Here is a 144179-nt window from a genome sequence, read left to right as displayed (position 1 = left end):
CCGAGCCTCCACTGGTTGAGTTTCAGGGAGAAGACATAGACATTGTGACTGACCAGACTCTTCCCCCCGCTGACAGTCATGCCCCCGAGCAGGTAGATGCTACGGTGCAAGGTGACAGCCGAGGCCTTGTATAGCCGGGTGGGGAGCTTGGTAAGGCTCTGCCATTGGCCGGTCTGTGAGCTGTAGAGCAGGACCTCCCTGGTGGTCTGCTGGTTGTCCTTCCTTCCACCCAGGAGGATGAGGAAGTCTTGGTAAGAGCTCCTTGGAGGGACATGCCACAGGGGTTTGCAGTCTGGGGCACTGGAGCCATACAGAGAAAACATCTGCCTCCTGGCCCTCTCCAGGATGGTCTGGCAGGCCGGCGAAGACTGGAGGAGGGCATCGTTGGCGATGAAGTGGTGGAAGAAGGCCGGGTGGACGTACTGCAGCCTCACCTGCTGGAACAGTTCCTGCATGTATCGCTTCCGGGCCTGGAGGTCATGCTTGACCCAAGCCATGAGGGCCTCGAACACCTTCTCCTCCTCCCCGCAGAGCCCATCATCTCCCAGGTAGTCTCTCAACTCCAAGGCGCACAGCTCCTTCAGGTCAGCGGAGGTGGCCACCTCCGGGAAACACGCCAGGGCCACCTCCCTGGCTTTCTCCTTGAGGGTCTGGCAACTCAAGATTTCCGAGAGTCTGATCATGCCCAGGCAGTTGCTGGGGGCCAGCTGGCTCTGCAGGTACGAGGAGCAGGCCTCGAACAGCCTGGGGTACTGCAGCAGAGAGGCCGCCTCCATCAGGGCCAGGACGTTGTCGGCCGCGATGCGCACCTCCCCGGTGTACACGTAGGCCACGATCCAGTCCAGCACCGGGGAGTCGATGCCCTTCAGCTGGACTTTGGCCTCACTGCTCTCCCGGAAGTTGCTGCAGAACATGGCCCTAAAGTAGGGGCTGCTGGAGGCCAGCACGTTGCGGTGGCAGGGGACCTCCCAGGCACCGGCACAGATGCTCACATCCGTCAGGATCCTGTGTTGTCTTAAGCCGTTGAGCTGCCTCAGTAAGTCCGAGGAGAAGTTGTGGTCTTTGAAGAGCAGCTCGTCGGGCGACTCGTCGTCCATCCTACAGAGAGGGCGACAAGGGTCAAGTCGGCCTCAGCAGCCTGTACCGCAGGCTCTCGCTGGTGTGCACCTGTGTCCCCCACCAAGGGGTTTGTGGGTGTGGCCAAGATTGCCACCCGGTGAAGACCAGAAAGGGAGGCCACCCTCACCCCAGACCCCAAAGCTGACACATCTCTTTTGGGTCAAGATTATTCTCAAGGGTAATAGGCAAACAGCATCTTTAGCTAACCTGAGGGGCAAAGATAAAATGTTATTGCAAGTCACTAGATTGCCGGGGCTGAAACACGAGCCTGGAGCACAGTTAACAATCCATGTATTTGACCAGCAGAAGTGTGAGCCTTTCCCCAGATTCTCAGTGTATTTGTCATTTAGTAAACTCATCTAAACATCTCTGTCTGGGTGTTAGTCTTTTTCCAGGGATGACATTCTGGGGGTGTGGAATTACGGTAACTAGACAGAGATGGGGATGAAAATGGGCCCTTGTGAGATTTAAATCTTTAGCTCTCTATCTATCTATCCATAGTTAGAACACACGACTGTACAGAGTCTTGGGGTTTTACTTTAAGGATGGAATCAGTAGAAAGTAGAGAAAAAGCAACTCCCTGGTCTATTGGGTGACCCATCAGTCCACCTGCAGAGAAGTAAGCAGTAGGGATATTTACCTTGTCTTGCTGCAGTGACACCCACCGATGCCTGGTCGGTCTTGCCCCCCAGAAAGTTTCCACCTCTTGCTCCGAGTGAAACCGTAAACCCCAGGCCTTTCCTTCAGTTGGCAAGTGATTTGTCCTGGGAGAGTTCTGGATTGTTTATGCTGAAGGCACTTTCACAGTTTTCTAGAGCTTTGTGCAAGGGCCGCTGGGCAGGGAGACCGTGTATACATTCCAGGGCTAAGAATAGCTGCATATGTACTTTCCACTGTTATGACATGTGACTTTCCAGTTGCCTTTTGCAGCCACCCGAGGTCCTGCAGGGCCAGCGCATGCCCACATGCCTTGTTTCCTTGGCAAGTGTTTATATGGGCATAAATAGACCCGGAGGAACAGTTTCTCTTAGTAAGCCTTCACTGCCCATTTGGAACTGCCCCCAAGTCCCTTGTCCTAAGAGTGCCTGTGAATCCTATATGTTTGTAAACAGGTTGTTGTAACCTGCCCAGACTCACTGAAGTAGTTCTGGGACACGGTAAAGGTGATGGTTGGTCACAAGGGAAGCCGGAGCACAGCACGGACTCCTGGATGCTCTTGGTTGGGTCTTGATTTCCCCACCACCCACTTGGCAGGATGGTGGAGAGGCTGAGTTCCTCCTCCAAGGTCTAAGGTGGCAGAATTCATGATAGCATGACAGAGTGAGGTGTGTGTGTGTGTGTGTGTGTGTGTGTGTGTGTGTGTGTGTTTAATATTTGTTGAGTACCCTGGACTTTTCAGACTTGCGAAAGCCCCGAGCTTGGTTGGGCCTCCTTTCTTGGGGAGCCTCTGTGTGGGGTGGCCACATCCTCTCCATCAGGCTTCCTTTCCTGACTTCCTTCCCCTCCCCATTTTTTTCTAATTGGGCAGGTTTGAACTAGAGGCAGTAAGTCTATTGCTTCAGAGAGGGAGAGAGAAGGAAATGAAGAAGAGGAAGAGAAGAAGGAAAATGAGGATGAGGATGGGTAGGAGGCAGCCTCCAATTATGTGAATCAGGACCACGATGGAGGACTTTAGAGCCACAGGGGAAGAGTAAAGGGGGACGAAGGTCCTTGCTCCCCAGGGTGGTCCACAGTTGTTCAAGCCATGAGTGGCCGGGGAGTCACCTTCTCTTCTTCTCAATTCTTGCTCAGGCTATTGCAATTCTTGCTCTAGTCTCTCCCTCTCTCTCTCTCTCTCTGCCTTGTCAACATCAGAGTAACCCCTGAGAAGGCAGCTCAGAAATTTGCTAGACCCCTACATCATTCCTCTTGATGGCTCCTCAGGTCACCTACCTGCTTCCAGATGGTGTCTCCTCCTATATCTTTATTCTAACTCCATCAAATAGCTTGCAGATACATCTGGTCTGTGTTGGGGAGGTTGGGCTGGCCTGGCCTTTAGGGTATCCCAGGACAGTGTTGAAGGGGGAAGAGGAATGTCTCAGGTTGTTGCAGGTCATAGAGTTGATTATGTCCAAAAGAGTCCAAAAGGTCAAGGTCATGGAGGTATATCCTAAACATGTGGTTGGGATCAGGATCCTGGAGGTCAGAATTAGAAGGAGAGGGCCTGAGCAAAGGGGGTCAGAGACCCAGAGAGATGCAGGCCGGAGAGGAAGAGAGGAGCTGGGCAGATGGCCGAGCTGTTGACTCTTCCTGGGCTCCTGATCATGCTAGTTACTCAGGTAAATAGCCACCTACCTGTGTGACTGGAGGGCCTGGTGTCCCTCTATCTTGCACTCCTCTACACAGGTGATCCCCTTTGTCCTCTCTTGCATTTTTACTGCTCCTATTCATCCTTCAAGACTTTGTTTGTACATCAGCTTCTCTTCCTGGAGCCTGTCCCGTGATTACTTTCTCTCTCTTCCGTGCCCTTCCCATTTCCTCTACACACTTTTAACATAACAGGCCTCATACCTCACTGCAGCTATGTTTACCCATCTGTGTCTCTCTTTTTAGAGTGGAAGTCCCTGGGCAGCAGGGACCTTGCCTTAGCTGTCGGTCCATCCCTCCCACGTGCAGCACAGCGCCTGGCTCCAGCAGGTGGATTGGCTCAAGTTCTCTAATGGAGTGTGGCACAACAGAGAATGGGGCAACGGAGGGAGCTTTGTCAGGTGCCTCCATACCCAGCAGTGTAGCAGGGCTGCTGTGGACAGCTTCGTGTGTAGACTGCATTGCAAATGTGCCCTGAAACTGCCCTGTGTCCCTCATTTTATTCAAATACAATCACATGATGATGTGAAAAGCAGAACAATTGCTCTGTGTTATAGAGAAAAAGTGAAGTTTGGCCTGGGAGCTGCACAGAGGATCCCGGGAAATAGAACTTCCCCTCTGCTCTCAATTGCCTGGGTTCTTTCTTTTCCCTGCTGGCCAGCAAGCCCAGGCCTTATTCGGTTGGGGAGAGTTAGGATTTGGGGAGTGAATGAACAAGCCCTGCTCACTGGTGGACATCTCAGATTTCTTCTTGATCCCCCAACTCCTTGATCCCTCTGGAATCCAGCCCCGACCAGCATTCAGATGAGCCTCGGCCAGCCAGCAATGTCAATGCCTGACCAACTTGAATAAACCTTTTGGTTGTAACATTTAGTAAAAACTGACCCCATCCCATTGGCCTGGGCTACTAGGAGAGTTCTGGATGTATGTAAAATGTCAGGAAAAGACACAAAGGGAGTGTTCTAGTTAGCTTTTTGTTGTTGTTGTTGTTGTTACTGTGATCAAAATACCTGACAAGAGGAGGAAAGTTGAGTTGGGTCTCATCATTTCAGAGGTCTCAGTCCATAGATGACCCAAGATGAGGCAGGGTATCATAGGGGAAGGGCCTAGTGGAGGAAAGCTGATTAGCTCATGGTGGGGTCAGGAAGCAGGGAGACAGACACACAGAGAGACGGAGAGACAGAGAGACAGGGGTAGGGGCTGTGGGAAAAACATCCCTTCTAGGGCATGCCCCCAGTGACCCACCTCCTCCAGCCATGACTCCCCTGCCCATGGGAACCACCCACCCAGCCATTCAAACTAGGAGGGACTGATTAGCTCTCCCAGTCCACTCATTTCATCTCGGAATATTCCTGCATTAGCAGGAGCCTTTGGGCGACACCTCATAGCCACACCCTAACAGAGCATATTGGTGTTTAGCTCACAGTAAAAGCACACATATAACCCCCAAACTAATCCAACATCTTCACGGTAATCCCAGCCAACCTACGCATGAGTCCATTTCTCTCAGAGCGTTTCATGACTTTTCATCTTGAGCTTTGTCTAGAAGGTGTCTTACAGTCTGAGCAGATGGTGACCTAAAATAAATGAGGGATACTCAGGACCTTGTCCCTGCTTTTGAGGAAAGTCAGCCTTATAACTGGTCAAGGCCCCGACTGTGGGGGCAGAAGGGCTGGGGAGAGTTGGCACTTCCCTCAGTATCTGGTGGTCTCTGACCAGTTACTTATATTCCTCCAGTTTCAATTTCTCCATCTGCCAAATGGGGATAACTGGCTTTGTCACAGAGAATTATATGACATGTCCGGTAAGGTGCCTGGCATGGTTGGTACTTTATTAGTGCCCCAAAGATAACCTCAGTAGAGTTCTGCAGGTCTTAGAATCTGGTTTTCAGTGTCTACTTTGGCCTCCTGTGCATTCCAGCATTTTCTCTGCCTTGAACAATTGCGGTGTTCCTCACTCTCTGCTCAGCCTTCAGGAGTCCTGGATTCTAGTCTGAGCTCTGTCAGGAACTGGCTGTGTGTCTTGGGACAAGTCGCATAACCTCTCTGTACTTCCTCACTTGAGAGTGTCTGCTTGCCCCTTCCTGTGGTTGTGCCTTGAGGTTTCCGCTGCAGGCTGCAATCGAGAGGGAACCCCGAGAGGCTGAGCCTCCATGATGAGGCCTCCTCAGAATACCTCTGGCCTGAAGCCAGGTGCAGAGAAAACCACCAGTCTAGGGATCAGCCGGTGCCTTTTATTATCTTCCCTTTGTGCAAGGTCAGGAAGCCTTCATTTTCCTCCTGGAGGCTCCAGTCGATATTACAGGGCACTCAGGGGCAGCCTCGGTTTCTTTCGGGTCTGGATGTGCTGGTCCTGGATTCCTGTGGAAAGGGTGGGGGTACTGGCTCAGGTCAGCAGCGGGTTTGACTACAGCCAGGAAGCCACAAAATGCGCCCCACCCCCTACCCCTGGACCCTCCGCACCCTCAGTGCATTCCTGCCTTCCCTTCTGCAGGGAGTTACCTCGTGCTAATTACTACAGCCCAGGAGCTGTGTTTGAAGAATGGTCAAACTGCACAGAGGACCCCAGGCTGGCTGCCTGGTCCCTGGCAGGCTGCTTCCTGCTGGCAACCAGGCATCTCCTGGTCCTGCCTTGGGCAGGTGGAAGAGAAACAGACAAACAGGGCTGACTGGACCATTTCAAAGTGATGGGAAGGAACTGGCCTTCATGGGATTTTATTTTATTTATTTTTTAATGGTCAGCCCCCCATATGCACAGGTTCCACACTGTGGATTCAACCAACCACAGATCAAAAATGCTGGGAAAAATTGTGTCTGTGCTGAATGTGTACAGACTTTTGTTCTTGTCACATTTAAACAAAACAGTGTAACAACAATGTACAGAGCATTTGCATTGTATTAGGCATAAGTAATCTAGAGTTGATTTAAATTATGGACAAGCTATATGCAAATACCACATCATTTTATATGAGGGACTTGGCCATCCATAGACTTTGGTATCTATGGGGGAACCCAGAACCAACCCCCCTAGATCCCAAGGGACAACTGTGTATGTGAGCCTGTCTCTCTGTCTCTGGATCTCTCCTGCAGGGTGTGTTTTTTTAACAGCATTTTGAAAGCTGAACAAGGACTTTGTACCCGAGACAATGGCCCCAAAAGGGGCCTGCTTCTAGATCCAGGGGTTGCCATGACAACCATCCTCCAGGGGCTGACGGCCTGTCACTTCTGTTACTAGCCTGGTAGCACAAATGACCGCATCTACATCTCTTCCTCCACCCTGCTTTACCACCAGAAAATATCTTCATATTTTTTCCCCCTGGGGAGGGAAGGGGTAAAGCAGGCCAAAAGAGATGACGTCAGGACTGTTAGCAGATTGTTGGTATAACCCCGCTGTCTGGGGCCCTTCTTCCCGCAAATGAAAGTCTGACCTCATGCATCATTTACGCCACAGACCAGCTTACTGGGCCCTCAATCAAACAGTGAAGGAAGAAGGATCAGAACCAAGGGTGCTTTCTCACTCTCCTGTTTAGCACTGAGGAAGAACAGGGCTGCTTGGCATCCCCGCTGCCCAGGCTCAGGGGCTCTGACGGTGAGATGGCATTCAGGCAGGGGTCCCATCTCCTCCTGGCATGCAGGGACACTGTGCGACAGATGGCGAGAGGCCTACAGAGGGAGGTCTGATGAAGAAGGCCAACTCTGCTATCTCACAAATAGGATTAGACTCCCCAGGGGAAGTGGAATTGAGCCAGGATCTGATGAATGAGGTGCAGTCACCTATCTCTCCATCTCTCTGTCTGTCCATCCTTCCATCCATCCATCCATCAAGACACTAGGGAGACAGCAAGGTCTCTGTCCTCATGGAGCTGACAGCCTGGTAGGGAAGTGTCCTGAGGATCTTCCCCGACACTCCCCCTCCCCCCCTCGCCATCCTCCCTCACCCCACCAGGAACTCAGGGTCCCTGGGAAGTAGAACTTCATATTTACATATTTGAAAAGCTGTCACATCAGGCTGACTTTTAATCATGCATTTCTGGTGCTCTCTCTTATGTTAGTCTGTGGCTCCTCAAGGTCAGGGATAGATGGTTCTCCTCACCCTATATTGGTGGAGGCAGAGAAATGTAATGGAATCAGCTACGGTGGCTGCTGCTGGGGAGTGCTCTGGGCCCCTTGGGGCTGTTTATATCTTTACTAGTCATGGCCCTGACTGTGGGGGCACAAGGGCTGGGGAGAGATGGCACTTCCCTCAGTATCTGATGGTCTCTGACCAGTTTCTTATATTCCTCCAGTTTCCATTTCTCCATCTGCTAAATGGGGGTAACTGGCCTTGTCACAGAGAATTTATGACATGTTCGGCAAGGTGCCTGGCATGGTTAGTACCTTATTAGTGCCCGAAAGATCATCTCAAAAGTGTCCTGCAGGTCTTGGCATCTGGTTTTCAGTGTCTACATTGGCCTCTTAAAATTTTCCAAAGGTGTTTTTAATCTATGCTTTTCTAATGATTAAAACAAGAGTTAATGGGACTGGGTTGTAACTCAGTGGGTAGAGCGCTTGCTTTGCATGTGTGAGGCCCTGGGTTTGATCCTCAACACCACATATAAATAAACAAATAAAATAAAGTTATTGTGTCCATCTACAACTAAAAAAATTTAAAAAATAAGAGTTAAGGAATATATATGTGTGTGTGTGTGCGTGTGTGTGTGTGTGTGTGTATAGACAGATAGATGCAGACATATATGTATTTTTAAATCCCTGATAGGAAAGAAAAGAATCTGGAAAACTTCTAATTTTTTAAAAAAATATATATTTATTTAGTTGAAGAGGGACACAAAATCTTTATTTATTTATTTATTTATTGCTATGTGATGTTGAGGATCAAACTCAGTGCCACACACATGCGAGGCAAGCAATCTACCTCTGAATCACAACCCTATTTTCTAACTTTTTCTTCTTCTTTTTTTTTTAGTTGTAGTTGAACTCAATACCTTTATTTTTATTTATTTATTTTTATGTGGTGCAGAGGATCGAACCCAGCACCTCACACGTGCTAGGCGAGTGCTCTCCTGCTGAGCCACAACCCCAGCCCCTCCATTTTCTAATTTTTATAAAGATCATATGAAGTTTAAATCTTAGATTATTGTCATCAAATCATTTTATGTAAGTATCTTTTAAGAATTACTTTGCTATTTAAGTTTGAATCATATTCATAATAATTATTTATGCTTAGCTGTATATGTAGCTGATTTATGTCCACACTGCCAATTCTATGCTATACCTTTCCCATTCTTAAATGCTTAATCTGGCCAAGTGTGGTAGTACATGCCTATAATCCCAGCAACTAGGGAGGCTGAGGCAGGAGGATTGCAAGTTCAAGGCCAGCCTCAGCAATTTAGTGAGGTCCTGAGCAACTTAGTGAGTGAGACCCTGTGTCAAAATGAAAAATTAAAAGGGCTTGGGGATGTGGTTCAGTGGGTAAAGCATTCCTAGGTTCAATCCCTAGTATCAAAAAATTTAAAAAAATTAAATGCTTAATCTGATACATCTTTTGATCATCATTGATTTGCAATATTTCTAAAGGTATGGGAGGGATGCATTTTCTGAATCCTTTCTTGTCTAAGGTTCTCCTTCTATTTCCTGCCACCTAGGAGCCACAACTTGAGCAGGCCTAATAGTTTAGCATAAATTTTTTTTCCCAAAATTTTTACCCATTTTATTTTGGGGAAGTGGAAGTGTGATCCCTGAGAACTGAGTGGTTTATATACCTTTTTTGTTTGTTAAAGTTCTTTGTCGTTATACTTTTAATTAGAAAATATTGCCAGGGCACATCCAAGTCCATGTTCTTGTGATAAACTTGGCTTTGACAACATAGGGAACTTTTCTTCAATCATTTCTTTGACTGTTATTTCACTCACACTTTTGATTTTCCATGAACAATATCTATGTTTTTAAACTTGTCTTCCTCATCTAAGTCATTCTCTCTCTTGAAACATTTTAATGGCTTATCCTTTCCCCTCCGTTCTGAAACACTATGCCAAATCCATCCTTTACACCATTGGTTTATTTTCCCACCAGGCTAGTTTTTCCCTTTGCTGTTTTGAATGCAGATTTGAAAAATGTCATTGCATTTTCAATCCCTCTGAAGTAATCCCCTGGTTCATCCACCTCTCGTACTCAGCTTGATTTCTATGCATTTCTACATATTTCAAAGGAGGAATGTCTTTTTTTTCCTTTCTCTTGATGCTGAAGGTATTTTTTTTTTTTTGTCTTTTGGACTTTCCCTTATCTTTACAATGACATTCTCTTTCCTTGTCCTGCAGTAGTTTCCCGTATGCCACTTTTTTTCTTTATTTATTCACCTTTAATGAGAACTTTGATCCAGCCCTGGTGACAGTGTTATCCATCCATAGTCTGTATCTTTGGAACCCTCACCTTCTCCCTTGGGTGCTATTTGGCTGTCCTTATATGTCCACTTGGAGGAGGCTCCAGGTCCAGGGGCATAGCAGGCTTCCTGTACTTTGGAGCTGCTGGATTGAGATATGTTTTTCTTCTATCTTCAATGCATTAAAACTAAAATCCTCAAGTATGCTACAAATACCCCTCCAACCCTCCCTGTTTTCTCCACATATTTCAAAACTTTATTTATGCAAACTCTATTCCACCTTCCAGGATGCCAAGGCTCCCTGGCCTGAATGCTTCCCGCCATCTTCCACACCTTGCCCTGCTGCTTGCTTTGAGAGATGCAGTCTCTGGAAGGATACAGAAAGATTTTGTGCAGAGAGAGAGAGAGAGAGTGTGTGTGTGTGTGTGTGTGTGTGTGTGTGTGTGTGTTTAATGTTTTACTCCAGTTGCCTCCAAAAAACCACCCATGTATTAGAGAATAGTATCAAGATTGGTCTATTCTTTGTGTCTCCTAATAGAAGAACAGGAATGTAGCAGAAATGAACTCTTTCCTTACTGACTTTTGCAGAATTGAATCTTCTATGAGGAAAAGAATGGATATGTCACACAATATTTCTCTCAGGCCAACCACACTGTCTTTGTCATGATTCAAATGACTCCCTAATTTTGATACTGGATTATTTATTATCAGTCCTACTTTTCTGGGATGCGGTCAATGTTCAATATTCCTTGTAAGTGATTTTTATGGGAAATAGATATTCCAACAATATATCATTTTGAATTAAAGTGCTAGCTGTGCGTATTGTTCATGAGATTCAGTCCCCAGGTATTCAGGGTGCCTTTCAGGTAGATAAAGGTTTCCCTTGTCCTCTCTTTACTTTCTCCTACAGCTGAATAATCAAGAGTGGGCAAAGGTAAACATGGTTGATTTGGTAACCTCCATTCCTAGGAAAACTTGCCAAAGTCCCCAGGGCTTTGGATAAGGAAGTAGGGAGGATCTTCTTGCGCTTTCCATTCCAGTGGGCAGGCCAGGACAGGCCGCGGAGTTTCAGACATGAGCTAGAGGTCGGAGAGTCTGCTATTTAAACCCTTCCCAACACCTAGGGCTTTGTCAGTTGCCCAGAGGGATTGCACAACATGGGTAGTAATCATAGCAACCAGGAATCTGCTCTTCCACCTGGGAGAGGTGCACATTATTCCTATTGCCATCTCCAGAATTTTCTTCAACACAAATACCCAAAGGAGGAACTTCCTCTGATTGTGGTTCTCAAAGTAGAACATTATACAAAGGGAGTGGGCAGACATGGCCGAGCTTCCCAGCCATCAGTGTTTCTCCAGAAATAATTGTCTAAGAAGAGTAACAAGGATAAAGGGTGATCTTTGCTGAAATTTGGAGCAACAGTGACTCATACTCACTGATTCCCAGTATGAAATTATTGAAATGTGCTACCTATCAGCTCTAGTCACAACTCATGTAGTATGTTTGGGGAAATAAACAAAGAACCCAGATCTGCCAGGCCATGGGGTATCCCTCTTCTACCTGAAACTCACCCCCTCCCCAGGTTAGAGCAGATGATGAGTTGACAATAGTGAGGAGAAAGACACAGGGGAGGAGGGAAAGAGGTGGTTCAGAAGGTGTTATTGAAATGTGACTTATCCCTAGAAAGGATGTTCTGGTCCTGCCATGGGTTAGTTGGGCTGGTTGGGGTCTGAGAAAGGGGCTCCTTGGACAGGTAAACAGAGCGGCACCAGAACTGGAATGATGGTGGTAGAAGTTTCTTGAAGATAAACTCATCGCTTTACACATATGTGGAGGTTGTCTGAGGACTTTTGAAAAACATTTCCCTCTCCCAGTGCCTCATGCAAGATGCCCAGATGGTCTGATTTAGAAAGAGCAGACCCTGCCTCGCCTCCCTTCTCTCCTCACTATCTTCCCATCTCTGTTCTCCTCTTGCTCAGCCAAATTATTTTTTTGCTTGCAAAAACCTCTATCCTCTTATCTCTTCCATTATCATTCCTCATGGGGAGTTTCTGTGGACTTGACAGACAAATTCCATTCCTTCCCTCTTCTTTCCTTGGGTGCACCCAGCTTCTCCTAAGTGGGGTGACTGGATGGAAAGAGCCATTTCTCTAGTTACTGCTCCTGAGTGCCTCTGCCCAAGGGAAGGCAGCTCAAGGGAGAATTAATGGATGGCTCATGGGGAGAGAAGCTCCTTGGGTGAAAGGAGAGAACAGAAAGCCCCACAGACAGAGGCAGCCAGGTTTGCTTCGGTAAATTTGCTTTTTAAACTGTGAGTCAATATCCCATAAGGACTCTTGAAAAATTCTGTATGAGGGTCCAGGATTATCCACTCCAGCTGTTATGGAAGGAAGACAAGCAGTCTTTGAAAAGGCCAGATGCAGTCAAGTGCTGCCATTTGCTGGTCGGGTACCTTTCACCATCTGTGTATTGAGTGTCTTGAGGGTGCTGTGGGGAAGGGCTTGTTAGAGGGTTTTTAATATACCTTCCAAATATTGTATAGGACATACTTATGCCCCCAATTTTCTCATTCTCTGAACTTCAACTTTAATATGTGTTCTGTATTTTTATTTTCTGAATATGGCAGCTTTCCATTCAACATGTGCTAGAGCCAAGGTTTTGCTCAGGGAGCTTGATAAAAGGCAATTCTTGCTCCTCTCCTCCCCTATTTTCACCAAATGGTCAACAGAGAGAAAGGGGAAAGAAGGAAGAAGGAAGGAATCATTTAAAATGAGTGAACATGTTCTGGCTTTCTGCCATCTGTTAGATCTTTTTGACTATTATCAGACGTTCCCTGACGTCACTTCAGTAAAGGACACGGTGATGATCTGATCTTTGGGCTGAATCTTGACCAGAATTCTGACCTTTCTGAAAGGCACAAGGCAAAGCAGAGGGCCCTGAATCCTTGGCTCCCACAACCATGAGTACCAGCCCTGGCCTTGGTACTGACTTGGTCCATGGGCCGGGCCACCTCTATTCATTCTTTCATGAGTTTTAGTTTTTTTCATTGAAAATCAAGGATGGCAATACTGACCTTCAGTCTCCATGAGGCCATGTCATACAGCATGGTGCAGCATCTGATGTCAGACAGACTGGGATTCAAACCGCAGCTCTACCAGCTGCATGACCTGGAGCAAGATGCCTAATCCATCTCCACTTTGGTTTCCTCATCTATAAAATGGAGATAATGACAGAGCAAAATAGAACGAGGGCTGCGTGGTTTCGAGGCAGGGCTTGCTAATTAATTCTTTCATTCACACAAGCACTTATTGACAACCTGGATAACCCCTCCTGCAGACGGCTCTGTTCAGGGGCTATGATGAATACCTGGCTCTGTTCAAGGAGATACTGGGGATACCAAGGGAGCAGAAAAGCTGATTTATGCCCTGAAGGACTGATGATCCCACAGGAGGACACTCGTTGTACCCAGGTGAAACAACAAGACAATAAAATCAAGGGCTTGATGATTCACCATGAATCCAGGGACGTTGCTAGGGAGGCGGGAAAAGCAGCAATCATGACTTATGCTTTTATACCCATTCCAATTTACCACCGGCATCCACACACGTTTGAGGTGAAGGAGAGAGGGCAGGTTGAGATGGGCTGGCCAGGGAAACTCCTTATGCAGGGTGGTTCTTGAAGAAGTAATGAATTTGGATTGGAAAATGGCATCTGTGGTGGGACAAATGCAAAGTGCAAAAGCCAAGAGCCAGTGACACCCAGCATGGCCGGGGAGAGTTGGAGTAGGGCTGCCAGTCACGGGGATGGGGCCTTTGCACCTGTGGTTCCTCTGCTGGCCCCTGACTGCGCAGGCTCAGCTCAGTCAGAGCCCTTCCCTGAGCCCTGGAGGCAGTGCATGGCCCCACATGCCCCTCTGTGCCCGTTACTCCGTTTTATTTGTTTCATTGCACATTCAGGTTTCGAGATGATTCTATCGATGACATTTCATTGTTTGTTCTGTCTCCTTTAAGAAAAATTAAAGTTCTATGTGAATAAGAACATTGTGCCCATGGAAGGGCCTCGGTGACTCTTTATTGGATGAACATATGAGCAGGTAACCAGAGGTCTCAGAAGGTAGCCTTAGGAATTGGGATTTTACAGAAAATTGTGAGGGTTTCAATAAAACCTATGCAGGAGCATGTTGTAGGTTTCAGAACTCTTTCTAGTGACATGAGTTCATGAGTCATCTATTCTCCCCTCTTTGATTTAAATTGGCCTGAGGGTAATAGGGATGGCAGCGGGGGTGGTCCCTGGGTGCAGCTGGAGCCTGGTTTTCAGACCCCCCTCAACCTGAAGCTGTGTTAGGGAAGGGGTTCTTACTCTGGCTTCACATGAAAGTTCCTAGGGGTTTAAAAATTCCTAATTCCCAGGCTGCACCCCAGTCCAAGTTCAATAAAACCTGAACCTCTGGGGGTTCTGGCATCAGTGTTCTGAAAGTCCTGGGGGTTTCATGTGCAGCCAAGGTTAGGAACCGTGGTGCTCAGCCCACACACGTCTCCTGGGCACTGTAGGTATGAATCAGCGCCTTCTCTTACAGTAAGAGAGGAAGTGAAAACCAATAACTTGTCTTATCTTTTTTGTGGAGACTCTGTCTAAAGGTGAAGGTGGTCAGGGCAGTTCTCCGGTACAATTCTAGCATTGGTAACCTTTCTAGGGTCAGCCATACCCAGGGTGTGGCTGTTCCAGCCAGGCCTCGTGTGCCATCCTGATGAAACATTTCTTTGGGGTTTGTGGCTGGCAGCCCCAAGCTGGCCATGTCGATTGACCCAGGCTCCACTTTCTCTGCTCTGTGGCTCCCACATTGCCCGACTTCTATTTTCATACCTTCTTCAATGCTGTGGGCCCAGTGTGGCTTAATGTGCAATATTATTTACATGCCCCACAGAAGATGCCAACCTGACATTGCCACTCACATGCCCTCTGTCCTGCTGGCACAGAATGTGGGTCCCTCTAAAGAGGCTATTAAACCTCTGCTCTTCTTGAATCTGCATTTGAAATCTGTTTGGCTGAGTGTCTCCAGACGCTCATCTTCTGCATGCAGATGGGCATGTTAATCTTCTTGGGCTGCTTATGCAATGTGACCTCTGATACAATCAAACACTTGGGCAATTATCTATAGACATGTTTCTAATTGGTTTAATTGAAATAGAATTAGAGCTGCAGAGAGACTTCCTGCCCCTGTTTGGGCTCTCCACACCAAACAAAAGGAGGAACCAGTCTGTTGGTAATTCAGATGGGGGGTGCCCTGGAGCAATTTTGAGACCCATTTTTCTCATTAGCCAAATCTCTCCTTACCCTTTCCCCTAACGTTTGTTTTGGGATGTGATTTTTATGAATCATGTCCTTATGTTGTTTTGGAAAACATGAGTAAGTACTATAAAAACATTGAATCTCCCTGCTCTTTGGGTACGCTGAGATTTATTTTGCCTGTGGTGGCTAATCGATCAATTATTCATTCATTTAACAAGCATGTGGGATGAGTCATTTGTAAACAAATCTATAGTGAGCCCCTACCATTCCTAGAACATTCCATTCCCCTACCTTGCCTAGAACAGTGGCCACTGTTCTAGGCGCCGGGGACACATTGGGGGAGGCAGACAATACAAGAGCAGAACAAATGAACCAATCAATGGAGATAAGTGTTTGAAGATAGGTCGATGGGAGGGGAAGTGGATTCCTATCTGGTGGTCAGGGAAGGCGAAGAGATCAGATGTGTACAGAATAGCTGTGGGCATTGGGGTTGGGAGGCTGAGTGAGATGCAATTCTTGTCCTTACATAGCTCCCCGTGTACTTGTGGATATGAATGAGGATAATGATGGAGAATGAGGTAGTAGGTTCTGTGATGCAATTGTATAAAATGAAGCACACAGAGGGACCGACCCACTGCGTAGCGGTGGGAAGGGAAGGCTTGCTTTCTGGGGTCATTCTGCTGAGTTACCACTGGAAGGAAATGGGGAAGCCAAGAGGTAAAAATGACTGGCTGGAGGAAGGAGGAAGGGCATTAAGTGTTCATTTGGCCAGTCACTGAGCATTGTTTCATTGAGCATCTGTTAGGGGGAGCATTGTTCTAGGTGCTGACATTACAGTGGAGACCAATAGAGAAACAAGTCTCTGACCTCCTGGAACTTACACTCTAGTGCTGGGTGGGGCAGGCAATGAATAAGTGAGATAATTTTGAATGCTGACAACCACTGTGAAGATAATACAGGATAAGGATAAAGGGAGAATCCAGATGTGTGTGGTTTTTTTTAGACATTGATGGACCTTTATTTCATTCGTATATATGGTGCTGAGGATCCAACCCAGGGCTTCACACCTACGAGGCAAATGCTCTACCACTGAGCTCCAGCTCCAGCCCTGCCAGGTGTGTTTTGAGGGCAGTGATGGCACTGTTTGACAGGGTGCCCAGTGTGAGCCGCGGAGGAGGAGAGCCGTGTGTGGAGGTGGACGGTGGAGTTGCCGGGCAGGAGGGAGTCCTAGGCAGAAGGAAGTCTTGAGGCAGGAGTGACTGTTACAACTTGGAGCAACAAGAAAAAAGGGAAAAGCAGGCATTCCAGCAGGGGTCAGAGACAAAGCCCTGGGGGGAGCAGGGAGCCTAGTTAAGAATTCATTGTGGGGGTCCATGTTAGAAAGGACGGGCAAGGACTGCCTGGTTTCTGTGGAGGTGATGGAAAAGGGAAACGGTAAGGTGTTTGGAGGAATAGAACCACTAGCATGGGGGTCCTTGAGGGCTGAGGGATGGGAGGAGCCAAAGATGACTCCTAGACATTTGGTTTCAGCGACAGATGGGAGTGAATGGTGAGATGGGGAAGACCAGAAAAGAAACTGGTTCTGCAGGGAAAATCAAGACTTTTGTATTAGTTGTGTTTAATATGGGATGCTAATTAGGCCAGGGACCAAGCTGGCCTGTCTTGTGGGTAATCCTTCCAGAATCTCCACCTTAGGTTTGCCTTCTCCTGCAATGGACTGGTCCATGATCTAATTTCAGGGTTGACCACCCAGCACTGAGGATGGGGTGACTTGGTAAGACAATAATAAGATAATAATAAAGCGGATCACATGAGTTCTGCTTGACATGACTGCAGCCATCTTGAGTCATAACCACTATGATTGCTCCTAAGTAACCCTGAATGGTTTTCTGTATAGTTTTCCAACATGATAAATAGATAAAACCATGAGAGTATTATGTGGTGCTTTGCACCTGAACCTGGATCCAGGGATGTGCCCAACTTTTCAATATTATCTTATGATAAACCAGGTACATCCCAATTAGGAAGAAGTCAATATTGTCCCAACCCATAAATATGCCTCACTTTCTGACCCAAATTGCAGTGATCCAACTGGTTCTGCTGCCACCCAGGACCAGGCTTCTAACTGTTAAGAGTCCTCCAATAAATTGCACTCAGTACAGTCCTGGATCTGTCTGCCTCCCTGCCTCTGGGGCAGGTCCTTGCACACTAGGACTGGTTTGGTCCAGGACACTGATGTGTGGCAAGTTCTCAGCATGGGTCCATCTCTGGTTGAGAGCTTCCAATACTTGATCTCATTTCACCCATGCAAGATCCCACAAGGTGGGCACAGCTCCTGCAATTATTAATGAATTTAATTGTTCTTGCTGTTATTTTTGGTAAGCTCAAAATGGCACTAAATAAGTAGCCTCTAAAGACATCTGTTGGTAGCCTGTTTGCCCTGGAGGTGGTTTTGTTCTTGTTTATAAAAGCGCTTTTGCTTTGGATTTCTTAAGTAGGAGAGCTTCTGGGGTGTCATTCAATATTATCTTATGATAAACCAGGTACATTCCAGCTAGGAAGAAGTCACAGGTTTCACAGATGAATAACTGAGTCCCAGAAGGGCATTTGGCTTCCCAAGGAGACACCTGTTATTGGAGCAGTCAGGAGACTCCCCCTGGTCCTTCTCATTCCATGGCCCCTGTTCCTACTTAACCCAAGGAGGGCTGGTATAGGGGAAGTGGGGGGCCATGTAGCTCTGCGTAGAGTTTTGACCAGAAGAGAGGCCTGTGGGAGACTCATGGACAGTCAGTGTTCCAGAAGGAAGAAAGGGTGTGTGTCCAGTGGAAACCCAACGATTACCAGACACATGTGAGGAACAATTTATATTCAAGCCTAAAGCTGAGAATCATTAAAATAAAACATCCATAACTTAGTTTTATTTTTCATATAAAACATTCAAACATACATTGATTTACTGAGAATTTGATTTTCCAAGAAATTTACCATTTTCTTGGAAAATGAACCTTGGGTGAGCATTCAGTGTTACTGTTTATTCATTTTTTTAAAAATGTAACCTAGTTTTACCTAATCTTTCCAAAACATTCACTTTGGCTTCCACAGAAATGTCTTTTTAAATATTTAAATTAAATCATTTGGCTACAAATAGATAAGTAGATACAAACAGTTTGGGGCATAAATACAATCTGTTGCAAAGTGCATGATCCACCAGAAGAGAGGAGGCCTCCTACCCAGTCCCCACCAGCTTCCTGCCTTTGGGGCATCTGGGGATTGACTAATAGGGCAGGGGAATAGTTCATGCTGATTAGCTTGGCCCATAGGTTCCATTAAGAAGCTCCTACTGATTGAAATGCATACAAACAGTATATATTTGTATGTGCCAAGTACTTAAACTGAATGGAATATTTGTGTGGAAATGATTTTGCTTTTCTGATTAAAAATTCTGGCTCAACCTTTTCCAAAGACTGGTTCTAATTTGAACTGGTTCAGTAGGATTTTAAAAACAACAACTTTGATTTTGTTTTTAGGACAGTTAAAAAAAATTAATACTTGGGTTGGGTTCAGAGTTTAGGCAATTAATGTCATCCACTTCAGCCTGAGTCATCTTATCCTGGTCCATATTATTCTCGGGGAGGATTAATTCCAAACCAGTGCTTTTCCCATCCCCTTCTAATGCAGAGTTTAAAAATGCCTCAGGTCCCTTTTGTCCTGAGCTGTCCTTGTCCTAAGCAATCCTAAAGTGCCATTCATTGGGGACCAAAAATCATTAACAGGAAGAGACTGATACCAAACATCACTGTCTCCTGGTCCAGAGGCTGATGATGGTCAGTACACTATTGCAGAGGAACCTATAGAAATCAATAACCTTTCTCACTCAAATGCTCTTCAAATAAATAATCCTTCCCAGCTGCGATCTGTCTGCTGGGAGAGGCCCAATCTATCTCAAAAACCGTATGTACTCTCCTGGGACTGACCAATTTTGGTGGAAGATATTTTGAACTCATTCTCATTGGGAAGAGAAGACATCAGTAGTCACAAAGAACTGCTAATGTCCTGAACTACTGGAGGATTCTCTTCAAAGCCAATTCCTTGGGTACCTGTGAGCACAGGTCAAAGGATCATTCAGCCTTGGCCTGCCCTTTCTGACCAGTCTCTGGGCACAAATTTGGCCACTCACAAATAAAGTAGTGCATATCATAACTAAATATGGGAAATAAATGAAATTCTATGTGTATGTGTATGTGCATATTTAGGTCTGTATATGAGTTGCTAGGGTTTGGATGTAGTTTATCCTCCAGAGACTGGTGTGTTAGAAGCTTGGGTTCCCACTGTGGCTGGGTTGAGTTGTGCAACTTTCAAGAGATGGGGCTTAGAGGAAGGTGGTTAGGTCATAGGGACAGTGCCCTAGGGAGAGATTAAAGCTCTTCTTAAGGGAGTTCTTGTTCCCATGGGAAGTCCCAAGAGACCAGGTTGTTGTGGGCAAGCCGCATCTCCCCTGAACCCCTCTTGCTTCCTGGTTCATTCACACGCCCCTTCTGCACCTTATTGGCTCCCTTTCCACTTTTCCACCACGTTGTTATGCAGCCATGTGGCCATTGGCAGGGGTCAACAGACGGCACTGCCTGATCTTGAACTTCAGCCTCCAAAACATTGAGCCAAATAAACCTTGAAAAAAATTCTGCCATCCAGAACCTTATCTGAAATGTTTGGGGCCAGAAGTATTTTGGCCTTTAGATTTGTTTGAATTTTGGAATATTTGCACATACATAATGAGATCATGTTGATGCTTCAAAAGTTTTGGATTTTGGAGCATTTCAGATTTTGGTTTTTCAGATTAGGAATGCTCATGCTTTATAGAAATGATTTTAGATGTGTATATATACCTGGTCAGTAATTACACTTACCGTTCCTATTTCTGTCTACTGAGTGGGCCTTGAGCAAGGTCATCCCCAGCAGCAACAAGTATACATGGGGCCCAAAGGGTGGTGTACAATTAAAAAAAAATTCCACCATCCACAATGGGAGTACAATCAGATGATTTTATTTTTATTTTCCAATAAAAGGACCAAGGGCTCCTTGGGAAAAAAAATGGCTGGTTTTAGGGCTGAGGAAGGATATGCAAGATGAGTCGAGAGCATCCTTGACAGAAATTAAAGGAAATCTTAAAAGTTAAATGAGAGGATAGTCAAAGGAGCACAGGAGTCAACTGCAAAAGCTCCTAAAAGAAAAAAACTGGAGCGAGGCATAGGGCCACATGCCTGTAATATCAGCAGCTCGGGAGGCTGAGGCAGGAGGATCGAGAATTCAAAGCCAGCCTCAGCAAAAGCAAGGTTCTAAGCAACTCAGTGAGATTCTAGGTGTGTGTGTCTGTGTATATTTAGGTCTGTATATGTGCTGCTGTGGTTTGGATGTAGTTTATCGTCCAGAGACTGGTGTGTTAGAAGCTTGAGTTCCCACTGTGGCTGGGTTGAGTTGTGCAACTTTCAAGAGATGGGGCTTAGAGGAAAGTGGTTAGGTCATAGGTCTCTAAATAAATTCAAAATAGGGCTGGGGATGTGGCTCAGTGGGCGAGTACCCCTAAGTGAAAATTTTGAGCAACAAAATAAATAATGTAGTATTGGATTATAATTCAAAATACAAAATAAATGTAAGTCTCTACTGAAATCAATGAATTATTAAATATGTAAATGATATGAGTGAACCAACAAATCTCTTGTGGAGGAGAGTCCTGTTTTGCTCACGTTTTTTGCTGCAGATTTTGGGTTTTCCAGATTAGGGATGCTCATTCTATATAGAAATGATTTTAGATGTGTATATATCTAAAAGATCCGACCAGCACAATTATAGAGGAGGAAGAGTTTATTTGAGGGCTCATGGTTTTTGAGGTCTTACTCCATAGAATATTGAATATCATGGTGGGAGAGGTGGCAGAAGGAAGCAGCTCCCATCCCAGTGATCAGAAAGCAGAGAGTCTCCACTTACCAGATCCAAATATATACCCCAAAGCCACACCCCAATTCCCATCTCCTCCAGCCACACCCTACCACTTCAGTTAATACTATAAGGGATTAATGAACTGATTAGGCTAAGGCTCTAACCCAATTGTTTCTCCTTCTTGCATTGTCTCACACATGAATTTTGGGGAGGCACCACATCTAAACCAGAACATTCTGCCCCTGGCCTCCCAGAGCTCACACTCATCTGACAATGCAAAATATATTTAGTCCATTCCCAAAAGTCCCCAGAGCCCCAACAGTTCTGAGATTGCTCAAAGTTCAAGTGCAAAGTCTTCTCTGAGGTTCAAGGCAATCTCGCATTGTGAGCTCCTGTTAAATTGAAAGCATTTTACAAGTATCCAATGTATAATGGTACAGAGTAAACATTTCCATTCACAAAATTAGGGGCATAGGAAGAAAGGATAGGACCAAAGCAAGACCAAAATCCAGCTGGGCAAACAGGTCCTGTAGCTCCCTGTCTGGCGTCTGGTTCACATGGCATTGTGATATTCTCTCCAAAGGGCCGTGTAAATCCCAAATAATGTATATAGATAATCCCCATTCAAAAAAATGGAGGTACCTCCCCACCCCTCAGGTGTGGGTGCACAGGAGGTCTTTCTTCCAATGAGTACAGCATAGAAAAGAGGAACAACAACAGAACAATAAAGTGGTGGTGTTGTCATAGTAGGACGCCCTGACAAACACCACCTGGCCCAGGTGATCCAAGGTGAGTCAACAAAGGAATGTCATCTTAACAGCGTGCGCCCTGGATATGATGTCCTGGGAATGGCATTTTGGCTCCGGGATCCTCCTTCCTCAAAGCCTTAACTCTGAGGAAAACAACGGAAAGACCAAAACTGATAGGACATTCTACAAAATACCTGACTGGTACTGCTCAAAACTGCCAAGGTCACCAAAAAAAAAAAAAAAAAAAAAAAAATCTGTGCAATGGTCATGGCTAAGAGGAGCCTAGAGAGACACAGTGATTGAATGTGAAGTGGTGTCCTGGTTGGAACCTGGGACAGAAATAGGACACAATGATCATGTGCCAATGCTAATTTGTCAATTAGGATAAATGCCCCATACTAATGTGAGTGATATGGGGAACTGGGAGTGGGGTATTTACAAATTCTAAGAAGATTGCAACTTTTCTGTAAATCTAAAATCTCACCCTCTCCAGACCATTTCTTCCCTTTCTCCTGACCTTATGTCTCCCTTCATCCTGGTCTGCACCCTGTGCCCTGGTTGTTAGAAAGATGGTGGGGACGCTGGCCACGCTGACGTCACTCTGTACTCAACCTGTGAGCTCTCAGTTGTGGGCACAGAGAGCTGAAGTCCATTTCTGGGTTTTCTGGTGCCTGAATTTCTCAGCTTATCTAGTTTCTGGGGCTTATCTGAGGCATTCTTCTGGCTGTGTGTGGTTTGGAACACAGTCTGTGGCCTGGGGCAGGGGGTGGGGGGTGGTCCTGTGCATTAATGTGTTGCTGCTGTAGGAGCCAGGCTGCTCCTGGGCCAGGTGAGGATGGGGGCATCTCACAGGAACTGTCACACCCAACTGCAATCAGAGTGGTGTCCAGTGGGAGCCTTGTCATGCTCTGCCTCCTTGGGCTTCCCCACCAATGATCATCTTTGTGTGGCAAAAACCCCACGTCATCTTCTGGACCATTATTTGCATCTACTTTTCCTTTTTTTTCCCCCTTTCATAACTTCTGGTTTATTGTCTGCTTATTTTGTTTTAAAATAATACATTTTTTAATTGTTTATTTTTAGTTATAGATAACATTAGGATTCATTTGGACCTAATGAAAAAAATAATATTTTAACAGTACTGGTTGAAATAAAAGATTGTAGTTCCCACTAAGGAGGATGCAGGGGATACTAAGAGGAAGACAGTATAAAGAGGTTGTTGGGATAGTATTGTATTCTGTTTCTTGATATAAGCAGCAGACACAAGTGTTCTCTTTATGGTAATTCAAGGATTTATATAATTTTGATATTTGTCCTCTCATTTTGCTCAATAAGATCAAATTTGTTTTTTAAAAATCAATTAAAAATTTAAAAAAATACAACCAGAGATATGAAAAATTGTGCTGTATATGTGTAATAAGAATTGTAATGCATTCCACTATTATTTATTTTTAAAAAATCAATTAAAATTTTTTTTAAAAGATCAAATTTGTTAAATAAAAGATCGTGAGGAGGAGCAGAAAGGAGGGATTTAAAAGGGAAGTAGGGTACACTTAATAGTAATTGACATGTTAATTTTGTTGATTGTGGTGCTGGTTTCATGGATGTGCACATGTCAAAAGATAAAAGTATATACCTTAGATATATTCAGGTTGATATATGTCAATTAAACTCCATACATCTATTTAAAAAAAAAGTGGGTTGCATGTAAAGCTGAGGCAAGAAAAGAAACATAGAGTTTCAAATCAATAAACTAAAACCAGGACTAAGAATTTGTTAGCTAATCATACTTTTCCTTCTTAATCTTCACTTCTTAACACTCCTAAGAATGATTAACAAAGACTGACTGTATGGTATTATGGGTTGCCTAGAGAGTCAGAACCTAAAATTTGTAGAAGAAACTGGTCACAGGCATCTTGTTGGAGGAAGAGGCTCTCAGCGGCCTCTCCTAGGTAAAACAGGTTGTGTGCAACGCCAGCCAGCTGGGACCAGCCCAGAGGGCAGCTATGTGCAGATTAGCAGAAGGCGCCCTCTCTAGGAAGCTGCAGCCCTGCAGACTTCGTGGAAGAGAGCTAGGGCTGAATTTCAGGCCCCAAATGTCTCCTCAACCAGGCAGTCTTGTGCAGTAGACAACCTATATGAGAGGTCATTGTGACCCTAAAACATACTGTGGGTAGCACAGGCCCTAGGGTCAGAAACAGAGCTGAATTCTAGCCCTAACCCTTCCCTTGGGTAACCTTGAGCAAATGACCTTGCTGCACAGTCTCACTTGGCCCATTTCTTCCCCATGAAACCCCGTTTCTCTTCTGCCTGTGTCATGGCCTCCAACAATCTCAAATTGTGTCTGTTTTTAACAAATCTCTTTCCATTGGCTTGCTTTTCTGTTTTTACCATGAGCTCAGATCCTAAGAATGGGGTTCTTTGTTCCTGTTTTTAAAAGTAAAGATCACCTTTGGCAATAAATGAATGAGAGTATGTTTTGTCACTGAACTTGGCTCTAAAAAAAATAGCCTTTTGTGAGTAAAAGCTTACAATGGTTCCAATGACCATTGGGTAGATAAGACACCACCATGAACAGAACCTCTTAATTTCTCATAGCTGCTAAAATGACACACCATGATATGACATCTGTTCTTAGACTGTTTGGGCGAATTTGCTTTTCTGTTAATCACACCACCGCAGTGATTTCCCCAGGCCCGGATCTGATCACCATCCTCATTTTCTTAGACTTCTCTGCTGATTGCCACTGTCCAAAAGACCCAGCCCATGCTTGGCAGGTAGAACCATTGCTGATGGGATCCAATTATGTCTTCAGCAGGCTTCTTGCTGGGCCCCCACCCCAGTCCATCCCTTCTTTCACTACATATATGCTCTAGAAGAATGGAGTCCATTTGTTCCTGAGCATATCCTGCCCCATTCATGCTTTGGAGACTTTGCTCGTGACTTTCTTCCTTTATTTCTCTGAAGAGCTTCTGTGCATTTTTCAAAACCCAACACAAATGTGTCTGTGTGAAACATTCTCCAGATCCCCCATGCAGAGCTGTGTGCTTATGGGTAAAGCCCTTTTTTTCTATTCTTCTTAAAGCACATGGAGCATTGTGTGGACCAATGGAGATATCTGCCTCCCTTACTGTCTTGAGAATGAAATGCCCAAGGTGTACACTGGGTTGTACTTACCTTTGTGTCCCCAGTGATTGGTAGATAGCAGGGAATTAAGCAGATGAATGACCTATTACCATGTGCTCCAAAAAAAATAACCACTTGGTTAATAGTGTGATTTCTCAAGTCAATCAATCTGAGATTCAAATCTCTTTTTTTGGGTACAGGGGATTAAATTCAGGGGCACTCGACCACTGAGCCACATCCTCAGCCCTATTTTGTATTTTATTAAGAGACAGGACTGAATTGCTTAGTGCCTCACTTTTTCTGAGACTGGCTTTGAACTTGTGATCCTCCTGTTTCAGCCTCCCGAGTTGCTGGGATTGCAGTCTTGTGCCACTGTGCCTGGCTCAAATCTTAATTCTATTGTGTACAAATGCATTTAGCCAGGGTTCTTAATGTCTCTGTTTCCTCAACTGATAAATGGGAGTGATATTAACTTCATAGAGTTGTGGGAAGGACTATGTATAAAATTATGCTACTGAGCAGTGCCAGGCACAAATACTTATCCAATGAGTGTAACTGTAATTATGAGACCAAAGTGGCCAGGTTCTCTTGACAGGTCCCTCTATGTCTAACTCCATGTGACTATGAGACCAACACCTTGCAACAGAGATTCTATTGGTGCAGAACTTGAGAGGCAGGTTATGGGCCTTGGCCTTACTGGCACTTTGCTTAGCGTAATGGTATTTCAAAGATCCGAAGGAAGACTGATGAGTCAAACGTCTCAGAATGAGAAAACCCAATTAAACCAGGCAGCAGATTAGGGCAGTTTACCCCTACTTGCAGGTCACATGGGCAGGTCACTGTTTCCTTGCTGCCAGCCTTGATCCCTGTCCTTGGTGATTGTTAATAGATGTAGTTGTGCATTTTCCCAAATGTGTTTGCATTTCACTAGTCCTATAATTTCCAAAACAAGAGCCCAAACTACTCAAGCCAGTTTGGAAAAGCAACTGACTAGGCATAATCCACAACTTTAATTAACATTGAGGCTTTGAAATTGAGCACTCAGAAGGAAAATTAACAAATTGGTTAAATTTGTCTTCCCTGTACTATAACCATTCAGTCTTTACTGGAACCATATACACTCCCACATTCTTGTGTGATAGGTATTCTTAACATTTTATTACAAATGCATAGGGTTTTTATATTTTATTATTATTATTTTTATTATCAACTGCTGATTTTATTTGTGCTTGGAAAGCTTTCAGTTACCATGTTAAAGGAAGGTTAGGGGGTAACCTGGATACAGGCTAAGCCAGCATTCAAGGTGTCCCGTCCAAGTGTCTTGAGGCTGTTGCTCTTAATGTAAATAGCTTTGGCCTTTCAGCTGCTTAAGATGCCAAGAAAACAAACCAGGATTTGAGGGGTTTTGGTGCCATGGTCCCGTTTTCAAGCTTGATTCGGAATGTGCTCTTGATAAAGGCAGTTTCTCCCTGTGTTCCTCCTAATGCTCTGGCTTGGTTCAGTGCAAGAGGGCCAGCAGCAATTTCTGGAAATCCCCAGAGGTGTCCGAGCGAACCATGTCAGAGAGAGACTTCTGATATTTCTCCTGGAACTTGGCCTTTATGCCCTGTAGGTTCACCTGTAGGAAAGATAATGGAAGGGGGGACCCCAGCATTGATAGTATGTTCCCCAGGAACAGTCAGCTAAGCCCTCACACTCATTTGCCTTAAACAGCCTTTAGGGGTAGGGCTATCATCATTTCCATTTTGCGGATGGGAAAAGGAAAGCTGAGTTCAGTTCCCCAGAGGTGTCTGCATGTAGTTGTATGAGCCGTTAAAACTGTATTGATGGAATCCCAAACCTGAACGTCAGAATGGTTTTTATGTGTTACAAAATAGAATTTTTATTTTTGAGTTTTCTTTCAAGTTATTTGGGTTCAGATTTAGAAATGAATCATTCTTGGATATGAGGATTGTTCAAAAACAGGTGATGGGCCCCGCTCAGGGGATAGGTCAGAGTTTGCTAACCCTTGGTAGAAGACAAAGGAAATTATCATAATGGAAACCACAGATGAAGCATTTTTTTCCCCTTATGCTCTGGATAAGCAAGGATATTAAACCTGTCAACAGAATTCAAATCATTTGTAGGACTTAGTTTAAAGCTTAAAAAACCTGGGTGCTGTGGATGAGGATAGACCTCAGGAGAAAAACAGCCAAGAAGATCACTCTGCTAAGGACTCCTTCCAGCTAAGAGGGAGGTAACTTGCATCAGAAAAGATATAATTCCAGATGGAAGAAAATGAGTCTCATAAAAGAAACAAAGAGCCCTCTGTAACCAGGAGTATTTTTTCTTTTCTTTTTGGTTTAGGCTCTGCCTTGCACTTCGGACCTAGAAACCGTGGCTCAGGTATCTGATTCTTTATTCTCCTGTCCCAGTTAGAGGGCTGAACTGAGAGAGAAGGTGGGGGAGTGAGGGATTGTTTGAAGTGGACACTGAGCAGGAGGAGAGGGACTCTTGGAGGCAGTGTGTCCCCTGCTCCCCTGCCTGGCTCCTTACTTAGTGCTGGGGGAGGGGTAAGAAGGTGTGGGTCAGGATGCGGGCTCAGTGGGCCTCTGTTGTGGCTGTGAGGGATTAAAGGATCTGGCTAAACTCTAAGTGGCCAGGAGAAACTGTCTACCCAGGACACTGGTCAATACCGAGAGGGGACAGAGCATTCTGGAACTGAACATTCCATGGCCTCGGTCAGGGTGAACATGGAGCCCTGGACAGCCACTCTGGATGGATCCAATCCCCCTGGAGCTCTTTCAGAACCTTGGGTCTTTTCTGTTGTGAACCTCGAGACCTCTGGTGTCTTGGGCTGGGAGATGCATTGCTAAGAGCCAGACTGCCAGAGCTGGAAGTCTTCTGGAGAGGACAGAGGAGGAAAGCACTCCAGGAGAGCAGTAGAGAGGCTGAAAAGAAGAGAGGGAGGAGAGAGAAGCAGACTTAGAAAAAAAGACAAGTCATGGAGGAGGAGGGAGAGAGGGGGAGGAGATATTCCAGGAATAGAAAGAAAAACGAGAGAACTGTCTTGCTGCGAAGTTTTATTTAAAACCAGCGTCAGATGTTAAGTATTTGTCAAAAGGCGTGGATCAAGATTTGGCCTGGCACTTCTCCCTCTCCCTTTGTCAGTTTTTAGGGGGAAGATGTCTGTGGTTTTCACCTGTTTTGTTCTACTTCATCCTCCAGGGCTGCCACTGCAGAGAATGCCCTTTCCCCTTGACGTCATACCCTTTCTATCTGTGACCTGATGTCCTGAAGCGTTAGCTCGGCATCTAGGCAGCTGCTCCCAACCTTTTGGCAATTCATTCCCTTTTCTTTCTTAGACACGTACATTCTTTGACAGAGACAAAAGTTGGTCCTTAAAGGGTAAAAAGGACCCTTCATCTTTTAATGTATAAAGGTGCATTGCTATTCCTGGAAATAAATAATTCAAACGGCACATAAATGGATCAACAATACTGTCTGTGGTTTTAAAAAACATTTGGTGGGTGGAGGGAGGTTGTCAATTAGGAAAAATAAGTGTGTGAACCGGATCCTTAGGGGGACAATAAGGAAAACGTTGAGAAACACTCTTAGGCTAAAGTGTTCCTTGTGTGAAAATTGTGCTTCTATGGTGTGTTCAATTTAAAAAGGGCTCGCTGAGGAACTGGGGAGTCATTTGCTTATTATCCCTGTGGCCGGGCCACCTCCTTCAGTGTCCCTGTTTTGGCTTCCTTAAAATGGAGCTGGGCGTAGCTTCTGTAAGTTCCCCTCCACACAGCACCACGAACTCTCCAGAGCCACAGAAGACAGAAATAGAAGCAACTATCATTATTGTATTTTTATAAAAAGAAACAGATTGAAGCAGAGCACCGTCTTCTACAAATTCTGGGAAGGCAGGGACCATTTCTGTTTTGCTTTTCCTGTAAATAGGTCCTTAATGAAAACTACTTGTCCATGACACCAGTCGTGGGCAAAAGAGAAGGTGCAGCTGCCTCTTTGGAGTGGAGTGTGTCTTACCTTATCCCTGGTCACCAAGATGCGGATTAACGTATCCTCATCGGTCCCTGCACCTTTCATGGACTTATACAGACAGTCGGCCAAATAGCCATCCAGGTCCTGAGCGCATCTCACTGGGCAGGACGAGAAAAGGATAGGGGTGGTGTTCACAATTTGATGGGTAACATGGAGACCCTACCAGGGCCCGGAGTGGCCCAGAGTGGCCCCTGGCAACCCTTGGAGCTGACTGACCCCTGAGACAGAAGTTTGGAAGAAGCTGATGTCACATTGTTTTGGAATGAGATCTGGAAGATTCCCCAGTTCAAGATACCAGGGCCTTCAACCAGAGCCAGATCAAAAGCACTTCAGCAGAACAAGAGCACATCCTGCTTCCTGACGGCCCTCTGGGGAAGGGCGTCATCCTCAGGTTTGTCCTGTGGGGTGCACGGGTCCCACCTGCAGAAATTACTGTTCCTATCTCAGGGAAATCTCTGGTGCTGGAGCAGGATTCTGAGGGCAAGACAGGTTGGCTAGCAACCTCGTGTAATAAAAATCCGTCATCTCGCAGGTTGACCCCTCAGGTCTGTGGGCTGCTTTCCGGTGCTCAACCACCTTTAGAAGCCTTGTCTGTACCTTCTCCAGGCTCCCCATGACTTTCTCAGCCAGTGACCTGGATGTAGGCTTGGTAAGATGATTGGTCGCCTTCCCAGGGTGCTGCTCGGTGCTCTTTCTGACCTCCCCTTGCCTGCCAGCTTTGCTCCATCCACAGATGAATGGAGTGTGGTTTCTAAGCATCAGCTGGGCGAAAGGGTGCCTCTCTATTCCTGGGCTACATCACCATTTCCCTTCCTCCTCCAGCTGATATGCATCTGTCATGACTAATGCTTAAGAGCAATAAGCTATTTACTCTTGGGGTTGTTAACATTTCTCTAGATTAATTTTTTGATGTTAGTATGAATAATAAGTTCCGCATACATGTGGACCATGCAAGCTTAATATGGCCTGGAATGGGGCTCTTGTTTTCCAGGTAAGTATCTGTGTGGCTGATGCTTCTGAGCAAGGGAGGGGGAGCAGGATTATGGAAGGAGAGCCTAGGGGTGTGTGTGTGTGTTGGGGGGGGTGTCAGTCTCCTTTTATAAGCCACATGGCAGCCTCCAGAGTTTTAGTGGAAAAGAAAAGCCCAACCCAGATGTCTGGTCTCTTTACCCCAAGAACAATCCAAAAGCCCCTGGGTGGTTGTTGGTGGAAACCTGTATGCTGCTTTGAAGAGCAGCGTATTTGAAACTCACTGTGGTCCCCAGGCAATTGGAGCTATTGGCAGACAAACTTTTCCTCTCTAGGCAGCATGAATGGATCTGAACCATGTGGGCCCAGAGTCAGGGTGCTCCGTACCTATTCAGAGTCTTCTTCCTTCACATTCCTTTTTCCCAATAGATTGGGAAGAAAACTTTCACCATCTTTAGTGCAGATAATCTGTGTCTGGGGAGTAGCTTATGCTGTTAGCAGCAGGAGGAGTCTTTCAGCGGGATAGTGAGGGAAGCATGGGGTCAAGTTGCTCAGGTGAGTGGAAGGATGGACAGCCGACTCTTCATGCTGTGCTGTACCTCACTCAAAGAGCAGGGGACACAAGATGAGCTGTGGGGAGCTTATAAGTGTGGCCTCTTGGGCTCCATTCCATTCCAGGTTTCTCCACAGGAAACCTGAAAGGGGCTCAGGAAACTGTTGTAACAGGAGATTCTGAGGCAGGTGATCCTTGGGCCCCATGGTCATGGTGGGAGTCCTTTGGGTAGAGTCCCTCTTTTTATATTGTAGCTATAAGTTGGTGTTTCTAGGAGTTAGGTGGGGGCAGGGTGAGGAATGTCTAGAAATTAAAGTTGTGAGGTCATGTTCTATTATTTGTGTGGTTTATTCTCAAGGTCTTTTCTAATTATTTTTGCTTTTCTACTGAATATCTCAACTCCTGCAGTTCCTGGCTCCAAATTCCCAGGATTAACTTTTTCCTCCTCTGTACTCTCCTTGTTCTGATTGTTAATTGTTCATTTCTTTACTGTAGCCCTATCTGTTGACTTGGATATTAAACTCCATAAGAGCAAGAACTGGGTCTTATTTGCCTTTGATCCCTGTACCTAGCACAACCCCTGTACTCAGGTTGGTGCTGAGTAGATGTTAAAACATTGACTGGTTGCGGGACCACCCTCTGACAGCACTCTGTTATTTTTCTGGCCTTAGAGCCTCTGAAAGAGAGGCTCCATCTGCAAAGGCTTCCATCTGCTTAGGAGACTCTTCCTTAAAGCCCTAAGGACAGTCGTCCACACTAGGGCTCCTGTGTGTCCATGTGGTCATGAATAATACTAGAAACATTTAGGCCTCTGCACATCACAGTAGAGGTCCTGCTCAGAATGCAAAATGAGCATGGATGGGGGAAAAAATCCCCAATTGTTGACATTGTTTAAAAAAAAAATCTCAAGTAAAGTTTGGCAACTGGAGCACATTTTTGAGCTTCCAGGACTGCTTGTTTGGTTCTTCCTCTTCTGGGGATGTGTCTCTCCATTCTTCATGCCATTTGGGTTGGTGCCCTGGACTCTTCGCCACAGCAGTGTGGACAATGGACAATGCCTTCATTCCAGTGCTTGCAGAAAGGAAAAGGGAGCCTGCCAGACACGGCCCTGTGCCCATCTCTCTGCTATTTCCTGTCTTTGGGCAACACCTGGAGAGAAGGTCCTGGGGTTTGCTTGGCATAGCCAAGATTTAGTCTCCCTCCCCTCCCTTTCTAAACAGAACTCATTCTTTGAATGTTGAATGGCATCAAATGGAAAGGAAACCCTCCAGCCATGGGGCATGTGTAAAAACTTGTCTCGATACTAAACTAGGTATTCTTGAGTATGTGTCATTTGAGCCCCATACTGCCACCTGAGACTAGATCATGATCCAGGGCTGCTGACAAATGCTCTTTAGGACTCCCTACCCTGGTAGGACTGCAGTGGACATTCTGGTGCACAATGAGATGTCTTCTTCAGGGCTGAGGCATGCCTTCCAGGGGTTGCTTATTGACTGCTCACATCTGGTGCCCTCTGCAGAAATTGCTGACTTCCCCAAGGTTGCAAAGGTCCCATTACAGTTTGATATGGTGTGCAGAAAACTGGCCCCCTTGTTCCACTGTGACCATCCCCATTTCAGAGCTCCCTGTCGGACAGATACAGCATCTCCTAAGCCAGATGCTGCTTAGGTATGTCATTCCTGAAATCCTCCTGCATGCAGAACTCCGTCTCCCAGGCCAGATTCAGAAAGCCTCACTTAGGACAGGGATCCTCCTAACTTTACTTTACCCAGGGTTAAGTAGGCCTTCTGCAAGTCTCCTGATGTTTCTTCTTTAATGGATTCTTCTATGTCTTTGCCGATGAGCTGGAGAGACAAGCAGAGTCTGGCTGTTATTCTAGAATTTGCTTTTGGCCCTGGAGTTCTTGGGTGTTTTCTCTAAATGACATGCTAAACTCTCCCAGATTTAGTGCCTCAGCTGTAGGGAGCTCCTGTCCTGGCTCTTGCTCTTCAGGGTGGGGGTGGCTGCCCCTTATTTGAGAGGAGCTCTTACTGCTAAGGAGTTAGTTCAGAGGGGACCCATACTGGACCCACACTTAACACTCTACAGTACTTAAACTTCCAATGTATTTCTCATCTTTTCCAGTTCCCAGGAGATTGGTATAATAATCTGACCTGCATCTCCCTTGTCTCCTTGTCTTGGAACTGGGAGTCAGTCACTTATAGCTTGGGTGGAATAAGTGGAGGCCGTGAAGTTCGTGATGGGGACATGATCTAATGTTCCTGACAGAGCGGGGTTGACCACATCAGAATGCCACTTTCCTTCGCTCTGGGGTGACTGCAGATGATCTTATATTCACCACTGGTCTGCATGTCACTCTGCACAGCATTGCACATTAGGTTTCTTTCCAAATATTTACAGAAGCTAAAGTTAGAGTAAATTGTGACTCTCCTTAACACAAATACAGCCTGGGCCAAGCTCAGGGCAGGCAAATAGAAAGGAGAGCTCTTTGCAGGGTTTGAGCACTTTGCCTTTTTCTTAGAAATGATCTTTTCAGGATATGGCACAATTGATCCTATAAATACTTGGGACCTTTGAGTACATACTAGTGGAGCTGATGGTTTGTATTATGGAAACAAGGGTAAACAAAATATTCTTTGAGATGCAAGCACAATATATGTGAGAGGAGGGGGGTCTGGATCCCCAGCCATGTCTGCAAAGCCACAGGCCTCAATGTGTCCAGAGTAGAAAGGGCAGGGCCTTTCAATCCTGTCCCTGCCCCCAACTTTCTGGGGTTTGGTCTGGAAGTTGGTAGGAAGGGATGCCTATCACTTTCCCAGAAACAGAGTTCTTGTTTTGCAGACTGAGATTGAATTTCAAGACAACCTTTTGTTCACACAGATCTGTATTTACTTAAAAAAAAAAATCCTCACATTAAACCACTTTCTGTTTCTACTGTTAATCCCAGGCCAGGGGAGTGATTTTCAATATTCCACAGACTCTCAGCCCACAAAACAGATAAAGGCAGATGAACAGCTGGGCTCCCCACACTAGTCCTGGACATTGATGCCGTGTTCTGGAACCTCAGTGCTCTTCCTTGCACAACTCCTGGGGACTCTATTCACATGCTGCAATGAGATGCTACTACTTCCTCCTTTTCTCTTCTGGCTCCAGCCCTCCTGAAGGCTGCAGGAGCATCTCCCTGGGCTCTCTGGAACAGAGTCTGGAATAATGGACTGGCCCAGCTACTGGGACTCTCCTGTGTCCACTTTTCACTTTAGTTACCTCAGTACCTAAGTCCTAGGGGACTCTTTGGACAGAACCAGGTTTTCTGATCTCAGAATAAAAACACTTTACAAGGGTGGATTCCAAACCAGTCTCAGAGACTAGTTAAACAGGTAGCAGTGCCTGTGGGGAGACACATCTCTCTTTTAAAATGGAAGCCTCCAAATTAACAGTATACTGACCACAGAGCCCCCTGCATTCTGGCTTTGATGACAGAGGGCCATTCTGGCTCTTACACTTGATCTTAGCCAAAAGGCCGAGAAGCGATTACCATTCTGGCTCTTGATGGCTTAGGAATGTAAAGAGAAGGGCCAAGAGGTGAGGCTCAGGATGAAGAAGTGTGGGGCTGGGCTGTGCCTGTGTGTAACCTATTTATTCTGAGCCCTGTTGGGGAACTAACTTTGACTTTGTGATTGTGTGTTTCATGTTTGGTAAAACTTGGGACTGGAATAATCTTGCAGGATGTACCAGTTTGGAGAGGTTCTGTTTCTTGGGTTGGATTGCTGAGCATGTCAGAAGTTAAGACTCAGGCTTAGAGGGCAAGTAAAGGAAAAAACCCTGAGTTTTTGTGCCAAAAATTAAAATTCAACTGTACGCCATGACAATCTAATACATAATACATTCCAGTGATCTCATACAAGTGTCTTGGTGCTCTTGGCCAGATAACATCAAAAACGTATTGAACCTAGGTTCTAAGAACAGGGTAAATTCTAAAAAATAAGCAATGAAGATCAAGATGAATGAGATTTGAACAAGGCTTTTAGAATATACAGGTAGCATTTTAGAGCTGGTTTTGTGTCAAGAATCAGCACCTCTGGAGGGTGCTTTATTTCCTTTGGAGATTTGCTCTGATTTTTGGTCCTGTTGGTTCAAATGGGGAGAGTGCTAACAATTGCTAATGTTTATCGAGAACGCGTATACAGCAAGCAAGGTACTGTCTAATGTTTACTTCCATGAATTCATTTAATCCTTACTAATCCTATGCAGTGGGTACCATTAACCCCACTTCATAGTTGAGAAGAGTTAGGCACAGACCTTTAAGAATTTGCCCCAGACTCTGTTGCTAGTGGCCTGGGGCCAATTCCTCAGGCTTCATCATGCATCAGAATCACCTTCGGGTCTTGTTAAGTCCTGCAGTTGGTTAGACCCGAACCCCAGAGAGTCTGGTTCAGTGAGTCCAGGGTGGAGAGCGAATTCTCAGGTGACACTGATGCTGCTCTTTTGCAATCAACTTTGAGATATTGACCTAGAGTGCGTCCTTTCAGGTTGTCACTAGTTCATACGGTTGCATGTGTGAGTGCATGCACACACATACAACACACACACTCACTCCCGTGTGGGAATTTCTCTGGTGATCACCAATGACAGCCATTCTTGAAAACTCCATCAGTGGCCTCTATCACGTGGAAGAGGACCATGGTCACCGAGAGGTCCTCCAGCTCAGAGGCCAGAGGCCTTCGGGCCCTGAGAGCAGGGGCTGCTCGATTGGCTGCCTTTGATTATGACTCTGGGCACAATTTGAAAGCAGGGGCCCCTCGAGGCTTCCATGCAGTAATGATAAAATTCCGAAGCCTCGTTGTCTTTTCATCTACTGGCAGCTCCCAGGAAAGGCTATTTTGAGTGAGGAGCAGCCAGCTCCAGCCGAGGTAGGCGCTCGGGCTGGGGAGGCTTGGAGCTCTCATCCACTTTCTGCTACTGACTTGTTGTGTGGTCCTGATAAGTTACAGATGGCTCCTCACTGGGCGGACTTGCCCTGTCCAACAGTTACAGGCCGCAACAGCTGTTCAGCCAACATTATGGTTATGATATTGTCGTGAAATTGAAATGAGACCCAAGGCATAGAAGTGCTTTGAACAGGTAAAAGCACTCTACAAAAATAAAATAGGAGGAAAAAAAGGTTTTTTTTTTTTTTTTTTTTTTTTTTGCAAATTCAAGATCGCTTTTAAGGGAAGGACTTAGAACTAAGTACTCCAGAATAGCTAACTCACTTCGTTGGCTTAAATTGATCGTGAGATTAGAAACACAATTTATCCATGTCTTTTCATGAGGGATCTCACGTCTGTCTGGAGAGTTGTAGGTTCACTGTGAACACAACTGTAAATTGGAATAATACCACCAATAATAGAGCTTACAACCTATCAGATATTGTTCTGAGCCTTTGTCTTCTTTAACGATTACAAATAGCTCTATGAGGGTTGGGTAGTGATGCTCATGGTCCCTGTTTTACAGAAGAGGGTGGAAGAGGTTTGGTCACTTGCCAGTGGTAGGACCAGCATTTGCACCTGAACCCTGGACTCTTAAGTTTTGCTCCTAAACATAACACTCTGCATGTCCCTGGTATCCCAGGGTATCCCAGACGTAGCACCTCATCTTGGGGCTGTCCTGTGCAGGATGAGAAGAAGCATCCTAGACCTTACCCCACCCCTCACCACTGAAAACTACTATTGTTTGTGATTTTCTAGCTCTGTATCCCAGGTCTTGGCTTCCTTTGGAAATAATCTCAGGAGAGTTTCTGAGGGAGCCTTCTCCCCTCAGTAATTCATTACTTACAATCTGATAGGCTTGAAAGGTGGCTTGTAACTGCTTGTAGTTCCTATTGGCCAGGACTTCATTGAAGGCAAGCTCATCAGTACCCCAGCGGCCTTCCCCTGCCTCGAAGCAAACAATTTTAAAAGGACTTTGTGAAAAGATCGAATACTCAGTGCTGTGATGAGACCTTACTTACAGGCAATTATAAAATACAAGCTGAATAGAAGTCAAATAGATTGACTAAGCACTTTGAGCATCTAACCCACAAACATGCATTATATATTTATATTATTTATACCTTTCCCCGTTCCCAAATGGATCCAGGTTAGCCCCAGAGTATAAGAACAGGAACAACTCCCTATATATGATCTGAATAGATGTAAGCATATATTTATTTCTTAAAGGTCACACTCATTTCCCAAGTAACTCCCATGTGCATGAAATAAGAAAACGTTTGTGGAAAACAATGCTCATAATTTAAAAACAAAAGAAGTTGCGGAGACTGGCACATGAGCACACTTACATCATACAGATCTTTGGCATCCCGACCAGCCAGATCCTTGTCCACTTCATCTCCCTCATCACGATTCGCCTAGAAAAATCCATACATTGTTGTTAACTCGAGTTCCTGCTGGACCACCGTCTTGGGACGGTGAGGGTGATTTCGGAGTGGCCTGAAGCACCCTTCAGCCTGGCAAAGCATCAAGACCTGCTCTTTGCTGCCATCTTTTGGGCATGACTGATAAACAGTGTCACTTCTGAGCAAATGCTTGTAAAATCAGCGTCAGTCAGGAACCCCACCGACCTCAGAGCAGGCTGACAGCAGTGACCTCAGTGACCCACAGCCTGATGGAATCCCTTTCTCTGAGTGTGCATCAGTGGAAACAGAGATGTCGCTCTGTGGTTATGTGATGGTAGATGGTCTGGGGGATTTTTGTAGATGTCATTCGGGTCCATCATTAGTTGAATGGATCAAAAAGGAGGTCATTCTGGGTGGGCCTAACCCAATCAGGACCCTCTTAAAAGTGAGAGATGGGAGTAGTCAGAGAGATGAGCTTCTGCTGGCCGGGAAGAAACCCCACAGCTCTATCGTAAACTGTTCCCAGGGGCCATGTGGCAAGAAGCCGCAGATGGCCTCTGGCTGACAGCAGGGAAGGGGACAGAACACCAGGAATTCTCCCTGAGCTTCAGGTGAAATGGCAGTCTGGGTTTCAGCCTGGTGAGACCCCGAGCAAAGGACACAGCTCACCCATCCCTGGACTCGTGGCCCGTGACCAGGGTTAGAAAGTAGATCTCCGTTGTTTGGAGCTGCTTAGTTTGTGGCGATGCAGCAGGAGAAAACTGACACAACCCTCCTGTGGCCATCGATGCCTAATTTTTTGGTTCTGTTCTGTCAGTCTATCCAGAGTGGGATAAATGACATGGAGGAAATGTATGAAGTTCTAGTAGATGGCTGTGGATGAGATGCAGGTGCTGCCCACCTGGAGACCCTGGAGTGGGAGGGCTATGTCCCAGCAGGGCCACTTCTGAAAGCCCTGCTGCCCTGGTGGAGTTCCTTATAGCAGTTCCTACAGACCTAGACTCTGGGCACATCCTAGAAGTAGGTGCAGATTTGTGGTGTGGAAAGAGCCTGGCTTGGGTCAGATGGTCTTGCTCCTGGGCTGGGTCTTACAGGTTGTGAATCAGGCAGGTCCCCCATCTCGGGAGGCCTGACTTTCCTCACTGGTCAAGGGAAGTGGTTATATTTAATCAGCTAATCCAGTCACCCAAAGGCTTTGCAAACCTCACATGACTGGGCAGGTTGTTATAAGAGGAGAAATCCCAGGTGGATAACTTCCTGGTCCCTGGGCTGATGGAGCAAGGGTGGACAACTTTTAATAAAAGAAGGAAATGTTTATCTAGTTTACCTTTCTTGTCATGGTACCATGTGGCCAAGAATTATTTCCTCAGATGGTAAAGTAGGTGAGAACAGTTTACCTGCAACAGGGACACCAGAATCTTCTTTAGGTTGCCACTTACGTCACCTTTGACATCTGATTCAAGGCTCCTGTCAAATACTTTTGAAGAAGCAAAAAGGAGAGGAGAAAGCAGACAATTCAGTTCCTAGAAGTGTTTTCAAAGGGACAGACCTTATCCAAAGCCAGAATGAAAAGTCACTTACGCCTTTGGTAAGCCTCTTTGATGGCACCGATTTCCTGGAAGAAAATTAAAACAAATCAGTGTCCAAGTGGAGTCAATCAGCAAAAGGCAGGTGCCCACAGACCAGGCAGGTGACTGTTTCCAGACACAGGTGTCTTCCTGACGTCTTAAGATAGTCATCCCTGTGGGACTTGCCTGGGGTGTGAAGGGACCCTCTCCCTGCAGACATTTCAAACACACCAGTAACACATGCATATATTCTCCTTAGATACAGAACCAACCTAGGTGTCCATCAATAAGCAAATGAATAAAAAATAAGTTGTATTTACACAATCGAATACTATGTAGCCATAAAAGAATGAATTTCTTATTGTTGAAGAAAAGAAACAAAATTAACTAAAACAAATTTTTAAGCTCAAACTTGTACAAACAAAAATTTAGTAGATGTGGTTTTTTTCATATTTGTGCATTGTATGTCTTTCTGTGTCAGTTATAATAATTTGATTTATATGAAATGCTACTGAAAGAAGAAAAAAAAAGAATGAATTTCTATCATTTGTGACAACATGCTCCAGCCTGGAGGACATTATGTTAAGGAAACTACTCAAGCACAGAGAGACAAATACTTCATGATGTCACTTTTTTGCAGAATTTAAAAAAGTTATCTCTTGAAAGTTGAGAGTGGAATGGCGGCTACCAGAGGCTGAGGATGAGGGGAGAAGAAGGAGAGGGAGAAATTGATGGACAGTTACTAAGTTATAATGAGATGGGACTAAGAAGTTCTCCTGTGCTATTGAATAGCAGGATGACTGCCGCTAACAATAATATATTGTATACTTCAAAAGAGCCAGAAGAGAGGATTTTGAATGTTTGAACTACAAAGAAATAATGTTTGAGGTGATGAATATGTTAGTTATTCAACTGTGATCATTACACATTGTATATACATGTGTCAAAACACTATACTGTATTCCATAAGTGTGTACAATGATTTCATATCAAATAAAAATGAAAGGTTAAAAATATCACAGCTCAGCCTTTCTCCACCTCCTGGCCAATCTCACAGTCTCACACCCATCCACATAGCCAGCATTAGAAGTTCAGTATGGGCCAGGCACGGTGGCACATCCCTTAATCCCAGCAGCTCAGGAGACTGAAACAGGAGGATTGTGAGTTCAAAGCCAGCCTCAGCAATGGCAAAGTGCTAAGCAACTCAGTGAGACCCTATCTCTAAATAAAATGTGGCTCAGTGGTTGAGTGCCCCTGGGTTCAATCCTGTGTGTGTGTGTGTGTGTATAAAATTCACTGTGAATCTTCCCAAACATTTTCCTTTGCATTTGCATAAAGTTAGGGTGCTGCTGAAAACATATAGGAATTTTTGAGAGTGAGTGTTTAGAGGTGGAATGCGGTCCTTATCATTCTGTGACCCACTTCTTGACTACTTAGTGACTAGGAGGATCAAGCTCTGCTCATAAGTAGACAGTCATCTCGTTTTTTAAAGGGCACAAAGTGTTCCATCCTACTGCAGGCCACAGGTTAGCCAGTCACTCACTGATGGCTGCTTAGGTTATTTCTAGTTTTTTTGCTGCTTCAATTAAGGGTACACCTGATGCCAGCAGGAGTGCAGTCCCAGGTGCAGACTGAGAGGGATGGTTTTATATTGAATGTCTCTGCCGTGGCTGCCTCAGGAGCTGCCTCCGTTTACACTGGCCCCAGAAGTGGACCATACAGGCTGCCCCAGTCATCCCCTCAGCCAGAGGGCAGTGATGAGCGGCAGCAGGTGGGGGCAGCAGGTGAGGAGCTGGCTGCAGGGCTCTGATGGTGGGAGGGAGGACCGACCAGGAGATGGGGGCTGCTGACCACAAGTGAGGTACAGCTCCCCTGCCCCCCTTCCAGCCCACCACTAGGATCTGCCTCAACCTGGCACCTGCTCTCTCTCTCCTTTTCTTCTCTTTATCATCAGATCTATTTGATTAAGAGAAAGGCTTTGCTTATTGCTTAGACCTTAAAGAAACCAGGCCAAGGTGAGAAAAAAAATAAGAAAATTAACCTTTTTCACAAAGGCAGGAGCTGATTGCCCCTGACATTGGGCACCTCACGGCTGGGACCTTAGGGCTTCTGGGAAGGGCAGCATGAATGGGGAAAGTGGTGTGACTATGGATCCGTGGGCATCACCAGGACTGGGTGCTAACTCACCTCTGAGGCATTTTCTGAACCTGAAATGGAGGAAAGGAGTGCAGGGGTGTGGAGAAGAGGGGTCTGCAGCCATAGCATGGGTCATGGTCATACTCTGGGGGGAGAGGCTGAGCCTGTGCCCCGGACTGGACGGAGTGACAGGTGGCTAGCACTGCAGGCTTCAGAGAACGTCCAGCATCAGAGTGCTACTCCTCTTCTTGCTGTCTGCCCCAACCACTGATGCTGTCTCTTACTGGGAAGTCTCAGAATGTGGGGCTTTTCTGGTATTGTTCTTGCTGGGTCCCCCCCATTCCTCGATGATGGGTGGTTATGGAAGAAGACGGGGTCACCTATTGATGACTTGTGGACTCTCTTTACTCTTGATGAATTCCTTGGCCCTCCTGGATTCTGGAACCAAAGACAAATGGGCTTCTGCAAGGGCTTTTTTTTTTTTTTTTTTGCACCTTAAATGATGGCATGAGCCCAAGGGATCTTCTATCTATTGATTGAAGGACATAGAATCCTCCAAGGAGGTGCTAGCAGCTGCTGGGGGTGCTCACTGGGATCCCTGACTCCACCAACCTTTCTGTCTGGTTATATAGTCTTACTCATGCTTTACGTGGATAACAGTCACGGACAAGGCGGTAACACAAACGTGCTTGGGTTACCTATTGCATTGTTCATGCCTGAGGGCCCACATCGTCAGGCTGGGAAAGGTAAAGTAGAATCACGCCTCCCGTGCACAGTTAGAGAAACAAAACCTAGACTGACGCAGATCTGGAAGGATCTATTCTCTCATGCAGGGGTAGCAACACCAAGACTGACCTATGGAAGACAGCACGAGACATCCTTCCTACCTGGGCCTAGTGGACACCTCTCTGCACAGACTCTTGCTCGCCCATGGAAAGAAGGCCAGGAAGTGGCTTCCCTCCACGGGGTGGCAGCCATTTCTGGCAGGTGTGCAGATTTTTGTTCAAGAGTAACGTGGGACTGACCTTATTGGTGCTTGTGCACAGGATCTCAATGAGCACAGCCTCGTCTGTGCCCAGACCCTTCATAGCCTTCTGCAGTTGTCGGGCGGCATATTCACTGGGCCTTTCCAGAAGAGCCACTGCTGTCTTCTCAAAGTTTCCACTCAGCTCACCCTTGAGCACTTCTTCCAGGTCCTAAAGGAAACACAGAGGCCTGTGGGGAGGGGCTGGGGGGAAAGGGACAGGTGTCTCTCTGCACTATGGCATGTGCCCAGGCCTGGCAGGAAACCTGCCTTGGCCACATACAGAGTGACCTGGCAAAAACGACCCACTCTTGAGAACAGTGGTCACCATGGCCATCCATCCAGTCTCCCAGCAAGGCTAGCAGAGAGGCAAAGAGGAGATTTCCCACTCAGCGCTGGAGACCCCAAAGACGAATCATTGAAACAGCAACGTTTGCAGAATATTCTAGGGTTCAGAGACCTTTCTCAATAGATCCTCAAGACAACCCTGTAAAACTAGCCTAAGTATTGGCACTGTCCTCATTCATTGGACTTCAGAAGATGAAGGGTTTGCTGCCAAACATTCAGCTAAAAAAGGACTGAAGGCAGGTCTGTTTTCTCTAGAGGAATCTGATAATTTACCATCCAAATTGGGTTAGTTTTGAGAGGAAAGGGGACTATTATTAATAATTGTGATGGACAGCAGGAACAAACAGGGACTCTCTTATTAGGACCAGATGTACAGTCACTTCAGTTATCTTGTTAAATCCTGAGAGGGAGGTGTGTGAGAAAGAACTCAGACAGGCAGATGTCAAGGAAATTCTCCCTGGCATCCTGTTTTCGGTGGGCATAGTCTTCAACTTTTCCTAGAGCACCCTCTTATCACAGGGAGGAAACTACCTTTTCCTACCTGTTCATCTCTGATAACGGGGTTTCATAAGGACAAGGTCCAGAGGGGGTAGTCAGTCTATCCAGTTGTCAATGCCCCAACTTATATGAAGGACCTGCCATGGAGCCACAGCCCAGGATGGGTCAGATTGGAGGCCCATAGATCAGTGGGCATCTCAGGGACCCGAGTAACAGCAAGGTCCTGGCTGGCTACTCAGCAACAAGTCTGATGGCTAAGGATACAGTCACAGTAGCACTGTGACCTTGGAAAACTTAATTTCATCCACAGGCAATTTTCTTCTCTAGAAGATGGGAAGAATAATCAGATTTATAGAGTCGATGGGAAAATTAAATGAGAGGATCCATGTAAATAATGAACACAGTGCCTGGCATATTTGATAATGCTCAAAAAATGCTTCTTATTATTCATTATGTGTATTATATAAGAATATCATTGTTAGCCTACGTTGAAAGGGATTTCCTGAAAGGAGGCAAATCAACTATTTATCAAATGAACCTCTGAGTTCTGGGCCAGGGAGAAAAATCCATATTTTTGTGCAAGGCCTTGGGATCTACCATCTTAAGAGGACTGTAATATGACACTCCTGTCCCCACTGCTACCTCTCCCTTTAACACTGCATCCTGTGAAGGCAGGCTTCTGCTCAGGACTCTGTGGTGTGCATCCACTTGGAAACTGGAAATCCTTTTCCAGGTCAGAATGGCATTGTTTAGAACTGCAGCAAAGAGAAATCCTGGCTGACCACTCTCGGAAGGCACAAGCCTGGAAATAAATCCTTGAGGGTTTATATTCTGTTGGGCAGAGAAGCAGACTTGGGATTCCTCAGCTCCTGTCCTGCTAACTAGCTGTGTGACCCTGGGATGGTTATTCTCTTTGGAGCTTAGCTGAGATGGGGACTCTGATTTCATCATCTCAAACACCCTCCAGCTCTGAGAATCTCTTCCTTGGTCTCATCTCTGAAATACAGCTGAGAAGCAGAAAGGAAGCAAGGGATTGGCAAACAGGGGTCACGTTTCATGCTGGAACATGCCCTCTTTAGTTTTAGCAGAGACCCCAGGACCTTGTTTGCTCCTATGTCAGAAGAAGGTTAAGGAGCCTTGTGTCTGATTTCCCATATTGGTGGGGTGCAAGCAGACATAGAATGTGGGGGCTGCTAGAGTTTGACATGTGGACCAGGATTAAAATTCCACTTCATTCAATTCAATTAAATGCAGTTGAACTGGAGACTCACTTATTTTCACAAAAAGAATGGCATCGACAAGCTGCTGATGAAAAGAAGCAGGAAAACTACGCAAGCACAGCCACCTGGGCTGTTTGGAATAGGAGGAAATGGCTCTGCTCTTGGCCCCGGATCCTCCAGGTATGGACGCTGGCCCTGAAATCAGAGACTTAGATCTGAGTCCTGCTACCTCCCCATGTCACGAGTTTATGTAAGTCCTTGAAACATGGGAGCTTTACCTTTCCTGTCTGTGAAGTGGGAGCAATCCTACCTATCTTAGCTTCCCTTTGCTGATAGTGCTAGTGTTATCTTCTTTGATAAACCAGCAATCCGAGAAGGGAGAGAAGTGACCGACCATCTTATTTACCTGTGAGGAGAACAAGGCCTAAAGAGATTGTTACCTGCCCAATGTCAAATAAAGAGGAAAACCCATCTTTCTCTCTATCTGTTTACATGTCTAGTTTTTGAAATGGTAGAGGTTTTATAAATATGGATGAGACTACAGTGTAATGATGGATATTCACTTTGCATAATGATAATTATAGCGACATTACAAAAAGGTTAAATTGTGTTCATTATATATTAATAAAGAAACAAGAAAGCCTAATGCATATTTTAAGATTCCTGTCCATAAGTGCATCGTCAACAACAAAAAGAATAAAAAAAGGAAATAAAAAAAAGGAAAAAAAAAAGCCTTGATCAAAAGGAAGAGTTTGGGGTTTGTTTTAGTTTTCTGTAACAATAATTTATGAAGACTGTATCATTCTTGAAGAGAGTTGAATATATGAAAAACTTCTGCATAAAAACCCACCTGGGGAAACTGATTTTCAAATCCTTAGCTCATCTATAAGTTATTATGTGGAATTAGACCAAATTGAGTGGGAAAAAATGACGAAGGGCTTAATAGAAAAATGAAGTCAATTTAAAAAATAATAATGAGTTAGAGTATTGATTGTATAGGCTATTAAGTTAGCACAGCAATTTCAGGTTTTCTGAAGTCCATTACAAGTTTTAAGTGGTTATTTCAGTTTTTCTCCTGGGATAACTCAATAAAGCTTTGAAGACATTCTCCACGGCCAGGGGAGTGTGGAGGCAGAAGAGATAGTCAAGGCCACCCCGGTGCACCCCGCAATTACCTTGCCGTACTTTGCCTTGTACTTCTGCTTTATTTGCTGCCTCTGGTTCGAGGTCCTGTTTGCTAAGATTTCAATGATGGGGGCTTCATTTGTTCCTAAGGTGCAGAAGAGAGAAGTGAAGCCGGAGTGAGCGAGACACCAGGTGGAGGATCAAGTCACTCAGGTTGGGAAGCCACAACCCACGATTTAGGGTGATCAGAGGCTATGGTGGAACTGAGTGGCCCCCGTTAGCCCCAATGTTCTGTGCTGAAAGTGTGTTCTCGGCACTCACTCAGACAAGACACTGGAGCCCTCTCTGCAGGAAGCACAGCGAAAACATTCTAGTGGAAAGAGGAACATGTACAGCCCAATCCCTCATTTCAGTCCTAGAGAAGCAAAAGCATGTCCACACACAACTTGTGTATGATTATTTCTTGTTTTTAAAAAAATTGTTCTTTTTAGTTACACATGACAGTAGAATATATTTTGACATTATGAATACGTGGAGTATAACTTCTTTCCCATTCTGTGGTTGTACATGATATAGAGTTACACTGGTCGACTATTTGTATGTGAACATAGGAAAGTCATGTCTGATTCATTCTACTGCCTTTCCTGTTCCCATCCTCTCCCTTCACTTTATTCCCCTTTGTCTAATTCAGTGAACTTCTATTCTCCACCCCTCCATGAATTTTCATAGCTGCATTATTCCTAATGGCCAAAAGGTAGAAACACCCAAAACTCACTCCATCAATGGACAAATGGATAAACAAAATACAGTATATCCATATAGTAGAATATTTGGCCAAAAAATGTTTATTTGCTTATAAATATGGAAGAAACTTAAAAACATTATGCTAAGTAAAATAAGTCAGTTGCAGAAGATCATGTATTATATGATTACCTTCATATGAAATTCTAGAATAGGGAAACCCATAGACACAAGAAAGTAGATTAGTGGCTGGGGGTGTGTGGGATGGGAAGAGGGACAAAGGTTCAGGATTTGAGTGAGGTGATGAAAATGTTCCAAAATCAATGGTTGCAATGTTTGGCATATCTATAAATATATTTAAAACCATTGAATTGCATACTTTAAATGGATGGATTATATGGTATGTGAATTACATTTCAATAAAACTGTTTTTAAGACTCAAGAAAGAAGTTGTGATCCATTTCTAGTCCACTAGGTACTTACTACTGACATAGGCCTAAGATCTAGGCCCAAATTGCCACAGTATCAATTCCATTCACAAAACTGTTCATCTCAGAAGTCTAAACTGGGACTGTAAGGATAGTTGTCCCTATAAGCCTGTAAGGCCCATAACACCTTTGAACTTTGTTCTTATAAAGCTGTTTTTTTCCCAATGCTCAAAGTAATGAATGCTCATTTCAGCAATTTGATCAGTACTCAAAGCTGTCATGATTAAGAAGGGACAGGAAGATGTCCTTGAACAAGGAATCGCAATTAGGAAGATGCCCAGGCATGGCCAGTGTGGGAGTGAGAAAGACCAGGTAGCCATCAAGCTCTAGACTAGATTTCCTCAGCTGAATTCAAACTGTGGCTCCACCCTTTACCGACTGCCTGGCACTGGACCAGTTATAAGCCTCATTTCTCCACCTTTACAATGGGGACTACTAGAAAAGGCTGCGTGAAAATGAACTGAGAATCCAAGGAGGGGTCTGTGGTGGAGCTGGGCGTGCACCCTGGAGACCCCAACCTCAGGGTACGTAAATGTCCAAGTGCCTTGGCGCTGCCTCACTCCACGTGGGACTTGTGCAGGCCACCCAGCATGAGCAGCCCACCTGGGTGATGGAGTACCCTGGGATCCCACATAGCACTCAGCCATCATGAGCACTGGAAGGAAACCTGAGGACCATCTAATCTAAACTGTTGGTGACAGATGAGGAAACTGAGGCGTGGCTCAGGGCCTCTTCTCAGGTCCTGTGCTGCCTTTCTTTGCCTGGAGCACCTTCCTTGATGACTGTCCTCCTCTCCTCTCGTTTGTTTCTTCCTTCCCTCTCTCCACCTCGCTCTCCCATCCTCCTTTGGCCCTTCTTTCACTGGTCACCTAAGGTCAGTTTCCAGTTCTCCTTTCTAGCTATTGTTACTCCTCCCACAGATGACTCCTTCCTTTTGTTGATGACCCTCTGAGTTCAGATCTTATTTCCAGTATCCCATGGCCATCTTCCCACAGATCTCTAAGGGGCTTCGACTTCCAGGGGAGCTAAAGCTGAACACATTTTGTCGATTCTCAGTTTAACCCACTCTCCACTCTCCTATTTCATTTCTGTGCACTTGAAGTAGAAAATCCAAAGTTACATCGGGGTGCCCATTTTTGTCTCCCTTGCTTTCCAAAGTCACCAAGTCCCATCCATCTCACCTATGATAAAATACTTGCATCTGTCCCTTTCCTTCATTCCCACTGCCACTGCCAGTAGATCCTGATTGTTCCAGTCTTTCTGATGCCAGGCTCCACACTCCATCCTGGACCATATACATATGTGCTCATTTCACTTGGTAATTTAAATGCTTTTGGTGATTCCTCATGACTTCTTGAATCAAATCAGAATCCCTTAATGGAGCATCAGGACTTCCGGTAATCTGGTCTCAGACTACTCTTTCAAACCCATCTCTGCTCTCATGGACACAGAACTCACTTACCTTATCTCAATCACATTTGCTGGTGGATCAAGTGCTTTAAACCTTAAAGAACTAAGTTCCAGCTCCATAGCCCAAGGCTTACATAGCAGTAGTTCCTTGCAATGATTATAGGATTGCATGAATGAGCCATTCTGAGCCTTGTGGCTGGGCCACAGGGAGTGGTCATTAAACGCAGCGTGTACTATCACAGTGCCAATTATGGCCATCTTGCTTGGGCCACAATTGGTTGCTTGGGGGAACTGGATCTGTCTGGCACACCAGAACTATTTTCCAAGCATATCACTGAAGGTATAAAAAGTGATTTGGGACCATTTTTATTTTAATAGTTTCACGTTTATTTTAATGTGAACCTAATGTGTAAAAAAAAAAGCGAGCTAAAATGAGTTGATTAAAAGAAAAATGCTAAGTTAATAGTACTCGGACCGACAAAAATCATGGAAGTGTAAATGGTGGAGGTCTAGATTAGATTGTTGCCTGGATTGTTGATTCTTTGGTGACAGAGGTTGTGCCTTATGGTTGAACGCTCCACACAGTGGGTTTCAGCTGTACTTAGTATTTTCCAAATAAATCTGTTGAATTGCCTTGCACTGATTTGACTTTTTGACTTAATTAAAGAAAGGCAAGGGTTCATCCCAGTCCACTACTTTTTTTTTTTTTTTTTTGGTACCGGGGATTGAATCCAGAGGCACTTGACCACTGAGCCACTTCCCTAGCCCCTTCTCTATTTTTATTTAGAGACAGGGTCTTACAAAGTTGCTTAGGGCCTTGCTAAACTGCTGGGACTGGCTTTGAACTCGCGATCTTCCTGCTGGGATTAAAGGTATGTGCCACCATGCCCATCTCCACTGCCTCTTTTGAGGACATCTTGGTACCCTAGGTGAGTACCAAGACAGGTTCTGTATCCTCTTCTCTGGTCCTGTCGCATAGCACCTGACCTGCTGCGGGCTGGGGGGAAAGATCCATATACATGAGACTGGGCAGCACCATTGGTCTCATGGGGTCTGGGGATATATCCAATGTTTTGACCTCTTGTTTGAATGATGTTTAAAGAGGATTTCAGCAGCTAGTCCATAGGTGGAGGAAACAACGAAGGTCTGTTTGATTGGAGGGAGAAGTTAAGGGAGGGGCTCCTGGCTCCTGGTCAGGTCTTGTGCATCACAGGGGAGGAAGAAGAGTCACTGAAGTTCTTGATTCCCATGATATCCCACCTTGGAGAGGTCTAGCTGTTGCTCCAGATTTTTATACGTGGAGGACCTCAGGGTTATATTCTGGGGGGAGGAAGTGAGCAGGGAGGTGAGGGGACTTGTTTGAACCTGAATTTTCATGGGACAAATGCTGTTTTTCCTTGGTTTGCATGCTCATTCAGAAGCAGCTGGTTAGAGGCAGTGGAGTCCAGGGATGGGCTAAAGCCATTGTCCTTGCCCCATTCCCAAATATCATTTGATCTGACACTCCTTCAATCAGAGCTGTGGGCAAGGAAATGGCTGGTTCTATGGCAGGACTCTAGGTTTCAGGGAGGAGTACTCATCTGTCTCCAAATCCTTCTCTACTGTTCCTGCCACAGGACCCAAGATACCTGCTATTAGAATCACTTAAGCTAAGATAGTCTCTCAATGGGGCCTGTTGGACCTGATACATAGGCCAGCACATGAACTTAAGCAGGGAATGGCTCATGGAGATCAGCTTCCCTAGCAGGCCGCAGGGATGAGAAGCAACTGGTGTGGAGGGAGAAGGATGAACTTTGGAGTCAGATTGGACTTCCAGCTCTGCCTCACACAAGCCAAAAGATGCTGGACTCTTGGGTTGTAATGTCCCAGACTGTAGCAGATATGGCTATCTGCTATCTCAGAAATGGGGCAAGTTGGAGTTGAGATGTGCTAGGAAAGCAAAATACAGACTGGATTTCAATGACTTCATATACAAAAAGAGGGTTAAATATCTCACTAATAATTTTTATGTTGACTGCCTGTTGTTATCATTTCAAAATGATAATATTTTGGGTCAAATAAAATGGTTAAAATTAATTTCATCTGTTTCTTTTTAAAAATATGGCTTCTAGAAAATTTGAATTTGCATTTTTGGCTCACATTATTTCTCTGCAGGACAGCGCTGCCTAGTAGAACCTAGTCTACCTGCCCCTAGTGGATGGAGATTGTAACACTGATCCCATAGAGGCTTTGAGAGGATGGGGTACAGGATGGGGTACAGTAAAGCTCTGTTCTGATGTTAGTCCTTTGTCCATCCTGGGCCCTGCAGCAGTGTGTACATTTCCACAGGAAGGTCTACACTGGCAGAACCTCCCATCCTTATTTACAAATAGGGTCTTTACAAGGCAATCAGCCCAAATGAAGTCATTAGGGTGAGTCCTAATCCAATAGGACTAGTGTCTTTATTCAAAGGAGAAACCTTCACAGAGGGACCTATACACACAGGGACCTATACACACAGGAAGATGCACAGGGAGGATGCCCCCAGGGGGTGAGGAGAGGAGAGATGCATCTAAGAACCACAGAAACCAGAGGCTGCCTGGAACCAATTGCATCCCAATTGCATGCAAGGTGTGTGGTCCTGCGGACCCCTTGATTTTAAACTTCTGGTTTCCATAACTGTGTGACGATAAATTGCTGTTGTTTTAAGCCACCTGGTTTGTGGTACTTAGTTATGGCAGCTCTCAGAAACAAATATGCCTACTATCCTCAGCAATGCCTTAAGGTTTCAAGAGAAGAACTATAAAACATTTGTCACAGCCCCAGGTATGGAAACTCTGCTGCAGTTGCTGACAAGTGGTCTGATGCTCATGGTCTGCCATGAGGGTGTGTGTGTGTGGCAATTTTTGAATGGGGGGTTGGGAAATTGAGCAGGTGGGAATTATCACACTCTGGGACAGAGCCTGGGAACGCCATATTGGTGGGTGGGCTGATATATCCTTATTGACAGGTTGGTAGCTGGAAAAAATATGAACCATAGGTGTGGGCAAGGGATGGAGAGGTCCTGGCTGAAAAGGGGGATGAGAGAAAGAAGAGTCTGGCAAAACCACAAGATGTTTTCACTCTCCTCACCTTTGGTACCAGCCCTCAAAATCATCTTTGGAAAGGCTCAGCAGGACTTAGGTCTGGCCTGGAAGTTAGAGAGGCCACCAGCTTTTTGTTCTTGGACCATTCACTTCATCTCAAGGATTATTTCCTCCTCTATAATTCTGGGAAGATTTAGCTATTTGATTCCAACGGGAGAAATAGAAAATCCTAGGATGAGTTCACTTGCAAAAGTTAATTCACTCGCAGGAGTTCATTGCTTGCCTCATTCTGGTTTGGATCCAACACTGTTACTTACATTGTTCTTCTTCATTTCTCCCAGAGCTCCCCCTACGTAATGTGGATCTAGTTACTTAGTCTGTGATGTTACGATTAATTTTTAAGTTTCAGAGTACCAGAAGATCTCCCTCGAAAGGGATTTCTTTTTCTCGTAAACATCCCAGATTTCTTTTTCTCATAAATGTCACTGGAGCTCGCCCCTTTGGGTCCAGTGACATCCCCTTCCAGTTGGGCTGCTTCTTCCTGTCCATGTCAAGGGCCTCACACCTCAGGCCTGGACTGTGGCAGTGCCATCCCTGGAAGGAGCTTCCGGCTTCCACGAGGTCCATTTGCTATATTGCGCTGGCAGGAATCTGGGGCTCAGCCTGGGCTCCCTCTTTTCCTTCACCTCACATCCAGTTAGTCGCTCCAGAGCCTCTCTCCTCTGAGTCCTTGGGACCTCTCAGACCCACCAGCTCCTCTCCATCACCACCTCCACCACTGCTCAGAACTGCCGACATGGCTCACAGGATGCAGCCCGTCTCCCTCTCCCCTTTGCCCCCAGGAGGGCCTTTCTGAAGTACAGATGGACCTGTCACTCCTCTGCTTCCAGCTGTTCAAAGTAGGCCCCTTTAGTGCGGAAGGAAGCCTCGATGCTCCAGTGGAGTCTGTGAGGCCCTTGGGAGTAGCTCCTAAGGAGAGCCTCAGTTGGGAGCCTCACAAAGTCTTGCCCTCCTACCTGCTCTTCCCCAGCCCCCTGATCATCCGTGCTAGTAGATTTGCAGCGCCCAGAGCAATTCTCTCTTTCTCCCATAGGGTCTTTGCTGGCTCGCTGGCCCACCTGTATCTTCGACCTTGGACCTTCACTCCCACTCTTCCTTTAGGACTCAAAAGGCTTTTCTGGGTGGCTGTGTCCCTCATGCTATGCACATCTCTGCCATGGCGCAGCAAGTTCCGGGGAAGGGGCGTTTTATGCATGGCTACACACACACACACACACACACACACACACACACACACAAAAGGCTCTCAACATTGACCTTGCTGAATGGATGTGTGCATACAGGAGTGGAGGAATGGATAACTGCAGAGCATCGTGATGACCCCATCTCCAAGCCAGTGGGAGTTGCGTGATACTCACTGGGCTGTGCAGAGCAAGGACCAAGAGAAAATCTTCCCTCCTCAGAGGCCACGTGTGGCCCACAGCTGCATAATTGGGAAAACAGTTAAATATTTTAAAAAGCAAGGTCCTCTAGACTTTCCTCCTGGAATACTTTTCAACAAGAGGGAGCCTGGAGTGTGGCAGGCATGGAGCGGCTCCAGCCTGCAGGTGGGGGAGGTGGGACCATGACACTGGCTTTCCCTCAAGCCCTATAGCCCCAGGCTCAGGTTGATCCTGGGAGCTTTTTTTTTGCAACCAAGAAGCGGTTTGCTGAAAGGTGACCTCATTCTACATTTCACAATACCTGTGTCACATAAGCAGTTCGTGCTGCCCCACGGTTTCCTGTAAACATTTACACTGATTTGAGGCACCAGGGCTAGTCCCCAGTGATTCTGGGAAAGACTTTTTAAAAACTGAGAAAATAAGGACCCTCAGTCCTACTGAGCATTGGACATGCAGGGGTAATGACACAGTGGAGGTCAGAGCCGGGTGATAATCAGCCTCAGGAAGCACCCGAGGTTCTCTGTGGTTTGCTTTCCCAGCATTTTTCTGGGAAGATACAGAGTGAGGTTTTTGTTTCGAAAGGGCGGAGGGTACGGGGTTTGAAGGCCTCTGGGGACTGTGTGCCAGATAAATAGTCTGAGCCAGTGGCAGAGCTCAGCTTTCCCACTGTCCAAATGCCAGCCCAGCCTGCCCTCCTGAGCCCAGGAGGCTACAGCCCCATTTCTGGTGCCCAAGAGCTAGTCTCTCTCCCCAACCACTGGGCTTCCAGATTTCTTCCTGGAAGTGGGGGTGCAGGGAAGACAGATAAAGCAACAAATGGGGCAGAATCCTGCCTGCTTAAGCAAGTCATGGCCTTTCGCTTGTCCTCTGTATTTAGTTTCCCGAGGTGGTTACATCATTCACCACAAATTTGGTGACTTCAAACAATCTAGTTCCAGGTACAGTGGTGCATGCGTGCCTATAATTCAAGAGACTTGGGAGGCTGAGGCAGGAGGATTGCAAGTACAAGGCCAGCCTCGGAAATTTATCAAGACCCAGTCTGAAAATGAAAAGGAAGGACTGGACTTGTAGCTCAGAGGTAGAGTGGCCCTGGCTGCAATCCCAGTACAAAACCCAAACCAAACCAAACCAACAAAAAGATCACCACATGAGCAAACAGAAAGGCTGGAAGTCTAAACAGCGTTAGTGGTGCACAGTCCCTTTGGAGGAACTGAGGCAGAATCTGTCCCTGGCTTCTTCTGGTAGCTGGCAGTCCTTGGTGTTCTCTGGTTTGTGGTCACGTCACTCCATCTGCCTCCATCTTCACATGACCTTCCCTGCACATCTTCTGTCTTTCATAAGGACACTTGTCATGGGATTTAGGATCCACCCAGGTCATTGGGGATGATCTCTTCTTAGGATCCTTAATTACATCTGCCAAGGCCCTTTTTCCAAATACGGACACCTTCACCGATCCAGGGTGGATACATCTTCCCAAACCCCCATCAACCCAGTGCTCCCTCCAGATGGAGGACAGGGTGGGCCTACTGGTGCTCAGACTGGTCTGACTGGATCTGACTGTGATTCAGAAGGAGGCGACTAGACTAGCACGCACCATGAGGGTCAGCGGGTGGCGGCGCACTGTGCTGTTACCTATCTCCTAGCCACCTCCGCCCGAGGAGGCATTTGCTATGACATTTTTTGGATGATAAAGCTAAGGTCACACGGCATCAGTAAATGACAGAGTGGGAGCTAAAGTTCACACCTGGCGTGTGGAAAGTGCTGGGCAGAGAGTGACTCGGTTCTAGGCCTGGTTCTGCTCCTGTGTGGCTGAGCTGCGTTGCTTGACTCCTGGGTGTCTCAGGAGGACCTGGCCTTGACCCCAGAGCCAGGGCAATACCTGGAAGCCTCCAGGAAATGAAAATGGGAGCTCTGCCTCCTCCCACACTCCACCAAGACCCCAGATGACTCGAATGCCCCTGAGAACTCGAGAAGCTGTGTCCTGATCACCTCTGGCCGTGTTGACCTCTAGGAGCCTGTCGGTTCACATGTGCTCAGGATTAAGGCTTCATCATCAGGACAGCCCTCCTGGGCTGACCCAACAGGAGCAGGACTTGGAAGAATCTGGTGAGAAGTGCAGTCCCTAGGGGCTGGGGCAGGGGCAGCAGAGGACCAGAGCCCTGGGACAGAGGTAATGGTGGTGCTGTGAAGGTGGGGATTGCTTGGGGGTTACCTCTGACCTTAACCACATGCACAAAACTCCAGGGGAGCAGAGATGCCAAAACATGAAATCTGTAAATTCTGTGTCAATTGGAGAAATAAAATCTAATTTTATGGCATTCTAAATTATTATTTTGACTCACATAGGTGGGTAAGGGGTGAGGAGTGCATGTAATCTTGGTGGTACCTGGGACCTCTGTCCAGTAGCATAGCCACTGGTCACCTATGGCTATTGAGCCCTGGGAATGCGGCTTGTCTGAGTCTAAACCTTCTGTAAGCATAAAGTGCATGCTGGATTCTGGAGAATTAATATTTTTTAAAAAAGCAGCATGTAGAATACCTTGTTAACACTTTTTAGGTTGATTCACCTAAGGAAGTTGATGTTTTTGATATAAAAATGAGGTTAAAATAACATAAAATAATGCATTTTATCTGTAGTTTTTCTTCTAAAATTTGCTTCTCAAAAATTTTAAATGACACTACTATTCATTTAAATTCCACTCTGGAAGGGCTGGTATATCCATGAGAGGGCCACACGGTCTTGCAGACAGACATGGCCAACAATATAATATTGCTTCCACTTGTACTTATCAAAGAGGGTGGGACAGTCTAACACTCAACCAAATCAGAGCCCTCTGAGGCATAACTTGATGGTTTTCATAACTTGATGATCTTGGGCAAGATACATAACCTCTAAGCCCTGCGTCCTCATCTGTGAAGTGGTTCCAATAACACCAGTTGTACAGATTATGGGGGTTCTGAACATGGTGATGGGTAAGTGACATCCAGCTCAGGACTGGGCATGGAAATGGTGCTCCACACAGTAACCAGTTCCACATTGGTCCCACCCTGTGGCTACATCCCAAATAGGGAAGAGAACACCGTGAAACTTTGCATTCAATAGGTGCTCACTCTGTGTGTACTGAGCTGCACTTTCATGGCAAGTAAGAGAGTGGGGACTGGGCCATTCTCACACCCAGTTAGTCTCCATCCCCAGGCCAGGTGTCAGGACCTCACCCAGGGCAGCAGGAGGCTTCCCCTGTCTGGAAAGCACCTGAGAATCCCACCGCTCAGCAAAACTCAGGGTCATAAACATACTGTGGCTTCCATGCAAAATCTGCCTCCCACAGCTGTCCTCCTAACAGGAACTTTGCCTGTGGGCTGAGAATGTGCACCTTCTCTCCCTTCCTCTGTCCATCCCTCCCCTTCCCCTCTCTCCTCCTCCCTCTTTCTCTTCTTCCTTTGCCTTTCTCTCTCTCCTCCCTTCTCTTCTCTTTCCCATCTCTTTCTGATTTATTCAAGAATATATACTATGTAGAAATCCCTCTACCACTTTCCTACCAGATCTTCCCCAACCCCCAGCTCCTCAGGACTTCTCAGAATTTCTTGGGCAAGGCAGACTATTTCTCATACTGAAGCAAAATATATCCACTTAGAACTTCCATCACGGATCCTGATATTTTTCTCTCTGCAGACACACACAAAAATTTGTGGCCATATTTATTTTACCACGACAGCCATTCCTAGGCAAGCAAATCTCCATTCATTTCCTTCTAAGTATAAATCTACCACTTGTTTTTGCAAAATCATTATGCCAAGTAAAAGAAACCAGACCAAAGGCCACGTATTATATGATTCAGTTTGTATGAAGTTGCAGAGCTGGCAAATCTTTAGAGACAGGTGGGGTATCCGTGAGTGCCTGGGGCTGAAGGGAGGGATGCTAATGGGCTTGGCTTTTCTTTTTGGGGTGATGGAAATGTTCTGGAATTAGTGGTGATGGTTGCACAACTCTAAATATACTAAAACCCACTGAATTATATGTTGCAAGAGGGTGAATTTTAGGGCATGTGAATTATATTGCATTAAGAAAAATAAAATAAAATACCTGTGGACTCCAATGGCTCCTGTCAGTTGTTAACAGCCCTGAGCAAGGACTTCACAGGCCATCCTTATCTGCTGGTAGCACAGTGGTGTGGCTGAGATGGACTAACTATAATGTCTCTGAGTTGGTGACATCTGGAGTGAATGATAGGAATGGCACCGACCCCACTGTTCGCCACTAACTGGCTTGGTGACTTGGGGTTTGTTATGTAACTACTCAGGGCCTTCATTCCTCCTCTGAAAAATGGATTTTTTTATGAGGATAACTTAATGAGATTTTGTGTATAAACTGTCTAAAAAATGTTAAATTTCCCATTAAGTGTAAAAAAGATGATCTAGGAAATTTAATTAACCCCATCCCTTGACCCTTCTCTCCTATCCATTTCTCCTGTCCTCTTCTCTCAGGCTGCAGGAGAAGATCCCACAGCTGTGTGGGCTGGAGCCATGGGAAGACATGGTTTCCCTACTCAATGGGGCCCTGAGCAGCAGTCTGCCTGGTCATCTCCACCTCTTTGCTACTCAAGGGGTGTTCCAAACCGTGACTCAAGGCCCACACTCCATTGTCAAACCCATCTCTTTGGTAGATGATCTTGCCTGAGCAGTGTCCCGTTTCATGCATGAGCACCTTTAATTTTTGCCCTGACAACACTGTGGAATGTATCTCCTCCAGCTGTCAATCTCGGCTCCTTCCCTCCTCCTTCTGGTTCAGGGCAAATCCTTCCATCTGTGCTCTGGATTTCTCTTCTTCCAGAATTCTGGACCCAAACCTTGTTACACCAGTGGCCTCCTTGGACCCTAAGCTTTGCTCTGTAGCTTTGGACCTGGGGGCTCGCTCCTTCACCTCACCCTGGTCCTGGATTTACCTCACTCTTGCACCGTGTAAACAGCTTCTCCAATTTTGACCCTGGGGATTCTCAACTGTGGCTACAGCTTTGTACTCACTCAATCCACTTCTCTGTGCACTTCCCACATCCCTAATCCAGCTCTCATTAGACCTGATTTCCCCACCACCTCCACGAAAGGAGTCAGGGGGGTTTAGATGACATTAGGACCGCAAGAACTACACTTCTTATGGACCTTCTCTCACCTCAAGCTCAAAGTAACTGTCCCAATATCCACTTTCTGCCCATTATATAGAATCCTGAAAAGTTATAGGGTCTGATTATATCTTTGGGAATTTGAGTAAAGAGATCATTAGAAGTGATCAACTTGCATTAACTTGGAACACATAAGTAGGTCATTTTCTCACCATCGTGGGAAAGTTGATTATGAGATTGAGTTTAATCAATTTCTGAAACAAATTAGCAGACAAAAATGTATTTTCATACCCATTCCTTTGCAGGCTTTGTACAGCGTTTTGGCATCTCGATCCACATCGAAACCCTGATGACTTCTCTCTTTGGCCTGGAGAAAATAATTTGAAAGGTGAGTGGATAATAGAGTCATTTAAATTTTCTCTGCCTGAAATGAGTAGCTAACTGGAGGACCAAGCCGTCGGCTGAGCAAGAGACCAGCTGCCACGTTTCACGTGGGTGGTGTGGAAATCAGAGGGGGGGCTCTGGCCCTGGAGAGAGAGCTGGTACTCTGCGGGGCCAGCTGGCTTTGGTGACCATTGAAGAATAGACCCTTCTGTTCTCAAGGACAATAGTCTTGGCCAATTTTGTGAAAAGCGATTTTCATATCAACCCCTTCTTTGTGTGTCTGTCTCTGAAACAGGGACTAATACAGTGGGCCAATGTCCTGGAGTGCTGGTTCTCTGCTTTGTCACGAGACACAAGTCTATCTAGGGAAGGTTTTGCCTGCCAGAAGCTATGAATTCTAGGATCAGATTCATTTGGATCCCTGCCATCCACACAATGAGGTACATACATTTGTCAGTGGTATATTATGAGAACAAATAAGAACATAGTTTTGGGGTTTTAGTGCTCTTTGGGGAGAAAAAAGTCCTGTTTATATGCCGAGCCGTGTCCCATACTTCAGCCTTTGGTTTAATACATGTACTAATGTATCCACAGTTACTATGTCGATATCATTATTATTTATTATTTTTCTTTCAACAGACCTACTTTGTTTTAACTTAAAGTTAATTTTTAAAAAGAGACTTTTATTAGCACTAAGCTGGAAAACCAGTGTTGCTTGCATAAGTAGAAGATAACTATAAAAATATACGTATTGCTATTAAAAATTTAAAGATGTGAGGCTAATCGCAGTTATGCAGCCAGTGACCTTGAGCACACCCAGAGTTTTCTCAGTTCCTTGCCTCCGTTTCCTCTGTGAGGCAGCACGTGTGCCTGTATTTCCCGTCCTTCAGCAAAGGCTGGTTTAAGTGCTAGTTCCCGAACCTCCCCTGCTGGTCTCCCCCTCCTGTCATGTCCTTTGTCTCCTAGAGGCAGTGATGGTAAACCACATAGAGCATATGTTGCATTTATCTGCCTGACATCAGCTTTCCTTTGGGGAATGCCCCTTCCCCCATTTATGTGATCTCACAGAGTCATGAGACTGGAACCCCGTGGTCCAGCCTCCGTCACCATGTGGGCACCTGCCCTGTCACTCTGGCAGTTGTGATTGGTTTAGGAGTGGAGATATGATCCACACCGTATCCATGAGTCCCTCCCTTGGCTAGTATAATGAGAGAGATATGTGTCTCCCCACTGGGCTCCAGAGACTGTGCATCTAGGGCTGTTGGCAACCATCTTGTCCACAACATAAAGAGGTGGAGAGGGCGGGAGGGAGAGAGAAGGAGAAACAGAAAGGGAATGACATGCTTAGATGCAGCAGTGCCTGTTTCCTGTACTTCCCCAGCCTCATTAACTAACAAACTTCCCCTTTGGCTAAGTTAATATGAGTTGGATTTCTGCCCTGGCAACCCAAGTGTCCTAATAGACATGGTCTGGAGGAGGTCTTGGTTAACGGAGAATCATGGGCTCCTGAGCCAAAGGGTCTGCAGGGCCACCGATCATCTCACTGCCTTTTGAAACACAAGGGCCTGGTCCATCTTGAGGTATCTATTCCTGAAACAAGCTGGGAGGGGATCTGACAATTTTTTTGAACACCTGCCCTGTGCCAGGTCGTTTCTAGACTTTTTTTCATCACTCACAGGGAAGAGTAAGCATGAGTGGGCCACCTTCGAGGTAAGGAGACCTGGGCTCAGATGGGTAAGGGTTTTGTCTGAGGCCTTGCAGGAGGCAGAATTTTATCCAGCTCAGTTGACCAGCTGAAGCACACGCTCTACCTGGCCATCGCCCTCTCACATTCCAGTTATGTTAAAGGTCTTTGTGCTTAGGCAGAGGGGTGACATATCCCATTTTCCTTATCCAAAACTTTTGTGGGGTGTGGAAAGCTATGTGGTGTCTCTGAAGGCTTGCTGGCAGGACCAGCTACATAATTTGCAGAGCTCAGTGCAGAGTGAAAGTTCAGGGTCCCTTGCTCAGAAAGTAAGGAATTTTAACACAGTGATGCCACAGCATTAAACCCAACACAAAGCCCTTCTGAGCACAGGGCTCTCGGAGACTGCACAGGCTGTGCACCTAAGAGGCCCACCCGGCTTTTCCATCAAATTCTAGAGAAAGTGGAAGTTGCAATCTCAGAACTGAGTGTATGGGGGTCTTTGCTTTTCATTGGAAGTATCTTGGAGGGCTCCAGAAGGAAGGCAGAACTGAACCAGAAACCTACTAACAGACTAACTCACTAACTGTTCTGGGGGTCCTGCTAGTCTCCTCAGGGCAGGGAATGCGGTGGGACACTGGCTATCAGTCCCACTTCACTGATAAATGGAAACACACAGGCTCTGCAACTGGCAGTGCAGGTTATGCCCTACCTGAGGGCACCGAGGGTCACACCTGCCGACCAGACCTGGCAGGGCTGCTTCCCCACTCAGGGGCACCTTTTCCTCTTTGTACAAAGAAGCTGTGTGGGTTTGTAGCAGCCAAGCATAGGCTTGTCTGAGATCCCCTGGCCAAGCAATGGCTGGGTTGGAGCCAGGGCCAAACCAGGACTTTCTGATTCTGGCAGATATAAAATGACATTCCTGGCCCTCATCCCCTTCCTGTTTTAGTAAGATTGTCCCATGATCCAAATATCATAGAACTATAGGAGCTGAGAGATGGGAAAAGGACCCTTTGAACTTGTCCAGTTTGCTAATCCAAGGTTAAAGGTTAGTCGGTGACCTTTGGCTTGGGGGGTGCAGTGGACAGGTGCTGATCCATAGGAATGGACATGCTGCTGAGACTTAGATCTTTTTTGCTTGGCGATAATGGCAGGTAGCAGTCTATGTCAGAGGTTCTGCCAGCAGCAGGGCAGACTGAGGTCACTGGCCCCTGGCTCCTTGTAGGAACCACTGTTTGTCATGTTGGTCGTCCTTCCTAATCCACTGGAGAAGAGAACACAGTCTTGTTCCTTGTAACAGCAGGATACGTGGTGTTGGAGCCAAGGAACCATGTGATGTGATGATTTAAAAATGAGCGACACAGAGAGAGAGCTGCCTGGAATCTTCCCCTCTGTGCATCTGCGGCTGCCTCAACAATGGTCGCATTCATGAGGGATGCCAGTGTCCTGGCCAGGGTGTGCTGTGGCTCCTTCAGAGGAGCTGGGAAAGCACTTCTCTGGATGTCTAGGGCTGCCTTCCACCCCATTGTCCATTGTTGGAAGGGCAGGCAGCTGGCTCTGGGGCCTCAGGCCAGCTTGCCAAGCAGGAGATTTAATTTGAAACCTGAAGCCACTGAGCAGAACTTCCACACGGAGTGGGAATTTGAGTCAGGTCCAGAATGGGCGCCCTGGAGACTAGCACCTGGTCAAGTGCTTCCTGAGGCGGGGAGACTCCACTTGCCTTCCATCTTCAAGCCTGTAGAGGCAGAGCTACAGGCCTTGTTGTGTTCTGTTTGATTTTTAACATCATTTGCACAGACACCCAGGAAACAGTGACGGCGCAAGAAATTAGATGCCAATAACAATGGTTATGAAAGTCTGGGCTGGGAGCCTCTAGGAATTGTGCTTTGAATGTGGTTCTGTCCCTTAGCGACCATGGAAACTTGGGTCATTAACCTGCAGGCCACCATTTCCTCATCAGTAAAAGGGGTTTAGAGTCCACTTTTCAAGGGTTGAGGCTTAACATGGAATAACATTTCAAGAGCCAGGTTCATGGGGAGCTGTGTAAGTGTTAGTCCTTCCCTGGTTCTTTGGGCCACCTTATGGCTTTTTGTCTTATAATAATAATTACAAAACTTCATAAAGTGATATTTATGCAGGTTTCAATAAAATATATTTTAATTTGACAAGTTTGAAAGATATATAGATATATAAGGATATATATTCACACACACACATATATATATATTATATGTAGATAGATGTTTAATTTTGCACATTTTTTTAATATTTATTTTTTAGTTGTAATTGGACACAATACCTTTATTTCACTTATTTTTTTTTAAATGTGGAGCTGAGGATCGAACCCAGGATCTTGCATGTGCAAGGTGAGCGCTCTATTGCTGAGCCACAATCCCAGCCCCTAATTCTGCACATTTTGATTCAAGAAATTTGGAAGCTATCTAGATATGTTCCAAACTTGTTTCTCTCTCTCTCTATATATATTTTTTTCTATATCTCACAACACCCCAAACAATATCATATCATAGTTTATATTAGGTGAACACTGAAGATACAGAAGTCAAATTTCAGAAAAAAAGCTTTTGAGTCAGGCTGAATCTGAATCCCGGCATGACTACTTATTAGCTGTGTGACCTTGGATAAGTTACCAAACTTTGGTAAATGGGGATAATAGTGCCTGCCTCATAAGGCTCTTGTGAGAATTTATATGAAGTCATTCATGCCAAACATCTAAAATGAAGCCTAGCAGAGCCTGTGCTTAATAAATGTATGATGGCAGATCAGCAATGAATTTTCTGGACTCTTTTAAACGCACTTTGCTTGAGAAGTTTTATCTTGTAAAGGGCACCCTACAGGTCCATTTTTTTCTCTCACCTGTATTTTTTCTCTCATATTGCACCAGGGCAGTAAAGAGGTTAAAAATTCTGGCTGTGGAGTTTGGCCTGGGATGAAACCCCAACACCCCACGTCCTTAGCTGTTTTACTCAACAAGTGTGAGAATTCACACCTCACAGGGCTCTGAAATTTGCTGGGCTACAATCCTGGGGAGGTGCTTGCCAGTCATCCCAGAATAACTGGAAATGGAAGTGAGTACTGTCTGCCCTACCAGAGGCACCCCCTGTTTGTACATCTGGGACTTTCTGTCTTGAAGTTTCTTCCTTCTAGAAGGTAATCATGCCACTTTCTGAGTCTCTGTGCTTACACCTAAAATAAGAGAGTGACCCATTGTTCTCGAGGAAGGACACACAGAAAATAAACTGAGATGCAATGATCCTAGGGAGCAGTGTCACCTGGGGGAGAAAGAATGCTGAAACACCTGCTCTGTGAAATTACCCAGAGGTCCCTGCTGCAGTATAATGGGTGCCCCAGAGGAAAGTAGACCCTTGCACCTAGTCCCTGATATCCCCGGCCAGAGGGCCAGAATGCAAGATAGACACCTAATCAAGGCCTTTGGTCCCAGTCAATTATCAGGGCAAGGAAGTCTTATCATTTATGAAGTGGGACATTCTAGAAAAATCTTCTTCCAGGTTGCAGCAAACTCTGGGGATGAAGTTCACGGAGTTGGCTGAGAGCAATGGTTTATATATTGGTTTCTCTCTGTATTATACGATAGCAAAGATTGTCTAGGACATAGCTTTAAGGGCACTCATGTCTGTCAATCCTCATGTCGTGATTTTCTATTTGGATGGCATCAATATTGGACACTAAGAATACAGTAGCTCATGAGTGACATAGGAATTCATTGAAAAATATGTTGCAAGCAAATTAAATGCTGCTCTGAATTCTTCCTTGCCCTGTCTTTCTTCTCCTCCTTCCTCCTTTCCCTCCTCCCTCTTATTGTTTCTCTTGCCTCTTCTCTTTCTTCACAAACAGGTATTGAAGAGCTATTGTGCACCAAGCACTATCCTAAGTGATGGGGACACAACAATCCAGGAAGCACAGTCCTTGTCCTTGGGAAATAAGCAGATAAGTAGAGAAATAATGATTGCATTGTGATAAAGCAAGAACTTTGGGTGCAAATAACTGAGACAAGAAAGGAATTTTTTGTGGGGGAGGGGACATTTGCTATGGTGCTTGAAAGATAAGAAGGAGTTAAGCAAGCAAAAAATAAAAAAGGGAGGGGTGGAGGTGAGAGAAGGAGATGGCTGGGAGGGACCCCAGCATGATACTTCTGGCTCGTGTGCCCGTGTGCTTACTGTACTATTGGGCTGCAAACAATTTTGCCTTAAATCTGAAGGTGACATTGGTCTATACTGTATAGACCTGAGGGTCCCATCTACTGTGTTCAACTATGCTTTGGCCCTTGCTGGGTGATGACTCTGGCTGGCTGACCCATCTCTCTGAGCCTTAGTTGTCTCATTTTTAAGGTGGAGACCCACCTGCTCCTGTTGGAGTGTGATGTTGAATGTGGTCGTGTTGGGGCTGGAGTAGCACCGTGCTGGATTACAGCGAGCACTCAGTTGGCGGCACGTAGGGAGTTTGATGCCTAGTGACATAAGGATGTAAGGGTCATTTGTAAACTCTGAAGGATGATGAAAAGTGTAAGGGGAGTGGCACTTGGATTGTCTAATATTTCCAGTGCAGTTCCTCAGAAGTCCTGACTTGCTGAACTCTGCTCAGTAAATATTTGAAAGTGGTTGCCTGGTATCCAGACTCTGAGCCAAGAGGGCTCTTAGGAAGCGCCGGGGAGCAAAGGGCATAGTGCTTGCTGTACACTGATCTACAGAGAGCTGCTGTTGGAGCTGACATGAAAGAGGAGGAGGCCAAGGAGATTAAAGAAAGGCCGGGATTAGAACCAGGCAGCATCTACCAAGCAGGAGCAAAGAGGAGGCAGGTGGAGGTTTTGCTGGGGCAGGCTTTGAGGTGCCCGAATTCTCCTCAGTGCTACCCGTGACCATGGCACCGCCAGCCAATGTGACAATTCTGCCAAAACTGCCTTGATAGATTTTTTTTTTTTAACAAAATTCATGAAAAATATCTAAACTACTTTATTAAGATAAACTTAGAATACAACAAACAGCATACATTTAGTGTATACAATTTGATCCATTTGGATAAATGCATCTACCCACAAAACCATCACCACAATCAAGATAATAGACACCCATTACCTTCCAAAGTTTCTATGTGTCCCTTTGTATATCGTGTGTGGGGAGAGCACTCACCATGAGATCTACCCTCTTCACAACACTTTTTTTAAGGACACAGTAGTGTCCTTGGCCAGAAACAACATGTTGTGCAGAGTTTTCTAGAATAAATTCATCTTGCGTAACTGTAACTAAACAGCTATATCAATCGAACAACCCCATTTTTCTCCTCCCCTTGTTTCCTGGTCAACTCTGGCTACTCGGCTCCTTGTGTCAGAGGACCCCCGAAGTTTGTCCTTCTGTGACTGGCTCGTTTTATTGAGCATGGTGTCCTCCAGGTTCATCCAGACGGACACCAGTGGCAGGATTTCTATCTGTTTTAAGGCTGAATAATATTCCATTATAAACTTGCTTTGTATAGGGTTTGGGGACAGTATAGAGTTGGGGACATGGAGGTCCCTCAAAGGGATTTCTTTGATATCACATGTGTTCCCCCCTCCTGCCTCAGGAATATCTACCTTTGACCAGGAATAGAGCTAATCTTTCCCTCTTATCTTTTCTTAGTCTGTTTTGCCATCTGGAAGGTGGGGATAGTAACGTCTACCTCTCAGGTGTTGTCACGAGGAATGTATTCAGAGTACGTGGCCAAGTGCTTGGCACAGGGAGTGCTCAGTGTCATTGTCAATGACTTCCTCTGTCTTCTCCTGTTTCCTGGTAAATGAGCCCCTTCCACAGTGCTTCATGTGGTGACTTCAACACCACAATAAACTCAAAATGACTGATCATAGAATTTTGCCTTAAATTGGAAATCAATTTGTACTTAAGTAATGGCAGGGGCTAAGAGTCTAAAAGAGATTTATGGGGGGAAAAAAACCTTAAAATTATGAATGACAACAAGCTATAGAACATTTATTATATACCAGGCACCAGTCTAGATAATTTATGTTTAATAATTCATTTAACCCTCACAACAGCCCTATGAAGTATGTATTATAACCTGCGATTGTGCAGATAAGATCAAGACACGGTGAGATTGATAACTTGCCCAAGGTCCTGTGGCCAATAGGTGGTGAAATGGGGAGTCCCATCCACACAGCCTGGATCCAGAAACCCTACTACTGACTTCTCATCAACTTCTTATTAAATTGAATAATAGAAAAGCTCAGCATAACTCTTAGAAAGCTGGCCTTTTACAGAAACATCAGTTGAGACTTGAAACTTGTCCACTGGCTAGGGAAGACAAGAACCTCTTGTATAACTTTGGGATGTTTCTGCTGATGAGAAATGGAAAACAAAATGAAAAATGAAGCTAGTTCCCACCATTTTCAAGGCAAAATGGACAGTCATCCTCCATGGACAGACTGTATGCCAGACACGTACAATTGTCAAATTCTGCTCCTGAGGTTCCTTCTAGTTTAAATGGAATATTATATTCTGCTTCTCATGAGTATACTGGGACTAATACCTACCCTACCCGGAAGAGTCTTCAGAAAATTAAACATGGTGACCAGAGAGTGCTGAGCAGGGAGTTTTCATTGTGATGACCCACAGCTGATTGGGGAGGGGCGGGTTTTCTGCTTTTCCATAGGCTCACAAGAGGAGAAGAGGGGCAGAGTGAGGAGGAGGAGATGAAGAGATGGAGGAGGAGGAAATGTCCTTAGAGCTATTTCATGCTAAACTTGCCAGTTCCCCTTTGCTAGAAAAACTTTACCCTTAGAGTAAGGGAGGGATCCTAGGTAGAGTACTACCATGTTCCAGGTACACCAGGGGTGGAACATTAGCAGAAGCATTTCCAGAACTGAAGTGGGTAAGGCCAACAGGATGGCCACGGTATCTTACTTCCTTTGGGGGACTGATTTCTAGCCTGATAAATTGCCAAATGTTTTAATATGTAAATTGTCACTTGAATGACAGAATCTGTGCCTGGAGCCCCATGCCCCTCCATGTTTTAAATACTTGGTCCGCACTGATTTCCTGGGCAAGTGTGGGGAGGTGTATTTACATAGGGGAAATGCGTTGAAGCCTTACCTTCATTCTGAAATGCTTTCTGAGCCCCCTGGGAAGAACTGAGGACTTTCTGTTAATGGAGTGCTGAGTGAATGGATGAACTATTTGGTAGCCGAGCCCGAGGAGTTTTCTGGAATGTGGGAGTTTCTGTGCCAAAATTGGGGGCAGTTCTAGGTAAACCAGAATGGTTCACCCACCTACCTGGAGCTGACTTTGCAAGAGCATAAGAACATTCTGCACACCCCTTCCAAATTCTGGGTTCAGTGTGATCATGTTGTTGATTTGAAATCAGCCACGGTGGCAGTATTTATACCTCAGAAATTGGCAAAGACCACCAATTAGTTTTTGTTTTCTCCCAAGAGAGCTGATGCGAGGCATTGTCTAGCATGCTTTTCTCTTTGGTGCTTACATTCTTCTCCAGGGATTTCTATCTGACTCCCTTAAGATACGTTATTATCTCTCTCTCCCTGGACCATAGTCTCTCTCTCCCTGGACCATAACCCTCTTGGAGCAAGATTCATGTCACCTTTCATTTTCACAGCCCTAGTCCTAACACAGTGCCTGGCATGTTGTGGACCCAGGGTCAGTGTTTATACATTAATGGAGGACAGCTGAGCTCCATCCTGTCAGTCTAAGCATATGAGATTGGATAGCAAGGAACTCTTCTCTGTGTGTGCAAGCCATCTCTCTTTCCTCCCAGGAGAGGATGCATCATCTTCCTTTGTATATCATAGATACACTGCCTACCTTGCCTTTGCATCTTGCCATGGGGTCAGAGGCAACAGTTAGGGGCAGAGAAAGGGGACGGTTAGCAAGAATAAGGTCAAGCTATCTAGGATGATGAAGAGGAGAGATTGAAAAGAAGCAGTCACCTTAGCCAGAGTGCCAGAAAGGGGTCAATCAGACCCCACCTGGAGGAGCAACAGGTTTAGAACTTGGGGCTCTTAGAATTAATGACATATGGAGGGAAGAATGCACTCCTGGAAAAATGACCTGGCCAACAGAGAGATTAGTATCTTTTTAGTTCTGGTTGCACATAAGAATCATTTGGGATGCTTTAAAATATACAGATAGCTGAGTCCCATCCTGGTCCTATTGAGTCAGGACCTCTGAGGAATATACAAGGGGCATTGAAAAAACTCTCTAGACTGTTCTAATGTATAGGTAGTACTGAGAGCCATTGGTCTAACAAAACCCTCTGGGAACTTTCCCTGTTGACGTCCCAATGAAGGTAAAAGATAAAAATGTACTGAGGGTTTACACAGGTAAGACACATCTAAGATGCTAGATAAAGACAAGAGGCACGTAACAGGATCTTAGGGTGGAAATTCAACCTAGGTTTTTCAAATAGGGTGACATGGAACCCTGAAGGCATTAAAGCCTATGGGCTGCCTGGAAAAAGGAATTCCTTATTAAATTCACTCCCAGTTCTTCTCATTACATCTTTGCCTGGCAATAGCAGCATCTCTCACTCTTCTCACCTACAGGATGGTAAATTGTATCAGCTTGTCATTTTTTAAAAATAAAGCTTTATTGGGAAACAGCCAACTCATTCATTTATATGTGATCTGTGGCTACTTCCATACAATAATGGCAGAGTCGAGTATTTGTAGTAGTGGCTGTGTGACCCATAAGGCCTAAATTTTATTCTGTTATCTTCAGCTATATCCCATGCAAACAATTGAACAGGTTTTTTTTGTTGTTGTTGTTTTTAAGTCAAAGAACAAGTGATAGGATCTGAGCCTTTAGGTGGCAACATGAAATTTAGCTAAAATTATACATTTCCTTTGCTTTCCTTTACTCGTGTACTTTGGTGTGAACAGTCACTAGTTCCCCATTTATGGTGCTAATATAAACTTAACTTTTAATGTAAATTGATGTAGGTAAAAAAGTGAGGGGATTAAAAGACAATAATTAATAGAACAATTAGTAGAACGGATGATGCATATATTTGGCAAAAAATCATGGAGGTCAGGCTTAAGTCTGAAATTCGGGAAACATTGAATCTATCTAATCCCTTAATTTTGCAGAAGTCTGGTTATTAAGTCAGCTGCACTGGGTCACCTACTTGCTTTAAAAATAAAATACTTGTTTCTGGAAAAACCTAACTCCTGTCTCTCCTGGGGCAGAGATTTTTTTTCAGAACAAAGAAAAAGATAAGGTGGTGCCATCTATCAACAGGAGCCTTCTACAATTCTGTTGTAACATTGTTGCCACTTTGTAGTTTAGACATAGAATGCCCAACCAGATAATGTGGATTATTTTATAAGGGAGACAAAGAACTAACATGTAAATGAAAACTGGCAAAAGTATATAAGGCTATGCTCCTCCATGCTGACGTTTCAGCATTTGGATAAGAATCCGCTGAGCCCGAGCTGGCATTAGTAAACACTGCTTCCTGCTGATAACCCTGGAGTCTTGTATCTCTATGTGAGTCTCCCACAACGTCAGGACAATGTTCTTTTGCCTCTGACTGGTTATTCACTTGGACTTTGAAGCTCACTAGTGTGAATAAAGTATTGTAAAAGACAATAATTAATAGAACAATTAGTTCTATTAATTAAAGTTTGTGGAATTCAGAGCCAAAAAATATCCTGGTGACATTTCCTCAGGCATGGTTAGTGGAGACTAATGTGCATTTTGAAGCAGAATCAAGGGGCCATTCACATTTTAGACATGACTCTTGGGTGATTAGTAACATATTGTTTTCATTAAGTTGATGGTTCCTTAGGACAAAAATATGGTGAAAAGTCTTGCTTTTTTGTTATTGGTCTTGTTTTAAATCAAAACCCACTTAAATGTTTGTATGAGCAAAAAGTAAAACTACCAAAAAAAATCTACCAAATTATTTTTAGTATACTCTGTTGGGTATATATAAGTAGTTTGTATCTAATAAGAATATTTTGTATTTCATGACATCATTATTGCTCTATTTTTATTAGGATTCTCCACGACCACTCCAACTAAGAGCAAAGCTCTCCCTGTTCTTAGATCCCCTTCCCACTTATATCCATTAGAAGTTTATTGATCTTGAGCATGGATCAGAGAGCTAGGAAAGTAGGGAAGTGTGTCAGGGAGCCTGAGCTCTGCCTAATCAGAAGGGTGCTGGGAATGTTCTAGAATTGTTCATTGCCATCAATCCCTTCTTTAGAAAGGCAGTTTTAAAGTGACACATTCAACTATTAAGAGTTTGATTGTCACTTGACATGGGTAGGAATATTAATAAATAAGGCCAAAAGTAGGAAAACATCCATGTGAGCAGAGCCTAGTATGACTTACATATGTTGACTATGTGTTTTAGAAAATGAGAGAAACTTGTTAGATGCAAAAAAAAAAAAAAAAAAAAAAAGACCTTTCTCAGCTGGGTGTGGTGGTGCACACCTGTAATCCCAGTTACTCAGGAGGCTGCGGCAGGAGGACTCCAAGTCTGCAGTCAGCCTCATCATTTTAGTAAGAGTCTGTCTCAAAATTTTAAAAAAAGATAAAAAAGACAGTGGCTGTAACTCAGTGGTAGAGCACTTGCCAAACATGCATGAACACCAGAATTTAACACCTAGGACTGAAATGAAGGCAGGCAGGCAGGCAGGCAGGCAGGCAGGAGGAACACCTTTCTTCTACACTTGGGATTGCTTTTCACTGGCATTTTAGTACTTTTTGATGAAGATTTGTACAGTTAGGTCATTTTCCCAGAAAGATCAGTATCCCTGGGCTATATACTGTCTGGGTTATATATGTCGATGTGATTTTTACTATCAAAGCTGACTGTGGAATTGGACAGGAGCAAGGAAATCTGACCTTAAGCTTCTTTAACTTCTAGTGCCTCAATGTGGTGACACCATTGTTCCTGCAGGTCATGATGAGGGACTCAGAAGGGCAAGCCACATAACAAGCCTGCAGTGCACTGAGCTCTGGTATGGGGACACCAAGTCGGGCAGCCTTTGGGGACCAACTCCCAAGCAGAGGAGAGCTGAGCAGATCAAGGCCCGAGTGTTTCAGGTCAGCACCACTCATCTAGGTGGGAAATCCTCAGCTCGAAGCCCAGGAGTCAGGTTCCCCAGTGTTCCCAAAGGAAGCCCTCCTAGTGCCCTGGCCATCAGACACTGGTGTGGGCTGACAGTCTTTGGGAGAAACGCTGCTACCTCGGTGCTGCTTCCTTAACGGAAGAACAAGAGCCAACCTCCAGCAGCAGCTGGCTTCCCCCGGAGACAAGAGAGGGCATCAGTGTGAGGGAGTTCCAGGGCCTCAGGGGTGGAATGTGTGCTGCTGGTGGAGACCCAGGGAGGTACAGACATGATGGAGACACCTCTGCCCCTCTGCCTTGCTTATCTCAGGTCTGGGTCTAAGGCAGTGGCTCTCCATCAACCAGGAGCAATTTCTCCTCCTAGGGCACAGTTGACAATATCTGGAGACATTTTTGCTTGTCACAAATGGTGCTGGGATTGCTACTATTATACCTAATGACAAAAGCCAAGGATTTTGCTAGACAACCTATGCCAAGACTATCCCCTCACTACAAAGAATTATCCAGGCCCAGATGCCAATGGTGCTGAGGTCCTATGTGCCAAAGGTCTATAACGCTGGCCTAATGGTTGCCTCAATTCTGTCCACATGTTACTTTAAAAGGTGTCGAGGAGGCCGAGCTTCCAGTGGCCCATGGGTACAGTTAAGGGCAAGGCCTCCAGTCACCAAGAGGGAATTGCTGTGGTTACACAAGAAGGCAGATCAGAAGTGGACCACCATGTCTCTCTTTAATTTTTTGTAAAGTCGCCCAGAGGACAAATCTGAAAGATGAGTAGGAGCAGGATAAGGCAACTAGGAGGAAGAATGTGAGTTGAGATGAGACCAAAGCGAGAAGCTTGTCACCACCTCCCATTTCTAAGTCTGCGTCATGACTGCTGAGAGCATCCCAGCCTCTCTGAAAGGATGTCATGGCCATGTAGCAGCTCTCATTTGAGTCCTTTGAGGGCCCTTTAGTGCTGGGTTCGGCTGGAGAACTTGAAACTTCTGCTAGAGGTAGAATAACTTCGTTATCTAGAAACAAGATTTGTGTCCAGGGGAAAATGACAGTCTGCTCTGAGATTGTCATAGATTGTTTTGGGAGTGAGAGACCTCTGAAGAGTGTTGAACTTCCAGATATGCCGCGTCTGATGTATTTCACTGACAAAAGTGTGCTTCAGGGTAAGGTGGCTGTGGAGAGATGGCAGCCATTCCTCAGCTGTGAGAGGCCGTGCCTTCGGGAGTCATAGGAAATGAAGCACGTTTCTCATTAAAGAGAAATGGCCCACTTCCTTCCTAGAGTGCCAAGGGCTCTCTTTGGCCAACTCAGTCGAGAGTATAAACGTGGGATTCATTATTTACAGAAAAAAAAAAAAGAGAGAGAGAGACTAGTATACTCTGGAATCCTCAAGGACCATTGATAAGTGGGCGGATGGAATTGAAAAGAGAAAATACCTGGGGCTGAAAAAGACCTCACGGTATCAAATGTGCTGTGTAGTGAGATATAAGCAACTGTGTAGGAACAAGTTCTGATTTGCAGAGAAGGAAATGAGGTGAAATAGCTAAATTTGCTTTGAGCAAATTCCTGTCTCAATCAATATTAAAACAATGAATGTTATTCTTTCCCCTGGTAAGAGAGTTTAAATATACATTGGATCCAAATCCATGCATTCTTTCTTCAAAATTTGTTCTAACGTTTCTCTCTCTCCTCACACTCACTGTAAACATCCAAGCCCCATCACCTGGAGGGTGAATACTTTCACTTCCTTTCCATCACATATTCCAGGCTTCGTTCCCTTTCTGTCTTCCCCAAGGGTTAGAATTAGTTGTGGGAGAAGAAGTAATGTTAATAAAAATAATTGTTATAAGAAATCAGTAATGACAAGGCAATGTCCCCACCCCCAAGAATACCTAAAATCAACCTTGACCAGGGATCATCTAAGCAGTAGGGACATGACCTGAACCAACCAGAATTCTCCTCTGACATTTTATATGTAGATACTGAGAGGAAGAAGATAAAGTCAGCCTTTTCTTCTGCATGGACTCTCCTTCTGCAGATTCAGTCAGCCACTAATCAAAAATATTGGGGGAAAAAAAGGATGCCTCTGTGCTAAACATGTGCAGATGTTTTCCATATTACTTCTGAGACAGTAGAGTATAACTGTTTATGTGGCACTAGGTGTTACGTAGACATTAATCTAGAAATGACTGGAAGTGTACAAGAGGATGTCCATCTGTCACATGCAAATACCATGCCATTGTGTACAAGGAACTTGAGCACCTGTGGATTTGGCATGGAGGGGGTGGAGGCCCTGGAGCCAATCCTCCACAGATACCAAGGGATGGCTGTCCCCTCCTTGAAGTCGCTAAGCTGGAGCTAGGTGGCACTTGGTCCATCTGTGGCCAGGCTTCCCTCCCTCCAGCCCCTTTTACCCCCCACACCTTGAACAGCAAAAGCAAGAGTTCATTTTCAGAAGAGAGTGTGGACAACATGTGGGGAGAGAGTCGGGGAGGAGGGAACAAGATGATCAAGATGATCTGCTCAGCCCAGGGACCACTCCTGGGTCACAGCTTTCCCCTTTGCCAGTCTAGGGTTGGTGGTTTGACCAGTTCTGGCCAGGGAGGTGGAAAGGACTGTCTGCTTGAAACTTTTCAGCTTTTCCTTGCTGACTGGGGAGTGGGGTCCGAGGAGAAGGTCACTTTCCCTCTATCCCCTTCCTTCTTGTTTGTGACTCTATCACATGAGATCACCATCTTGCATTCTGCCACATGGCAGGTGGCAGAATGAAAATGCAGACACGATGTGTCCTTGGCGATATGACTGAGGAGCTGAAGCAACCTGGGCAACCTCCTTCCAGACTTCCTGTGAGGGCTGACAATGAAATGACCTTGTCATTTAAGCCACTGTTGGTCAGGTACTGTGCTACTTGTAATCAAGCACATACTGGTGGTTTAAATAATGAACAGAGAAAATAATTGAATTCTTACTTCCCTAATTACCTCAATCCCAGACTTCTCTCTTGAATTTCAGACATTCATCCCTTGGGCGTTATACCCAGACAAGACATCTCAAACTCAACAGATCACAACACTGAACCTCCTCTCCCACTTAGCAAGCCTTCACCTTGCCCTCCATTCCTGTGATGGACCAGTCTACCTGGGTACAAAGGCTGGACTCCTAGCAGTCATTCTGCTGTCCTCATTTCCCCTGGCCTCCCATATCCAATCCATTAGCAAGTCAGGTCTACTTCACATTCCAGTCTTTCTCCTCTCTCAATTTCATTGCCACTGTTTTAGTTGGCGGGCTGGCAGGAGGAAGAGGCTCTTCATTCCTCTCCAGGATCACTGCCCACCCCCCAAGTACTCTGCTTACCTCCCATCTTGTTCATCTCCCAACCTCCATCAGATCCCAAGATGGTCCATGCAAAACCAGCTCTGCCTTGTCATTCCCTTGTCTGAGGCTGGGATTCCCTAGTTGCCTAACGGTGATTCTCAAGGTGTGGTACCTGGACCAGTAGCATCAACATCACTGAGGAACTCATCCCATGCAAATTCTCAAACTCACCTTAGTGTGTCTGCTGAACCAACATTCTGAGGATAGAACCCAGCTCTCTAGTTTACCTGCTAGAAGGTAAGATTCTAGTTGTTTTAATAGGAGGCTTTATTGAAACCAACACAGTGTAAAAAACTTCTGCTAAACCCAATCCAAGCTTTACTTCTTACTAGATGTCCAAATTACCCAACCTCTCTTTGCCTCACTTTCTCATATTTAACAGGTAATATTGACAGTATTGCCCTTTTAGGATTGTCAGAAGTGATGTAATTCATGTATTGCTTGAAATATTGAAAACCTTCAAATTGCACGGACCAGAGTTCATGCCCTCAAAACAGCTCACAGTCTATTAAGCACTGAATAGACACGTCAGTTATCATCAGCATCTCAGCAGGCTCTGTTTAAACCTCCAGTTGTGTTGGAGGAACACTGAAGAGGAGCATGACATTGACCTTAGAGAACAACTCTGCACACTGCTAATGAAAGGAGGTGTTACTGTGAATGCCCACAAATGAGAACTGATTTGTAAACGTCAGTGGCAGTCATTCCTGGGGTTTCTGGTTCTCCTTGCTGTGCTGAAAGCAGAGATGCCGGCAGGTGCCCTGGGGCTGTGCGGCTTTTTGTGCCTTACACTACGTGACCCCAGGCTCCTGCAGCTTTAGGATCCTTGTGTCAGTGTTTCAGTTTGCGTGTTCTTCCTTCTGCCTGTTTGTCTGTCTTTGGCAGCCGTCTTGACACTTCTTACAATGGCTGCTTTTTATCTACCATACATAAGAAACCCCAAAAGCTCGGACTGTGCACTTGCATTTGAAATGAAGCCAGACTGTGAATGAATCGTCTTTAAATGAAGGCGTGCTTTAGGTATGCATGGGGTGCTTTGACATCAGAGGTCCTTTTTTTGTCCTCCTATACCCATGGTGGTGTTTTGGACAAACTTTCTTCAAATAAAGACTGCATGGTCTAGCTTGGTTTCTGCTTGGGGTTCGCTGGGGGTTCTTCTGGGCTTGGGGATCACATTTTAATGCACACTCTTGGTTAAATCCATACTTATTTTTCTTCCAAATGCTCTACATTTTTATCTGCCTCTGGAGTCTCCCTTCTTCCCCAGGAATCTCCTTTCTTTTCTCAGGAATCAGGGCCTATTCCCCATCTGGCATGCATCTCTCTTGTGCCCCTGGTCCACCTTCACCTAAGCTTGCCTGGTGTTCACCTGCCACTATCCCCAAACTGCTCTCCATTTTAGACAATATTTATGTTGGCTAAATATTGGCAAAAGCAAGTTATTAGCTTGGCATGTTCACAAACACCTTGGAGATCACTAAGCAGATGTTATAACATTTACAATCGATTTTCATTTGTGAGCATTCATAATTACACCTGCTTTCATTAGCAGTGTGCAAAGTTGTTCTCTAAGGTCAGTGTTATGTACCTCTTCAGTGTTCCTTAAACTCTGCACCATGTTAGACCCTCTTGGGGAGAAATTACTAATCCTGATGCTCAGGAAAACCACCAGAACTATTAATTCACATTCTCTGGCAGTAGAACCCAGGCATCAGTGGTGTTTAGAACTCTCCAGGTGAATCCAATATGCAGCCAAATTGGAGAACTTGCTCCTGGGTCCAGTGCTTCCAAACTTTAATGTGCACAAGATGCTCTTAAAGATCTTGCTAAAATGCAGGCTGTGATTCAATAGGTGGAGATAGGCCTGAGATTCTGCACTTCTGGCAAGTGCCCAGGCAATGTGATGCTGCTACTAGTCCAGGGACCACACTTTGAGTTGCAAACCTGTAGTCTCATCAGCCTTGCAAATGATTTCCCAGAAATCATTGTCCTTTTGAGTTCAATTATTTCCACATTTTCATTGGCTTCCCTCAGTTATACTTTTTCCCTGTCATTCTACCCATATTCCATGGCTATGCAACACTCCCATGGCAAGGCAAGCTTGGTTCTCTAGATAATAATTCTCCTCAAAATAACCCACACAAAAAGAATTGAAGCTAAACATAAGCCAATTTTCTCCCCTATTGGATATTATTTCTCTGTGAAGCTCACTGAGCACAAGGACATATCCATCAGGCCAAGCACTCTTTGAACACTGTGTGATTTTGCAGATGATAATAACCCAGTATCTTGATTATTGCTGCTCCAAATAGTTTACTCACAAACACTTAAAAAAATAATTCATGATGGCAAAAAATAAAATGAGGAAACTGCAAAGCAAAAATAATTTTCAGTTTCAGAACTGGCTAAGATTCTAGATCACAGTGCCTTGGAAAATGTACTTCCTGGCCAATATTCTGCTGACTTTAAAAAAAATATTTGTCAAATAGTTATCTATGGACCTTGGTCTGTGACATATTCTTGGGATTTAAAACTTTTCTAGGAGACTTTTAAATTAGTGTATTCCATGCTCATAATAACTTACAAATGAATGTAAAAGATACTTTCAGAATGACAAAGTATTGGCGTGTGATTTCAATGCCTGCATTTGCATTTGAATTTATAATTGTATATATGTCAAATTTCATTTAATTGTCACTGGAGTTAAAGAACACAGAAAAGTAGGAGAATGTACATAAGAATCACACGTTTGAGCCAAGAGAAGGCCCAGTGGCATTAGAGAGAGCATTACAAATAACAGTTTCTCAGTACAAGAAACCCTCATAGAACTAGGAAGTCACACCACATCATATTTAAGATGTGCTGAAAGTCAAAGGAAGCCATTTTATAGAAACAAGGACTGTTTTACACTAAGCACAGCCTTTTAATTTAATAAAATAATATTGTTCATTACACAAAATCAGTAACATACATTTAAACATCATTGACTCGTATTTCACTAGGAATTAATTGGTAAATTGTTGGGTTCTGTGGTTGCTTCAAAATTAGCATTCTAGTTTGAGTTTGTACAGACTCAAGGAACTTTCTAATGCAATTATGTTAAGCCATGACTGAGACCTTCTTGTCCTTTAGAAAGGGTTTGCGTTGACTTTGTTAGAGTGTTTTTATTCCTCATGCACATGTTATATTCCTTACTGCTTTCTGAGATGTCACAGTGACCTAAGTGTAGACTCTAGGGGGATGTTAATGGGACACCGCTGGGAACATAAACTGAGCTCCCAGATTACATTTTTTTATATTAGCTGCAAATATTGTAATAAACATTTCCGAGCGGAAAGTCCCCCAGCTTGGAAGTTATGCCTGATGATGAAATGTTCAGCCTGGAGGAACAGGGTGGGAGGGCTCTAATTTGAAAGGTCATTGGGAGAAATACTGGGTCTACAAGAGTCCTATGATTGGGAGGCAAAACAAAGTGCTTACGGGCTTTGGGGCCTCTGGGTTTCCAGTCCCTGATGGGTGGCTGACAGGTTTCACGGCTGCCGAGGGTTGGGTGTCCCCTTTGGGCAACTCTTGACTGCATTCTGAGAGGGAGTAAGACTGGCTCTGAGGAGTCAAAACAGAAATAGATAAAAATGCTGGTCCACTGTCAAAGTCTGTCACAAGGGGTTGATTTTCCAAAGGCAAAATTGTCCTCCAAAGATGCTAATGCAAGAGCCAAAGGGTTGTTCTTGAGGTCCTCTGCATTCTGCAGAAGGCATTCAAAACTGGTTTTCAGTTTCTGGGAAAGATACTCTGAGTGGATAAGCTTCAGAATTCTGGCTGGTATGAAAGTGTTATTTACGGATGATTTCAAAAATAATGCCTCTCTGTAGAAAATATCTGTGGGATGGTAAGCATCTGAGTGCTCTTTTCAGATGCTTTTAGTAAAGGAAACAGCTTAAAAACAAAGCCAGAGTTTCCAGGGGATTTGGGAGGTTATTGCTTTTCCTCCTGGTAGACATGCAACGTATCAGCTTGGTGTGAGAAGCTGCAGTAGATGCACAAAGCCTCATCAAACTGCTCATTGGGATTGTTTTAGATAGACATATTTCAGTGTAAAACGTCAATAATCAACTCTTACTTGTCTGGTGCATAGCTGGTTCCAAGTGGTAATATTTTAGCTCATTTTTAGTCATTAGCAAGTTATAGACACACTATTCACAAAGCCTAAGCCTAGACATTTTAAAAGAAAAAGTAAAATATTCAATCTATTCCGTGGACATTTGCAAATACTTGGATGTTTGATGCTGTTTTAAAGGTAGGGCTGGAAAAGTTTCACCTTTCAATCCAAATGATATGGCCTTGCAGGAGCATTTTTGCCTTGGCCAACTGATCCTTGCAGGATGAACCATCTTTCCCACAAAACTCCAAATGCACAGTCTATTAAGTTTTGGACAACTTTGCCACAAACTAACAGCTTTCATTATACATTCACAAATATGCCTTGAGCCATTTGCTCTCTGCAAGGCACTGTTTACTGCCTTATTTTAAACATTTCTCTTCAGCACCCTCTAAGAGGAATTTTTAGTCAATGGGGAAGAAACATATTCCAAAGGCATTTTTAAAGCATGGTACACTGTTGCTAACACCCACAATAAAAGGTAATCAAAGTGGTAAAGCATGAAATTGTTACTATAACCTCATAGTCTAAATTCTTCCATCAGCTAACCAAAATTCAGATTAATTCCCAAAATCAGTGAAAAAAAACTTACATGATGATTGCCCATTTTCGTGAGGTGTTGGTCTGTGTTGCATTAAGAGTTCAGTCCTCCCACAGAGGAAGTTTATAATGGTTTTCCAGGGCGCAGTATCTCTGGTGTTTAATGAGTAACTTCTGGCTTTGGATTTGAATACATTGTTGAGGATGGGCAGGGAGTGGCCATGGCTACAAATGAGCAAAACTGCCCAAGCTGCATTGATAGGCCGTCTTTTAAGATAAAATAATTACTAATGATAAACGGTGGACGTCTTAGGAGGAGCTATTTGGTTTAAGGCTGTATATTGTTTGCCTTGGTTGCTGTTATTATTTGTCTCCCACTTAAAGGCAAGGTAGTAGAAACCTTCTGTCTATAGGGTAGGAACTGTACTGCCTCAGATCCACATGGCTGGATGGGCAGACACACAAACAGCCTGAGAAGACAAGGGAAAAATCGCCCCAAACAACCCAGATGCACCAACAATAGAATCTAATAGAATCACCACAGTGGAAGAAACGTCAGAGAAGGAGTTTAGAATGTACATAGGTAAACTGATCTGTGAGGTAAAGGACAATGTAAAGAGTGAAATCAGAGATAAAATTCAGGAGGTGAAAGATGTGAATTCAATAAAGAGATGGGGAATTCTAAAAAGAAATCAAGCAGAAATCCTCAAAATAAGGAATTAATAAACCAAATTAAAAATTTAATGGAAAGCATCAGCATCAGACTAGACCACTTGGAAGACAAAGTCTCAGGCAATGAAGATAAAAGATGTAATCTTGAAAATAAAGTTGACCATACAGATGAGATGTTAAGAAACCATGAACAGAACTTCCAAGAAGTATGGAACAACATGAAAAGACGAAATTAAAGATTTATCAGGATAGATGGAGGCATAGAGATATAAACCAAAGAAATGTGTGATCTTTTCAAAGATATAATCTCAGAAAAATTTCAGACCTAAAGAACGAAATGGAAAATCAATACAAGAGGCTTACAGGACCCCAAATTACATCAGGCCCCCACCAAGACACATTATAATGGCTGATCTCTCAATCCAGACTTGGAAAAATATATATCAAATTCTGAAAGAAAATAGATGCAAGCCAAGAATAATATATCCAGAAAAATTAATCTTCAGATTTGAAGATGAAATAAAAACATTCCATGACAAACAAAAGTTAAAAGAATTCACAAGTAGAAAGCCTGCACTATAGAACATTCTCAACAAAATATTGCACGAAGATAAAATTTTAAAAAAGTGAAAACCAGAAAAGGGATAAACTACACTAAGGGAATAATCAATCAAAGGAGAAACTAATTCAAATTAAAAACCAGAAATAAATAAAAATGACCAGGACTTCATAATATATATCAATAATATCCTTGAACATTAATGGCCTAAACTCATCAATCAAAAGATACAGACTGGCAGAATGGATTAAAAAACAAGACCCAATAATATGCTATTTCCAAGAGACTCACCTAATAGGCAAAGACATCCACAGACCCAAGGGGAAAGGATGGGAAAAAAACCATATCATTCACATGGACATTGTAAATAAGCAGGGGTTTCCATCCTTATGTCAAAAAAAGTGGACTTCAATCCAAAGTTAATCAGAAGGGACAAAGAAGGACATTTCATACTGCTCAATACAACAACAAGACATAGCAATCATAAATATTTATGTCCCAAACAATGGAGCATCTATGTACATCAAACAAATCCTTCTCAATTTCAAGAACCAAATAGAACACAATAATACTGGGTGACTTTAGCATACCTCTCTCACTACTCTATCGATATGCAAACAAAAACTAAACAAAGAAACTATAGAACTAAAAATACAATCAATAATTTAGACTTAACAGACATACACAGAATGTATTACCCATCAATAAGCAAATACACTTTCTTCTCAGCAGCACATGGATCCTTCTCTAAAATGGACCATATTTTATGCTACAGAGCAACTCTTAGCAAATACAAAAAATAGATATAATACCCTGCATTCTATTAGATCATAATGGAATGAAATTTGAAAAAAAAAAGAAGCAAATTTAACACCTGGAAACTAAATAATATTGAAAGACAAATGGATAGCAGAAGAAATAAGAGATGAAATAAAAAATAGAGGTGAAAGAGAATAGAGATGGAACATATCAAAACCTCTGGCACACTAGGAAGGCAGTGCTAAGAGGATTGTGCATTGCAATGAGCTCTTTCATTAAAAGAATAGAAAGTCAATGAATAAATGACCTAACATTACATCTCAAAGCCCTAGACAAAGAACAAATCACCACTAAAAGCAGAAGACAGGATATAATTAAAATGAGAGCTGAAATCAATGAAATTGAAACAAAAGAAACAATTGACAAAAGAATAAGTTGGTTCTTTGAAAAAATAAAATTGATAAATCCCTAGCCACATGAATGAAGAGAAAGAGCGAGAAAACTCAAATTACTAAATTTCATAATGCAAAAGGAAATATCTGAAGTTTTCTTCCCTTGATGTGTCTTATCTGGTTTTGGTACCAGGGTATCAGGGTGATACTAGCTTCATAGAATGAGTTTGGAAGGGTTCCCTCGTTTTCTATTTCATGGAATAATTTGAGGCATATTGATGTTAATTCTTCTTTGTCTTGAAGACATCAACAAATTTCTAGAGACATATGACCTGTGCAAACTGAATCAGGACATACACAATTTAAACAGATCAGTTTCAAGCAGTGAAATAGAAGACAACCTCAAAAACCTACTGATTAAGAAAAATCCAGGATCAGAGGGATTCTCAGCTGAGTTCTACAAGACCTTCAAAGAAGAATGATGTACCTGGGGCTCTTTCAGCTTCTGGAGAGAGTAAAGAATGTCACTTAATCAGCTGGCTTCCAACTGTAAAAGGCAGAGTCACCTCGACAGTCAGGATACTGATTAGTGAGAAATCTGAGAAAGAAAATAAAATTAACAAACAAACATAAATGCACTCATTCACACACATACATATTTCCTGGAAATGTTTTGCAGTGCTAACATGATCATCTTTACTGATAGGCCATGGATACTTTTTCTTCTTTGCATTTCTCTTATTTATAGTTTCCTTTAATTTTTTTTAAAAAAACTCATGTGTTGCTTTTAAAATTAGAAAATAAATAAAACTTCAAGAAAAAAATTACTGATAAATAAAATATAGGCTTTCTAAGTTGTATAATTATTCACGACTAAAAGGCTAAAATTGACTCACTTCTGAATTGTTAGAATGATTCTTTCATGTTCTTTAAAAAATTTAGACCTTTTAATAATAAAAACATTAACCAAGTAGAATGAAAAATCTTACTATTTTACTGTTTACTACTTTATCACTGTCGTTGTTAGAGAATTTTATGATGGCTATACTAGGTTCTGCTAGGTCATCATTTTTACAACCTAGCTAGTTTTTAAATTTAAAGAATAATATGTGAAGATGGTAATTTTTTTCTAATCATATAAGAAGTGCAGTGAAAATGAAGCCCACTGACCTCCCAGAGTCTTTCCCAGGGAGATTCCTGCAAATCCTTCCAGAATTGAACTATCCACAAATAGCCATGTCTGTCTGTTTACCTCTCCTCCTCTTTCTCTGTTTATCTCTGGTCTCTTCTTTTTCTCAATAAATAGGTTTGTACCATGCATTTGACTGGTTTCAGGCCTTGTATGCTCCTATATCAGGAGATGCATGACATTGGCACATTTCTGTTTTGGTGGCAGGATGGAAATCCATTATAGTTGTGAACCAAGGCTGAGTCCATCATTACAGTTCACTTAGGAACCTGTTTTTGGTTTTTTGCATGAATATTTTTCATATATACTTCAAATTCTGATTGATGTTGCCAAGTTGCTCCCCACATGAAAGTATAGATGCTGGGCTGCTGTCAGAGATCAGCTGGCCCAGGAGGCTTACTTCCCAAAGACAAAATGTACACTCCCTACAATAATATGCCAGTGCTCATTTCCCCACTTACTGGCCAACACTAACATTAAACTTTCCATTTCTGTCAATTTCAAAGATGAAAACTCATTATTTTATGGTTTAATTTTTATGTCCTTTATTTAATAGCGTTAGACTTCTACATTCCATTCCTTTGGAGCTATTTTTATGGCTATTTCTGTGGTTTACTTGTTGCTGTCCTCAATTTTCCTTTTTAGTTATTAGTCTTTTCATTTATATTTATGAAACGTTTTATTTATAGTGGAACCTAGGCCTTTGTCAAGTGTGATGATTATTTCTCCCCAGTTTCTTTGTTTGCCTTTTGTCTCTGTTTATGTTTTGAGTGTGTATATGTGTTTGTGTGAAACGTTAGTTTTTCTTTCTTTCTTTTTTTTTTTTTTTTGCGGGGATAGATACCCAGAGCACTTGACCACTTGACCACTGAGCTACATTCCTAGCCCTTTTTATATTTTTTATTTAGAGATAAGATCTCACTGAGTTGCTTAGTGCCTCACTTTTGCTGAGGCTGGCTTTGAACTCCTGCCTCACCCTCCTGAGTCACTAGGATTACGGGTGTGCACCACTGTGCCCCCCTGAAAGTGTTAGTTTTTATGTAGTCAAATATCAGTCTTTTCTTTCAATTGCTTAGAAAAACCTTTTCTACATGATGATACTTAAATCTTCTTATACACTGTCTTCAAGTTATTTTATTGTTTTAAGACTTACATCTTTGATCCATTAGGAATTGATTTTGATATAGATTAAGAAAGAAAAGGATTTGACTTAATTTTGGTTAGACAGTCAATCCTAGAGTTATTAAATAATTCATTTTTCTTCTATTGGTTTACCTTTATTTTATGATAAATTCTCTTATAAAACAGAATTAGAATTCTATATAGGTTTATTAAGTCCTTATTGTATATAGTCACTTTTGTTCTTTCAAATTCCGTCAGTTGAGAACTTTGGATGTACTAATTGTTGCAACTACCAAAGCAAACAAGACTGATATGGATTTTCTGTTCCTAGAATTTATATTTGAATTTCTATATAAAACACAAGCAAATAACTAACCAGAAATGGTTATGTGTGCTCTAAAGAAGATAAACAGGATGCAATAACAGAGACTATGTGTGTCTGTGTCCATGTGATTTCCCTGAATTGGGGACAAGGAGCTAACATTTAAACCATGAATTAAAGGATAAGAAGCAGAAGTTATCATTTGAAGACAGAGTGTTCCAGTGTGGATGTTATTATCTTGTGCAAAGGCTCAAAATAGGAAAGAGCTTTGCAAATCGGAGGAAAGAAGGAACCGCCAAAAGAGACTGAAGACCATGGGATGCCAGGCAAGTGCTGGGTACTGAGGATACATGGTGAACAGGAGCTTTTCTATCTTTCTATCTTGTCCAGGAGCTCACAGTGGAATGTGGTAGAAAATGAGAGGATGTAAGTTAGCAATCAATGCTTTGGCCATTTGCTATTATTTTTTTTTCTTTAGGATCTGATTTCTGCTTTATAGTTACTAGCCCCAGATTTCTTCTCAGGGCACATCCTCCCTGTTCCATCCCTATGCTGGCTTTAGAATCCCAGTCTGTGCCATTAACACTCCCCCTCCCACATCCGTGATTCCCCCTTCCTCCCTCTCCCACCCCTGGCTTTTGAAGCTCAAAGGTCAGGAGGAAGAGCAGGGCACTGCGTGCTGGTGCTGGCTGTGGAGATAAGATCCTTCAGGGTGCTGACTTATTGAGCACAGGAAATGCCTCCTTAAAAGAAGAGATAGAGTTTATGGCTCCAGGGAGGTGAGAGATAGGAAGCTGCAAGGCCAACTAGGAAGCCCACAGGGTTCTGACTGAGTTGATCTCCAACACTACGACACCCCTAGGTGGTTAGATGAGCCCATAGTTAGGACTGTTCTGAAAGGGAGCTATCCCAGGGGTCATCTCCTCCTCTCTCCTTCCCCAGCTGAATGGGTTCTTAGCAAGGAGATTGGGATAGCTCCCAGCAAGGGCAGGGAAGGAAGGGGCTTTCCTTCAACCTTCCTGATAGGATGTGGTAATTGAAAGTTCAAAGGGGAGAAGAAGAAGAACTGTCCTGGGAAGAAAGACTGGGGTGGGGGTGTGATCTGGGGGAATAGAGAGGGCACGAGAAGAGTGATGGGAAGGTGGCCTTTCTTTCTTTCTTTCTTTCTTTCTTTCTTTCTTTCTTTCTTTCTTTCTTTCTTTCTTTCTTTCTTTCCTTCCTTCCTTCCTTCTGTGCCTGGGCACGTTTATCTGCATCTCCTTGATTTTGGTAGTTCTTAAAGTGGTGCAGCTGCCCACCAAGAGGGTTGTTGGCAGTTTGCATGGGAGTGTTTGGGTCCCTGTAATACTGGCAGAGTGGGTGTTAGGACCCAGCCCAGGGATAGTAAATATCCTGCACTGCCTGGGACAGTTCCACATAATGAAGAATTGTCCACCCCAAAGTCAACAGTGCTCCCCTTCCAGTAAGAAACACCTGTTGGAAGCTCTGGTCTTCCCCCTTCCTTGTCTGCAGGGCTCTATCCGCAGCCTGAGATGTGTACTTCTGCAGGGCCCCTGGGCTTTTGCAATCTGTAGGATCTGACAGGTGCAATGTTATGAGCTTATTTCTGACCCAGGAAAGGTATGGGATATGGGTGACATGTAAGAGAGCAAGTAGGATTGGACCCTTTAGGATCTGATTTCTGATTTCAAATCGCTTAGGCCAACTCCCTCATTCCACAGATTAGAAAACTCACGTCCTGAGAAGCTTTATGGCTTACGCAACTTCAGTCGGCTAAGTAGTAGAAAAGCCAGTGGGTTGAGAATATATAGGATATATAGTATAATTCTCAATTTTTTCCCTTCCAGGTACTTTCTGAAGTACACCAAGTTGACCTGAGGTAATGAAGACATATGAGTAATTGCTTCAAATTATTTTCACATTTTGGCTTATCAAAAATGTACTGCAGGCTTTTCTTAATCGGGATTCAGCAGAAAACGTGTTAGGTGCTGCTCATGTAACAATAATGAGGTATGTTTATGCTGTCAGGGAGATCCTGGCTAGCGGTGGTGCTTGGACCACTAGGTCATTTCCATGCACCATGTCCTTTCCCACAGTGTCCCCTCTCAGCCACACCAGCTTGTCTTCTGTTCCCCCAACATGCCAAGGTCTTTCTCCCTGAGAGTCTTTCTCAAGCTCTCTACCTGCCTGGAAGAGTCCTACCTCTTCAGCCCCATGGGCCTTCTTCCCTTTAGGAAACTCAACCTCTCTCACTCTTCATGTCTCAATCTTGCCCTTCCTGCTTCAGGGCCATTCTATGGACAGTCTAAAGACTTACTCTCCAAGGGAGTCCCACCCAGTGTCCCTCCCTCAGGGCAGCATGCCAATTTCTTCACACGGATGCATAATACTTCATCATGTTTGTATTATGCCTACATCCTCTATTCCAGGACTGTTCAACAGAAATGTAAATCGGGCCATGTATGGAATTTACCAATTGATAGCAACCACATAAAATAGAAATAGGTAAAATGAACAATGTAATTGATATGTTAATAACATGTCCCATAACCCAATATCTAAACACAGAACTCCAAACGTTGTCTTTGCAACACGCAGCCCAGCCCACGTAGGAAGACACCTTACATTCTTATTCTTTGGCACCAAGTCTTCAGAATGTGGAATATGTTTCCACTTTTAGCACGTCTCTTGCCATGTTTCAAGTGCTCAATGTCTACCTGGGGCTAGTGGCTGCCAGCCGGAGCACGGCTCTCGATTATAAATGTCACATCTGCAGGGACAGCTGATTTCTCAGTCAGCTAAGTTCTTTGCACAGGGTTAGGCTGATATTTGCTGAATGAATGAATGAAAGAGATGGGTGCGATGGTAGCTGTGATGGAGCATGGAGCTGGGCACTTGGGGAGCCTTTGGGTTTGGGGATAGGTTGGGGGTGGTGGGAACATGGGGGAAAGTTGCCTGGAGTTGATCTCTGAGCTGACTCTGAGGTGAACGGGGTCACCCTGGCAGGACAGGTGTGACAAAGGGCATTTCAGTCCCAGGCAACAACGTCTGCAAAGATACGGAGGCATAAAACAGCGACCTTGTGAGTGGCAACCGCCTTTGACTAGAGACTCAGAATGAAATGTGGGAGTCATCCTTGACTCTGCCCACACCCAGTTTGTCAACAAATTCTGTCATCTTTATTTAAAAACTGTAAAAACCTGACCACTTTTCTCCACCCCTGCAATCCAAGCACCATGACGGTTTGCATGGGTCACTGCACCCCGGGATCTGCCTGCTTCTGTCTTCATACCTTGTCATCTCTTTTTAATGCAGCAGCACAAAAAATCCCGTTGACGCTCTAGGTTATATCATTCCTCTGTCGTTAACCCCAGGGGCTTCCCATTGCACCCATTGAAAGCAGTCTTTGCCATGACCGTGTATAAAGTCCATAAGGTCTATGTCTCTTCCGTTCCCCCTCCCTCTCTAACCTCTTCCTCTTCTTCTCCTCTTATGCCCTGTGCTCCAGGCACACTGGTCTCCTTGCTGTTCCACAAACAGAGTAGTCATGCTCTGACCACAGGGCCTTTGCAGCTTTGGGTTATCTGCATGGCTTTCTCCTCATTTCCTCCAGCCTTCTCAGATTTGCCTTCACTGAATAACCCTTTTCAAACCTGCAAGCTCCCTGCCTTTCTCCACCCTCTTCTCTGAACCTCCTAGTCCTCCCTTGATGAATTTGTCTTCCTTGCACGTGGCACCACTAGACTTAGTACTTGTTGTTTAGATGCTGTTTTTCTTTGTGCATCTCTATTCACCTCACTGGTGTAGAATCCTCCAGCAAGGATTTTCGTTTTGTCCCCTGTGCTTGGGTGAATGAGTGGACTGAGTTTTAGGGACCTGCTAACAGATTCATTAGATGCTGGGGATGAGCGAGAAGAGGAAGGGCAAGATGACTTCCGGGTGTCTGCCCATGGGTATCTATAGAGTAAGTTTGTTTCAGACCAAAAGTCGATTTCCACTTCATCCTCCTCAACCTTGGGTAAGGTGGGTCAGCCAAAGGCTCACTCTCCTGATCACCCTGGGTGTCTCAAAACCAGCCATAGATCAGTCTGGCCCAAGAGAGTCTGTCCTTCTGCATCATCTGCCAAGGTTAAGTTTCTAACACTTATTTAAAAAAGATGATTCATGTATTTGGTATGGGTTAAATTGTATCCCCTAAAATGATATGTTGAGGCCTGGCACCTGAGAATGCCACTTAATTTGGAAATGGGATCTTTGTAGATATAACCAAGTAAAGCTGAGGTTTTTCATGTAGGCCTGAATCCCATATGGCTGGTGACCTTAGAAGATGGGGAACTTCTCTGTGGAGACAGACAGTCAGGGACAGGGACGACAGAGGCAGAGACTGGAGTGACTTGTCTATAAGCCAGGGAGCTCCAGGTCTGACGGCCTCCATCAGAAAACAGGATGGAGTGATTCAGGACTGTTCTTTCGGGTTTCAGAGGGAGCACGGCCCTGCTGACACCTGGATGTTGGGCTTCCAGCCCCCGCAGTCGGAGACGATCGGTTTCTGTCCTTTAAAGTTTGTGTTGCTTTATATGGCAGCCCTAAGAAACAAATAAACAACAAAAAAGAATCCATCAGTGGCTTTAATTCTCACCGCAAATACACTATGTTGTACGATTTGTATTCAATTTCCATTTCCATTTAGAAAATCTTTGGGGAAATGTCATTGCTATGGTGTGAATATGCTTTGTCCCCTCCCCAACTCCTTGGGATTTGGTGCCATTGTGACAGGCACTGGGGGACCAGGGCCTTTCAGGGGTGATCTGGTTGGTAAAAGAGATGGATGTCTCTCATGGGAGTGGGCTCGCCCCTGTGAGATCGGTTCCTTATGAAGCAAAGCTGCCCCTAGTGTTTGCACTTCCCCTTCTGTTTTTCTGCCATGAGTTGAGTGCATGTGCCCCTCGCAGCCACCCAACCTTGAACCTCCAGCCTCCGGAACCATGAGTTAAAATTTATATTTCTTTATAAATTACCCAGACTTAGGTATTCTGTCATAGCAACAAATAATGACCTGAGACAATCATATTCCTATGATATTAAGATCATAAATATTTCAGATTCTTTTATAGCCACATAATATTGATTAAAATAACAGAAGTGCATAAATACTAATTTTCAAAGCCTGAACACTTGCCTAATCTTTTTTTGTGCAGACAGAATTAACAGTGTTTCCTTTATGCAGTGTAACTTAGATAGAATCCCCAAATTCTAGTTTAACTTTGTACCTGTACCGATACTTTCTTCCACATAAACAAAAGCAAAAATGTTAGTATTTCTGTCACGTTTGCTTATAGTTATTCCCCCCCCCGCAACGTTAGTTGATAAATTCCTAAGAGCAAAGACAGGCCTGTTACTTGCCATCCCCACAGCATCTTCATACAGTGGCTACTTCCTAAAGTTGTTGCTTCACTAGGACAAAAATTCCTAACTTTACAGGATAGGATTATAATTGGTGAAAGAGGCTACATTTCTATACTTCTCTACTTTTCCAGTAACAAAAAACACTGAAAGTGACACATTCATCTTGAGGTTTAAAAGCAAAAATCTCACAGAACAAAATGCCTTCTTCAGCTCGTGGATGTGTGAACAAGTACTTCTTGTCTCTTTGTCACATGCAAGACTGTGCTGAGCTACAGGGCATATGGCACTCCCACCCTCTCTGCCACTTATGCTCCAGAAGAGGAAATAAAACATCTACATCAGGAAACACACCTTCATTTAATTTGCCTTTTGTGGTAGAAAAATCACTGAGAGAGCAAAGCCCTGGGTGTAAGTCTGGTTTCTGCTACAAGTTAGGGTTCTATCAGAGTCATTGACTCTCTCCACTTCTTTATCTCTACTTTACTCCCAGACCTCAAATACTACGAACAATTTGACTTTAGGAAGGTATGTCAGGTATATCTCTTCTGAACACAAGTGACTTAGAACGTGACTCACAAATTGGGGGAACTAGGGATTTTTTTTTAGGGGGGGGCTCAAAAAATTTGAAAAGATAGCTAGCTTCAGGCATGGCTGGATTCAGCTATTAACATACATCCCTCAGGATGCACTGTCTCTCTCCAGTTCTCAGGGCTTGTGTCTCTCTTCTTTAAGGGATTTTCTGATCCACCTGTGGGTCACTGCCAGGGCACATTCAACAGCACCCATGTGACACCTGGCATCCACTTCTGGTGTGCTCCACCCTGAGCTTTGCTTCATCTCTGGCTGGTGATCGGTGCTGTGCCGCTGGTGCCTCTGTGGGGATGAGCGGCCACTTCCGGCCTGCACTGCAGAACTTCATCGCTAATACAAAAGCATTGATGGGTAGAAGTGGGACACTAAAGCACTGTGTTAGGCACTCTGGGTCAGAAGAAAAGGAGGTGAAAATGGAGTGCTTGTCCCCCAGGACCTCCAGACTCGTTTGCAGAGTAGAGCATATTGAAATGTGCAATTGGAAGCCAGGATATGATTGAAGGACCAAATGGCTACTGTAGACAAGGTGTGTCACAGACGTTGGGGAGGGAGAGGTCGTTGCCATAAGGAATGAGGCAGAATTCACAGCAGTTCTGGCTCTTGCTGGGAAGGACATCGAGGGGTCAGCACTGGGAGTGGTGAGTGCCCTTGAGATGATGGGAGGTGGTCAGGAGGGTGAAGCTTAGGGGAGAGGAAAGTTGAGGAGACTCGAGACTGCAAAGTTAATCTACGTGAGACGCCTTGACTTGGATGGCGGCAAAGGGGCAACCGTCAAGAGAAGCCAAGGGAAATCAAGGTGTCTCCCCCAGATTTGGGCTCAGCCACCTGAGTGGAAGGTGGTGCCATTTATGGAGGGGAGGAAGGCTTGTTGCAGGGGAGAGATTGTGGAGCAGGGGCATGAAGATGTGGGCTTTGATCATGTTAAGTTTGGGATTTTTTTAGACATCGGGGGAGATGTCCAAGTGACAGCTGGGTAGGGACGATGCCTGGTTGCAGGTACATTTGCGAGTCATTGGCATTTCCAGAGTCAGAAGTCAGGTTAATATTACTGCTGGAAAGTGTGGAGCAAGCAGAGAGGAGAGGAGGGAAGCAGAAGGTAGGGGATGGCAAGAAGAGAGAAGGCAGGGGAGGAAGCAGGGAAGAGGGCCCTGCAGCAAGCCTCAGGTGGGTCCTAGAAGCTGATGGAGAGAGGAAGAGTGGGTAGAGAAGGCAGTGTCTGGAGGGTGACATCAGAGCCCTTCAAGAGGGAAAGAGGGAGCTACGTTGGATATTCCCAGGAGTCATATAAAGAGAGTAAAGTGTCCAAAATGCATTTAATTTTTAAAAACCAACCTCACAGGTTTTCAGGAGCATATGTTTCATGTTAACAGAAACATCTTTTCTCAGATAATTAACTTATTTGATTTAATAGAAAATCAATTTATTTTGATTTGTGCAAAGAGGTTTGGAGAGAATCCGCTTCTGATGGGATGAGCAAGGGCAGGTCACTGGGGACCTTGGGCCTGGCTGGCTGCCTTGTCACATGGTGCTGCTTTTCTGTAACTAGCTGCGCTGCTGTGAGTCAGCTCTTCCTTCTTTTTGGCTTCCATGTTCATAATCCTAAAGTGAAGAGATAGACCAGATGGCTTGCAAATCCTCATCTATCTCAAGAATACTTGATTCCACGACCCCAGTTCGGAGCATCAATCTAGCCTTTATTAAAATGCACCCATGTCAATAAAAATCTCTTTGTTTTTGGTTCCAAAATTTGCCTAACGTGAGCATTGCCTGCTGGGATGGGCAAAGGAATGTTTTTACTGCCAACTTTTCATTTCATAATCTTAGGAAAGCAGTTCCAATTGCAAGATATGAGATCCCCATATTCAGACTTCTATCGTTTTTATGGCAGCTTAAAGCCTGTTCTATGTTAGAAATTAAAATTTTACTTTACTAGGGGATACTGTGACTAAGTTGCCTATGATAAGAGTTCCTTGTTTTTTGGAATTTACCATATTCTGGCTTTGTGTTACTGGCTGAGTCTGAGCTCTGAATTTCTAAAGAAAGCCCATGTTGAAGGCTATTTGTAGTGAGGCCAGTTGCTGTCCCCAGGACCACACCAATTATGGGCTCCACTCAGGAGCCTGACCAGCTTTTCATTATCTACACCTGGGACAAGGTAAAGCCCAAGCAATACAGCTCCATAAAAATATTTTTACAGCCTGCTAGCTCTCATGAGTACTCCCAAGTGATTTTTAAATGAAGGCTGTAGAAATTTGTAATATTAATCATGTAGAGTGATAGTGGATTAATGATTACTAGAATAGGAACTAATACATTACCTGCTGACTAATGTTCCCATGGAAAATGTAGCTGCCAGGGTTACACATCATTTGTTAACCGAGACCTAAGTCTTCCCAACCTTTCCTAATAGTCCAGTCTACTTTTAGAGACAGAGTTCTTCAAGTAACAAATGGAATCCATCATTACTGGGCATTTAATTAATCTAGATACAGTGACTTCTTTTGGTTCCCAGAATTAATTTTTAACACCCCCCTTTTTGGTACCAAAGATTGAACTCAGGGGTGCTTAATCACTGAGCCATATCCCCAGCCCTTTTTCATTTTTTATTTTGAGACAGAGTCTCAGTATGTTGCTTTGAGTCTTGCTGAGTTGCTGAGGCTGGTTTTGAACTTGGGATCTTTTTGCCTCACCTCTAGAGACACTGGGATGATAGGCATGCACCATCACATCTGGCAGGAACATTCTTGCTTGGTTGAAAAGATACACAAAACCCTTCTTGTAGAAAATTCAATGGCATTGTGTAGGCATGTGAACATTTGTCAATATCAACAATATCAAAACCCTAGATGACAATTATAGATATTATATACACAGCTAGATTTTTAATTTGGTGAATTTTTGTTTAGAGCAACCGCCTAGGGTAAGGTTTTCCTCTGATACCGAAAGAGGGATCCAGGTACTTGAGAAGCCAGAGGGAAATTGGAACAGAGAGCAAGGCCAGAAGCAATGGACTTTGGGTTGCAAAGGTTCGTTAAAGGTGTGGCATTGATTTGAAAGATAGGCTTGATATTTTAAAGTTATTATAACCCAACTTTGAGTTTCATTCCATTAAGCATTTGTTGAACGACAAAGCAAATTCACCCCCAACTAAGTGCTAGGGTTTAAAAATTTTATAAATGCTAAAGATGGAAGTGATGCAGATGTTGCTGGCGTCACTGATTGAATAATTATCATTGAAAGCATCATCTCATACCATGTGGCAGGTGCTATGGTGGAGGCAGCCCTGCTGGTAGGCCTGTGGGCACCTCGATACTCATTCTGGTAAAAGGCAGTTGCTATTCCATGGCTCAAATTTTGACCAATGGAAGGCTGAAGACAGGAAGGAGCCAACAGATAGAGCCAACAGGAGGAGCCCCACTCCTCCTTCCTCCCAGGGACCATCTTGGGGGACAGTGGTTTCACATACCCTCTTGAGAGGGGCCACACAGCACTGAGCAGCTACTTTAGCAGAGAGGTCGTGGCCTCCCTGGTAACACACCATCTTGTATTTGCCTCTTGCCTTTCCTGCCTCATGTTGCTTCCCCCCACCGTCTGCTCAAGCTTTGTACCCCTTGACAATGTGCTAACATCTAGGGGTACCCATCTGTCTCCTAGAGGATTGAGGCCGCCAGCTGCTCTTTAAATACTTGGAATATTATTCCTCAGTGCTGAGGTGGTACCCAACCTAAGGGGGAGTGTGTTGAGGGCTGGGGAAGGGAGATGAAATCAGGAATGGCTTCCAGAAGGAGGTGACCCTTCTAGAAGGAAAAGTATGCTAGCCAGGCAAAGGGGGGCTGATGAAAGATGAAATAACGTAAGCCAAAAAACAGGCCCACCAAGTCGTGCTGCATTCAGAGAGCAAACTTCCATTTGGAAAGCTGGAGGAGATGGGAGTTTTGAGATCTTCCTAACACTACCACTGGGGTGGACAGAAGGCTGCTTCATCTTCTCTCAAATGAACCTTCCAGTGAGAAGGAGGTAAGTAAAGACAGGGTTTAACAGTATCCTGGAATTTGTTCATATGTGGCCTGAGGACTGACTGGCTCACAGGCATGTGCCCGTAAGTATTGGCCTGCTCAGTGGATTTTTTGTTTATTTTTCTTGGTTTTCCATCAGTTTTATATGAATCAGAACTCTAGTTTCCCTTGTGCAGTCAGATCTGGATTTTATTTCCATCTGGAAACAGATGAGTGGGGCTGAGCGGCAGCTGCCCACTGCACAAAGCAGAGGGGCTCAAGTGTGTGCAGACCCCGCCACTCCGTCACCTCGTACCTGTCACCCTTTGGCTTTACCTTGTCCCTCTGGCATTTCAGTTTGTCATTCTGGGAATTATCCTGAGGTTATCCTGAGCTGTAAGAAAACTGTCTACACATGTTACCACATTTAGTTTACTTGGCCAATAAAGCAATCTACAAATATTTTTGAAGAGCCATCTTATTCCCCCCCCCCAAACCAACATCAGCAAAGTTTGTCTAGAATCTAGAAATACACCATGCCATGGTTGGGAAGCCCTAGCCTGGCTCCTAAACTTGACTTTGCCACAGCTGTGCAATGCAGAACACAACTTCTGCAGGTCTCGGTTTCCTCATCTGAAACTGAGAAGGTATCACTCAGGGCTTTATTCGCACACAACGAGAACTGAGAACTGACACCAGTGAGCCTAAGGATTTGTTTTAAAGGTACTGTCAAACAATATTGGATAATTCACAGACATTCTGAGAAGGTTGTTGAACTAGGTGGGAAAACAAGATCACCAAAAAAATCATGCAGCAAAATCGAATCAGTGAAAAACCATTGCTCCCTTGGACGTCTCTGCAGCCCCAGGAGCTCACTGTTGTGACCTCAGGATTCACACTGTCTGCCTCTTTTGGTCACCAGCTCCTGATTCGGTTTTCTTGGTTTTCCATCAATTTTATATGATAATCAGAACTCTAGTGGGCAGGGAACAGAGCAGAAACCTAAATTCTGAGACCAAATGTAAAAGTCAGATTTGGTGGTTCTGAGTGACAATGGGGAACTTCCAAGGGGTGGGACTGGGAGGAGTAGGGTGGTCAGAGACGGTTTCTCTTCGGGTGCCAGCCCATCTGAAGAGTGAAGCCTAGACAGAAAGGAGAGTGGGAAAGAGGACATTTGCATTTACAGGTTTCTTTTCTTTTCTTTTTAAATTTGGGTTTGTTTTATTTAAGTTTAATGTTGATTCCATGCTGTGTTTCAGTAAGAACAATACAGATTCTGTATCTGTGTCTCCAGTCAGATATCCAGTAGTACAAATTAGCTTCAAGTTACACAACTGAACAAAAGAGGTTGAGCAAGCAAAGGAGAGTAGGGGAGGCAGGGGAAAAGAGAAGAAGAATTGAACACGCATGCAGGCTTCTCATACCACCTTCAATTCTTCAGAGGGAGGGTAAAAGTAGGCAAGAATGAGCGGCCCCGGGTTGTTGAACTGTTGCCAGCACCAAGCTTTTCAGCAACATTTCAGCACAATTTGAAACACTTTTTACAGCAAAACCATAGCAAAAAACCTCCCCGCAAATGACCTTTAACCACCTCAAGCTAACATCCAATTAAGTTTAAACATTGGTATAAAATTCAAACGATTAGAAAAAGGAAAAAAAAAGATACCATATATGTCTCTCAAGTGTGATCAATCTCTCTCTCAGGTGCATCACCTAGAAGTCTAATGGATTTCAAATATAATTTCCATTTCTAATGGTGATATTCTGGCACGGAGATGGTACAGTAATGCTGAAAAAGCCTCTATGCAGTCCTGTTAGTGTCTTAAAGAACCTAAAAGCTGGGACCAGTAAATCCACAGAAATTCACTCTTGCCTTTAAGAACTTTTGGAAATGGTTAAAAAAAAATAAAAAAAAAAACAAACGAATAACAACAACAACAACAAACATTGAGGGGGTGGGCAGGGACCAGGGCAGAAACCTAAATTCTGAGACCAAATATAAAAGTCAGATTTGGTGGTTCTTAGTGACAATGGGGAACTTCCAAGGGGTGGGACAGGGAGGAGTGGGGTGGTCAGAGATGGTTTCTCTTGTTGGCTTTTATGTCTCACTGATTTCATCTTCACGTCCTGCAGCTCTTCTTTGTCCTGCTCTTCACCATGGCCTTTACACCAATCCTAATAAACAGAGTGCAACAATTTAAAGAAGGATCTTAAGTAAGTGGCAGTGAGATTTTGGAAATTGGTCTTGATAATGCAAATCTCTGAGTTTATTTTTGTGCTAAGTAATATTATTGATAAAAATAAACTTACCCTTTTTGTTGCTGGAGGCCAGACTCTTTGGTAAGCACTTTGGAGGAGTCTGTTTACTTAAACATGGCATAGCCCTCAGGAAAGAGATAGGAACTATTATCAATTTACAGATTAGGACCCTGAGGCACAAAGTGGTTAAATGCCCAGGGGTTAGGGTAAATAGCCAAATGAGGACTTGAAGTCAGGCCACTACCCTGTTCTGAGAGCTACAGGATGAGCCGGGAAGTAGATGACTCTGCAGTGATGGCACCTGCTACCTTCATGACTGATTTGGGATTAAGCATCAGATATGGGGGTGAGTGCTTTAGGATACTTATTGTCATGCCAAGTAGTCATGTTGTGTAGTTCAGAGCAGGGTTCTTCCTCCACACTCTTGGCATTTGGAGCTGTCCCGTATATTGTAGGATGGCATTTCTGGCCTCCACCTACTAGATGCCAGTAGCATCTTCTCTGGTGGTAACAACTGAAAGTGTCTCCAGACATTGCCAAACATCCCCTGGTCACACACCACTGCCCATGTGTAGAGCAACTGGTATAGAGAGTTACAAAGTAGCTCAGTGAGAGGCCCATTAATAATTGCCAATGTGATGAAATGATGTGACTCATCAGCTCTGGCTTGTTTCTGTGGGTATTTTCTCGAAATATGGAGTCATTGATTGTTAATAGCGGGTGTGCCTTGCTTCTCATATCAGCAATAAATACACAGTACCATCTGGTACCAGCTACAGGATTTGAATTCAATATGTGGTAAATCTTTAACTTTGTGGCTTACTTATAAACTGAACAACCAGCCCCTTATTTTCTAGAATTCAGTGGCCACACTAGGAACAAGAATATTTGGCATTTTAGCTCAGCAGGAAATTATAATCATTTTGAATTTCTGTAAGTATTTAAGCCAGTCCACATTTCTTTCTTGACTTGGTGTTTGATCATAATGGGAATTTTTCTTGGTTCTATGTAAAACTAGAACAGATTATAAACTAGGTTCTTTCTCTACATTTAAATATGTTTTGAGGACTTTACAGACAAAAATTAATAATTATGACTATGATATATTAATACACCATAAAATGTTGAAGAACAAAATTGGACAAGTTCTCTTTCAGGAGGGGCTTGTGGTCCTTAAATCACTGACCTCAGAGTCTAGCAGGAGTATCATTCTAATTTAGTGCACGCTTGTCCTCTGTGACATCTCCCTAATAATTCTGTAGCAGCCAAAATATCCTTCACTTACTTAGGATATATCAATATTCAAACTTAATAGAAAATTCTTTTCTTCTCATTGTTTCCAGAATCTTCACTGAGATGATCTATTTCCTCTACTAGCATCTTATACTCATCTCTGCATTCTACTTTACATTCCATTGAACTATCTCAACCCTACCAGTCTGTAAATCACTGAAAAGTAGGATCATGCTTATTCAACAGTGTGTTCCCAAATACTTAGCACGGTGCCTTGCACATAGCAACCCTTAGTCTATGTTTTCCTTAAATCAGTTCTTCCCAGATTAATTTCAGATTTCTAGACTCAAGAATTCAGTCATTTACTAACACTATTTTTGCTGCTGGGCCCTGAGGATCAACTTTGGTGGTGGGATCTTAGTATGGAATGTTTCCCTTCTCTTCCACTATTTATAAAGTGAGATATTTTCCTCTGCAATTTTCGTTAGCACACTTAGGAATTAATCGTGATCACTCCATCTTCCTGGTGGAGTCCAGGAAGCGATCTTGATCCCTACGCTGTAGGTAGGCTGGGTCAGGATTATGTGCCTTTCACACACAAAGAAAATCCAGCTGCTTGATTTCCAGGTGCTTGAATTCCACAGAATTTTTTAGCCCTCAAAAGCTTTGCAGTTTCACATCAGATATGGGCTCTTTGGGTTTTCATCCTGAGTGGTCTGGAAAACGTGCCTTGACAACCTGCCTCATCCCGGCTCCTGACAAGCCCTGCTGTTAGCTCCTGAGGATCCTAGTGTGGACACTGATGCTGTCTCAGCAGGCAGATAGTGAGGGACTGTTACTGCAGTTCAGTTTCCCTCCCTATCTCCTGTGTGTCGAAAATAGGTCTTAGTTCAGATTAAAGCTGGTGGCTGTTTGGGGGGTTGAATATATTCATATGTGAATATTCACACACACACAAAAATCCAGCTGCTTGATTTCCTTAGGTAGGCATAAGCCTTGTGTGCCTGCAGGTGCACGTGCGCCTTCTTAAGCCTCCCAAGTAAAAGACTCTGCATTTGGCCGTTTTCTGTTTAGAGGCAGTCATCTGGGGGCAGTGGCTTCTCCTGGGAAATGTTCCCTCCTGAAGGTTTCATCCTCCCCTGTTTCACATCAAGATCTTTGAGTGGGAGCTACAAGGACTCCAAAAACTCTTTCTTCACATAGCCTGGCTTTCAAAACTTGCTTGCTAGGACTTGAAAATCCAATTGTCTTGCTAGGACTTGAAAATCCAATTTTCTATTCAATCTTGACTTTCTTCTTGCCTTTCTTTGTAATAATTCTTATTTTTTTCCCAAAGGTAAATAGATGTCTTTGGTTTCTTGATTTTTTTCACCTGGCTTTTGCTTCCTGGGCCCTACCTTTTCTAGGCACATGATTCAATTAGCTATACATGGATGAAAGTATGCATATACGGTATGTACATGAAGGAAAGGAAAATGAAGAAAAAATTACTATATAATTTCTTAAAAGATGAGGTCATTAATTAAATCTAAAAGGAACAGAATTCCACGTTTCTGTACAGGAAGGAACACATGCTTCCATGGACGTGAGTCGCCCAAGTAGCCAATTGACATTTTCCTGGAATTGGTTATGGTTATAGCCAAGAAAGTAACCTATCTCTCACTTATATCTTGTTTATAGAGGTCACAAAACCATCCTACTATACTTGAACCTAATCCATGATCATAGTTAATACTAGTAGACAAACTTGTATTTCTTGTTAGACACTTGAGAAATTACGTGTTGCTAAAGGTGTTATGTTTGAATGACATAATGTAGAAGGAAACAAAAAACAATTTCATTTCAGCCAAGTTCCAAGCCACTGTAACAATATATCTAAATAAGCTAAAAGTATCTGAGGTGGACCAATGCCATAAGAATTACATAAGCTCAGATAATTTCCACATTGGCCCAATAGTGTGTAATTCTTTGTATCATGACTGTCTTGATTGTAAACAAGAGATGGAGAAATTAATTTCCTTGGTCTATATGCATTTTTCAGAGCTGCCTTTTATTTCTTGTACTAAAGGGCCTAAGTTGGGGAAGTTATTCAGCATCTGCAAGAGAATTATTATATTTTGTCAGAAATTATTTACTTATAGAGATAGAATTAGACACTAGAAATTATCTTTGTTCAAACTCCTAATTTTTCAAATGCATCTCAACACATGTTTATTGAGTCCCTGAGGCTCCAAGATGCCTGATAAGTCAACCTTCACTGCACGTTAGAATTACCTGGAGATATTTCATAAATATGCAGACCTGGGTTCCAACACCAGGAACTTTGATAGAGCTGATCTGCTATGAGGCTTGGACATGGTGATTTAATGCTGTTTTTTTTTTTTTTTTTTTTTAACAAACAGTGGCACTGGAAATTTTTATTCTGTTTTATCCCTTGAAGATTACCTATGTATTTAAATTAATTTCATGAAGAAATGAAAAGAAAAAATGAGAGGAACTCTCCAGGGGACTCTTCACTTTCATGGACTTTTTTCCGTTCATTCTTTTGCCTCTGTTTTTTCTACTGGTCCAACCTCTTGAAAAATAAAACTGAATTCCAACATGGACCATCCTCATTCAGTCACAATGTGATTTTACTCCTCCTCATGGATACTGTGAAAATATTTTCAATTAAGGATAAAGAAAACTTTGTAGCTACACAACTTAAGCAGTGGCCTGGACCTATCAAGAGGCACAAATGATGACCTTGAGATTGTACAAACCTCAGCTGGACCACTGCCCAGAAGGCCTAAGTGAAACAATTTCAAAGAAGAAGCAACAGTGTTTGGTCCACCAGCTGCTGAGATAAATGAGAGAAAGAATTTCAAGGACTGTAAGGCCTGAGAAAATGGTTTGGATGAAAGTCAACAGTTAGAAACGGAATAACTTAAAGGTTTTAAATATAGAAATGTTGTGTGAGATCAGCCCCTGGTGGTCACCTTGACTACTACAGTTGCCAGAGTTTGGAGGGGAGGTGGCTTGATAGTGGAGTGTTCATGACACATCAGACTCACGAATGTTCCAAATGTAAGCTGACTCCAGATGACAGACATACACCATTCTCTCTATGCAGGTCATATGATATTAATCTTTCTCTTCAGTTGCTTTCCTCCTTTGAAGAAAAAAAATCCCAGAAACTTCTTAAAAGGAAAATAATCCCACGTTATCTTGCCTTTTCCCTCACTCTATCCTCCACCGTGGGATTCTTCAGAACCCCTCCCACAGTGTCAGGATGCAAAGCTTTCCAGGTAGAGGAGCAGGGATGAGCACTGCAGAAATGGATGTTCAGTTTGCAAAGATCTGAAGGGATTCAACGGGAGGCAAGTGGAAGGATTTGCAAGTGTGAATTTATGAAGTGTGAGAGGCAGGGCAGGATGGACGGGGCTTTTCTGTCTAGCTCACATTTCCTTCATATTCAGCATGGACAAGGTATAGACATGTTTATCCACTTCAAAATAAACACACTGCAAGTGTGACAATGTTCACAATGCACCTCAGAAGCAGGGAGGCAGCAGGGAGGAGTGGGGACTCTGGCCTGTGGGAAGGTCTGTGCCCTGACTCAGTGAGGCAGGCTCTCCCCAGCTCCACTGACTAGTGTGGGAAAGGAGGGCCAATAGGGCAGGACTTTCCAGAGTTTCCAGAGAATCCCCATATCTGGATTTTAATGAGAATTTTGCTCTTTATATCTCGTTTGTTCATCCATTCTGTTTACTGAATGCCTATTATGTGCTGACCTAAACTTGAGAACAAAACAAACAAAAACACCTGCTTTATTGGAGCCTTTAATCTAATGGGGGATTAATTAAAATGACTAGATCACTTATTAAATATTTTAGATGGCAATATGTGCCATCTCCATTTTATGGAGAAAAACAATGCAGGGAAGGGGGAGGCAGAAGGTTGTAGATGTACTACAACTTTGAATGAGGTGGACAGGGAAGGTTTAACTAACAAGGTGACATTTGTGAGCTCACATAACACATAACTCGTTCATTCATTACATTCAAATACTGAGCACTTATGATGTGTGATACATGATTCAAGGTAGTGGAAATAGACCGATGAATGAGACAGACAAATCCTTCCCTCCAGGAAAAGACCAATGACAAACAAGAAACCAAAGAGGATGTCAGATAGTATTCCTTGCAATGACGGGCATACACCAAAGTAGTGTTGCAGAGGGTGAGTGGCTATCTGAAGGAGGTAGTGGGAGAAGAGAAGGCTCAGTGATAAGGAGCCTGTCATGCAAGGGTCTGGGGAAAGGCATCAAGGTGAAGGAGTAGCAAGTGCAAGAACTCTTGAGGTGGGACCAAACTAGGCCAAGATGTCAAGCAACCATGGAGACGACCTGGTTCATGGGAACAGAGCAGAGCACTTCTGGTATGGAAACCCATGACCAAGTCAGGCCCAGCAAAATTGTGAAGTAGAAAATGTTTACAGTGACTTTCTCCTCTTTTGTTCTAGAAACCATTTTCTGATCTCATTTAATCCCTTAGTTCTTTATCTTTCAAACTTAACTGTTGAAAAAAAGATGTGATAACTCACATAGACCCCAAGATATGAAGGCTAAAAAGGGATTATTCCTTCTCAGTGTATTTACATTTAAATTACAAAATGAATTTAAGTATAAAATTTGATGGATCAGTTGTTTGAGTACTGGAGTATTTTATAGTTGGGGGAGTATATAATTTCCTACCGCTTCCATAACAAATTACCACAAATGTAGTGACTTAAGTCAATACAAATTTATTACCTGATCAGAAGTACAAACTGGGCTGTGCCAAGAATCCATTTCCTTTTTCTGCTTCTAGAAGAGAAACTCCTTGGCTTGTAGTCTCCCGTCACTCTAACCTCTGCTTCTACCATCCTATCCTGTTCTCTGACTCTGACCCTCCTGCCTCCTCTTATGAGGACCCTGTGGTTAGGTTGAGCCCATTTAGATAATCCCAGATAATCTTCCCATTTTAAGATCCTCAATTTAATTTTAGTTGCAAAGCCTCTTTTGCCATGAAGGTAACATTCACAGGTTGTAGGGATTAGATGTGGAGCCATTATTCTTTCTACCATAGCACATGACATTCTGGGGTCTGTGAGTAAGGTCTTCAGACCCTACTAGTTTCAAGTTGCTTCTGCTCTTACTAAAGGGTATATTACTCAAGCCAGCTGGGTAATTTCTCTTAAGCCAATCTGATAAAGCCAGATAAGAAGACATCTCATTGCACTTGTGTATTTGAACACATTGCTGGCCTACACAGCTTCTGGGATGGGGTTTCTAACACTCTGAAGTTTCTGACCTCTCTAGAGTTTGAAAGACAAAGATATAGTGAAGCAGAAATAGCAGACACCTGAATCAGGGACCTAAAAGGATGAACATTATTATTTACCAAAAAGGTTTAATGATGTAATGACTGAGTATATGAAGCCCAGTGAACAGTTGTTTTTGGTTTTCTGATGTTTGGGGAGCAGTCCTGGTTCTGAACTTCCAACTGAAAAGGACATTTAGCCTTGTGGGATAATTTATGAACTATATAAACTTATGTACTTCCAAATTCTCAAAGACTGGTCACTTTGTGGGAAAAGGAGGTAGCTCAGTACTTTAATAAAAATGCAGCACTCTGCATTTTTGTAAACCAAACTCTGTTACCAGTTACTGCTCTGAAGGAATTGTTATTTGTGTTATTCCTGTTCATATAACTTTGACCCATTACCATTTCCTCTTTCAAATTTCTGATTTTTTCAGCTACTTAGTTAGAATCTTTTCTATTCCCCAAGGTCAAATTTTCAAAGGTCTGTGCCTTCTCGGTTTAGCAGGCGTAAGTTTAACTCTACTATCACCTGATTACTTTTCTGTTGTAATATGTCCACATTATATTTAATATTTGTTAAGCAAAAAAGATAAGTTTAAGATAAGTTTAACAGGCACACTCTTGCTTAATTGCTAATATAATGGTTTTCAGAGATTTAAAAACTAATTTGTCTTAATATTCATTGTTACTTAAATTAGATCCAAGACTTTGGAAGGATATGGGCTCTTCCACACTTAGAATTGTATAAAAGTTATTTTCTGGCAGATTTGTGTTGTTGGCTTTACATGAACATTATCTAAACTGGACTAGAAGGCAGTATAATGAGAGGTGGACTTGGGAAATCAAAGGATGGCTTTAGAGTAAGACAGCTCTGTCACTCCTGCCTGAGTGGTTTTGTGAGCAAGCCATATAGCCCTGCCAAGCCTCACTTTACTCTTGTATTAAATTGGGATAGTAATCAGGATAGTAATTTTCACATCGTTGTGAGGAATGAAAATCTCCTGCAAGTTAAGGGCTTAACACTTAGAAGCAAGGCAAACAATATTTGTTGAACTTATGTCTCATGGTTGGCATTCAGTTAACTTTAGCTATGCTGATGCAGGTCTGTAAACATAGGAGTCAAAGTTTCTATGTATAATTGGCTAAAATGAGACCGATATACCTATGCAAAAGTAGTGTGTACCATGTTTTTTTTGATTAATCAGATATTATGGAGTCTATGTATCTGATTCTCCAACTGTTTAGGTTTGAGTTAGGCATTTTATGTAACAAGTTCTGAGTTTATATATGTTAGTGTATAATAAAACATTTAAAACCATTGTTTAAAACTGAAAATAGTTGCAAAGTAACCAAAGTCATGAGATCGCTTAGGCATTGTAACGAATTCTAGAAGAAACTATTCCCAAAGACTGTCTTACTGGAGATATAGAGAGATGTGCTGGATTTCTGCCTTTAAAAAGAGGCATTGGAGGCATTTTTTTGAGCAGAAGACACCCAGAAGCTGCATGCCAAAGGTTGGCAATGGTCGTTGTCTTATCGATTCTCTTGGGTAGCCAGACTTGTCAGTACCAGTTTAAAATGTCTGCTCCCTGAATCTCTAAATTCAAAGAATTTAAATTTTGAAGCTCAACATTATTCTTCCACAAGATTCAGCTTTGATGTATCATGGCTTCTCCCTCATTCAGGGGAAGGTATTGATTTAAATATTCTCTGCTCCTGAGCCTGGACTCTGTTCACCTGGCCCTTCTTGGGGTGCAGGTGGTGGAGAGTCCCCATGGTGCTCACTACTCTTTGAAGCCAGCTATGGTCCTTTCCCCAGGGTGCTTTTTCTTAGACAACTGACCCCAGTGCCTGTAACCATCTGATTTTTGGGCCACCCCCATTTCGGGGAAAGTGAGTCATCCAACAATGGCAACGCAGGCCCAAGCGACCATCATAATTCATCCAGGGACTGAAAGGCCAACACCAAGCCTGCAGACAGGAGGCGACCTCCGGAGCATCTCCCGTTACCACCTCGTTGCCCCGCCCACCAGAGTTTAGGGGGCGGAACGGGCCAATCTGGAACTCCGCCCCTCCTGCCTTGCGTCACTGGCGGAAGTGACGCAATCCCAGAGCCATTTCCGGCGGGCAGAAACTAGGAAGAAACTTGGAGCCGCCAAGGCGCTCCAGCTACCAATCGCCGCCGCCGCTGCTGTGCCCTGTGGCCCGGGCCGCTCTGAGCTGTCGGGAGGCCTGACCATGGGGCAGCGCGGGCCCACCGCAGTGTGAGGCGCGGAGCCTCCCGCGGGCTCCCCTGACAGGCCGGGGACCGGCAGGCGGGAGGCGTCGTTCGGCCGCGGTCGCGGCTCCGGCCCGGGCATCATGAACATAGACGTGGAGTTCCACATCCGGCACAACTACCCCTGGAGCAAGTTGCCCGCCAACGTGAGACAGGTACGGCGGGGACCTGGGGTCGTCCCCGACCGGCTCGGCTCCGCCCCACTGTCACCTGCTCGTCCCTCCCCCGGAGCCCGCGCTGGCTTCTCTCGGCTGACTCCTGCCCTTTCCCCTGCCAGATTATCTGGAAAACCGACACTTGGCTCAGGAGGGGGCCATCGCTAAATGGGACGAATGGTGTTCAAAGAACTCGCCTTGTGCCTTTGCGCTGAGCCACCAGGCGCCAGGGATACCCACATTTAAAACACGGTCCTTGACCTCCACAACTTGAGGAAGATGCAGAAGGGACAGACAGAAATGAATACGATACAGGGGATAGCAGCTCAAACGTGCCTCCATCGTAGTGTAGATCGGGAGTAAGCAATATAGTCCATGGAGCATTGCGAGGATGTGTAGAGGAGGCATTCAAATTGGGCCTCGAGAGGACCAAGAACAGTAAAAGATGAAGGAATAGAATTTTTTCTAGATAGACGGAACATCATTTTCAAAGACTTGTCAGTGAAAAAACAAGTCTTGAGAGTAGGGAGCAACTGAATGTCACCACAATTTGGAGTTGTGTGTATATTAATATATTTGGAGGTGGAGTTTGGTAAGAGAGTGGCAGTAGTAGCAGATGAGGCTGAAAAAAAAAGTCAGGGACTGGTTTTGAAGGAAATTGCATGCATTGTTTTGTTGCACTTTATAGGTTAGAGGTGATGTATCAATAAGAACGACATGCGATGTTTGAGAGGCAGTGCTCAAATTTTTGAGTGGCAGTTTTACTCAGTTGTTTAACAGGTATTTATTGAGCAACTACTAGGTGTCATGCCCTGCTCTTACACAGGTAGTTTGCACCAGTAAACAAGACAAAGACCTTGCTTTAATGGAGCTTATGTTTTAGCAAAGATTAAGTAAACAAATGAGTAAATACATAACACAGAAGTTGGTGTTAAATCTTATGAAGGTTGTGATAATGTGCTACCTACCTATAAGGTACTGTTTTTCTGGTTACTGTTTCTCTGATCTTCAGTTCCTCCCATTATACTTGGTTGACAGTGACATTTTTGTTTTCTGTGGATGCTGGGCAAAAGTATTTTTGGAAAGCTTGGAATGCTGGTGGTGATAGTGAAAAAATTATTGTAGTTTACTTGCCTCCCTTCCTCTTTGGATCTAGGAAATGAGTAATTTCCTAAATCTAGGGTCTGGTGATTCATCATTTGACCAATGATGAATCTTTTTACTTTAAGACACCCAAACCTAAGAAAGTGGAAAGAGAACTTTCAGGGACTTACAAGGACAGTGGTTGACCTTTGTGGCATTCATTATCTACAAGTAGAAAAAACAAAGCTCTAATTCTGAAGGAATACATTTCTCTTGTTAAATTTGTTTGAGGGCTTTAGTGGACAGTTTTGTTCTTTAGAGTTTTGTGGCATATCTGAGGATGAGTACAAGAACCAATAGTCCTTGTTTTTCTTTTCTTTATTTCCATCTTTTCTCTGTTCCTGTTTTTATCAAAATAAGTATAACATTATTAAAGACACATGATTAGATTTTGACTAGCATGAATAATTTTAATTAGTATTGGCAGAAGGTTTTTGAAACCTTACTTATGTTTATTAAAAAACAATCACAGGACAGTGTTAAAATTAGGCCCAAATCTGAAATTACACTGTGGTCTGTCCTTGTCCCTGCACTCCCCCCCCCCCCCATGAAATCACTTAAAACATGTAAGCTGTTTTAGCTTAGTATAAGTTTGGCCATTTGTAGATGTTGCAAAATCCATCTGTACAAGTTTGCTTCCTTAGACTTTCTCTATTCTTACCACTGTTTCATAGGTCAAACTCTGTCTGTATCAGCTGTATGGTCTCCTGCCCACAGACTTCTCATTCATTCTTCATTCTGCACTGAGGGTGAGGCTTCTAAAGTGCAAACCCAGTTCTATCACCAAATATCTCCTTTATATTATAGTTTCTTTTTGAATCTCACTCAGATACTCCTCCTGGAAGGTTTTTCTGACCTTAGTCTGGGGTAGTTGCTCCTTGGATATGTTTTCATTGTATTTTATTTCTCATCCATCTAGGTGCTCACACCAATATGGTGTATTTTGTGGTTACATTACTTGTTATGCTTTTTTTTTTTTTTTTTTTTAACCATGAGTACCTCTACAGAGTTAACTTTTAGTAAACATTTGTTCAGTTGAATGATGCCATCAGTCTGAGATTTTTTTTCCTGGGGAGGTAAAGCTCAGTCATTTTAAAAGCAGGAAATATTCTTTGTAAGGGAAGAATATATTTTGGCATTATACAAATGGAATATTCTGATGATTTCCAGTAAGTTTTGATGAGTTTAATTTGGAAATGAGTCACATTTCATAGTTCTGAAAGTTGGGGGGAGGAAATTCATATTTTTAAAAATGTATTTCAAGCCATTTTTTTTCATGTGGATGGAGTGAAACTTTCTTTTTTAAAATATGATAAAGGTCACACTGGAGTTTTAAAAAATGCCTTAAAAAGTTGTGACTAGGACCATTTGTTTCAGGATTTTTCTGTAGTTTATTAACTGCTTGTATTTATTGTTCAAAACAATTCATAGTCCTTTTATTTTAAGAGAAACCTTATGATGAGGTCTGTGTAATCCACAAAGGGTCAATTGAAAAAAGAAGTGTGCATTTTTATGGGAGAGAAGTATGCATCGGGATGGTATACATTGAGATTGGGGTTTGTAGGAATAACAGCTTTAGAAGGTCTTCATGCTTTTAGAATAATCTGTACAATGAATGCTTTATAGCTAGTACCTTATTCCTATGTCCATCTTGCCTCTGTTATAGCTACTTTTATATGCAGACTGACTTCATTTGTCAGGCCCTATCAGTATTTCTATAAGACCAGCATTGTTTCAGAGTAAAATGAGTTTTTAAAAAACTATCTGTGGTGGCAACAATGTTTTAAAATGTTAATGGTGGGAGATTTGGGGTAGAAATGGAGGAGAGCCAAAGAATCTCTGTACAAAGATATTTTATTGTAAAAATATTTATTTTTTTGTCTAGAAAGGAATTAAGTTAACTTTTATTGTGGTTTTTGGGTATTTGTGTACACATTTGTATATTGATTGTTTGGGGCCATCAATGCTTAATGTCTAGTGCAAAACTTAACATGTTAATAGATTTTATATTTTGTTATGAGACTTATAAATAATGGGTCCATATATTTTGTGTGAGTGGTTTGATTTATACTTTTAATTGTGGACTTACTAGGAATAGAGTTTGAAAGGGAGGAAATGGTTGTTAAATTAAAAGACTTATTTTGAAACAGAAGAACAAAGATTGGAACTTGTTAAAGTTTTAGCAAAATTCATGCTTGTGTGAGTATGCATGTGTATGTTTTGTGTTTCTTGAGAAAGAGACTTTTATTTGGTGGTAGAGCTACAGGAAACCTTTAAAAGTTCCACAGAAAGCTTAACATTTTGAATCCCCTAAATATCTTCATTACTGACACTGACTTTGTGCTACATAGAGGATGGTGGAATAGTTTCTCTATAATGAATTCTACTCCTAATCTTACAAATCTTTTAATGTTACAAACAGATGAAAATAGTATAAGCACATATATTCTGGTAGTAATATGAGTTCTGTTTAACTTGTGGTAATCTAACCTAGATGCAGAAAGAAAGATACTTAATTTTCTCACATTATGTACCACCAGTGTGTTCAGTTATGGGTCAGTTTATTTAGATGTGAGTTTCATCTGTCTTGTTATGAAAATATTTATGGAGGTTTGCTTTGCTTTCAGAAACCTATGGTAAGAAATATGATGAACTGAATCCTTTGATCTGTCATTAAAGATGTCTAGTTTCACTTTATAGTGTGTCGGGAAGACCATACCTAGTAATTAGAAGGGAGAGAGCCCATGTATATTAAGTTAAGTTTAGGGACACACAGTAAATATAATGTTGACTGTAGTCAAGCAAACTTGTTCTTTCCTTTCATGAAGACTCCCATCTTTGAACTGAAAATACTGAAATGCATAGCTAGAAAGTATTTTACTTATTAAATACAGTTGACCCTCTGTAACTATGGGATATTCATCTGCAGATTAAACCAGCTGCTGATCAAAAATACTGAAAAAAATTATGTCTGTACTGAACTTGTACAAACTTTTTCCCCTTACTTTTATTCCCTAGGTGATATAGTATAAGAACTATTGACATAGCATTTATGTTGTATTATGTATTATAAATAGAGATGATTTAAAGTATACAGAAGGTTATGTGTAGGTTGTATGCAAATACTGTACCATTTTGGGTAAGAGACTTGAGCATCCCTATTATCCTCAGGATAGTGGAAGCAATGCCTCCAAGATTCCAAGGATGGCTGGATGCCAGAATTCTAAAACAGTTTTCTAATGAAGCCACAAGGAAATGGCATTTTAAAGAAGCATTCTTAAGTACATTTGAAACACACATTATCTAGAAATTTTAATCTTTAATAACCTTAGTTCTCTGTTATAAGTGACTACGAGTCAGGAATCTGTCTATCCATAGTTGCTATTCTTCAATTTGAAAAAATGTAGGTGCAAGACACCATCCATCCATTCATTTAACACACACAAATTGGGAGTGTTCAAGAAGGAAATCGCTATATGTAGAACTTTGTTAAGTGAAGTTATGCTCACACTGCTCTTTGATATTCAATATTTTGGGCAATTTTAGTAAATAATTTTAGAAAGGCAGACTAAAAAGAAACATTGAACTTTTGCTTTATGACTGAAGTGGGAAAGTTAATATAGCAAAACTTAAGAAAGTATTTCTTATTTAGTTCTGGAAATTAGAGAAGCCGGGATAAAGTTAGGAGTCATAATTTTGACATTTTCTGGGAGAAAAAAGTAGTAGTATTCATTTTGCAAGCTGTTTAATATTTATCTGAAATTTCTTTAGAGTCTTGGAAATTCACAGAGGGAATATGAAAAGCAGGTTGTCCTGTACAGTATCCGCAATCAACTACGATACAGAAATAACTTAGGTGAGTAGAGATGTTTTTATATTGGGGTTGAAATGATGGTTGCTGATTTATTGTTTTCATAAATTCACCCTATTTTTCAATATATATTTCATGGTATTGAAATTATTCCATGTACAAACCTTTAAGGAACGCTGTACTGATCCATTCAAAATGAAACAATTTGTATTAGCAAGTACAATTTTCTTTCCAATTCTGATGAAAATTATTTTTTAGAGTATTGTTTATAGGTTCATTTTTCCTGCAGAATATTAATCCTAATTCAGTGTTCTCTTTTTGCCTGGGGTGATAAAAGGAAAAGTTTAGTTTTTAATATTTTTAACTTTGATTTTTTTTTTGCTGCTATAAATTTTCTAAATAATAAGACTTTAATGAAAAACTTACTATAATAATTGGAAAATTTTTAAACATAGTTGTTTTCATCATTTTTTAAACTCCAAATTTTAAAATATTTGCTTTTTATTTGTTAGATTGATTTGGTAATTAATTTGGTATATTAACTCATATTTAATTTTTATTTTTGTAGTGCTGGAAATTGACCCCTGGGCCTTGCACATGCTAGGCAAGTGCTCTACCACTGAAATATACCTCTAGTCCTGAGACACTTTTTCTATATAAACCTTTTCCAAATGATTTTTAAAAATATACTTGAGTTCATTGAAAGCTAACATGCAATTTGTCTATTTTGAAAAGCGATATCTAAGCTGGGTATAGTGAGTGGTGTGTGCCTATAATCCTAGCTGCTTTGTGAGGCTGAGGAAGGTGGATTTCAAGTTTGATCTTATCCTGGTCAACATAGAGACTCTGTTTCATGTGAAGGAAAAAAAGTAACACAGTAAGGGATTTGAGACTCTGGCCTTTGTTTCCTACCTTTTTGTGTTTTCCAATTTAATATTTATTTCTTTACTTAAATGTACCATTATGCATTTTACTTTTATGCTCAGGTCTATTTCTTGGGGTATAATTGTTCTTTTTTTCCAACTTAGAATATTTTATTTTTTTTAACTTACAAACTTTACAAAATTGATATTGGTTTGTAAAGTATTTCTTACTACATTTATAGTGACTATGTAACTAAAAGACATCTGAAAAAAAAACTGGAAAATTTCCTTCTACAGTTAAACATGTCAAGAAAGATGAACGCAAATACTATGAGGAGCTGCTAAAGTACAGCCGAGATCACCTCATGCTGTATCCTTACCACTTATCAGATATTATGGTGAAGGGTCTGCGGATAACACCATTTTCCTACTATACTGGGATTATGGAGGTAAGTTTATAGTGTGAGTGAACCGTTAAGAATGGGGTGGGACTGCATATCAGGGACACTTTGCAGCTGATGGCCAGCTCTTCAGTTCAGCCCACAGCTACACAAAGAGATAGGGGATGGAAGAAGCTACATTCTGAGTTAAATTCTGCAGCTAATTGGAACTCACAGGAGCAAAAGCTTCCTAAGTGACTAGAATCTCTTTTGGTAGTATGTATTTAAATGCATGTTGGTAGAGCTGTGACCTTTTCTTAGGATACAATCTAGGATCAGGATGAAGTATGGAGATATTAGAACCCTGAGCTCTAATGAGGCATTCTTGTATAGCTTCCATAGGGCAGAGGGTACAGGGCAAATGTCTGGGATTCATAGATTCATTTAGAGTGTTGTGAGAAACCCAGACTTGAAAGTCTGTTCTTCTGTTACTAGGAGGGGACCATAGAGTAAGCCCTACAGTGTGGCATGCTTGCTTTAGGTGACTAAACTAAGATCTCACCACTTCCTGTAATAACTGGTGTTGTTTGTCAATATTAATGTATATAAATATACACATGATTTCATGTAAGGCAGTTTTGCATTTCAAATTTTAAATTTCTTCTTTTTAAAAGGACATTATGAACAGTGAGAAAAGTTATGATTCATTGCCCAATTTTACTGCTGCTGACTGTAAGTATTTAATTGTACCCAGGGAGGTATGTTGAGATTTTGTCTTTGTGCATGCATGGTATTGTCTGTCAGTATTTCGATGTGATTTAGTCTGAGACGTGAAAAATGAGAACAGCTAGAACATTGTTAATGGAAATTTCATTGTATAATACACATCAAGTGTAAGATTTAATCTAAATGTCTAAAAGAGGAACATTTTGGAGTGGTAGAATCAGGAAAATAGAACTAATCATATTTTTAGAGAATGAATTTTTGTTTTGGTATTTGGACTCTATTTACCAAATGAAGGAAGAAAATGTTTGTACAATATTTTTACAACACGATATATACGGTTTCTACCAACATAATTTGTTGGTGTTTTATTATGCTTATTTTAATGAAGTATGTATTTGAAATGTTGACATAGGTCTGTTGTATAAAAAGCTTTGCTGAGAAGTACATTTGTACTTCTTAAAATTGGGAGCAGTTCTGCTTTTTAAAAATGTTCTCTTTCAACATTGTTCAAGTTTTAGCTTGAGTTCCTCTCTCCCACAGTTTTTTAGTTTAGTTTTCTTTTATACTTTAGAATTTTTTTTAATTTGATACTGATGAACTGTGTCAGTAAATAAAAGATGAATATAAGCTAAAGGTTTTTACTAAAGTCACTTGAGAGTATGTGATATTTCAAGATATTAAATGTTTTTAAAGGAAAGGTTTTTTTTTTTTTTTTAAAGGTCTGAGGCTTCTTGGCATAGGAAGGAACCAGTATATTGATCTTATGAATCAGTGTAGATCATCAAAAGTAAGTCATTTCCCTTTCTTTTTCCTTGTTTGGCATCTTTATCACAGTCTTTTTTTTTTTTTAAAATGGTAGAAGTAGTGAATTATAATTTCTTTGAGCAAATACCATATAAAAAAATTCCTGAGTATTCTCTAGGTTACAGTTTAAGTGATTATTAAATTTAAAATCAGCATAAAACATTTAGTTTTTAAAATTAATTTTGCTCTACTTTCCCATCCTGGACTTGGAGCTCAATTAATGGGTGTATAAGTACATATTTTCAAGTACACTTTTCACCTCTTGGCTTTCATTTCTGGATTTTGATTCAGGTTTAGTGATTAATGATTTAAGGTAATTTACTTGAAACAATTTAAGAATGACTTTCTCCATTCAAGTTTATTTAGAATAGTAAGATTTTAAAACATAAGAATTTAAGATATTTATTTTTCCTGGTAGAAGCAAACTTACATGATTGGATAAAAGAAGAAAGTGGTCATTTTAGGTTGTCTGCTTGTCTGCAAATTCTCAAGTGTTTGTATTATTGCAGAAATTCTTCAGAAGGAAAACGGCTCGTGATCTTCTGCCCATAAAGCCAGTAGAAATCACCATAGAGGCGTGGTGGGTGGTACAGTCTGGATACATCACAGAAGATGACATCAAGGTAGAGATCTTTAAAATTAAAATCACAATTTTTTAAACTTACTTTTACAACTTTTAATTGCTGTTATATAATATTTAAAAAATAACAATATTTGGTTTCTTATAGAAATTTAAACTCATTCAAAATCTGAAATAATCTTAGTAGGCTAGGCTATTGGTAGTTTCCAAGATGTTTTTTAACAGTGAGGGAGACTTGACATAGTTCAGGTACAGTATCTGGGCATGTTCATTAGGCAGTAAGTGATATATGATACCATAGCTACCAACAGCAATGATATGGCTGCCATTGCTTTTGAAAACTTGTTGTGTACTTGTGTGACATGTACTTTTGTTATATTTGCTGCTTATATTGTTTCATGTAGTTCTTATAGCAACCCCAAGGGAAAGTATTGTTTGTATCCCATTTCACAGATGAGGAAAGTGAGCACAGAGCAATTAATTAATGACTCAAATTATGATAGTAGAGGTCAAGGATTTTTACCTAGACGGTTTGCTATGGAACCTGTGTGCTAATCATTTTGTTGAATTACTATTCTGAAAAGATAGGTGCTTCAGTATTATGATAGTGTCAAGATCAGGAAAATGGTATTCCTGTTGGTCTAACCACATTTAATATAAGTTTTATATATTTTGGAGGGGGTGTTGATTTAGAGGAATGTGTGGGGGAGGAGTATTGAGGGGACCTTGAGACCAGGTCATATCTATGTGTAGTTGAATGTAAGTGAGTAGATGGCCTTTTTTGGGAGTGGTCTGTATTTAATTTTTTCTGGAAGGTATATTAAAGCCAATAAATACAAGGTTTAGAAATTTGGCTTCAGAATAAGTACTTTCTAATGGAGTTGTCAAACTGCGTCATAAGCTAATGAACCTTCTTGTCTCTGATAATGAATATGTGAATATCTGGAATTTGAATCAATTTCTGTTTTGAGAGATTCAGAATCAGCAAATGGATCTGATTCCAGTTCAAAGAAGAGGAGAATATATTGGTATTTATTAGCAAGACTTATTACTAACCAACAAATATGATATTTATATAGTGACTTCATTCTCTAAATTCTATTGGTATTATAGATTTTGGCAACTTAAGTAATTTATTTCTGTAGATCTTTGAATTCCAGAGTGATAAATGAAGAGTGTATATAGTTCATTCAACTAATGACATGGAATTATTGATTTCAATAATGAGTAGATTTCAGGAGACTAAAGAATTAGTTAATTTGGACAGAACTTAATTGGAAATATTTTGCTTTTCTTAGATATGCACTTTGCCTGAGAAATGCGCTATTGATAAGATCATCGATTCAGGCCCTCAACTCTCTGGATCACTAGATTACAATATAGTACATAGTAAGTGGTTAGTAGAAATGGTCTTTTGTCAATATAAAAGCTTGTTTTAAACCATTGAAAACTAATAGCAATTACTTACCAGTTAGGCACAAATACTACTATTTCCTAAGGGATGTTAATATTTGAAGTGTAACTCTAGTCTGTTGTTTTCCACTTAGTGATATACACTAGAAATTTATACAAATGAATGGTAAGAAAAATTTTAATAGTTATGAATATATATAGGAAACCAAGATTTTAAAACTTTAATATAATTCTTTTTCTCTTCTGTTTTACTTTTTTCATCTTCACATAGCATTACTTTAAGAATTTTTATGGAAATTAGGAGTCTTTTTTAAAATTAACTGTTATTAATTTAATAAATGAGATAAAACAAGATGCTTTTGCTTCTGTAGGTTTATATAACAAAGGATTTATTTATCTGGATGTACCGATATCTGATGACAGTTGTATAGCAGGTAAGTCTGGGCTAACATTCTCATTGGTTTTTGAATAGCTACTAGGTGTGGGGCACTACATATCATCCCAATAAATTAGACAAAGATCATTCTAGAATCTTAGGTTTTAAGATTTTTCAAGGAAAAACATTTATTATTATATTGTAATCATTATAATAGTTTACTTAAACTTTTTATTTTCATTTTTATGTTATATTTATCCTGTATTAACCTTGAAGCAGAGTTCTCAGAATCTCAGATCAGATCAGTGTTTTTATAAATTTCATTGTCACCTTTTAGTCTTGTTCAGTGCATAGCATTTCTTACACATATTCAGCAGTATCATAGAACTGTATATTTTCCTCGTAACACATCTTATTTTTATATGTTATTGTTGTCTTTTTTGTTTTTATTTCCTTCACCCTCCCTCCATCTGTTTAAGTGAGACCAATATTAAGAGGCTGTGTATTTATTTCCTTCTATATCTAATGAGTATTTCAATTTATTAAACCCTTTCCCTGTTGCTGGTTATTGAGGTCATTTTTAGTTTTTTGCCTCTACAATAGTGCTAATAAGGTTATTAATATCCTTTTTCTGTAGTTTAAATTTCTTGACACTTTGTAGAAGCACTTATAATATTCAGCACTTGTGTGTTACAAGTATGTTTTCTAGTATGTTTTAACTGTTGTTTTTGCTTATGGTATTTTAAAATTCATACTAAGATATCTAATATTTATGTAATCATATATAAAGTGTCAAATTCCAGTATTCCATACTGTTAACAAAAAAGTGGTGACAGGGATTATTTGGTGATGTGAAGGAAATATTCTCCCATGTCAGTGTTGAATCTTGACAGGTTATCTTGTTTGTAGGGTATTTTGACCTTTATTTGGGCTAACATGTATTTCCAATTCTTTAGTAATGCATTTTTAATCATGTGCATACATGAGGTCTATTTTAAACTTGGAAAGACAGCTAAAAAGTTAAATGAAATACTAATTTGGGTTTCTATAGTTGATGGTGTAAAGAATAGAATACTAGTTTAAAAATTTAAAAACCTTTTAATAAAGAAATGATTTCTGGAAGACAAGTAATAGTGGTTTCCTGTTGCAGTTGGAATATATGAAAGCATTATTCTAGTTCCTGTTCTTATCTGATAAACTGACACTGACTAATTTGAGATCCACCTAAAAAGATTAGTCTTTGTTTCATTTTGACTGACAGTTTGAACACTGACTCACATTAGCTCTAAGTTCTTTTGAAAGAAGCATTCACAGAAGGGCCAAAGGGATGGCTGCTCCATTACAGTGATGTATTCTGCCACATTTAGTACTTGATAGTTTTTGGTGATACAGACAAATCCATGAAATTGTAACTGCTTAATTCACCCTACTTTTCACCATGTTGCCTCTCTAGCTGGGCCCTAAGTTGGAATAAACCTATGAGAGAAAAGCAGGTTGGCAACATGGAAACCACGAAGTTCAACACAAAAGACACCTGAAGATGATTTCAGAGGAGGCATTTCAGAAATGTTTCAATAAAAGTACAAACAGTATGGGTGATAAAACAAACACAGATGAGGGGGGACAAATACTTTGAAGGAAATATTCTTTTTCAAAAAATTAAAATAATATTTTTTAGTTATAGATGGACACAATACCTTTATTTTGTTTATTTTTATGTGGTACTGAAGATTGAACCCAGTGCCTCACATGTGCAAGGCAAGCACTCTAGTGGCTGAGCCACAACCCTAGTCCTAGGAAAAATCTTTATAAAGTCTCTGTTATTGAATTAAATATATTTCATCATTGATCATACTTTCTAGCTGCATATTTTATGTCTGCCCTTTTATTGCTTTTAGATTTTCTGTTATGCTTGAGTGGAATGCTTTCAGGATATATAACTAGTCTAAGAATCTTGGAAACTTTAGCTATCCATGTGTTTAAATCTGTAGTTTGTTTGGAACTTTAATATTTGATGTAAGATAAGGGTCCAGCTTGGTTTTTTTCTATTTGAATAGCCAGTAGAATTTGGGCAAATGCTAGCTGTTTTTTCATTAACTCATTAATGTTGAGTGGAAGTATGACTTTTGTCCCATACTGAATTCCCCTCTATATTGGATCTAATTCTGATATCCTTTTATCTCCCAATGAGACCATGTTTTCTTGATTATGGTGACTTAGAGTAACTTTTAGTATTTGTTGTGACCAGGTTTTCCTTGTGACTATTCCAAGATATTTTTTCTTTTATTTACTCATTTATTTAACATTTTTGAGTAGGTAATACTTATGATGCAAAATTCTAAATTTACAAATGAGTGTAAGAGTCTGTCTCCCACTTTTGTGCTTAAGCTACCCAGTTTCTCGTATCCTTTTAGGAGTAAATCTGTGCTCATGGGCTTGTACATATACATGCCTGTATGCATGTCTGTATATATACTTTTTGATGTGTTTTTAGTTTTTCACAGATGAGGTGTGTATTTTAGTTCATACTTTTAGTTTTAACAATATATTAGAGACTGTTCCACTTTTTTTTTTTAAATATAGAGATGCTATAATTGTAGCTTAGGAAAATTTCTATACTCTTAATGGCTTGGTTTCTTTATCTCTAAAATAGGGGTAATTAGACTAACTGTATAACTCACAGGGTTAAGAGGGTTAAGTGAAATTGTATATGTAAAGTACTTGGGAATAGTCCAGTGCTTAGTAAGTGTTTCATAATTGTTCAGTATTATTTTCACACAGCTTATAGTGTAGGAAAAGAAGTAATGCCATTAAATATGGGATTTCCAAAATATTTCTAAAAAGAAGACTTTCATCCTTGAAGTCCCTAGATAACTGAAAATCATAGCACTAAGTTAGAAAAGGACAGGAACCAGATCTACAAAGTATATAACCTACCCTGAAATGTACATTGTAGTTATATAGTATTTTAATTTTAATCACTTGTATTGTGTCTTATGTTTTGCTTTTAGGAAGAATTTAAGTTTTGTGTACAATGAGATGGCATTAGGGCCAGGGGACACAGGAATACCCAAATGCTGCTATGCCTAGACACTCCTTTCCCAGGATATTTTCATGGGAAGCGTACACATGGGAGAATGGCAAAGAAAAGCATAGTGCTTCTTTATCACTGGCTGGCAAAGCTCTCTGGTAAATGAGATTTAGAGCATTTGGACCAAATGAGTATGAATGAAGCTTCAGGTGGACAGCAGTGGTTGGGCCACATGTGTAGAGGGAGGTCTTAACCTTCTCACTATTGTGGAAGAGAGAGAGTACAAAGTCCCAAAGAGCAAATTATACTGGTGACTGCTGATAATTGGGGCAGTCATGCAGATTAAATTCCCCCTCTTCTCAGGATACAGTGAGGTGACAGGGAGAAAGGCAGAGAGCCAGTACTTTCCATCCGTCTGGTCTCTTCTTGAAGTCCTTTTCTGCTTTGGCCTAGTCAGTCCTGCTGCCTATGAGGCATGGCACATACATCAGAAACCCTTTGCACACTTCCCCTTTCTGAAGCAGCCTCCATACACCTCTGCCTTTGGACCAGGTCCATGTCTTTCAACAGTTTCTCTGCCTCAGTAACGCTGAGAGTTCTGTAGAGAATTAAATAATTCTTTGCAAATTTTTGTGGTCTCCCTTCCTAGTTCTTTCTATGTAGGTATTGTTGTATGTGACCTAAACTTTGGGAGTTTATGAAACTTTCTGTGGGGTAGATAAAATAAATCAAGTTATATTCAGTTCCTAAGGAGGAGGATTCTCTTTTTTGAATAGATGTTTTCTTTTTTTCTTCTTCTTCTTCTTCTTTTTTTTTTTTAGAGAGAGAGAGAGAGAGAGAGGATTTTTTTAATATTTATTTTTTAGTTTTCTTATGACACACATCTTTGTTTGTATGTGGTGCTGAGGATCGAACCCGGGCTACACGCATGCTAGGCAAGCATGCTACCGCTTGAGCCACATCCCCAGCCCAAATGAATAGATGTTTTCTTTTAAAAAAATCATGTAACTGAGAAAAGTTTGTTTTGTTTATTTTAGTTCCTCCTCTTGAAGGTTTTGTAATGAATCGAGTACAGGGTGATTATTTTGAAACTCTACTCTATAAAATATTTGTTTCAATAGATGAGCACACTAATGTTGCAGAGGTAAGTGTGTTAACATTTTGTGAAAAAAAATCTTAAGAAATAAGTTTATGTAGAGTATGTAAAAAAAATTTAATAATATGGTTAAGATGTGTTTAAATTCTATTCATTGAGAAATTGAGAGACCTTTAATATATTTAAATGTCACAATTCTTAATTCATGTAAATGCCTAATAAAATTTTTACATCAATAATTTATAATTTGGTTAAATAACTTTATATGCCTCTTCTTAGTAAAGGTTTATATACTATATTTTCTTTTATTAGAGCATTACATTCATAGGTAGTATTTGGGTTCCCTTTGACATAATTATACATATAAAGAATTTGATTTCAATCCCTATTCCCTCTCCCTTTTTTTCCTCCCTTCCCCTTATCTTTCCTGTACTCCATCGATTTTCTTTCCAGTCATTTATTTATTTATTTATTGGTTCTGGGGATTGAACCCAGAGGCACTCAACTACTGAGCCACATCTCCAGCCCTTTTTAATATTTTATTTAGAGACAGGTTCTTGCTGAGTTTCTTAGTCCTTCTCTGAGTTCTTGAGACTGACCTTAAACTCATGATCCTTCTGCCTCAGCCTTTCTTTATTTATTTTTGATTGGTACTTTCTAAATATATGTAAAGGAGATATTCCCCTTGGTACATTTATGTATATATATATATATACATATAACATGATTCTGTTAATTCATTCTGTATTTCTTTCCCTTCGTTTCTTTGTTTCTGTAATTTTCCTTTTTTTTTTATTTAGGAATTTTTTAATTTAAATGAGACAAAATTAAAGAGTAAGGAATCTTAAATCGTTATGGTCACTACCTAGATTTATATTACTCTTAGTATATTAGTGATAAAGAAAGAAAAAAAAACCTCTGAATTAAAAATTTATTCAGTTTTTCAATTATTGATAATTAATTTTTTTCTGATAATGATTACATTCATCTATTATTGCTGTATGGTGGCTAATAATTCTAAGATGAAAAAATAAATTTTAATTTAATTTTCAGCTTGCCAATGTCCTTGAGATAGACTTATCTCTGGTTAAGGTATGTTATATTTATACTCTTTGTAATGTGACCGATACATTTTACTAGTTGATTTTTATTTTGATACACTACTGAAAAACAAAGGTATGAGAAATTGTTATTAGCTGCTTTGGGAGAATGCACAGTATAGGCATGGTTTGCAGAGAGACAAAAGGGCAAGATGAGGTGCCCTGAATTAGTTTTTTACTGATGAAATGAAAGAGAGCACTAGCACAAATGTGTGTAGCAAGGGAGGCCTGATTGAGATCTTGTAGGGAGCCCAGTCAGTGACACAATTTTGCCTTATTGGAGTAGATGTTGGAGGGCGAGGCCAGAGAGAGGGGGAGCAGGCCTCCCTCAGCCCCCACCACATAGTTGTACATATGAAGACCTGAACAGGCCTATTAAAGAGGCTGTTTTTATTCTAACTGTAGTGTGAAGTGTTTGAGGATCACTAGAGGCGTGACTCTTATAGTATTTTTTTTCTTTACAGATATTTTGATGTGTAGTTTATTTTAAATGCTAATTGTCTACATATTCCTTTCAGAATGCTGTTTCAATGTATTGCCGATTAGGCTTTGCCCATAAGAAGGGACAAGTAATAAATTTGGATCAACTTCATTCATCGTGGAAGAATGTTCCATCCGTAAACAGATTAAAGTAACTCATTTAGTGTGACATATGAAAGTTTTCTTTTGAAAAAAAATTAATTGTATACAAAGAAATTTTATTTATTCAATTTGTCATTTGTGGTATACACCTTATATATTAGTAATTTCAAATATTTTGTATAAAATGTATCTTTTAGAATCTGGTAAAAATTAAGTACCTTCACTATAGAAAAAAGCATATACAATATTGTACATACAGTTTTGAAAGATTCTTGAATTCCCTTAAGCCTATCCATGTGTCTTGGTTAGAAGATTTTATTGTATGTGGGCAGAGCATTTTTTGCCCTACAATCTTAAATTCAGACTTGAGTATAAGACTGAATTTAGATTGTTCATAATTTAAGTACTGACTTCAGTGGTTATTTTTATGTAAGATACTTTTTATGATTTTTAAGTGAATGTATTCTTCATTAATAGGAGTACTTTAGATCCACAAAAGATGCTCTTATCATGGGATGGTGGGGAAAGTCGGAGTCCTGTGCAAGAAGCTTCTTCGGCTACTGACACAGACACAAATAGTCAAGAAGATCCAGGTTAGCAATAACTCCATTTACTTAGAGGTTGTTTTTAAGTACAGTATCTGTCTAAACATATACTCTTATAGTTATTTTTATAGTTTTTTCTTTTAAATTTTCTTCACTCAATATGCAGTTTTTGAATACTTACCCACATATTGGGCATTATACTAAGCCTTAGGGGTATACAATTGACAAAATATGGCACATTCCTTCTGAGAATTAAATCTAGGGAGAAGAGAGTGCAACTAAAAAAAAAATCACAAAATTGAAAGCACCAATTATGGTGCTTGTGGGGTACAAAGAAGAGACCCTTTATTGTCTGGAGAGGTGTGGGAAGCCTTCATGGCAAAGATGTTACTTGGGCTGACAGTGAATGCTAGCCTGCTGGTCAGTGAGGGAAGGCCATTTCAGCCCAAGAGAACAGTCTGGGCTAAGTGCAAAGGGAGGTAAAGAGTAATGCGTGAGGGGACTGCTCAGAGTTTAACGCTGTTGGGGAGGAGGAACGCAACATGGACTTTCTTTCAAGACTTTTGTTACTTGACTCAGCTGACTGGTCTGAAGGGGTTAGGCCAGTTAGTCTTGTTCATCTGACAGTTATACCAAGTGTTTATTATTAGTTTTCAAGAAACTTGTTACAAAAGTAAATGCTTTTAAAAAATATTTTTTAAAAAGTCTTTGTGCTTTGAGATAGGTGTGCTTGGAATCTCTTGTGACTCTAATATTGCTTATATTTGATTTATGTATTTTCATAAATACATTCTAAGTGATCGGCAAAGAATAATTTTTATTTGCCTAAAATTTTTAAATTATGATTTTTTTTTTCCAGCTGACACAGCTAGTTTAAGCAGTTTGAGTCTGTCTACAGGATATACGAAGCGTATTGCCTTCCTATTTGATTCAACTCTTACTGCCTTTTTAATGATGGGAAATCTTTCACCAGTAAGTCAAATGTTTGTTTAAATATAAAGATGTGTACAAATTAAAATAATTCAGTGCTCTTATAACTTTGTGTAAGTATTGGATTTATTTCTGAAAACATTTGATTTGTTTTATATTCCTTAGGGGATATAATAATTTTTAGTAAGGGTTGCTTTTGTAATTGGAAGAATCAGCTCCTTATCTCACCTATTTTCAAATTTGACTGTATTGGAAAGTGTAATGAGAAATTACAAGGCTTAATTTCTACAAGTCCTAGAAATATAAGACTTAATATTAGAAATATAAGATATTATGTTTATCTTTAACTTTATTATTTTTGTTTCTTTTTTGCAGAACTTGAAAAGTCATGCAGTCACAATGTTTGAAGTAGGCAAACTCTCAGATGAATCTCTGGACAGCTTTCTTATAGAACTAGAAAAGGTAAGTTTAGGTATCATTTTAAGGGATGGCAGAGCATTTGAAATATTTCCTAGCTTGATGAAATATCATTTATATTGACTGTTGATTATCATGGATTTTTGGCGTATTCTTGCTTATTCTTAGTCATTCCCCACCTTAGTATTATGGCAATCATTTAGACTTAAACACTGAGTGGGCAAATTAATTTTATGATTTTTTTTTAAGGTGGTATGTCTACCTCATCTATCTCTTAATATGTTATAATGAGAAATGGGGCATAGAAATCTTCATCTGTATGTAATTTTTTAAATTGAATTTTTTTTAAAAAATATTTATTTATTTATTTATTTTAGTTCTCAGCAGACACAACATCTTTGTTGGTATGTTGTGCTGAGGATCGAACCCGGGCCGCACGCATGCCAGGCGAGCGCGCTACCGCTTGAGCCACATCCCCAGCCCCTGAATTTTTTTAAAATAACCCTTTTTTCTGGTGTTACTCTTAAGTTTACCCTTTAAGCCATTTTATTTGAAGTTTTTGTTCCTGTTATCTTGAACCTGGAACAGTGTCCCTGGTTTCATATTTATGTCCGCTCTTACTATCCCTTTTAGCATCTTGAAGACTTCAGCCATATTTGCTCTTAGCCACCTTTTTCTCTGTGAGTACAGCCCTAGTTTTTCTTAGCTCTAAATTTTGATGGCCTTTATTGGTGTTTTTTATACCCTGGATATTTTATTCTGTTTTCTGCTCATCTTTATATATGACAGTTGGTGTGCCTAACCTGTTCCTTAGCTAATAATTTAATAATGAGCTCTGAATGAACTCTGTATATTAAATGTGCTATTTAGAGAATTTTTGATGATCCTGTAATTCTTTTATATTTTAAGTATTTTTTATTGCTTCTCCTTCATAGGAGTTTTACTTTAATTAATGCAAAATACATATGAGATAATCCTTGCAATTAAGTGGTCTGTTTTACTTTGTTCTATATGCTTCATTATTCCTTCAGTGCTTTTTAAGATCACTTGTTAACCTTATTTCTTATAGTGTATCATCTTTTGCTAATTACATTTTACCATGTTCCTGCAATTTTAAGTTCTGTTTTCCTGGTTTTTATATTTTTTATATTCAGCTAGTCTTTTTTATCATTTATAGTTTCAAGATCACATCTGTTCTTTTACTTGTTATATATCTATATTGTTTTTTAACGACATAGTCATTCTTGGGAAAATGTTTTTGGCTGAAGTTTAGTTCTAAAAGTGTTTCTTAGCTATTTTTTAAGTACACTGATTGTCATTAAGCTTAATTAGTTGATCTTGTTACCAGTTAAATTTAATTATATCTTCCCTTTAGACCTCTCTTTCCATTTTTTGTGTTTTTTTCCTAGGATATATGTAAACAAAACTATTTTATTTATATATATGTAGATAAATAAAAACAGGTGACAGACTCATTGTCCAAAGAGCATGCATTAGATATAAGGCCAGTGAAGTCAAGACTTTTGTCTGTTTAGTCTTTATCTCCCAGACTGGTCACGTTATGTAGGAGATACTAGGTAAATCTTGGTGAATGAATTTGAGCTGTGTGTCCATCAGTGACCAACATCCATGTTCACTCACATATTCCAGTGTGCCTCGTAACTGATGATACAAAATTGTGAGCAAAGTGATGAGAATTAGAGGGGCTGTGGATTGGAGTAATTATTGAATGAAGCAGAATATGGGTTTTAGAGTTTTTAAGCACCCTATTTGAATGATATATGGACCTATAACTTATATAATGGTCTAAGTTAGTATTCTCTTGCTAAAATTATTAGTTTTACTTGTTGGAGTAATTTCTATTATTTTTTTCAGCATTGCCTGAGCAAGTTTTTTTAAAATATTTATTTTTTTTGTAGCTGTACACAATAACTTTTTATTTATTTTTATTGTGGTGCTGAGGATCTAACCCAGGGCCTTGCACATACGTGGCGAGCGCTCTACTGCTGAGCCATAACCCCAGCCCCCTGGGCAAGTTTTTGATCTGTTGCTTTTAAATAATGTCTAATATCTTTATTACATGATTATTGAAATTAATGGCATGAAAGTGGTATTTATTGCAAAAATCTGTTTTCTTTTGATTTAGGTTCAGAGCACTGGTGAAGGAGAAGCACAGAGATATTTTGATCATGCACTTACTCTGAGAAACACAATACTATTTCTGAGACATAATAAAGACCTAGTTGCACAAAATGCTCAGCCAGACCAACCCAATTATGGTATGTTAAATATATGTAATTTTGAAGACATGATCATAAGCAATGTATTCCTAAGACATTGAAAAGATCCTGCTCATTTATTTAATCATCACTTAAGAGTGTTGTTTAATATAATATATAATATATAATTAGTATCGTAGTAATATATAGTTAGTATTGTATAGATACTGAATTTATAACTGAGGTCTGCTTTATGAATTTCCTTGCCAACTGTTTTCTACTTTATTTTACGTTTTCTCCTGTCTTCTCATTTGTTGTATTTAAATCTTATTACCTACAAATAGAGTTGGAATATGTACTTAACTCACTGAATGGAATTTAGAATAGGCATCAATCAGCTCTTGAGGGATAAACAAAAGCTCAAATTTAGTTAATGTAGGAGGATAATGAGAGAAGGATAGATTCTATCATTTGAACCTCTTGTTCAAATGCTTCTATAGTATTCAGTAAAGTATTTTACTTTGAAATATGAAAATGAAAACAAATAAAAAGAAGTAGTAGCACTTTTGTGTGTTGATGAACTCTGAAGTGGCTGTTGCTCTGTCACTAAGTTACTATGAGTGACGTCAGTTGCACTGATGGTACCAGAATCTCTACCCAGAGTGCGTGATTCAGAAGATTTTAAGTTGGAGAAAGACACCCAGGAATGTGTGTTTTAAAAAAGGTGATTCTTGGATTCAGCTGCAATTGGGCACTCCTGGAACAGTATTTGGCTCAAGTCCTTGGACATTCACAAGAGTTCATCTTGGGAATTTGTAAATCCTCATTGCCACTGTAAATCCTCATTTGTAAATCCTCATTTTTTAGGTAAATGAAATTAAATTAACATTTAATTTTATTTACCTAAAAATTCTGTTTTTTCCTAGCCAAGAAGCATCATTTTCTTAGTTATGTCCATTTTCATTTTCTCTCTCTCACTAGCATCTGGCTCTCTCTTCAGCTCAGTTTAAAAATTTAAGGAAGGAATCAAGTAGCACTTTAACATGCGTTGTCAAATAGGTGAGAACAAAGTAGGCAGGTAGTTTAGCTGAATAGGCTGGACTCACTCAATATCTAGTGACTTACTATTATACTCTTATTGTGTCTTAGCAGAATCATAAATTGTCATTTGCTGGGGGCTCTTTTTTTGAGATCATTCATAAATAGTTAAATAGTTAAAACTGAGAATACTAAATCACCAAATGCCAAGAGTCTGAAGCACTTGCATTTATTGATAAGTAACCTTTTTTTGCTACCAAATTTTAGGTTATGCAATCAGATAGTGGCATAACGTTGAAAGATGTCTTTCTATATAAGTTTCCTTACTTTCTGTCAAAACAAGATTTGATCTTATCTTGTACTTATTCTGCCCAACCCTGAAATTGGTTGTTTCTCTTAGGAGCACAGTTTTTTTTTCCCGGGGAGTGGTGTTAAAGACCAAAATCCTGGTGATGGTTATGCTCAGTTGCCCTTTTCACTAGGTTGTATTTTTTTAAGATGCATTCTTGCTTGAGGGAGGAGATAGTGCACTGATTTGTAGTTTATTTCAACATTAAACATCTCATTTTAGACAGCAGTAGGTTTTGGTGTTTTCCTAAAAGATTAAGAACAGGGACCCGGAGTCCATGCTTTATGGACCAGTGGTCTGTGGCACAGATTTCTAAATGAGGAGTGCTTGTCCCTGTGCCAAAATCAGAATTGACTGATTCTTTTTGTAGCACTTAGAAGCTGAGGGAGAGGGGGACACAGCTTCCCTTGGTACTTAGGTTATTGTAATATGCCATATAGTGGCTGGGTATTAAGGGAAAACAAGCTTGTTTTGTTAAAGTAGAAGTTAGACTGAAGAAACAGCATTAGACAGGTTTCATTCTAGACCACAGAATAAAAACTTTGTATCTCAAAATGTCTTAACGGTCTCCTTGGAAATTTGGTACTTCTTAAAATAGAGGTATTCAATCTTTATTTATTTATTTTTTGTACCAGAATCGAACTCAGGGGTGCTTAAAGGCAGTTATCAATAATATATCTTCAGTATTTCTGTTTCACATGGTTGGTTTATTCTCTGTGTGCTTAATCATAATTCAGGTTTTCCCTTGGATCTCTTACGCTGTGAAAGCCTCCTTGGTTTGGACCCTGCCACTTGCAGCAGAGTTCTAAACAAAAATTATACTCTGCTTGTTTCCATGGCTCCTCTCACCAATGAAATCCGGCCAATCAGCAGCTGTACTCCTCAGGTAAAGCCCCACTTGGAAGATGCACTTGGTAGTACCATCATTTCAATATGGGGCTAGGGCTGTAGCTCAGTGGTAGAGCACTCGCCTCACACGTGCAAGGCCCTGGGTTCGATCCTCAACACCACATTAAAAATAAATAAATAAATAAATAAATAAAAGTTATTAAAAAAGAAAAGAAAATGATTTTATTTTCCTAATGTTCAATTTGCAGATACCAAATATTAAAAGAACTGACTTAGAAAGCACTTGTATATTTTATGCTATTATGTTTAATTTATGAAGTCTAATTTGTATATTTAATTGATGCATCATCTAGTGACTTGTGACACATTAGATTAAAATTTATTCATGTGCAAAATATTTTCAAGAGAATGTTCTGGGGTGCTCCAAGAAGAAAATTTGCATCATTTTGAAGGGTATGATAAATTTAATCAGAAAAATCAAATGTTTTAAAAGGGAATTGTGGTGCTGAATTAGCCAGAGATGGTACTTGAAAGCTAGAACTCTAGTTAATTCCAGAATTCATATGTGAAAACTACTTCTGGTCTTTTACTTTTTAAAAATAAATCAATTGCATCTATTATATACTTAGCTAGGAAGTAGTTATATTTTCAAAGAGTGGAGATATGGTGAAGGGGCGAAGCCCAGATTCAGACTTATACAGTCCGGTCTCTTAACTGCAGGGATAGGATGTGCCTTCTTAATTACAGTATAAAGCAAAATTATTTTAGTCAAACACTTAACATTTACTTTTATAAGGACAATGATAATTTAAATTTATATGAGGCATTTGTTGTTTATAAGACTATTATACTTGATCACTTGTGAAATTTGTTTTCTTCATATAAGTATTACAACTTGAGCTTACCTCTTTTATGATTGTAGCATATTGGACCAGCTATCCCAGAAGTCAGTTCTGTCTGGTTTAAACTGTACATTTACTTTATCACTGGGCAAGGACCACCATCTCTCTTACTGTCCAAAGGTACAAGACTTCGAAAACTCCCAGATATATTCCAGGTGTGTATGTGGGGTTTTTCTTAAAAATTTTAAGGGTAGAAATTGGTAAGCAGTATTATAGATAACTTTAAATTTTTTTTTCTTATTTTTAACTGCCATTCTATCTTTTATTCATTTCTTTCCAATAGGGTTATGATCGATTACTCATAACATCTTGGGGTCACGATCCTGGGGTAGTTCCTACGTCAAATGTACTCACGATGTTGAATGATGCTTTAACACATTCTGCGGTTTTAATTCAGGTACACTTACATCATTTCAGAAAATTAATTTGGGATTTTTATTGTAAAGATCATAATTTGCCTAGCTTTCTACTGAGTTTCAATCAGATATCAGTAATTCAGATTTATAAAGTTGAAACAGGGAATCAGATCTGGGTTTTAGTCCTGGTCCTTTGACATTATGGGGATGGAAGAAACGAGATATGCTTTGAAGTTAGAGTCGGGTTTGAATTTTAACCTCACTTTTGCTAGCTCTTTGGCCAGCATCCTTTTTAAATAATAGTTTTATGGAGATATAATTCATATACTATACAGTTTATGAATTTGAATTATACAATTCAGTGGTTTTCAGTATATTTACAGATATATGCAGTTGTTAATATATTCAGTTTTGGACATGTCCATTATCTCAGAAGTAAACTCTGTACCATTTAGTTATCATTCTCATATGTTCTTTTCCCCCTTACCCCTAAGTAGCACAAATGTCTCTACAGATTGCCTACTCTTGAGTGTACATGTACATAGAATCATAGATTTGTTTTGTGTGTGAAAGACACTGACTTTGATTTAGCATAATGTTTTCAAAATTCATCATGTTAAAGAATGTATCAGTACTTTGTTCCTCTTTATGACTAAATTAATATTTCATTGTATGGCTATACCACATTGATGGATAATTGGGTTTCCATCTTTTGGCTGTTGTGAGTAGTGCCGTTATACTAAGTTGTGTACACATTTTATGTGGACATGTGTTTTGTTTCTCTTGGGTATATACCTTGGAGTGGAATTGCTGGGTCATGTGTTAATTCTGTGCTTAACCATTTAAGGAACTGCCTGCCAGAACAGACTGACCGAAGTCTCTGTTCCAGTTTGCATTCCTACTACCACTTGATATTTATCTGGCTGTTTGGTCATAGCCACTATAGGGAGCGTGGAGTATCATTACAATTTTGTTTTGTCATATCCTGATGACTAATAATGTCAAATCTCCTTTCATGTACTTCTTGGGCTATGTGACATTTTTGTAATACTCCTGATAATTTATTTCCTTTCTATAAAATAAGAGATGGCAGTGTGTACTATATAATAACAAATAATAATAATAGCAGCCAGTGATGAGATGGGAAATGTACGCTCATAGAGTTGTTGAGAGAACGAAATGAGAGTATGCATATGAAGTATGTAGTGTACTTTTTCATAACTGAAATCTCTAATTGAGATTTCAGTAATTAGTTCAACTAGCAGTGGAATGTGCTAAATTCTGTGCTACTTAATATGGATATGCAAATGAGACATCTTTTCCGTCTTCAGCAATTTAAGTCTGGTGGGAAAAGTTGAATGATAAGTTTCAATTTATGCTTTGTGCTGAATAGAATTATCTCCATTGTTTAAAGGGAAGTACCTAATCCAGCCTTGGGAATTGGGGGCTAAGCTCCTTAGAGAAGCGAGAGACAGGTAAGTATAAGAGGAGGATTTAAGAGAGCCAGGCTGGGCAGAGGGGTCAGCATGAATAAATCTCTCAGCAGGGAGGTTTCTTTTCCCCCCTTTATTGATGTTTCCCTAAGAACTAACATAGCACTGACTCCTAGTAGTTGCTCAATTAATGTTTGATGAATAAATGAATAGGAATATGAAGTGGCATAACATATTCTGGGGTCTGCAAGTTGTTTGGTACTTTTGAGAGGTGGATTGGAGCATTTTAGGATCATGGTCAGAAATGAGTCTGGAGAAACAGGCAAACCCTGGAGTATATCATGAATGTCCTGCTGTCAAGCTTAGGTTTTAGCTTATAGATTTGTGGCAGCACTTAAGAAGCAAAGAATTAACATCATCAAGTGTATTTTAAGATTCAGCCTGGGAACCATACTGAGAATGGATGGACAGGGTGAAGACACCTGAAACAAGAGGATAGATTAGGGTGTGGTGTGTAGCAGTTTAGTTAAGGGGTTAAGTCAGGGAAATGGTAAGAAAAGAAAAGAAATAATGGGTTTAAGAACTACTACAAACAAATAGAAATAAGCAGATGTCTGAGAAGGCTGTGGGAAGAGGTGGAATGGTTCCCGGTTGGTAGGCTTGTGAAGGTACAAGGGTGCTGCTGATGCCACCACTCAAGAGAATACTGGAGGAAGAGCTGGTTTGTCGGAATTTAAAACATGTTACAAATTAATATTTTGATGGAAATTGTGATTTTATTTTTGGGCATGGTGTATATAAAGTGCCTGTTCAGGTGATAGAGGGGCAATTGGGGATAATCTGAAATTCAAACAAGGTTGGACGGGGAGGATGTCCTAGTGTCCATGTCTGCACATAGGTGGTGGTTAAACATCTGAGAGGATGAAATTAGCCAGAGAAAACATTTGGTAGGGGTGCTAGGGAGAGAGAACATAATGAAACTGGCTGGATGTGATCAGGGCAGACAGCCTGAATTCATATCTTGGTTCTACCACTTATTAGTCATGTGAGCAAGTTACATAACTTCCCTGAACTTTAGTGTCTTTACTTCTTGCCTGGAGATAACAAAGTCCATATCTTTATCAGATTGTTGAAAGAAATGGCTGAGATGGATAATTGATTAAATGCTTAGCGTGGTGCTTAGCTCACCGATGTGACTGCGGTGAAAATGACAGTGGAAGTAGAGTGAGGGGGCAGTGGTGACCCATTACTCTTTTCTGTCACTTTTGATGAACCATTCACTTTTTTGAGCCTTAGTTTTCCTTACCTGTAAAACAATGGTGAGATTGCCCAGGTCTATTCTATAGGCAGTAAGTTTTCAAAAAGTCAAACTAAATTAATTCTTTGGCATGGAAAAACAGGGATAGAAAAATATAACCAAATAAGTAGATGACACCTGTTTTTAAAGCGTTAGTTAGTTAAAGAATTGTGCTTTTGTTAAAAAAAAAAGAATGCCTCCTTTATTATATTTTACTGAAAATTTTCACCTTTTTGGAATTTTTTAAAAATTACAAATTAAGTTTTTTTAAAAATTAAAATCATGGTTTTAGTTGCAATCACCCAGTTTAGGATTAAGTTATATATTTTATCAATAGGATACAAAAGAGCTGTTAAATATATTCATTCTCCTAAAATAAGTGTGCTTTCTCTTGGATATATCAGAGATTCCTGAGTTTGAGGAATTGCATATAAGCAAAACTTTAAAACACAATAACCAAATTCATATGAATAGTAATTGAATGTGATAGATGAAACTAAATTATAACATTGGAATGGCATTGGCATGGGTGGACAGATTTTTTTTAAGATAATTTTTTTATTTATGCTTCAGAATAAAATACTAGATGGGCATGGTGGTACACACCTGTATTCCCAGCTGCTCAGGAGGCCAAGGCAAGAGGATCACAAGTTCAAAGCCAGTCTCAGCAATTTATTGAGGCCCTAAGCAACTTAGTGAGACCCTGACTTAAAATAAAAAATAAAAAGGGCTGGGGATATGACTTAGTGGTTAACTGCCCCTGGGTTTAATACCTGGCACTAAATAAATAAATAAATAAATAGCTACTAAAATGGGTACAAAGAAAGCCCCTTCCAATCCTGTCTACCCATTTTGCACTCATGTATCATTCATATGAGATAATCACATTTATTAGTTTCTATTGTGTCCTTCTTTATGTAAATGTGAGTAATTATACACCAATGTTCTCCTTGCTTTTTCCATTAGATTTTCCCATTTTTAGTTCATAAAGGGCTTCCTCCTTTTTTTTAACAGCTGCATGAAAATATGTGCCATAATTTATTTAAACAGTTGGTGACTGTTTTGTTCTTAATTATATGTAGATATATTGTTGTATCAAGTGTCTTTGGCTATATGCCATTTCAGGGTGGGTTTTTGAGGTTTTTGTTCCTGTCTCTGGTATGCCATGTTACTGGGGATTCTTGCATTTCTTTCAGAACAACAGCTAACCTTGTGCTCGTGCACTTTACCTCATTCATTCTTCATTTGATTTGCACCTACCCGATTTATCTGTTAATTAGCCTCTGTTTTTTTTCATGTGCTCAATTTGAGAAACATCGCCCTATATGTTCACATATACATAAGATTGTCATTGTTGGATGTAGAAAAATAAAAAATCATTGAAAGCATTCTGATGGAGTATTTATGTGGAAAATAGCATCATAGGACACAATCTTATTTATTGTTGTGTATCAGTGATTAGAAACGTAGGTTTCTTGTATACCTTTCAACTCTTGTTTCTTTATGTTTAGGGACATGGTTTACATGGGATAGGAGAAACTGTCCATATACCGTTTCCATTTGATGAAACAGAACTGCAAGGAGGTACTCTTTGAATTGTTTCCATTTGACTTTATCATTAATCATGTCAACTGTTTGATGGAAAACATGATGGAAAGTGAATTCTTAACATTTTTAAGTTCTAGATTTTTACCATTCTGCTATTTAAACATATTGGAAAAGGTAGCTTTTTTGTCATGTGCTTTTTCCCTCGGAACTCATAGATGAAGACTTATTTAGTAGCTTTGAAAGAATATTAGTCTGTCTTGGAAGTGAAGAGAGTAAGTAGATATTTGCCTGGATGGAAGATTTTCTGTATGTTTTGCTTTTGAGGTTCCTTGAGAGGTTGTTTGAAGGTTGAGGGAGAAGCCAGAATTGGGGAATATTTTGTGCCTAAGAAGTTTATATTTTTTACCATGTGTTTGATACATTCTTTTTCAGAGACTCTTCAAAGTATTCAAAGCAGTTTTCAATGTCATTGGAAATCCATCTGTGTATACAAACAATATACACTTATGGAGTGCTGCTAGAGTTTTAATGCTTTTGTATTTTAATTTATAATCATTTAAAAATTTTACATAGTTTTAAAATGGATGCTAATAAACATTTGTATAAATTTTATGGTATGCAGAGCACATTCATATATTTCTTTTAATTTTAGCATTTATTTTTGCTATTAAACTTCATTTTTGGTACTAGAAGGGATTTGAGTGGATACTGAGTTTGTGCTGAGTCAAGCTAGTGAGAAATAGAGGAGGAGGCTTTGTTTATTATCTCTAGAATTGGATATAAGCTATAGTACATTTGATGGAAGATGCTCAGAAAATTTCTGTGAAAACAAATTCATCTCTCCTTTTGTAATATAGAAGATAACTTTTCTCTTTTGAATATTAAGAAATGATACCTTTGGTATCCATGAAAGATTGGTTCCAAGAATCTACCCACCCACCCCCAGAGGATATCAAAGTCTGCAGATCCTCAAGTCCCTTATAGAAGATGTTTATAACTGACACACATCTCCCAGCATATTCTAGATTATTTATAATATCTACTGCATTGTAGATGCTATGTAAATAGTTGTTATAGTGTTTTTTTTTAAAGAATAATGACCAAAAAAGTCGGTTCAATACAGCTGCAGCTTATTTTTCCCCAAATATTTTTGATCTTGGCTTGTTGAATTTGTGGATGCAGAACTCTCATATTCAGAGGATCAACTGTATTCAAAAGAAAAGTTCTATATGATTAAACCTTACACTTATATAGCACTTCTCTTTCCTGCTTCATATAAAACTGTTGCATTGTAATCTGTTTTTCAGATTTTTAGAGCCATATTGCATAGATTTTAGAGAATAGTGAATAGTTCAAATAACTGAACTTATATTCCTAAAAGAACTTAATGTTCTTCTACAAAGTTAATCACCACTTACTTTCCCCTCTTCTCCAAAGTAGGGGAAAGGAAGGAGGTTGTGTTAATATTGCTTTCCTTTTTATATGTTACCATGTTTGAAATTAAGATGCTTTCTTCTGCTTGTTGTGAATAAATGTGTATAAAATCTGGAGAATAGAGATTTCTTTCTCAAAATAGTCTCTATTCAGAAATGAATATTTCTCTGCATCTACCTTTTCTACTTAATCCTATAATACTTCATAAATTCTGAGGAAAAAATAATTGTTTACCCGGAGCTACAGGATAGTGACATGTGGGAGGGACAGTAACAATAGGATCTTAAGTTTTATAAAATCTTAAGAACTGCTGCGGCTATAGCTCAGTGGTAGAGAGATTGCTTAGCATGTACAAGGCCTTGGGTTCAAACCCCACCACTAAAATATAAATGAATAGAAATAAATGGAAATTTAAAATTTCAAGAACTGATTAATGGGAATTTAAAGCAGAATATCTTTACACTTGGATATAGAGCATCTTTCTCATTTATTCATTCACATATTAATGAAAACTCAAGCTAATATCTAAATAATTTATCAGACATATGATTTCAAATATGATTTTTAGTATAAATTTTAAAAAGAATATTCATATTTTTAAAAACCATAACTTAATATATTTCCTGATAAAAGCCCTCCAAATAAGTATTTGAAGCATAATAGAACTAAAAAGAGAAGACTAGCAAATTTGCCAGATTTCCCTGTTTTGCTTGCTTATTAGCAGGTAAATTGTTTTGCTATAGTAAATGTCTTTAGAAGATTGTAAATAATATGAAAAGGGTTTTTATTTTCTTACATTGAATTTTTTAAAATTGGATTCAGTCTTGATTGATTAAAGAATAAAAGTACTTCAAAAATTATTTAGGAAAGAAAAGTATCTTTAAGTGTTTGGTGTTATGTAATAGAACTGTTTACTAATGCAACATCATCTTTTTGTTCTTAGAATTTACTCGTGTCAATATGGGTGTTCATAAAGCATTACAAATATTAAGGAACAAAGTGGATTTGCAGCATTTCTGTGGATATATCACCATGTTGAATTCTTCTAGCCAACTTGCAAGTAGAAAACTCAGTGATGCTTCTGATGAGAGAGGTTAGCTAAGAATTGAGTTCTTTGAATTAAGATAACTGGTTTTAACACAATCTTAATATATAAAAAGCAGCAGACCTTTATGTGAATGTTGAATTGGTTAATGATATTCTGGATCATTATTTGGACAAACTTCAGTTGTTTAAGTGGAGAAAACTCCAAGGTGCAAAATTAAAGAAGTGATGCTCTCAGGTTAGAATACAGGATGGCTGTTGGGCTTTAGCCCCTTACTGTCAGATCTGTGTTTATAGGCTTTGAATTAAGTTAGCCTCGGTGGGTAATGTTTCGAAATTCAAGTTATTTTGTAAAAACATTTTTAAAATTGACTTCGTAGTTAGTTTCCAAGTTCTGTGATTTGGATTTTAGAAGTATCTCTTATGATTATTTCTTTCCCTCTCTCTTCTTTTTTAATTCTCTGTAATTGCCAATCTAGTCTGGTTCTTGATACCATAAACCTGTATTACACCATTTCCTGCTTAGCCTTCCTGTCCTGTTTATATCTCCAATCCGTCTTGCATATTAACACCAGCTTATTATGCTATATTCTTTTTAATCTAAAAATCCATTTTCAAATCACCTTCTCCTGCTTACTGTTGTTTTTATGCTTTTATAATATTGGCTTGTATCTGGCTTTGGTTGCCATGGTGCCAGCTCTAGTCCATTCACTCTATAAGACCTTTCAATTCAAGTGTCTCTTATGGTTGAATCTATTTAATTTAGTTTGAAATTTTGAGAAAATGTGATTGATTGCTACCCATCCAGATGTCTCCCCTTGAGTTAGATATCTACTTCTGGTCTATTATCTTTTGCCAAAGGAGTTGACATGCTTTCAACAACTAATTGCCAAATATTGCAGGGGCATTTTCCAGAGAAGAGGGCTTAGTCATTTCAGAGCTGTCATTTTTTATGTCATTCATTTCACAAAACATGTAAGCAATAAATAACCTGTTTAAGAGCTGGAGATCTTATTTTAAGTGGTAAGTGAGAAGTTAAAAGACTGATGGGGAGGACTGCTTAGAGGGCTGGTAGGAGTCACGAGAAGGTGTATCTCAGCCCAAGGTGTATTTTGAGCCATCAGGGAAGGTCTGTTAAAGTAGGGATAGTTGGAACTGAACTTTGAATTTTTGGGGGGGAGGGGGGGAGGTGGCAGCCTTTCAGGCAGAGGGAATTAGAAAACAGTAGTACCTTATTTTAGCCAAAAGAAAAGATTTGTTGGAGAAGAATAGAGAAGTAGGTCAGATGTAGGAGGAACTTATAAGATAAAAGATGCAGGGAGTCTTAAAAAGAATTTTGAAGATGACTGATGTAATCAGATAACTCCACAGGTATGAAAATGACTTTAATAGTGACCTATGTGAAAATCTTGTGTTCTGCTTTTTGAATTTTGGTTTCTTTAGGTCAGGGTTTCTTACCTTGGCACGGATTGCATTTTAAGCTGGATAATTCTTTGTGGTGGGGGTTGTATATGGTAGGATGTTTAACATCCATGGGTATCTACAGCATTGCTCCCATTGGGGATGGCCATGCTTGGCTCCAGACATTGATGTTTTACAGTGTTCTCTTGGTTCAGAACCCCGACTTTAGACTAGTGATTCTTCATTCTTTCTTATCACCATGTCTATTGCCTGAAGTCTTCTTCTTCTTCTTTTTTTTTTTTTTGAACCAGAGAGAATTTTTTTTAATATTTATTTTTCAGTTTTCGGTGGACACAACATCGTTATTTTATGTAGTGCTGAAGATCGAACCCAGTGCCCCACGCATGCCAAGCGAGCGCATTACCGCTTGAGCCACATCCTCAGCCCTTGTCTGAAGTCTTCTTTATGTTAGGACTGACTTATTGACAACTTCTGTTGACTACTAGAATCCTAATATTGTATATGGCCTTTAATTATAAGGAGATCCTGATTTGGCTTCTGGCTCAGATGTAAATGGCAGTACAGAATCATTTGAAATGGTCATTGAGGAAGCAACTGTAGATTCAGCAGTGAAACAAAACTCTGGTATGTCAAAAAAATTCTTTGCAATTTTATTAAACTAATTTCTGGGGTTAATTTTTCTGTTGAGTCACTATTTGTTTTATTATCCACAATGGACTTTTAAACATGAATCTTCTAAAAAACATTTTTAAATTCAAGTACTATTAAAATTATGACCTGAGAATAGTGACTTCAATTTCATTATTCTTGCTGTAAATATTTTGATTCATTCTCTCATGCAGATATCTTTATGAGGCAAAAGACTGCTTTGAACATTTGATGAAAGTGTTGTGCCTTCTCCCTAGACACATTTACATACTCAAAAGGCATACTTTTCTGTTTCAGATATTACTTGAGTCTCTTTGAGTTCCCCTCCCTTGCCAATCCCTTGGTGCAGATCACTGGGTGGAAGAAACCCAGGAACCTCAGATTAAAGAGCTACTGTTGCTCATACAATACATATCAGTATTCGTGGTGTTAAGGATAAGTTTTGTATCTTTTTTAAGGTGCCACAACAGAAGCAGAGTGGGTTCCTCTTGAGTTGTGCTTTGGCATTCCACTGTTCAGTTCTGAATTAAACCGGAAAGTTTGTAAGAAAATTGCCACACATGGCCTCTGTAGAAAAGAAAGGTAAGGATATGTATTCACTGTCATCCTTTCATCTACTTGATTTGAAACTGTTCTTCTACATGAATGTAGTAATTGCTCTATGTATTTATTGATTGAATAAAGATTGCTAATTTAACGATTTTGCTATACTTTTCAAAATTAGGTTTCATTATATCACAAATTAGTTAAAAGCAAACCTGTCATGTTTTGGTTAACTATATTTAGTTACCTGGATTTGGTGAGGGAGTGGTAAAAAGGTCATACTTATAGTGGAATATGAACTTATTTAAAATATATAGATGTCTTTAGAAAATTTATCTTGTGTTCTTTTAACACATACATGCTCAAATTATATTAATAATGATTGTCTTTTGTGGTGAAATTATGACTATCCCAAAATTTTTTGCTTTCTGCCATTTTTTTGAAATGAACATGTATTTTTTCCCCCCCTTCTAAGAGACCACACAGGTTTTATTTCATTAAACTCTGATTCTTTGGGAGTGGTTGCTAGGTGGCAGTGCTGGAAGGGATAGCAGGAAAGAATATCACCGAGACCTATTGTCACAATGGATGACTTGGAAGGTGATAGCCACAGATCTCCCTGTTTTATTTAGGAAAACAAAATTTGATAACAATTAATTTATTTAGATGGCTTAATATAGCTTATATCAGAAAGTTGAAAGTGCTCACCTGATAATTTCAACAGCTGTCTTCTGAAAATAACATACATGAATAAAAAGTGGAAATATTGTAAGATTTTTAAGATTTTCAGCAATTTACAGATTTGAAGAATATTTCATGTGGGTTGCTTGCTATGTGTTAAATCTATCAGGCTTTTCCCCAGGTCATCCTTTAACGTTTGGAAATTTGAAGTGTGTGTCAGAGTTGGAAGTCCCTCAGAGTGCCTGCATCTTTATATAAAGATAACACTATTACTGTCCTAGTAGGCAAAAATATTATTGATGAAAATCACTGAAATTGTGTTTAAAAAATTTTAATAATTAATAGAATGTATATATATACATAAATGCATTTAAATTGCTGAATTATCTTGTGAAATTTAGTTTGCCATTATATTTGTTTTGAACTTTCTTTCCCTTTGTTTTTCAGCCTTCAAAATCTTTTGCATTCCAGTAGGAAACTCTCTCTACAAGTCCTTAACTTTGTTCACTCATTCCAGGTAACAAAAGCAATTTCTAAATGTTATCTATAGCCAGATTTGGTGGTGCACACCTGTAATCCCAGTGACCCAGGAGGCTGAGGCAGGAAGATTGCAAGTTTGAGACTAGCCTGGGAAATTTAGTGAGACCCTCTTCCCAATTAGAAAGGTCTGGTGTTGTAGTCTAGTCATAAACCACTCTTGAGTTCAGTCCCCAGAACCAAAATGAAAACCAAAATAACAGCCAAACAAATGGTATTTGTGAAAACTTTATAGTATTCATAGGACTTCTATATTTGTTTTTGAGTCTTCACAGCAGCAAGACATGAAATAAGTACTGATTCACTAATTTTACTTTTTTAAACGAAGAGCCTTATATTCATTAAGTTCATTGACTTGCATATTTTATTGACCAGGTCTTTGTAAACTAAATCTTGCATTGCTCCTCACCAGTGCTACGTTCTGCAGCAGTGTTTTAAGCATCTGCTGGGGTCTGCACACTGTGCCAGATGCTGGGTGGGGTGAAATGCCTCTGTTTGTTGCAGCATTGGAGGCCAGTGCTGTGGATCTTGAGTCTTCTCTTAGGAAGGAAAGGTCATTCTAAACTTGATTTACAGACAAATTTTTAGAGTAAAATATTTCTGTTCATAACATCTGATCTAGCTTAGGAAATCAATATTTTGGGAATTTTATTTCATTTATTCATTTAGTCAATACTTGAATTTACCTTATGCCAGAGCCTTTTTCAGTGGTAGGCAAAAGTGATATATAAGACTAATGATGAATGTAGTGTTGTGTGAGACAACAGTCAAGTAAACATTGAAATATGTAAGTAATTACAGATTCAGTAAGTACTTTGAAGGAATCAGCCTATGATGGATGGTAAAGGTAGGCCTATTTTAAAGGGTGATAAGTAATATGTAAAGTGAAATCTGTAGGACATAAAAGAGTATTCCAGTCAGAGCCTAGGAGACAGAGAGGTCCCATATCAGGAAAGTACTCAGGAACAAAAGAAGGTCAGGGTGGCAGACACTTCATGAAGGAGGGCAAGTGGCAAGAGGTGAGGTGGAAGAGGAGAGCAGGGAGAGTGTGTTAAAGGATTTGTATTTTATGCAAAGTGCAAAGAGAAGTGATTAAGGGCTTTTATTCAGGGGAGAGACATTATTTCTGATTCAGTGTTGTAAAGTGCGAATTATCATTGGAAAGGCACAAGGGTAGAAGCAAGTTCAGTTCAGAGGCTATGGTAATCTCTCAAGAGATGCTGACAGCTGAACATTCTTTTCACTGAACCAAACCAAACCAAACCAATTTTAGATATAACTCTAATAAGGGTTTGTTTATTATGTGTGTATACTGTTTTACCAATAAACCAAGTATAGTATAAGAACACACAGAAGAGAAATTTTATAAGGATATAATAAATAGATGGAGAAATTCTGAAATTCTCTCAGTACTGTACTCGACTCCAGAGACCACTGGCCTTGGATGTGATGAATGAATAAAGTAAACTAATTTAGGATATATTCTGGAGATAGACTGGCAAAACTTAATGATGAATTTAATTTGAGAAAAAGTTTGAGGATGTGGAGGAAGGGAGCAATCAAGAACAATTCCCATATTTCTTGATTAGCTAAATGTGTAAAGAAGACTGGGAAAGAAGAGGTGGGAGACATGTGGAGAGTTCAGTTAGAGACATGGTCCGTGTGGGATGCATGGGAAATAGCTGAGAACACAGCTCAGATAGATGGAGGATTGAGCCTGGAGTTTGGGGGGAAGGTGGGTGAGAATATATCACTCTAAGAAACCTGGGAGTGCATGGATTATTGCTTATTGCTTATTGCTGTAATGAGTTTTAGAGGTGGTCTCCTACTAGGTTATACCTTGAGGTAGGTCCAGTGTTCCCAAAATTAACCTCTTCTTATCCCAGTCTCATAACATGTTATTTCTGTTTATTTCAAAGCATTCATTGCAGTCTGACTTGTACTTTCATTTTTGTATAGATTAATTCCTGCCATGGATTATTTTGAGCTTGTAATATGATAGATATTTTGATCTCCTGTCGTGGTTTATATTCCATGAATAGTTCTCAGCTAATCAAGATCCTTATTTCTCATTAGTTATAATTAAGTGCTTTTAATTTGGCTAAGTGGTTTTGGTAAAACTGAATTAATCTTGTTACTTTATCTTTTAGGAAGGTGCTTTAACACTGGATATTCACACAGAGCCCAGTTTTTCAAGTTTGCTTTCACCGTCATCCTATGTGGATATGGGAGTTCCACTTCCTGCAAAGAACTTAATATTTAAAGATGGCATCTTATCAGAATGGAGTGGACGGTCACCTTCCTCACTTCTTATTGCTAATCTTCATTTGCAATAATTTGATCACACCATATGTTGCTCTCACACTTCCAGCCTTTTTTTTTCTTACTGTTAGCTTTATAGTGTCAGCTACTAAAAAGCATCCTGCTGCGGCAGTGCAATTCTTGCTTAACTAATATTAAAATTGGGGGAACATGTTCATGTTTTCTGACATGTTGTTCATTATTGCACATCTTATTGCAACAAAGTGCTTTTTAGCAGCCAGCACTGTATTTTTTACCTTGAGACAATCTGCATTTCTTTTGTAATACTAATTATATACTTTATAGGCTTTATAATGACTGTTAAGTTTATAAACAGTCACTATGAATATTGCAACGGTAATTTTATATGTTAGTTTATCGGACATAAATCTTGTTTAATTTTATATTTTGTTACCGATACTTTAGGGGATCAAGGGAAGAGACATAACTCTTTCTCTGAAAAGCTTCTTGGTACTTAAAGTAGTGAAACTGTAAAACAGTAAACATCTGGTATTGAGAGGTGATATGATGGGGCATTAAGAATTCCTGTGGATGTTTGTAAATTATGTATATCAATTGGATATTGTTGAAGGTATGTAAACAGCGGCTATGTATAACTTAACCTTGATTCATAAGGTCTTAGGCTATGACTCTTCATTGACATCTCATTAGAAGCTTTGGAAAACATTCTATTTTTAAACAGTATTTATATGTGGACTTCTGTTGTCACTCACTTTGGACTTTATATTTTCATAGAGTCTATGGAAAAATGGAATTTATTTTCCACTCATAGCTGAGACTGCTGCATGTTTTCACCTGATTTTTTGTTTGTTTGTTTTGTTTTGTAGCTTTACCAATGAATATTTTTGGAAATTGAATTTGATGTTTTCAAACTGAGGATTGTGAGTTTAGATTAGAATTACATATAAGAAGCTTTAAGGCTATGTCTTTGGATCAAAACACTTCATGATAAATCTATTGTGAAGGCATATTCTTAAGCAATCTGGATTTTTAAATTTCTGTTAGTAGTTTTGGAAGAAATGATAAGGAAAATTGAATAATTTCAAAGTGTTTCTTGAGTCATTGATTTAGCATCTCAAATGTTAATTAGAATAATTGGAATCACTTTTTAAAGACTTTTCAAGTTACCTTCCTTGGGAAGTTTGTGCAGTGTTATAGTTTAGCTTAGGCTCCTCTTATAGGATAATGGTTTTGCTAGTTTAAAACTGTAACCAAACTAACTGGTCAAATAACATATATCTAAAACACTTAAAATATTAGAAAATTTTGGAATGTTAAAACCAAACTTTTTGCTGATGATTTTTGTTATTTATGGGACTGATATTTGTGTATTTAACATACTTCTGGAAATATATGCCTTTCTTAAAATTGTTAACCATGCATTTAATACCATGGCCTATCTATAGAATTAAATATTTTGGACCAGGTTACCTGTGGCACAGTCTTGCTGTGTTTGGGGTAAATACCATAATGTTTAATTTTCTACTTTGACTTCTAGAAGATAGAAACCATGTCTGTGTTTTGTGCGTCTATAAAAGGAGAACTACATACTAATATTAAAATAATTTCTTATGACTGTGAATCACTCATTTATTTTTCCAGTAATTGATATTGTACATTCCTATTACTTATGTATGTATGTATGTATGTATGTAACTTTTAGAGTTTCAACTGAAAGTTGTAAGTATTTCTTTTGATCAGGGCTCCTTAATCTCATTTTAATGTGTTTGAATTAACTGTAGTTATTTATTTTCATGTTAACCATCTAAGCCAACTGTAATGACATGTACACTAATAAAGAATTGAAAGTTTGTAGTTGTTGACATTGAACCCAGTTGTTGCTGAGTTGAAAGCTTAAAATATGGGAGTGATTTGCTGCTGTACTTCCTTTGAGAGAGAATGGAGAGAGAAGTAGAACCTAATAATGATCATGAACTTCAGGGAAAGTACTTGAGAGGATACGGGGTCCACTCTGGTTTCTTGTGTTCAGTGAGGACGGTGATCATCTGATTCCCAGCTGAAGACCTCTCATACTCTTTCAGAGAGAGAGTTTGCATTTTTAGAGCTGTTAGCAAAATGTGAAATGCTGATGTTCCTGCTTAGCTGTATGAATGTAGCTTTGTTTCATTTATACATTGATTCATGTAAAGATACATCTCCTAAGTCTTATAAATGTTGATCCAGTTCAACAAAAAAGTAAACTTAAAATAATATAGACTTTGTTATTTGCCAAAGAAGATTCTTGAAAAATTTGTATCCTTTCTTTTTTTTGCAAATGTTTAAAGTAATTTAATTTGGCTTCATGCCACCTCCCCTCCTTTTCTCCCCTGCCCTTTACTGCCTCATGAACCATGGCAAACATTCTTTAGAAACGACAACGAAAATAGGGACTATCAAAAAGGGAATAGAACTTACTAGGGGAACAGTTTCACCTCTCCAGTGGGTCTAAAGAAATGCAACTTTATGTCACTTAAAAAATGCTATTGTCTGATTTCCTTATCTTCTTTCCTTTTTAAAGTCTGTATCAGATGATTTTTTTCATTTGTTTTCTGGGGAAATACTGGTTTATTTTATGTTTGTTTTCTCTGCCATTCACGTTCCTTTTTTTATGTTTAGTGTTTCAGAAACAGTTTGTATTAAAAGATTTTAAAGTACCAAAACTGTAATAGTACAGTGCATTGTTTTCTGTTATGTTAATCTTATACAATGAAATGTATAAAGTGTTGTCAATTTGATTATTGACATATATAACATGTTTACAAATAAACTGTGGTGTTGATCAACTTACTGTGAAGATGTATATAATCTTATGTAAGTTCCTTTCTTAAATATAGCCAAGCTGTCTATATCTTAATAACTTTTTATTTTGTACCAATTTCAGTAGATTTTTGTACCCTTCCCTGAGCTTCCTCTAACATTAACACCTTATGTAAACAACAGCACAATTGGCAAAACTCAAAAGTTAACATGGCATTGAGTAAGCTACAGGCTTTACTGGCTCCTACCAGTTTCTCCACTAATGTCAGTCTCCTGCTCCAAGGTCCAGGCCAGGATGCCTTGTTGGACCTCCTTTCTCCTAACATGACAGTTCCTGGGAAGAGTACTGATGAGCTGCCTGGGCTTGTTCCTCAGTGTGATTTCTCATCTCAGTGTGTTTTCTCATGACGAGCTTTTTACCAGAG

General features: G+C 41.3%; 3 protein-coding genes across 4 annotated transcripts in view; 1 reads left to right on the top strand and 2 right to left on the bottom strand.

The window, feature by feature from the left end:
• The window catches only part of Klhl38 (kelch like family member 38), a 10473-nt gene extending 8504 nt beyond the window's left edge, over positions 1-1969 (bottom strand). For both annotated transcript variants that reach the window (XM_026407797.2, XM_026407806.2), the window contains exons 1-2: positions 1760-1969; positions 1-1098 (exon numbers count right to left, since the gene is read on the bottom strand). The exon at positions 1-1098 is cut by the window's left edge and continues 253 nt beyond it. In XM_026407797.2, coding sequence (XP_026263582.2) covers positions 1-1097 — 1097 coding nt within the window. In that variant the 5' untranslated portion in view covers position 1098; positions 1760-1969. The remainder of the gene's footprint in view (positions 1099-1759) is intronic.
• Positions 1970-26236: 24267 nt separating this feature from the next.
• On the bottom strand, positions 26237-78368 carry Anxa13 (annexin A13). The gene is made up of 12 exons (XM_026407680.1): positions 78354-78368; positions 77083-77205; positions 57342-57417; positions 44838-44932; positions 41598-41768; positions 38450-38483; positions 38266-38345; positions 36812-36880; positions 36310-36411; positions 32264-32339; positions 28959-29071; positions 26237-26556 (listed from the first exon to the last, which is right to left on the bottom strand). The coding sequence occupies exons 1-12, from the start codon at positions 78366-78368 to the stop codon at positions 26437-26439; spliced, it is 1074 nt and encodes a 357-aa protein (XP_026263465.1). The 3' UTR covers positions 26237-26436.
• Positions 78369-104292: 25924 nt separating this feature from the next.
• Positions 104293-143764, top strand: Fam91a1 (family with sequence similarity 91 member A1). The gene is made up of 24 exons (XM_026407667.2): positions 104293-104578; positions 109493-109577; positions 110693-110844; positions 111450-111507; positions 112221-112288; positions 112815-112928; positions 114184-114274; positions 114670-114732; positions 118743-118849; positions 119855-119893; positions 120420-120532; positions 120961-121076; positions 121888-122000; positions 122334-122420; positions 124522-124654; positions 126719-126867; positions 127753-127887; positions 128016-128129; positions 132330-132402; positions 134744-134893; positions 136786-136890; positions 137373-137496; positions 138586-138655; positions 140826-143764. The coding sequence occupies exons 1-24, from the start codon at positions 104507-104509 to the stop codon at positions 141009-141011; spliced, it is 2517 nt and encodes an 838-aa protein (XP_026263452.1). The 5' UTR covers positions 104293-104506; the 3' UTR covers positions 141012-143764.
• The last annotated feature ends 415 nt before the right edge of the window (positions 143765-144179 follow it).

The sequence above is a fragment of the Urocitellus parryii genome, chromosome 7, assembly GCF_045843805.1.
Source record: "Urocitellus parryii isolate mUroPar1 chromosome 7, mUroPar1.hap1, whole genome shotgun sequence".
Lineage (NCBI taxonomy): Eukaryota > Metazoa > Chordata > Mammalia > Rodentia > Sciuridae > Urocitellus > Urocitellus parryii.
The sequence above is the reverse complement of the archived record's forward strand: the minus strand, read 5'-3'. Positions and strand labels throughout refer to the sequence as shown.

What these genes read in the sequence shown, in the direction of transcription:
- Anxa13 (XM_026407680.1), bottom strand. An exon ending in CAAAGCCTGCAAAGGAATGG is followed by an intron (nt 44,933 to 57,341) that starts GTATGAAAATAC and finishes TCTGCACCTTAG; the next exon opens with GAACAAATGAAGCCCCCATC. An exon ending in CCTTTCAAGCCTATCAGATT is followed by an intron (nt 32,340 to 36,309) that starts GTAAGTAATGAA and finishes TTGTCTCTCCAG; the next exon opens with CTCATCGGCAAAGACATAGA.
- Fam91a1 (XM_026407667.2), top strand. Translation starts at nt 104,507, where the DNA reads ATGAACATAGACGTGGAGTTCCACATCCGGCACAACTACCCCTGGAGC. An exon ending in CAATTTTACTGCTGCTGACT is followed by an intron (nt 111,508 to 112,220) that starts GTAAGTATTTAA and finishes TTTTTTTTAAAG; the next exon opens with GTCTGAGGCTTCTTGGCATA. An exon ending in TGATGACAGTTGTATAGCAG is followed by an intron (nt 114,733 to 118,742) that starts GTAAGTCTGGGC and finishes TGTTTATTTTAG; the next exon opens with TTCCTCCTCTTGAAGGTTTT.